Raw genomic sequence first — 144,179 nt, 5'->3', positions numbered from 1 at the left:
TTTAACCTTTCAACATCTGACCCCGTATGTGAAATTTAATTCCTGAATCTTAAATCCTAGTATTTAAACTATCATGTATAAATGATATATTACCACATAATCCAGTAATTATGATGTTTTGACATACAAATAATATATGTAGGTATCATTCTTTAGTTATGGACAGACATTTTATAACTTAAATAGTATGGATCAAGACTTTGAGACACCATTTAGTCCATTTTATTGTGTGACTTGATGAACTTGACCTTAAAACCCCAAAGACTTTGGAGACTTTTAATGCTGATCTTATAATCAAATTATCTGGAAACCGTATCTTATAATCCCTGCCTCCGATAAAAATCTTGAAATTTCATTGGTTGAAACCAATACTATATATATATATATAACAATATTATACTCATGTGTGTGCCTTTTACTAACTTAATATTGCCAATATGCCCCTTCCACGTGGTTTACTGACCACATAATTATGACATCATGTGTACTATGACATCATGAGAATATATATATATACATGCAAACACTGTCACTACATAGTAGCCGGCACCTATTATGATGTCATATGTTAAAACATTCTTTTTAATTAATTTTTTTTTTAACACAAATGAATTTTGTTGAAAAACTTGTTTTAATGACATTGTTCTTGGTTTAAATGTTGCAGCCATTTTCTAATTGTTGTATATTTGATAAAGCATGAAGTACACATAATGTCAATATGCTTTTTCCTAAAATTATTGTATCATATGTAAAATCATGCACAGGATAAATTTGTTATGTAGACCCTTAAGAGGGGTAATATGGAAATAAAATGGGAACCTTGAAAAAAACCCAACATATTGGACTCGGCTTACGCCTCATCCAATATGATTTTTTTCAAGAACTCATATATTTCCATATTACCCCGCCATGTGCCTACATAACTAAGAAATGTGTGGTGGATCTCTGAACTCATGAAACTTTAGAGACTATAAATCTTTATGCCAAGTTTCAATGCTAATTCCTAAATCATTGAATGTGTTAGAAACAAATTCAGATTAATTTTCCCCCGTGACTTTCACATCAACAGGCATGAATACATAAAAATTATCAATAAAATCAGTTAATCCTGAGAAAAGAGAGAAAAATGCATCGAGTTGTTCAAAACGAAAGTGTCTGTACTTTGTAAAAACCCACCATTTTTTAAGTTACTGTCACTGCCGAGATTCAGCGAAAGACTGTTTTGTGGAAGAGCTCTTCCTTTCAGCTTGTCAATCACTTCTGTCACCATGGTTACCTCTTGTTTAAGCACACCCATAGTTCCGCCCAACACCTTATCCATCATCCCTGTAAACAAAATAAAAAAACTACACTCACTATTGTTCACTTCCTGTAATAAAGAATGCATCAACTTACAGCTCTTCATTCTGTGTACTCACTGCAGAAAATATGTTTAACTTCTAAACAATTTAAAAAATTTCAAAGATTTCCCCCCAATGTTAAATGGAATTGTTTAACATTTTCCAATGTTTCAAAAATGGTGATTGTATGATATTTTATAAATATGATCCATTTTTCTTTTCTCATTTTTCAGGGCCTTTGATTTAAGTCTGTTACAGCGAAGATGGTCATTGTCTTTACAGCTAGCATTGAAGTCACCACCAATTAGAACATCACCATATGAAGAATAGTGATTAAACAGAGCTTCAAGTAAATTCAGCTCATTGGCATATGACTGTACGTTACTATCAGATGGGAGATATACACCAAAAATATATAACGAGTGACGATGTTTACACTTTAGTTCTATACCAATGATACGAGTGGAATGAATATCTGGAATTTCTCTTTCAGTAACTGCACTATAGTTTTGTTTGATATAAATCTCAAAATAATTTATTGCACCCACGATAAAACATCCTTAAGGCATATTCAATTGAGCAGAGAAATAATGTCTAGAGAATTATTCAATGATTTTTATAAAATTTTAAAAATTTGAAAGTTTAGCATTGATTTCTTTTTTCTAAAGACAAGGGACAAAAACAAAACAGGTAGCAGATATAGCAGCTTCACGAAGGTTCAGCTCACTAACAGGTAGCAGATATAGCAGCTTCACGAAGATTCATCTCACTAACAGGTAGCAGATATAGCAGCTTCACGAAGGTTCATCTCACTAACAGGTAGCAGATATAGCAGCTTCACGAAGGTTCATCTCACTAACAGGTAGCAGATATAGCAGCTTCACGAAGGTTCATCTAACTAGTAAGGTGAAGTTTATTCTTTAAACAATTAATCATGGAGGAGTCTGGGGTAAAACTAATTCATAATTATCAATAAAAAGTTAAATTACCACGTTTCTCTTTCCCACATCAAAGTACATCAAATGTAGACTAAAAATTTCTGTATTTTTCTGCATTTAGATTCTAACTAAGTTACCCCCTCCCCATCAAAGTACATGAAATGAAAACTGGAAATCTCTGTATTTAGACTTTCACTAAATTAACTCCACCCACCCCCTCCCCCATCAAAGTACATTAAGTGTAGACTAGAAATCTGTATTTTTCAGCATTTAGACTTTCAATAATGTACCCAATCTCCCATCAAAGTACATGAAATGAAAACTGGAAATCTATGTATTTTTCAGCATTTAGACTCTCAAAAAGTTACCCCCTATCCCATCAAAGTACATGAAATGAAAACTGTATAATATGCTTAATAATTACCTTGTGTGCAGTGAAAAAATGCAATTTCACTTAAAAGTCACAGGAGACCTGACCTCATGATCCACAGGATGGGAAGTGATAACACCAGTGTAGCTAGACTGCCTAACAATATCTAACATATATTGCTACCAATTTTGACTTTCTTCTTTTGTATGTTAATTGCTCTTTACTTGTATACCCTCAGGGCCCCTAATTGATTTCAATAAATCTAATCTAATCTAAACATGGGGTTTAGTGCAGTCTTCAGGTCTTGACACAAAATCTTCTTTTTTTTTAGCATTGACCAATCGGACCTCTGTATCAGCACTGCTCACTGGACCAAAGAAAAATTCAATGGTCCAAATCACACACAAAATATTACATCCCCCCCCCCCCCCCAGTTTTGAAAAGAATTTTGAAATAAAAAAAACCCACAAGCCTGATGGTCTTGTATATGTGATACTGAATTAATGATTATATTGAATAGGTGTGCAGAAACTGTACTCGTTTAAGTTTAGATTACCATGACCAATATTTTTGAATTGTTGATTAAAAATGAATTATTAATAATATTAAAATTATTAATTGAAATAAATCGATCTGTAGGAGCTAATTGTAGATTAAATGGTGGGGGTGAGGGTGGGGGAGGGGGTGGAAGAGATGACAAGCTGAGGGGTGGTTACTGTATAACATAATTTGATCAATTCTTTTTGATTTTTTAAATGAAATTCATATATGAGGAAAGAAGGGAGGGTGTGTGTGTGTGTGTGTGTGTGTGTCACCCTTACTTCTCACTCCATACTATTAGGGCCTGATATATATATATATATATATATATACATACATGTAAAGTACAAAATAATGAAATAATATACATGTACAATATATAGACAAGAACATGGATTTGAACATGGTTTACAAGTTAATGAGAGCAGCACAACTTTTGGGCCTGGGGTGGATATTGTGTGTGTTCAGGGTACTGTATTACAGAGGACCAATAAAGCTTTGTTCAGCATGTTTACATGGCTAATTATAAGTGGACCTTTATCTAAATAAGGCACACAAAACACCATATCCTGGATTAAATCATCTTACATAACACCTACCAGCAGAACTAAGGCTTTGATAATCCACATTGATTAGACAAAGCCCTGTGTAGGCTTTAAGATGTGTGTGTATATACATGTATCAGTACAAAACAACAGGTGCCCTTTCTGTTCCTTCAAAGGAAAAAAAATTCCATCAGTATTCACTCAACAAAAAGCAGGTGTCAAGAAGGACACACAGGAATAGCAGTGCTGGGAGTAAACATGTTAAATACATTAATTGTTGCAGCTCAAGGCATGCTCCTTTGTCCAGGTACTGAACAACTACAATGGACTTAATCAACAACTCAGCCCCAGGCTGGGTGACACAATAGGGACCCTGCCCTTTGTTTGTGTGGAGATAATTGCTATTTTTCTGTTAGTCTGGCATTACTCAGAGTCAAAAGAAATCACAATGAGATTATCCCCCTGCCTCTCACAGCTCCCCCTGAATGTGTGTGTACATGCTAGAGAATTACCTCTTACATAATTACAGATATTTTTCATTCTTTGTTATTGATTGCTAAATTCTATTAAACATGTCAAACTGATAATCTCCATACTAAATCATGCTCTTTCTTTCTTTCTTTTTTTTTTTGGCTTATTAAAATGTCACTGTGTATTTCAATGTTTGACATGTTTATGGGTATTCTTAAATGTACAACTTCAGCACAGACATATCTTTGCTGTTCCTCCTATGACCTTGTTAGGCAATAACACAGTGGACAAGCTCCAATTTTGTCAGTTAAAAAGCCAACATTTTTCACATTTATTTGTTAAAAATAAACAAATGTCAATTCTAAATAAGACCTATTCATTGACCTACATCATACACTCTGAAATGTCCACCACTGATGTTCTCACCTTACAGTTCACCTGATACATTACAGTATCCTGACGGCAGGGATTTTTTTTTTAAATTTTACTTTTTTTTTTATAAGTTTTAACAATTTTAAAAAACAACTTACGACAAAGACGCAAGTCTTAATAAATTGCATTACACAGTTATTAGTTTGAATTCATGAATTAAAATGTTTCCGAGACTTCAATTTCAGTATTATGTTTTCACTAGTTTACATTGGAGTGAAGGATTTTACAATAAACGTGAAAATTTCAGTATGCAAATTAAGTTAGTCGTAAGTTCTTTTGTAAAACGCACCCCTGGTCTTTACGATTGGGAAAACTTATCTACATTTTAATGAAATTAGGAAAAGTCAAAATCATTCCAATTGACATTAATTCATACCATCAGTAAAGTGATTTTATTATCATTTACTCAATTAATTTGCTAAGAAAATAACTTACATTTCTAGTTTTGTAACTTTCTTCTTAACACTTTGAAGTTGTCAAATTATTTTCTGTAAATTTTAATGATAGGTCTTTGTTAACTAAGTGAAAAATACACATGAAAGTGTGTTGTACATAGACACTTCATTCTAACAAAAAAAAACCCCAAAAACCCAGCACAAATTGGGGAAAACAGGCAACCTCAATTTGAAAAAAAGGTAGTTTTTAATAGGGGACGGGACCTGTTCACTGGACAGTGTTGCACCCTCTCTTAATACATTATACAATATTAAACACATCCCTAATTTAATACATTATACAATATACAGACAATATTAAACACATCTCTTATTTGATGCATTACACAATTATCTGAGAGAGTATTGCACCCAGCTGATAAAATATGTACTTAAAAGATCTTTAATATTTATACTATCTGGGGACTCATGACTGTTACTGTGTGGGGGTGACTCATACCATGACGGTCTAAATGGTAGTATTATTCTACTTAACACCCCCCTCTTCACTCAACAATATGCAATAAGGGATCATTTACATGCATTATCTGATTCCTGGGGTGTACATTAAGCACAGCATGGAGGTTTTTGATTAATGGATCCATTCCCTTGAACATAAATCACCTGAGGTTAGAACATGTATCAGTCCTGCAAACCTGTGTACTACGTGTCAAAATCAAAACAATGATACACAGAAGAATATCAGACTGTCCATCTGAAAGTCCCCACAGCAATACTTTCAGGTTTTACTACGATGTTTAAGTATGTTGCAACTCGATGATTACATGGGTATAAAAAAGAAGAAAGGACATATATATACTACATTGTCAAAATATCAGACTGTCCCCTAAACTGTCCCCACAGCAATACTATTATGTTGCAGATCATTGATTACATGTGTATAAAAAAGAAGAAAGGACACATACTATATTGTCAAAATGAATGAAAATATAAATATTAGCTATACTAGTATATATTCCTTTATAAATCTGATTGCCCAGTAGATTGATGTGTTGACTGTTGATCTGATGTTCATGTAAATTGTTTCTGTTCATTTCTATCTTGGAGTTTAAAACTATTTTTCAAGATTATTTCTACTAAAACTGCATTTTTGAATAAAGTAAATTTGAAAGTTGTCCATTTCAAAATATGATTGTGTATATATCCCCCACTATCAATCTGTATCAGACATCTCTGGTGTGTTGTTTAGACTTTGTTAAACAATATTCTGTTTCCCCTCAATATTCATGTCTTCAAAAACCTTTTTAATGAAAGCTTCAAAAAATTCAATCTAATATGTTTTATTCTAAAATGGTTTAAAATCTTTAAAGATACTAAGATTCTTAAACATCTACCCCATTCCCATGAAACAGACAATGGATACATTTTGTGCATTTTAAATTTCAATAAAACAAAGATTTTTTTTTCCAAGCCATATTTATAACTATACATATGTGATATAACGTAGAGAAATACTGAGACAATGCTGTAGCAAATTTAAAGTTTATGGAGATTCCGAGAAAGTGCTTCTTGTAATTTCACAAGTTCCATATATCTCTAGTATAGTACTTAGATAAAAGATTTTTTTTCTTTTGTTCATGAAATATGACATTGTTATAGACACTACACAGTAAATTTCCTTACTAGACGGAACACGCTGAGTGAACAGTCTTTGTACCTAGGAGGGGGAGTTCTTTGTTTATTTCCCGTTCATCGACCTTTGTTCGTATGTCGGCGATACACAAAACCACATCTATAGATAATCGGCAGCCACGTCAGGTTTCAAGAATGCGATAACTAATTTCTAACAAAAGTTACAAACGGGAATAAGAGCAACTGGCTCATGACAGATGCATAAAATTAATAAGTAATTTGTACTAGTTCCTTGTACACAAAACCCGGCACCATGTGATTCACCTGTGGCGAGTAGTAAGAAAAAAGCTTGTTTACATTTGAAGTCGCGTCGATCACATTTAGTGCATATGCTGGGAATAATCCGAGGAGATGAGACTTGAATTGCATTACATTTGGGTATTGAAAATATTTTCTGTCATTTATCATCAGCAAAATTTGTGAAATAAAATATATTTACCTGTCCGAAATCCTTTTGTTGTGCACTACCGAAAGCCATTTCTTCTTTCTTTTTTTCCTCAGTCAGCGTCAACAGTAAGCTTGAAATTTGATCCCTCTCATAGGTTCACTAAGCGCTACAAAGATTATGAATGTCTTTGTTGAAGATAGAAAAAAAATTGACCAATCATTTTCAGCGTTGCATTTTCGCGCCGCTTTAAACTGGAGGGGCGGATCTCTTTTCTCGCCAAGCAGTGTCTCAATAGGCCCAGATAACAAACTAGAATAAAATCTATTGCGAGATTATTTAAAAAAAAAAAAAGAAAATGATTTATCGTAATTTTGTCAAAATATTCCATTTTCTAATTTATTTATATATAATTATTTGAACTAAGTTTATTTTTAAAAATATAAATTTTAACATTTAATTATATATATATATATATATATATATTGTTTAACATCTCTCTCGGGAATTTCTCTCTCACATGGAGACGTCACCATTGCCGGTTAAGGGTTTCAAATTTAGGTCTATGCTCGGCACTTACGGTCTTTGAGCAGTGAGGGTTCTATATAACGTACCACACCTACTGTGACATGGCCCGGGACATCTGTTTTTAAGGTCATCTCCGAGGACCCGTGGCATTCACACCTGTTGCCGAGCGTTTAATGGGAATGGAACTGTCACTACCTGTTTTAACGACTTAAGAATGTCTCGTATATTTTTGATAAATTATGAGTGTTATTCAATTCTTTATTGTTCTTGAGTTATACAACTCATCGAAATACATCTAGTACATGTACATGTATATACACAATATATCTAATTGTATAAGATAAACAACAGGTGAGTGGACAGGAGAAGATAGGAGGAGAAGAAATTACAAATAAAAGTAATATATGTAATCGCAATGAGATGAACATGTTATTAGAAAAATACTATAATTACATTATTGATTTACATTGCTAAACTTCGTATTTTCACAACTTGAACTAAGAATTTTCCCAAGTTATTGAGTTCTTTAGTATTGTCTACACTAAGGAGCTTAATTAATTTAAAGACACTTGGTTTTGTGTAATAAAAACTCTTAATATATTTCTTTCTCAAATCTTTGTAAAAATGGACATTTCAGGATAAAATGAAACTCATCTTCTATATCATTATAATCACATAATTTACAAAGCCTCGCAGTCCTTAAAACATTATTGTGCCTGCCTTTTTCAATATTCAAAGAATGTGAAGACGTTCTGAATTTAATGATATTTTTTCCCTTTTAAGTTGATTGGTCTAATATATGTTTATAGTGCGTGTCAACATTTTTTGAGAAGAAAACTTGCTATCCGGGTGCACCCCCAACCCAACCCCTTTCCAATTTGAAAAACGATGCCTCATACATGTCTAGGTCTACGGGGAAGAGCAAATACATGTATGTGACATCTTAGTTCTGAAATGCACCTGTGATTTGATTATCATTAAATACTTGAAGTAAATTTTAAGAAATATATCTAAATAGCATAACCTTGGTAAAGAACGATTGTATGTCACTTCACATGAATAAAATAAAAAATTAAATTAAATAAAAAAAATAAAAAAAATAAGATTACCAGAGGTTAAGTCAGCATTAATCACATGTGTGTGTTAACTTTTCATAGTTAATTAGCAATGAATAGGAATTCCATTTACCTATTATTTTTTGTTGTTTTTACAGCATACACTTTATAGATATATATTTTGAAAGGAAATCGGATCATCAACTTTTCCTCACTTGCCTTTCCTATATATAGTGATTAGGTACAGCTAGTATACGACATCCCGTCTATGTGACATACTTCCTTTCGAAATTTTTACTGCTGTACATAGAAATGTATATTGAATTCAAGCAGATTCTTATGATAGTAATATATTTTACACTATATGTATAATTATATTATTCATATACTTTATGACAATTTATATCAAATATATTCTTATGTGACAACCTCGTAAGCTGTTAGAACCAATTGTACATCATATATGCAATAAAATATTCTCAAACCAAAGTGGATTGATTAGATATTGACTTCAAAATATTTTCGAATCATCCGCGCTGAAAAATTACGATAACGATGATGATTTATATATATAGATAGTGCAGAAGTATACTGTCCAGTAGGGGCCCTGCTACACTTGGTTTGTTGCGGTGAAGCAACGATGGTGGTCGACCCTCGGATCCCCGGGAACTGGGACGGGTCTTCTTGAAGATCCGGGGATGTTTAGGTTCTCCATCCATCTTCTCTTCCTCGAGTCGATCTGAAAAAATGTTCCCATCCGTGCGGCGAAATAGCTTTAGTAATTCAAAGTTTTCAGGGTCTCCGCCCTGCAGTGTGACGTCAAATGTTTGGACTGTAGAGGATGAAAATCACGAATGCTCATTGCTGTATATTTCCCAATTTTGCCCATTAATTAGGTGATGTTCCGGGGTCTAACATTAATTAGTATGATATAATCGGGTGTCCGGGTTGCACAGAGGTAGCGTTCTCAAAGAAGATTTGAATGTCGTATTTACCAACACGAAATTATAAGAAGTAAAAATCTTGTGTCAACGGTGGCATGTAATAATTTTCTTCTTCAATTTTTGTGTCCATGAACCAACCAGACTTCACCATTTCAGACCCCCCCCCCCCCATACACACACCCAATTAATCAGACCGTCTAAAAACTAAAACAAATATCCGAATAGACGCATATTATCCGTTTTTTAATGCGGTCGCTCATGTAATTCAAGCGTACCTGATAAAAATTACACTGCAATTTTTTATCAGGTACACTTGAATGCACACGTGTATTGTAAGCACGTGATCCGACCACCGAAACACAATTTTTAAAAAATCCTTTGAAGCCGATCTTTAATTCTATAGGTGGTTATTCTGGAACCAGGAAGACAGCCGGTATCTCCAAAGCGAAAGTTGGAACTTAGAGAGGTGTTTTGTTCATAAAGGTAAGACGAGAACTGCATTTTGTATAAAATCACATAAAATCTTCCCATATATATACTCGTTATAGGGAGAGTTTCGGCGGTTACTGAGAGATTGTGGGAAGGGGACTTAAAAGGTTTCCCCGGCGACCTAAATATAATCGTTCGGCTGTTTTGCTGACACGACAGATACCTTCTCTCTCTCTCTTTCTCTCTCTCTCTCTCTCTCTGTGTGTGTGTGTGTGTGTCTCTCTCTTTCTGTCTGTCTGTCTCTCTGTTTTTATTTATTTGTACAAGATTGAAATATGTTTCTTCCGACCACCTGTAAACAAAAACATATATAGGGGTGGGGGTGGGGGTGTTGCAAATTGTGATACATAGAGTTTATCAGTACATCGGGGGTTGGGGGGGGTACACCTACTGGGTTTAAATCAGTGCAAATAACACAATAACCCGGAAAATAAAACAGACAGTGAGAGGAGATAAGAAGGTACAAGTATTTTCAGGTCACGGGAACTTAGAGCTACAAAAATGAGTTTTCTTATTAACATTCTATGTGTACATATAATAATAGCAGGCATGCTGCAACGTGTCATAGATTCTACTATCACTTCTACCGGAATTATATATTTATATTTATAGCGTAGAGTAATAGAGTGTCCATTAATAGATATTTAAATTCCATGACGTTGACACACTTTTGCAAGTCGTTCTCAATTCCTGATTTATCATGGACATCATAATTATGGATTTAGTATATATCTCAAATACACAAGAAGATTGACTGTGCAGTTTATAAGTAATCCATTATTGATCGTATCGGTAACTGATATCAATATATATTGTGGAAATAAACAACATTGAAATAATTAATCGAACATGCACTCCCCCCTCCTTAACGCCCTCAAAGAAATCAACCCGGGATTTATATTCCCATTTTAAAATTATGTTTTAACTTTCAAATGAACATAATCTAGAAAATTTACAATCCCATAGGTTTAAATATTCTTATATTTGTAATTATTACAACCAAATTAAACCAAAACTAAAAAGCAACCCAAATAACCATTTTTGTATGAAGTGGAGAGAGAGAGAGAGAGAGAGAGAGAGAGAGAGAGAGAGAGAGCAGTCTTAATTTCCCTATAGTTATATTTCCTGTATTTTCACTATCCGCGATATGCAGTAGACGTATTTCCACGTAGTCCTATTTTCGCGGACTACCTATTTTTGTTTCCACGTGGTCCTATTTTCGCGGACTACATATTTTTGTTTCGTCCGTGTGAAGAAGATTTCACTGCGATGCAAAATAGCTTACATATGCTGATATAAAGTTACACAGATTTTATGTGACCGCGGACTTATTGGAAATCAGTACCGTGTGTAAGAATGTACGTTTACAGTTTACACAATGTATATCTATATATAGCATTTAATACACTGTCACAATATTAACATAACGCAAACGTCAAAAGAACGATATTCAAAGAAAGTGTGAAAATAACATATTCTCTGTTCTTTTTCAGAAAGAAGATAAAGATGTTTTCCACCTTTCAATAATGGAAACGCCACACCCGGTATATATGGATTTCAAATTTTATGAGGATAGATTTAGGTTTACTACAAGAGCTATGAATTGCACAGACCAGCAGTCTGAGTTTGGGGTGGGGTGACGGGTGATTTGTTTTGCTGATGTACTAGATCAAAGGCGAACTTTTCACGTACAAAGAAAGATAATTAGTAGTATTTAGAAAATCGTGCTATTGGTGTATTTTTAATTCTCTACCGATTCCACATAATTATAGACAAAGAAAACTTTAAATTTTGAATTAAATAGAAGCCTCTGTAGAATAACACAGAGGTGGATCCAAAGGCTACGAACCCGGTCCTAATTAACCTGTACTTTTAAGTGTCAACCAATATAGCTAAAAACAAACCTTTCTTTAGACAGACTTCAGTAATCAGGCACGTATTTTCAAACGTGTGTTAGGGAGGGGGGGGGTGATGGGAAATTGACAATTGGCTTCTCAAAAAATTCTTGACAAGCCAGCAAGCAAGCCCCCCCCCCCCCCCACTTCCTTTTCTTGGGGACAGGTGAGGGAATTGGGAAGGCTTTCATAAAAAAAATTTGCGAATCGGTTTTTATATTCATTTCTCCATGAACAAAATAATTTATATACTTAACTCTTATAATTCAATTACAAAATTTAAAAAAAAAACCTGTCAATTTTCCATGAACTCTATTAACAACACTGTCGAAATTATTGCGATCAGCTGCAGATCCGCGGAGTAATTTACACGCATGTTGTCCGCTAGCAGAAATTAACAGCAATTGCAGTTTTCTCTGATTTACTGCAAGATACTCAGTTTAGGACTTGTATATCAAAATAACAGTTTTGAAAAACACAATTGTTGATCAGCCTCGAATTTGGGGCTGAAGAAACGCTTACCACCTGTTGTTTAAACGTAAACAGATTCAGAATGGCATTCTCTACCCAGAGTTCCGTGCGCTCCTCGCACTTCAAGCTTGCGTAACGCGCCCTCTGGTGAGAGCATGTCAAAGTGTGGGTGCCTGACATACTTAATTGTGGCTACGCTCAATTTCCGCCATCACTGGATAGATTGTCATCATCATTTGCTCATCTCGAGTTTTTTAAAATTTATGCACTCCCTTGAATATCACGGACTGATCCCTCGTTCCGATGACCGCTGATTTACATGTACATAATATGGCGCAATTTCACTCAGCGTCGCTCAAAGCTTACCCTGAATTCTTTTCACGCCCTATTTTGTGTATTCCGTTTAGTGGAGCCAGACTGTCGACTGTTACAGATATTTGACTTCTTCTTCTGTAATATTTCAATCACTTTGGGCCCTCTATCATGATATTTTCAGAATTTGCTTCTATCAGTTTTTTCCCATTTCCTCAATCAGTTATTTTTATCATAATGCTTGAAAGACGCGTCACTAGTATCAGAGAGAGGATCTCTTATTTCACTATCGTAAATTTGAACGTCAACTTTTCTTCAATCTTTAATAAGCCTTTTCACGATAAATCTCGCACATGCGCACAAATGCTTCCGGACGGAAACCTTCGATCATGTTTACGTTGGTTACATGAATTATAATGACAAAGCGGGAGAATTTGAACAAACTAAAGGTAAATGATCTGAGAAATCTGGCGGTAGATGTTGGCATTGATGTTAAAAGAAAGAAAAAAGAAGAAATCATTCAGGAATTGCTGTTAAGTCAGACTGAAACTTCGATTTTAACACCGATCGTAGAAAAAGACGCACTTGAATCTCCGCTAGTAGGATCGTTTCAGGACAGCTTACCACCATTCAACGTTGTTGCTTATGAAAGTCCGGGTTACTCGTCCATCCCCACTATAACATTTAGTGATATCTACAGTTATATGATCGAAAGACCAACAACATATGGTGGTACAGCAAGCAATTTCAAGGGCTTGGACAGATCTGTGAAGCACTTTGAAGCCGGTGACGTCCAAGATATTAAAGTGTCAAAGGTAATTTTTTTTAAATAGACCTATTAAATGAGAATCTTTTTTCCACACCATTTACTCTGATTTGTGAAATAGTTTTCAATATTAATTGAACTAGCACATGTATATAAAAAGTGCATGCTCTACATATAGAAAAATTGTTAGGCCTACTGTATACAGCACAACATTGTTTAGGGTTGTTTTTTATTTAATCTGTTCAAAGTTGTACACATTCTTTAATATATACAATGTACTTGATCGCCATGTTGTATTTCTTTTGTCATCATTTTATTTGATATACATATATAACTAAAATTGTGCGGGCCTTCTTTCCCTAGGTTAAAGTTCTGTGTATTTATAGGTATGCATCTCTGTCACCAGCTGTTCAGTGGGGACAACAAAATGAGGCAAAGGCACGCTCAGAGTATGTCAATCTGAAGACTGCCACAAACAACAATTTTAAAGTTGAGGATACAGGTCTCACTTTGTGCACAGATAACTCATTTTTGGGTGCCTCCAGTGACGGGAGAGTTTTTGATGGTGACAGCATAGGTGTACTAGAGATTAACATACTCCATCAAGGGAACTCAAGTAACAACAATGGAAGTGAGTGAGATTGTTGCAATGGGATGTCCAAATTTCTGTTTAGAATATAGTATGGAAGGATCACGTCTCAAAAAGAGCCACAAGTTTTATGCTCAAGTTCAGGGAGAAATGGCAATTATGCGATTACCATGGTGTGACTTTGTAGTATGGACAGACGCTGCTCAGAACAATATTTGTATTTACAGAATATATTTTGATTCTGAGTTTGTGTCCTCTATGATACCTAGACTTATTGAATTTTATATGCATCACATTATCCAGTTACAGAGCTCCAGATAATTTCTATTATTTATCTACTTTTAAGATTTTTAATCTGTTCAAATTCTGTTTTCCTGAGATATAGTCATAAGAGCAATGCCACTTTGAATTTTATTCTCCTAATGGATAGAAGTAATTCTTTTCCCAATTCAGAATTTGATAAACTTCATAATGCATATTTTTGCAAAAAATCCTCATCCTTAAATATCTGAAGCTCTGAAGTTACATTTACAATGTATCATTTGAACTTATTGCTTTATAAAAGACAAGTCTGACAATAAAGTTGAAATTTCATCATACTTGTATATATATATATATTTTATGCACTTCTGACAGGAAAGACAATTGATTTTTTAAAATTTGATTTAGATAACCACACATATCATTGTTTGTTGTACAGTATACAAATGCCAAATCATGCAATGATCAACATGCATAATCAATAATTCATTAATCAATAATTAAGTTTTGAAAGAAATTATTTCATATAATTTATCCCAAATATATAAACTTTTGCCAATCACAAACCAACTGGAATCATACCATAAATATGGCAAGCATGGTTTATAAATATACATGAACAAGAAACGTGTAACATATGTACAAAAGTAGAGTTGTGTACTGATCACTTAAATGAAGCATAAGAATCATTTTCCCTTTAACAAATCTCACATTTAATATCTATTCAAGTTTTATGTCATGTTCCACCATAAATGTTTTGTTCTCCTAATTATCAAATTCCAAAAATAAAAAATATGTTGACATGAGTTCGATCAGAATAATTAGTTTGAAATAATTTTGAATTACAATTTGTCATTTTCATCAGTCTGAAATCAATTAAAGCAGCACTTCCTATAAAAATACACTCACGTACATAAATGGAAATTAATTTGTAATTAATGGCACATCAAGATTTGTTAGCCAACAAATCACCTGGAAAATTTTAGTGACTAATGGTTGCAAAGTTATAGGCATAACACCATCCAAAATATGGAAGTTTTTAACTCGACCTATACTCCTCTCTACATGTATTCTTAATGAGGCTATCTCCTGTGTTTTGAAAACTTCCTCTGTTAAAAATTGCGGACATGCACCTCTAAATGGAGGAATGTTCAAATTACATTTTTTATTTTCCAACAGATCTCTTATCGTAAAACCTTTGTCCGCCATAACACTGTCATTTTCATCTAACAGATCTATAATACCTGAATTAATTGTCAGTTCTCTGTCAGATACCTTACCTGGCCAACCTTCAGGTACAAAAGAAATAACATCTGATGGTGTGATGCAAACAAGATATGGTCATAATATATAAAACATATAATGCAGTTAAATTGTGATGTAACTCAATGTGAATAATTTTATCACAGTAGCTAACTCAACTGTCATTTCACCTCATATCAATTACAATATGAAAAAAAAAGTCAAACAACATGAGCGTTCTTTCATAAATTGTTATTCTTACAATTTGAATAAAATTTTAGGCTGACCAAGGATGTACAGCAACTGGCTATTAGTGAGTCATCATTTCATTTTATGACTATTTATTTGACAAATGTCTTTTTAAAAAAAAAACTTATTGCAACATTATCATGGGTCATAGCAACTTTTGGATAAAAATATATAGGAAAAATAGGATTTTATCATCAGAAAGTAGGACAAAAATAGGATTTTCTAAAAACGAAAATTTGACCTTTATAGGACAAATTTATTAACTATAGTTTTTAAAATTTGACAGACTCCACCTCCCCTCACATCTGTCCACAATTACCTTGATCACTCTTTACTTTAGAATATAAAATATTTGAATTTTCAAAGTTACTAGTGTGGTGTTTAGTTCTACTAATGAAAGGTACTTTTCAAGTCATCAAAATTGTGTGTTACATGTATCATTTTTTGCAATTGGTTGTCATCCATTAACAATTGAACATTTTCAACTTCTTGATAACTACCAGTCCAATTCTTTTTCAAATTTGGTATGAAACATATTTGGGGCAAATGGAACATAAATTACAAATTTCAGGACTCCTGCACCTCTGAGGCCTTAGGGGTGGGAGAAAAACTGCTAAATATTTACCAATTTCAAAAATATTCTTTTCTACAACCACACATGTGCAAGACAAATGATGTAGAGCAGAAAGACTACTACCAAAATTGTAAATTTCATGATTCCCTGGGTAGAGAATCTGAGCCCAGGGTAGGGTCAAACATAGTATATATAGTGTTTAAGCGTAAACACTTAATTATATCATTGATACTAAATTGAAACTAAATGGATATTTTGGAAAGAAAAGATATTCCTTTACCAAAATTGTGAATTTGATGATCCCAGGGATAGGGATTTTGGTATCAGGGTGGGACCAAAATGGCGTTATTAAATGTCAGAACATAAGGCATTAAGTACTGTTTCAATTCTTTTCAAATTTGGTATGAGACATTGTAAATTTGAGACTAATTCTTTATGACATTATAGTAATTTGAAGTTAATTTTTTTTTCTTTGGTGATTTCATAAATCATTTTCAATCATCAAAGCATCAGCAGAAAATTTGAACAGTTTTAAATAATTAAGAGAAGAAGAAAAAAAACTGGACAAAGTGACCTCACAATTAGTTTTCAATGAAATACATAGTGAAAAATGGAATGACTCACTTATGGCCATACACTGAACAGCATATACAGTGCAGCCTCGTTAATCCGGACACTTTGGTTCCCAGCAAAATCGTCCGGATAAATGAAACGTCTGGATAATTGAATCGCATATTTTCTAGCTTTGCATAAGTAACCAATATGTGCCTACTTTATTGATGCATAGTGAATTAAACACATTCTATCATTGGATTTAACCATTTGCATAAGTAAAAATTTATGATAATGTTAACACTTACATGTATTTCAAAGCACTAAAATTTAATGTACATGTTCAGTGTATTTGCCTGTGCTTACATTGTACATACATATGATCCCTACAAATAAATATACAAAACTGTACCGTATGCACTAAAACAAATAATGAAGCACTTTATGTAACTATAAGTAAATAAATCATTAGTAACTAACATAATCATTTACACTTCAAACATTTCATCACACTTTTACTTCTTAAAGAGGCCGGTAATTTCCATCTGTCATGATTCACGGGTTCAGCGGTCTGTTTTGATATAAGAATTTCGCGATTATCATATCAGTTGACAACATTCTTTAACCAAAATTCAATCTGCCAGAGTTTATATTTCTTATTCTATAATTATCCAAGACAATATCGGGAGAACAAAATCATTTAAGCTCGTAATATCAAGACCTACTACTGCTTTGATCTAGTCACGCGCACCTAATATTTTCATGATGCGATAATAACGGAACAAAACTTGGTTGAAACTAACATTACAGGTACATACAGAATTTAATTGTCATTTTCCTTAAAATGGTAATTTTCTCACTTCTACCCAGAGTTTAAAAATTCGAAAGCAATAAAGCTCTACAACATCGTAACAAGAATCAATCGTACACAGGTACATTCTACATGCGTGGCATTCTAAACGTTAAAAACTTATACTACATGTGCATGAACATACATGTATATTTCACGCCAATTAACAGTATAAAATCCAGAATCTAGAAGTATAATCTACACTCTTTAGATTTGAATAAGCCGATATCAATTTACGAATCGGTACAACTGATATGTGTAGCAGTTAAAAAATTATCATTATGGCATGATGTTTGATTTATTAATACTATTAAGGTATTGATCAAGACTATAAATTAATATGCTACAGATTTATTTACAAAATTCAACACTATACGCAATAAAGATCTTATGTGCGAAAATTGGCAATACATTGTCTCGATCGGCACGTGCTATCTAACGGAATTATCATCACACACCACCTAATTGGAGGGAGGTGTTGACAGGGTACAGGTAATCGCTTCAATTAGACAGTTTGGCTTGTTTTCTTTATAATTTACGCCTTGCTAAAATTGTCCGACACAGACCTTCCCTCAACAAAATTACCGTCCGGATTAACGGTACAATTTTCAATGCATTTTAACGTTTTGTAGTAAAAAGTGACTGTTCGGATCCGGAACGCGAATTTCCGGATTAATGATGCAAAATAACGTATAAAAATTCCGTTCCTTAGAAAAATCGTCCGGAAGGTGAAGCGTCCGGATTACCGAGGCTCCACTGTATACATGTATAATATATGAATCTATATATTAATTCACACAGATTACAAAAAAAAAAAAAAAAAAAACAACAACAAAAAAAGCACATTGGTTTTTTTTCATTAAAAAAGAACAACGAAGAGACTTTGGACAGAACTCATTTATCCTAATGAATTCATTCATCTCTACGTCAATACGACAATAGTTAAAGATGTACGTTCTACCTGTGTAAAGTCATCGTAGAGTAAACATTCAAATCACCTGAAGTAAATTCCTTTTACTGTGTCTTTCCTCTCGAGCAGCCTGTGTCTCGGATGGTTCCCTTGTCTTATACGAAAACAAAGTCGGGCGATAGTTGATGTCCGTGGGGTCGTCACTATGCCAAGAATCAACAAAATGCTCAGACCATACCCTACTGTACTCATTTGGGGCCCAATTATTTCTGTTTATTGTCTTGATCCATGCGGCTCGCTTTCTTCTGTCTTTGGGAAATCTGAAAAAACTTACACCTTTCTCTTTTGCTTTACTTCCTTGTCGGTTCGAGCATTTAAATACAACGCACTGAATGACCATGATTTGTTGCCAGTATAAACATACAATGGAACGCGGATGTTGCCGTCCTGAAGCGTTTATGCGCATGTGCGAAGTACAGTCCCGCAGTTATCGTGAAAAGGCTTATTTTACTGTAAAATTCCCAAAACCTTTCGGAAAATCCACGTTTGCATGATCAATGTTTTTCAATTTAGAGTTATCTCTCTTTCCTTATTTGTACACTGAGTAATTAACATGGTTTTGTTTTGATTTTTTTATTTGTACAATTTTGTTTAGCTTGAGTGTGAGTAAATCCCATGAAATCTAATAGTAAGTGTAAGTTTTTTTCTAAAACTTGATTTTAAGTTGTATAAGGAAATACTCGAAAAACAAATATATGTTTTTTTTTTATATTTAACAGTACATATAGGCCTATTGGAAGGTGAGCAATACGCAACTTCCGAGATATCAGCTCTTCTGTGATGGAGGTACGTTCAGTATTCTGTTAAACACTTGGGTGGGTAGAAGATTATGTACATATATTATAGACTAGCTATGTAAATAAGGATAAAAGTTATGAAAGCGTAGACTTTATTTATATCAGCCGTTGGTATACATTAATCTGACCGTATTAAAAAATAATATTTGCTTGAATAAGGCCATTAAATTAAATATGAAATTATTTTTTATTTCCTCTTTTAAAATGGGGCGGTCCTTCGGATGAGACCACAAAAACCGAGGTCCTGTGTCACAGCAGGTGTGGCACGATAAAGAATCCTCCCTGCTCAATGGTCATAAGCGCCGAGCATAGGCCAAAATTTTGCAGCCCTTCACCGGCAGTGATGACGTCTCCATATCAGTGAAATATTCTTGAGAGGGAAGTTAAACAGTATTCAATCAATCCTCTTCTGCACGTGTGATACTTTAAACAAAGAAAGATGGTGATTATCGATTTTTGTTTGAGCTATCATAGTATCAAATACTCATAAACTTATTAAAATTGTGTGCCCCAGCAGTTTGGGGGGGGGTTGTATGATGTCTGATAATCATCCTTTAGGCAATATATGAAGGCAGCGATAAGCATTTGTACCCACCGCGTGTGGACGGAAGTCTCACTGTGCGTAAGAGTTCCACAAAGGGAAAGAACTATTGGGCAACTCGGAAATTGCGTATTGTAAGTGTACACAAGTATCTCTGGGAAAATACTTCGGTAAACGTAATATCAAATTCAAATTCATTGAAAAGATAATTATTGTTGTATATTGCTATTTAACCTATATAGTTCTAGAAAGTGATGTTTATTTCATTGACACCTGTGACCGAGATTGTTCTTGACTTTCTGTGCTATTTTAGTAGATATTTTACGTAATGGCTGCATCATGGTCTTTCAAGATTATACTAGAACATTCATTCCTATACATGTATACTGAAATTCTTAGGATAAAAAAAGCTCTGGTTAGACACTTTCGATTCATTTGGATTTGATTATACTGGGAACTACAATTTTTTGGAAATTGATATTTTGTGTATGTGTAGATTCTGTTTGGGATTTATTGTTCAACAACCGTAAGTTAGTACTTTGCTATTGTTACAATTATTTTTCAATTATTAATTGTATATAAATCTTATTCATTGTTTAATTGCCTTTTGTTAGTAAATTCTGCTGCGCTTTATTAAATGTTTGTTCTGACCCATAACACTATCATATAGGAGAAGATAAATTGATTAATAATTGAATCTTAAGATGATTACTGTAACACCCAAGTTGCATGCATCACCAAAGAAAATAAAAATAACCCACTCAATTTTAATTCCACTGGAAAAAATCATATTATCTACATGCATCATTTGATTGATTACCTGTGTAAATTACAATGAGCTACCCCTATAAGTAAGGACCCCCATTAATGTTCCCCCGCGTCTTATATACCACGGGTGCAAATATCGTCGCAGGTGACGCCTATTGTCTTCGTTTACACGACATCAAATGCTGTGGCTGTATGATTAAAAAAAAAATCCCCAACTTCATGAACCATGTTCATTAGTCAACCAATTGGTGAGCTTCCCATCGTCGCTAGCCAGTTACTGAGTCTGGTAGTATTTATTCTAACATGGAGACAATAGGCGTGGCGTGAGACGATGCGAGCTTCCATGATTTTTTCTGGGGTGGTGGTGAGAAGATCATTCGGAGTATATTGCTTGCTCGTAGCGGAATGATCCGAGGATTGCCGATTTAGAATAAACTGGGCACTTTTAGCTGTTGTAACTATAATGGACGCTTCTTTGTTGACTTTGAACCGGTGTAATAAATTTACCACACACTATGCGTAACCACACCGCTCTCTTTATGTAACTGTCTAGTCAACTTTAGTCTCTAAGATTTCAACACATCCACTTTACCCCGAATTTCCTCATCAAGTTTGAAAATGCGATTAAGTTTATTAACACAGAATTTACAAGCGTAACCACTGCTGTTCATGCGAATTTCATTTAACGAATACTTTATATAAACTTTACATGCTTCTGTAAACAAGGATCTGTAGCCCCTTTTGTCCGTTTTTACTTGTGAACAAACACTGCACGTTTTAATTGCGGGAGCAGCCATTGAAATATCGGAAATATGTTATTCGTGACTGTGATTGGTCAAAAATTCATAAATATTCATGAAAATCTAGAGTTTCGTTGATCATACAGTCACGGTTTGTGGTAGGGTAGATAATACTGGACTCAGTAACCGTGGCTAGCGACAATGGGGTGCAATATCAATTAAAGATCAATAAATTGAATTGATGTGGTACAAGATAAAACTAGAATATAATAAAGACGCAGACATACACGACCGTGATAACATGGGGGAAGGTATCATCTCTGAAACTCTAGCTGGCCGGAGTGATATTTGTACCACTACATGTACATTTGTAGTCACGTGTTATCACCCCGTGGAGATCCGGGTTAGAATAGGTCCTCAGTACCTCTTGATTGTTGTAAGAGGCGACTAAACGAGGCTGTCCCTCGGATGAGACCGCAAAAACCGAGGTCCCATGTTACAGCAGGTGTGGCACGATAAAGATCCCTACCTGCTCAAAGGCCGTAAGCAGCGAGCATTTGCCAAAAATTTGCAGCCCTTCACCAGCGATGGTGACGTTTCCATTTGAGTAAAGCATTCTCGAAAGGGACGTTAAACAATATACAACCAACAATCACATGCTATCTACAGTAAATCAAAGTTACTACAAACATGCTTATATTGAATTCATGCTTACAACGAGGTGATTTTCATTATATGTGGATTTAAAACACATCATGAACTTATTAGATATATAACGAATCACGTTTACAATGAATAAAACATTTTCGTCCCAAGCACTTCGATATATGCATGTTGTACTGTAGATATATTGCGTGCATTTCAATGTAATGCTCAGTTTCATAAAATCTTAAGATCAAAATTTATAGACACAGCAAATTATTACTTGAAAGAGCAAAGAAACTGATAGAGGTGTTCATATTATAAACAATGAAAGCAAGAGATATCTTGTTATCATTATTGATATTAAGGTAATTTTTTATGTGCCTAAAATTCATCTTTATATTACAGGGACAAAATCCAATGTTTTCCAAAATCCACGGCAAAAATATTGTCAAGGTTGAAAATCACCAAAGGGGTATTAATACACTCAAATGGAAATTTTCGGAGTCCCAAGGAATAGCATTTTCGGATTTCCCGCTCAAAGAAAACCGGAAGTATGAGGCTATCTTCAATGGAAGTGGGCATGCTAGCATCGGACTCACGCAAACCGATCCGGAAAATTTGAAAAGTTTTTCCCAAGCAATTGAGAAGAAACAGATAGTTGTTTTGACCGATGTCCGTTTCCACAGACGTACATGTATTGTAGACATTGTTAAGAGAGATGACACTACGGGCTTCGCCTTTGAAACTCATTACCAAAAGGGTACTACCCAGAAGATGACGTTAGTGCACACCGCTGATGTTTGGATCGTAATATGTCTGAAGTTTGGAGATATAAGTGCGGAATTGAAAGGTCAACTGTCTGTCTATACGTCTGTCTGTCTGGCTACGCATTATTTGTTTGTTTGCCTTTTCTTTCACGTTCCGTCCAGACTTGTTCATTCATATGGAGACGTGTTGTAGGTAAAGTACAATAAATTTAGACCTATGCTCGGCGCTCAGGACCATTGCAGAGAGGGTTCTTTATCATGCCACCGTCAGCCGTGACACGAGACTTCTGTTGTTAAGGTCACATCAAAAAGACCCGTGATTCTCAATTTTAAATACCAAGCATTTGCCGAAGAAGCAATCACTTACCTATGTTTACGTCTAATGTTCGACGCGGTCACGGTACGACTAGAGCTCGAACTCACGACCTCCTGGTTACGAGGTGTGGACGCTACGACCGAAACTCGAACTAACGACTCCCTGGTTACGAGGTGAACGCTCTAACACTGACCTACCACGAGTAGTCGCTACTTACTGCTGTAGACCTATAATTATATGATGTAGTAAAGGTCATCAATATTTTCAAAACTCTGTAATTACGGACCCTGTGTTTTCGAACAACATTCATTCATTTTTAGGTTTACAAACCTTTATATAAACGTTTGATTCAAACATAACGCTTTCTTGCAATAAAATCCCGTGGGGATCCGGGTTAGAATAGTTCCACAGTAACCCTTGCTTGTCGAAAGAGGTGATTGAATGGGGAGGTCCTTCGGATGAGACCGCATAAACCGACGTCCCATGTCACATCAGGTGTGGCACGATGAAGATCTCTCCCTGTTCAAATATCATAAGCGCCGAACACAGGCCTAAATTTTGCAGCCCTTCACCGGTTTTGGTGATGTCTCCATATGAGTGAAACAATCTCATGCGGGACGTTAAACAATGAACAACCAACCATACAATAAGGATATGGAGATGCTGAAAATATATCCTATCTGTTTATGATTTGGTGACATTCTTCCTTTCGAAATACATGTATAGTGAAAAACTATGCTAAATTTATATTGTATGTGCACTTATTCTAGTGTATCATGATTTAGCGAGTCTTCTATGTATAAGAATAGATAACAAAGGATTTCATATAGCGCAGCTATACTAGCATAATAGCACTCTTGCCAAAACCACTTACATGCAAGGTGAAGATAACGAACAGTAAAGTTGAATTCCGCTAAAAATAAGTATACATACGGTATTTAGCAGTATTTTATTCTAATTTCAGACAAAGAAAACCAAGCAGCTCTCCGATTTCACAAGAAACATGACAAGAATATTACACTGACCAGAGAACGATATAAAATATCTCTTACTGTGCCCTATCCCTTGGCCTATGCATTCATAGGAGACGCCATAGCGAAGGGACAGAGCATCCACGTCCAAGCTCGCCACGTGGACGACAACGAAAAACCACGACAATATCACTTGCGAGTGGGCGTTTCCAACACTACTGCAATTTCATCCGATGATTTGCAATTTTCCCTGAATGATGTTCACAAGCTTGAACGAGACATTTGTATCGGGGATTTTTATATATGTGTAACTAAGCGAGGACGTTTTCACATATGGAAAAACGACGATTGCCTATTCGTTAGGGATCTGTCCATGTCAAGTGTCAACCCGAGTAAACCGCTGTATGTGTGTTTCGAAATAGTTCGCATCTGCTTAGAAACCATTGGAATTTCAGTTTGTACTCATATATCGGAGGCAACTGAAAATCCCCGGATTTCCGTTAGAGAAAATAATCCGTATGTCTTGTTTCATCATGTTGATCCTCTGCGTCATCTCGACCAAAAGTTGTCAGATGGTCAGTTCACTGATGAAGATGTGCAAACAATGAATAATATAACAGAAGATCTAACAGAGTACGCAAATTCCATGGTCGCTGATGTGGACCACGAGCATGAAGCAACGGAGGATGGTTATTTAATAGCAGTATCAGCCACTCCAGGAACAAACGTCAGACAGGAGAAGAGGTGTCAGGACCCACAGGAATCTGACGACAGATCCAAGTTGACGATAATCTACGAAATGCTGGTGAAAATGTCACAAACAGCTGAGAAACAGCATCTTGAACGACGAGCATCAATGACAGATCTACAGGTGGCTCTTCAAAAGAATATTGAAAGTATTGAAATGATACAGAAACATTTGGAAACTCGATTACCGGAGATACCAAGACCTCCTCGTGCAATGAATTTGTTTTGCAGCCACCTACGAACAATTTGTGCCGATTTCATTCAAAGCGTGTTCGTTTTTCCGCTCTGCGACCATTTGTTTCAACACAAAATACTACATCTTGAACAATACACAACGATTCGTGAGGAACACAAACGTCAACCAATCGAAGCCAACAGGACTCTTTTCCACTTATTATCAAGAGAAAACTACACGCCTGAGCAACTTGAAAACATAAAACAAGCTTTTATTAAAACCAATCAAGAACATTTCCTGCCTCAGTAAGGTCAACATGTTCCAATCTACGCATGTCGTCGTTCTCACTAGCTACGTATAGTGCTCACTTCGTGTCGTATGTTCGGTTTCGTGACAGACCTTGGTCCAATCAGGTGTAGCTCGTCCTTTTCCGTAACGGAAAAGAAGACGTGGACGGAGCGTAAAGATTTATTTGCTGTTACGGATACGATTGATCTCGATCGTTGAAATTCCTACGCCAAGCGTTCTTAAATATATATATATATATATGTATATATATATATATATATATATATATATATATATATATAAGCTCTGGGTTTATTTTAATGCTGTGTCTCTTCATTTTACTGCATTGACCTGATTTCCTGTTGATGTCTCTATAAGGATGGACGTTTCTTGCTGGGACGTTAAACACCAATTGATCGACGAATTGATCCAGTAATAAGACATTGAATTTAATATGTTATCTCTACCACAGAGTTGAACGGAATGTTGCGTGTGTTTGCGTTGGTTTGTTTTAGTGTCTGAAACTATGCGGACACCCTATAAATAGTACCACCCCGGGGTCTTTCATCGCATTCTGACCGACGGGAGAGAAGGAAGCAGGCGAACCTTTGATTGTGTCCTATACCATGTACATATCTCATGCATGTTGTTTTTATTTCCACCTGCAAATGCATGGGGTTGTTAATTTCAATCTGCATATGCATGAAATTGTTGACTTCATGTCCGTGTGTGCACAGCTTTTAATTAATTTTGTATTCCTTATGGGAGTTGTGAGATTGATCAGTTTAAACATATTGATTTTATTTTTATCTACAGAAAATTTCAATAAATATGTAGATAATGTTGAGAATGTGTTTTGGAGAGATGTGTTTAAAGCATTATCAAGATTTATCTCTCTTTGTGTGACAGATTATTGAAATTTAGATAAAGGAAACTCTTTATACGAATCTGTTGACAGAAGCATTAAGACCCTGCATGACTTCGTTTTGCAGAATGGAACATTCAGTTGTTTTAATGATGTAGAATATGTGGTTGATACAAAGAATATTTTGAGCTATTACTGTCTTATTGCAAAAGTATCCTTAAATATTAAAAGAGAAATTGCTACTTCTAAAAACAAAGTAAATCATAAAGCGTTGTGTCCAAATCAATATATTGTACAGAAAATGCAATCTAGATGTAAAACGGTACCAATTTTGATGCACCAGATGCGCATTTCGACAAATAATGTCTCTTCAGTGATGCTCAACTGAAATGTTTGAAATCCGAAATAACAATGAAGGTTTAGAGCTATTAATGGGGAAAACAGTGTGTCAAAAAAGTGGAGTCAAATTCGTCCAAGGATAAGAGCTATTTTCAAATTTTTGTGTTAATAATTTTATCGAAATGGTATTTTGCCATTTTAGAATAACGTTTTAATGCTCAATTGTTTGAAATAAAAAGAATATCAACAAGTCAAATGATCTTATTCATGACGGAGTACATACATTGAATTCATTGATACTGTCGTTCGCTGTCGCATAATGTATTTACGGTCAATTTTCAATTTTAAATGGAGTCTCGCTCCCCCGTTTTTCTATGTCTGCTCGTTGAAGAGCGGACATAGAAAAAAGAGGGAGCGAGATTGGAGTCTGGTTTTACTCAGACTGAAAGGTACACTACACCTACATAAGGTACACTACACCTACATAAGGTACACTACACCTACATAAGGTACACTACACCTACATAAGCGCAACATCAACTGTGATTATTCGTGTCAAGAGGGAAATGGATTTCACCATTACAGTTTTTAGAATATTTTATCACGATTAATCATAGATGTGATACATACAAATTCATACGGCTAAGTAAGTAAGTAATTTTTATTTAAACTCGGAATTATTTACAGTGAACAGGTAACATGAGCTAATACGCTCTTTAACCGACTACATTGTATATTACAACACATAGCAGAAATTGTATATAGACAGGTACAGTCATAGAATAAACACAGTTTAAAATAAAAAAAAAACACATGCGTGTATATTGACATCACATATAATGCACAGATATACAAGGACTATATGAACGAAAACACGTATGCATACAGGAGAAGCAGGGAGAAGAAGGGGTATGATACAGGATATAGGGCTTACGGCGGGTGTGACCGGTCGACAGAGGATGTTTATTCCTCCTCGGCACCTGATCCCACCTCTGGTGTGTTCAGGGGTCCGTGTTTGCCCAACTATCTATTTTGTATTGCTTGTAGGAGTTGTGAGATTGATCACTGTTCGTTATCTTCACCTTGCATACATGTAAAGAGCACTAACACAGTGGGAAAAGTAAAATTAAACAAGTAACAATATACATCAAATACTATATCAGCTGCTTACTATTGATCGTTACATTAAAAAAATGTATTATACACCTATATATTGACAGCTTACTGACAACTATCATATATTTAAAAATTCATATTAAATACCGTGTCGACAATTAACGTCCATTTCATAATAAAACGTTAATATCAAATGCTATATTGACTTGTTTACTAACGATCATAACAAAGAAGAAAAAAATTGACTGCTTACTGAGTCATTACATGCAAAAATATTACTATAGAATTATTACGTAGAATAAATTGAAGATCAACTGCTTACTAACAATCAATACATAGAAAAGACGCATTGTACAAAAGTTTGTAAATACAAGAAATATCTATGCTGGTAATATTTATATATCTATGAAGCTGATACTATTTATTGACAAAAAGAAGATGGGGGTGGGTGGGGGGCTTGATGTTCAACCGCCTAATACTTACATATATTAGATGGGGAAAAATTGAATATCGTATTTACAAACAAACAGTTATAACGTATAAATCTTTTAATTTTGTGTCCACGAACCTACCAGAATTCATCTTTGAAGAAACCCTCTCCACCACAATCAGATCTTTTAAAACTTAAAAAATATCCGACTGGAATCATATCTGTTTCTTAATGCAGACATTCAAGTAAACAATTTAGATCCTACACCTGAATGCACATGTGCATCTTAGCACGTCATCCTATCCCCGAAACAGAAATTTAAAATCTTTAAAACCCAGTTCTTTTTCTATAGGTGGTTATTCTGAGAGCAGGAAGGAAGTTGGTCTCCAATTTGAAGCGAAACAAGAATATTGTAACACCGATGGAACTTAGATAGGCGTTTTATTTATTAAGGTAAGATGAACACTGCATTTTGTATAAAATCACATCAAATCTTCCCATATATATAGATATAGATTACGGGAGGGGTCATAAAATGGTTCCCAGGCGACCCTAAATACCTAGGTATAATAGTTTCGCTGTTTTGCTGACACGAGATATACCTCTCTCTCTCTCTCTCTCTCTCTCTCTCTCTCTCTCTCTCAAGATTTAAAGTATTACTCATCCGACCACCTATGTTTGGACCCCTTGATAGGTAGACAGATATATGTATATGGGAGGTGGGTTGCAAATAGTTATATATAGAGAGTTTATCAGTACACCGGAATATCACGCATACTGTGTTTAAATCAGTGCAAAGAATACAATGACCTGATGAATAAAAAAAAAACCAGACAGTGAGAGATGATAAGGGGGTGCAAGTATTTTTAGGTCACGGAAACAGAGCTATAAAATTGAGCTTTTCTGATTAGAATTGTACATTTTAAGCATAAACATATAGATAGATAGATAGATGAAGATTCAACCAAATTTGGGGAATTCATTTGACTAGTTACTGAGGCCTCAGGGAACAGCAGGCATATAATGAAAATGTAGCACATGATTTTCTTAGAAATAGTGGCCTTTTACTGTTGGACATTGTAGGAAGAAAATCGTGAAAGCTAAGAATAATTTATTTTCAAAATATAAATTAAAAACAATAACACTTTGTTTGATTGACCTTTCCGTTCAGTTGTATGTTACCGTAGTGGCCGTTAATGTGTGTCTATTTTATTGGCTGGGAATTCCGACAGAAATGAAAATAAAATGTATATATAGAAAATGAATTTCATTTCTGAAAATACACCATCAACCAAATTTCATGCATTGATGTATTCTGTCCAAAGGACAGTTTAGTAGAACGGTACGTTACAAATTGTACCAGTGTAAATAATCAAATCATTGAAATCCATATCAATTCTTTTTGAAACCACGTTTTTTTTAATTTTCTTTTTATACTTTCCAATTTAAATTGTAGACTTCTCTAAGAAGGATTGGTGTTTTAAAATAGGGTACTTGAAACACCACAATGGCTTCTGGACCAGATCCTGCTGCTCGTTCCAGATTTGCAAAGCTCGGAATGGCAATAAACGAAGTACTGACACAGACATACAGAGATATTCTAAAGATGGAGGTGTCTCCTAATGATGTTTATAACAGAGTGAGGGCATCACCAATTTATTTAAAACTCCGGACAGACCAGGAACTTCTTTTGAAAGATGCTAACTCTTCGGGATATGACGATTTTGACATTACTCTGATGTACACATTGTTAAGAAACATTTGTTCAAAGATTCCTCACCCAACTAAAGGTTGGGGTGGGAGTTCCCTCCCTGCTGCAGGAGATAACACTGTGGGCGACGACATCGAAAGGATAAGATTAATTCGTAACCATGTTTATGGACATTCCAATTCAGCGTCTATTTCACAAGCGGAATTTGATAAAAACTGGTCAAAGATAGATGACGTATGTCGCAGACTTAGGTCATACAGTGGAAAAAACTATATGGGAAGTCTTAAAAACATCACGTCACAGTGCTTAGAAAAAGAGCACGAGGGAGCTGTCATAGCAAAAATGAAGGATGAGTGGAAGAGGTATCAATCGATTTTAGAGATGATCACATCTATACAAACAAAAGTAGAGCAACTTACAGGAGCATTAGTTCCAGGGGAAAAAAGGAAAGGTACATTTACTGTTACTTTAAAACGTTATTTGCAATTCTTTAAACAATGCTTTCCTCAACCATTCAGAGCAAGTGATCTTTTTATTATACACTAGATAAAGCTCGGGAAGTCACAATTAAATAATTTTGCATAGAGGAAGAATCTTTTTAATGCATGATTGAATTGTTTCGCACATGTGTTGAATGAACAACATCTTTAATTCAAATGAATTTAAGAACAATTCTTGATTGATTAAGTGTATTAGTTATGTTACATTGATTGATATCGTATACAGTAACTAAAACTTGATTATTAGGAAGTCACTTGGAGCTCAAAATTAAATGTTCTTTATGTAAGATAATTATATGATATCTCCGTATTGAAAAAAAAGATGATTTTACGAATGCAATTGTAATACCTAACATACTTGGGTTCGTTAAGGAATGGATTTATTATTTTTTTCGTTGGATAGAGGTATACAACGAAAACAAAACGGAAAACTGCATCATTGCGCGTAGCGCATGATGCAAAAGTTTTCCGTCTTTTTTTGTTCGTGGTATATCTCCATCCAACGAAAAAATAAGAAATTCATTCCTTATTATCTAATATTTTAAAACATTGAGTTTATATGATAAATATTATTTGATTTGAGTTGAGGTAACGAATTATTGTTGGACAACATACTATGTCATTTCATGTTGGACAACATACTATGTCATTTCATGTTGGACAACATACTATGTCATTTCATGTTGGACTACATACTATGTCATTTCATGTTGGACAACATACTATGTCATTTCATGTTGGACAACATACTATGTCATTTCATGTTGGACTACATACTATGTCATTTCATGTTGGACAACATACTATGTCATTTCATGTTGGACTACATACTATGTCACTTCATGTTGGACAACATACTATGTCATTTCATGTTGGACAACATACTATGTCATTTCATGTTGGACTACATACTATGTCATTTCATGTTGGACAACATACTATGTCATTTCATGTTGGACAACATACTATGTCATTTCATGTTGGACAACATACTATGTCATTTCATGTTGGACAACATACTATGTCATTTCATGTTGGACAACATACTATGTCATTTCATGTTGGACAACATACTATGTCATTTCATGTTGGACAACATACTATGTCATTTCGAGATGGGCGTGGTCATTTCTGAATACACAACTTAAAAAAACCTAAATCCGTTAGTCCTAATGGTGACTTCCACGAACGATTGTTTACTGTTGATCAAACGGGTTTGTTGTGGATTGAAGAATGCAAGGTGAAGATAACGAACATGTATCAATCTCATAACTCCTATAAGCAATATGAAATAGATAGTTGGGCAAACACGGACCCCTGGACACACCAGAGGTGGGATCAGGTGCCTAGGAGGAGTAAGCATCCCCTGTTGACCGGTCACACCCGCCGTGAGCCCTATATCCTGATCAGGTAAACGGAGTTATCCGCAGTCAAAATCAGTGTGTCAAGAACGGCTTAACAATCGGTATGAAACATGTCAGACAGCATTTGACCTAATGATAGGTTGTATTGACGAACTAGATCGTTATAACGACCATATAATTTGCGAAATGCTGACTTCAATCGAAACTGTTGAAATCCCTGTACCATCAACTTGGTTGTCAGTAGTTTACATCGATTTAAAAACTGACTATACGCAGAACAAGCTCTTGCATATCGAATCAGTTGAGATATATAAACACCATATGCAGGTGATAATGGAATATTGCTACACAAATATGGAATGCAATTTTAAAAGGATGAGTTAGAGATGTCCTGTTGAGAGAACATAGCAGGAATGTTGTTGCGTAGAACTGGAATTAAGTGCAAAGTTCGATGTCGGTACTAACGGAAAGCGTGGGACACGTGCATAATCATGATGTGGGATGCCAGGTAGGGTTATCCCGAGGGTTGTTAAGGCTTCCAGGTGGACAAGTGAGTGTTATAGAGGGTTTTCCGAGTTTTATCAGTGAATTTCTAAGGCGTCACAACTGTTGTAACGTTGTACGATAGACTCGTTTCGGTGCCCACTCATAAACATACTGTGCCCGAGTTCGAAACCATAGTCGTTAAGGGCTACGATATTGCAGTATTTCTGAGTGAGTGTGCGGTGTATCTGGTATTTGGGTTTGTGACATGAAGGAAGTTGTCGCAAGGTGCTAACTGGACTATTGTCATCCCCGGTTGAATACATTTAAATCTCAGCCCGGAATTGCAGAAACAGACGTATATGTGTGTGGTTTTTTTTTGTGGGGAAAGGGGTCCTTAAATGTCCATGTTAATTTGATTTTGCATAATCAATTATGACTATATTTGATATTTGTTTGTTTTTGTTTAATAAATTTATATAGATCGATAGAACTGTTAAATTTTTCTTTTCAGGATTCCCTAATCTATATATAAATACCAATTATCCAGAGGAATCCCCAACATTCCAAAAAGTAGTTCCGGCCATTTTTTTTTTTTGTTTCGTTGGATACGATATTCCAATAATTTTTCAAGCAATAAAAAAGCGTGTAACATGTAAAATTAAATGATTTCATATTCTTGCATTTTAGCCAAAGCTGGATCTTCATATTCTATGGAAATCGAATTCAATACTGTGATAAGATTGAAATATCTCCAAAAATGTCCCTTTGAGCTGTTGTTTTGTGTTTGCATCGTGAACACTCCCTATAATACATAATCTGTTTTTTCTGTGTATCCCCTGATCTTAGTAACACAGCAATATTGATACTTTATAATTTAGTTTCAGGAAATCGTCTCAAACGCTTGAGAATTCATCAAAAGGCGAAGGAATCGTCAAAGCAAAAAGATGTGGATACATGTACAGAAATGATAAAGGAAACTTTAAACGCGATGGTTGAGGTTATCAATGAAAGATCGACAGAAGAAGATATATATGATGTACAGAATAAATTAGAACAATATATCCAGGGAGTTTCATGTGAGGAAGACAAAGAATCTGCTTTTCACTTACTTGAAAATATGAAGAAGAAAATTTTCTGGTTTGCAAAAATACACCCAGATAAACAAATCACTGTTCTGAAAAGATTTGTTGATTTTTTGTTCGAACTCAGAACAAAGTACGATGTGGATAGCGTTCTGTGTAAGACCGGAAGTGTCCTGTTGGAATTGACTTTTGGAACAGAGAGCGGATACACTAGGTTTCTGGACGATGTAAAGAAGGGAATTTTTGGTCAGAGATTGAACGGTATATTTGTTGATGGAGATCTTCTTTCTATAGTCGGCCTGATGAAGGAAGAAATATACATTTCTATTACAGATATTATGAATGAAGGTAAGCTTTGAAATGAATACTAATACAAGATTTTTTTCTTTTGATTGATAATATTTGAATTGATATTTGAGAAAATTTAAATTATACCTCTTAAGATTTGTTTTTATTCATGGCTATTAGGATTATGTGATATATATATATATATATATATTAAATATCCAAATTATTGTGATTTTAAAAACTCAGTGTCCGTATTTATTCCATTTCTTTCAAACTTTGTGTACTGTTTATTCGATTTCTTTCAATATATATATATATATATATATATATATATATATATATATATATACAAAGCACTAAATTGACCAACGACACGAACATTTTCGGGACGACCCGTCCCTTCTTCAGGACAAACGAAAAGAATTACATAATGTGGCCAATATCAACAAAGCATAATAAAAAAAAAACTACATATAAATACATCTAGATGTATTTATATGTAGTTTTTGATATTATAGGTCTTTTTCTTTTGTGTTTTGATTAGCTGTTTTTGCGTGGTCATCTACGGTTATAGCACAGGCTTGTCCATTGTATTGTACTGACCTAAACAATTTATTGGTTTTGTCTCCTGTTTCCATTCGAATGTCATGTGTGTGTTCGGGTAGTGTATCCTTCCTAGACCGTGACGATTTTACCTGTGCTTCGTCTGGCGGGGCACCCGGCAGGGAAACTTGTTCAACTAAATCGATGGTTGAATCCCTCTCGGATTTATCAGTCTGATTTCGGATTAAGTTTATTTTCTCTTGGATGGTTTTGTTGAGTGTGTTTGATGAGTTTGTTGAATCATGACAAGTAGCATTGAGAGATTCCGTGTTAATTTCCGTTTGATTTTTAGGCATGACAGCACTCGCATACGATTTGACTGGTGTTTTTTGTTTATTTACACTAGCACAGATTTTGGAGATTTTGTTAATGTCATTGTTCATGTTTTCTTGATGATCTTGAAAGTTCTCGATATCTGATACTATTTGTTTGATTCTGTCGGAGTGAAGTTTTTGGAAAGAATCGTATTTCGAAAACTTTGAAGTGGCCTCAGCTTTTAATCCTTCGTACCGAGACTGAAATTGGTCATGTTTCGATTGAAGACTTTCAAATTTTGATTTCATATTGTCAATAGTTTTGTCTTTCGCTGATATAGAAGTTTCTAAATCATTCACTCGTTGTAATAATGATTGTACAACGATTCTTAACTCTATGATATCGACTTTTGACATGTCTGTCGTCTTCATCTTTTGTTTGTCAAACACATGTTCAATACCTGTCTTGTCACCCTGAATAAACATATGTAAAACATAACAATCTCCTGCATATCTCTGAGTACTTGAAGCACTTTTGGTTGATTTCCTATTTAGGAGGTTACCTTTCGGACAATCATTATATGATCTTGCTCGAGAACAAAGAACGTTCCGGTACCAACATATCATGTCCTCATTATATGAGCTTGTATCTAACAGTTTAGCTATATACATGTCCTTCGGAAGATTTTGTAGACACCTGTCTAACCTTTCGATATCTGTTTGTTGAAGAATGACATCATTAGAGCTAGGGAACTCTGAATTAGCTAAACTGTCATTAATGTTACTTTGAGTATTGCACTGATCGTAATTACTACTCATAGATTCTGAAGTGAAAATGCGTGCATTTCCTCATGGAATTCACTAGTAAGCTAGTTGCTGTAGAGGGATCTGAATCAAGATTTGGTAAAAGTACAATAGCTGAAATAAAGATACAAGAATGATGGTAAAAAACCCCCATAAAGATTTAACCACCTATAATACTAATAGTATGCAAGTCTAAAAAGATGTGTTTTTAAATGTTTTTAAGCAGAAACAACAGACATACTGATAGCTCCTGAGAATACAAAAGCGGAAACAACAGACATACCGATAGCGCCTGAGAATACAAAAGCGGAAACAACAGACATACCGATAGCTCCTGAGAATACAGAAACTCCAGTGCTAGTGAGTTCGAATTTCACTTTGAAAACTATCTTGTTATTTCTCAATCACAAACATTTACGGACACTAAAGTATTAGGGTTACAACATAGATTTATTCCCAAATATAACATTCCCCTTCAAAAGAATGGACATCAATAAGATTTTCCCGCATTAACCATTGGGATCTTTTCTAGTATCAAATATCCCCATTCCTATCATGACAAATGCTCTTTTAAAAAAAAAATTGATATCAGTTGCTTCAAGACAGTGTCATCATCATAGTTACACGTCACCGGAAGTTCCTATAATTTCATTACATAATACTATGCAAGAAAAAGTGCAATGAATGATTAGAAGTACACAATAATGATAACTGAATGTGTGTAAATTTTTGTTTCACTGCTTACAAATGTCACATGTGCAGCTATACGAACACGTGGGTTTAAGGAATTTGCTCAGTTCATTATATGTATTATAAAATCCACGATTAACTACATGTAAACAATAGCAGGTAGCCTGTTTTGTGTTTGTGTTGTGTGTGTGTGTGTGTGTGTGTGTGTGTAACCGTGTCATGATAACTTTCATTCATATGTCGATTCGATATATCCCTTTGAGCTCGAAATAAAAGACACCACAGAGTCGTCCACTTTGCTTCATACTTAGCTATTTTATTGAAAGTAGACATTAACGGCAAACTAACAACTCAACTGTATGACAAACGGGATTATTTCAGCTTCTCCATCGTCAACTTCCATATTTATGTAGCAATATTCCATTATCACCTGCATATGGTGTTTATATCTCTCAACTGATTCCATACGCAAGAGCTTGTTCTGCGTATAGTCAGTTTTTAAATCGAGGTAAGCTACTGACAAAGTTGATGATACAGGGGTTTCATCAGTTTCGATTGAAGTCAGCATTTCGCAAATTCTATTGTCGTTATAACGATCTAGTTCGTCAATACAACTTATCATTAGGTCAAATGCTGTCTGACATGTTTCATACCGATTGTTAAGCAGTTCTTGACACATTGATTTTGACTACGGATAACTCCGTTTACCTAATCAGGATATAGGGCTCACGGCGGATGTGACCGGTCGACAGGGGATGCTTACTCCTCCATTGCTTATAGGAGTTATGAGATTGATCACTGTTCGTTATCTTCACCTTCCATTTGAAATAATTGGTGATTGCTTGCTAAATGTCCTCTACAAGATACAGCCATTTATGGTATTTTGGATCACCTTTTACATTCTTCGCATCAAAACTAATAAGGTTATTATTGGTTTTTGGGTATTACTGGGAACAAGATTACCTGAGTGAAAAATCTACGAATCGAATTGTGTTTACCTTCCAAGTTCCATAAAACTAACCTCGTGGGAGATTTATTTGGACAACCAATTTGGGATATTGCGGGTCACTTCGTAAATGTATATCAAACCTAAATAAATGGCGTGTTGATATCGTTTTGTGACCAACATTAATTAAAATTACAATAATATATCTTTCATTTTGTCAGAAATGCATTTTTACTAGACAAATGGCTTACGTTTAAAGTTGATGTACACACGCGATGTAATGTATGTATTGCGGGCGCGTATTTAGCAGATGGAGAAAAAATATCACCTGCAATTTAAAAAAAAAATGACGCCTCTCGCAATTTCACAGAAATAAATTCATTCATTAAAGAAAGTCATTTTATGTATTTATTTGAATCAATGACTAGATATTTTTCAAAATAACATTAAAAGGCAATATGAAATAAATGATAACAAAATACAACAAAATACAACACCTGTGTATTAAAAAAAAAGTGACTAGAATGTAAAAGCCTTTAAAACAAAACTATTGAAAAATAAAGTGAAAAAAAAATGGCACTTTGCCCTATTTGGACTAAGACAAAAATATTCAAAATAAAGTGAAAACAAAATTGATGGCTTTGTCCTATTTGGACTTATATAAAATAAACATGGGATCCCTCTCCCTTTTCTCACCAATGACATCATAAATGTGTTCTATCGCATCAGCTAAAACATGCACCACCCTCCAAAATGAAATGTTTAAAAGATCTAACAGTCTCTCTCTCTCTCTCGCTCTCTCTCTCTCTCTCTCTCTCTCTCTCTCTCTCTCTCTCTCTCTCTCTCTCTCTCATATATATATATATATATATATATATATATATATATATATGTGTGTGTGTGTGTGTGTGTGTGTGTGTGTGTGTGTGTGTGTGTGTGTTGTTTTTAATGAATATGTTCAGCTTCGAAAATAAAACCAGGAACAAAGTATATTATACTTAGTATATGAAAGGTGAAGATAACGAACAGTGATCAATCTCATAACTCCTACAAGCAATACAAAATAGATGGTTGGGCAAGCACGGGCCCCTGGACACACCAGAGGTGGCATCAGGTGCCTAGGAGGGGTAAGCATCCCCTGTCCACCGGTCACACCAGCCGTGAGCCCTATATTCTGATCAGATAAATGGAGTTATCCGAAGTCAAAATCAGAGTGCCAAGAACGGCTTAACCATCGGTATGAAACATGCCAGACAGCATTTGATTGATTGATTGATTGAATATTGTTTTACGTCCCTCTCGAGAATATTTCACTCATATGGAGACGTCACCACTGCCGGTGAAGGGCTGCAAAATTTAGTCCTATGCTCGGCGTTTATGGCCTTTGAGCAGGGAGGGATCTTTATCGTGCCACACCTGTTGTGACACGGGGCCTCGGTTTTTGCGGTCTCATCTGAAGGACCCCCCCATTTAGTCGCTTCCTACGACAAGTAAGGGGGTACTGATGACATATTTTAGCCCGGATCCTTGACCCAATGATAGGTTGTATATGATACTTTAAAAAAAATTGAATGTAACACATGGTCGTATTTTAAACATCTAAAGATAAATTTCTCTTCTAGAAAATTACTTTTTCCATATACATGTCAAACAAGCATACAAACAATCTAGATAAAACATACAGATTGATATGGCCTCAGTTATGATACAGTGTACAAGTTATGATAAAGTGATATTAATAACTGACTTTTCAGGCATATTTTCAATATACTGTTGAATAACAGTCAATGCAGCATGCATGTTTTGGGACATACTTTGTATTTACAGGGTGTAACTACACCTCCCCCTCATTCCACCATAGGTTCACCAGTAACAGTTGCAGTAAGATCTCTTTCATCATTCATCAAATATCATGAAACACTTGACAAACCTCTTGGAACATATCAACAGGTAAGACCTTCTATATCACATAATTTGAGTGTTTGTACCAACTTTTTTCAAGGTGCCGGAAACTCCAACATCAAGTGGTTGCATGAGGTGAGTAGCATTTCTGACCTATCGATATCTTTCAATTCCTAATTCTTTGGCAGCAGAAAAAGTTTCTATACCAACATGGCTTCCAACACTATCTATCAGCAACACTATAAGTCTTTCTTTAACAACATGTGTATGCAAATGTTGAATGAATTTTCTAAAAGTCTCCGCATCCATCCATCCCTTATCTGTGAATTCTGCTCGAGCATTTCTGTGCGAACCTGCTAGCAAATGGTAAGATGTTGGCTTTGGTTTTGTAAAAAAGAAAAAGAAAGAAAGGAGGAAGCATAGTGACCTCTGCATAACAGTACAGAACAGTGGCCCGCTCGTTGCCTTTCCTGCCAGTTACATGTGGGATTGTTTCCTTTTGATGTTTTTGGGAGAGCCTATGACCTGACCAGATTTGGAACCCATTGTCAATCCAGCATTACACACTTTTTCTGGTTTGTCCATCAAGTGGTTGTCTGAAATAAACATTCTGTATTTATGGAACCAATCATCCACTTCGTCTTTTGTCCAATTCGCTCTGGAAATTTCCAGAGATGTTTCTATCCGTTTTTGTATAATGTGCTTGTTGCGTCTCATAAATGCATAATACCAGTACCAACTTGGTCGACCACCTTTGATTTTTTTTATTCTCTTGTCATTTTTTTAAGCTTTTCAGCAAAATCTAATAACTCAGTTGATCGAAGGCCCATCTCACGTTGTGCCATTCCAGACAGCTATCTTGCTATTGTCTCTTCTTCAAATTTATTGAAAATAGTAACTGGATCTCTTTTTTCTCTATGTCTTCCAATCCACTTATTCTTCATTGCAATGACGGGTATGAAATATTACATTATGTTCCTTTGCAGCTTTTCTAATTGACAATTGTTTATTAAATACCTGGTACAACGCTTTTCTAGCTGTCTTGCGTGGAGACTTTTACTTCCTAATTATTTTTCCTGCCACCTTTTGGGCGGGACTATTGAGGTGTCCATAATTTTTTAGGTTCTTAATTCTTCCCATTATTCTACAAATTAATTCATATACAGTATTATTTATTGTTCATAATCTGCCTATTCCTTCAATTCATATAAAATCATTTGTTTACCACCTCATGACGTTATGTCAAACAGCTAAAACTTAATTATAATACATCAAATTTACAGTCGTAAATAATGATAATACATTTTCTAAATATAAGAATGAAAAATTACATTGTAAACACGGACATGTGGCACATCACCGACACGAAGAAGATGTATCTTTCAAAACGCACATGACCCCAAATACAATAAATCAGAGAGGTTCAGAAAGATGCATATAACTCCTAAGATTTTGTGGTAATAAAAAAGTAAAGTTACATTGAAAAGTGTATACAATTACTTTTCTAGCAGTATATAACATGTATCGTTTTGGTAAACGTAACATTTACAACATCGACGAAAATAATATTGTCTCCATTTTTGACTCGCAAAATTCTCCGATCGGGAATAACATGTCAGTTAATCAACTTGTGAATTATGTTGTTTAATTTTAGAATTTCACTTGTTAATTATGTCAATATATGGAACATATTATGCTGGACGTGACTGTAGCAACCTCTTCCTTTTTTTCACGTTTAGCGCGAACTGTTACTGAATAAACCTGATGGCTCCCGAAATCGTGGTGACCCGAAATACCCTAAAAGACTGTACAAGGTTTCCATTCTTTTCGTGAGTGACGTCAACTTGGTAGGGAAGTTAATGTGTACGTCATATATTTTGATGCTTTTGAATTCGGATGCACGTTTGACCTTTGAAAACATTGCATAATACGAAGCAAATAGTGACATGGAATAACAGGGACTATCAAATCTTCAAAAGTACGTCAGAAGAGACCGATGCTATCATGTAAATAATCATACCAAGGGGACTTACATTGTTAAACTACACACTCGGGGGCTATATACACTGTGTAACTACATAATTATGTCTATATATTGCAATCCTCGCGAATGAATAATCAATTTCAACGTATTGGATAGAGCAAATATCAAATCTTCCCATACCATCTGTTTTTTCTATCACTTTGAGATGCTCCCCAATGCAATATATTCTTTAGGATCACGAAGTATTGGAAATGCCGCTTTGTGAGTGAATTTAAATCCTCGACTAGTATCACTCCTCCTTTCCACTCTCAACTGATATCACTCTTCCTGTCAACCCTCCGCTAGTATCACACCTTCTGTCAACCCTCCACTAGTATCACTCCTCCTATCAACCCTCAACTAGTATCACTCCTCCTGTCAACCCTCCACTAATACCACACCTCCTGTTAACCCTCCACTAATACCACACCTCCTGTCAACCCTCCACTAATATCACACCTCCGCGGCTTAGTTAAGGCTTTCCCCATAAATACCAGTGCTGTAAAAATGTGCTTTACCGCACTGGCACATTACATGACGTCACAATGAAAAATACGTCATTGATGAAGGTCATGACGTACATATCTACATTCCTTTTGGGGTTGGAAATGTAAAAATATTTTTTCGTTATTTACCACCGCTGTCAAACGATAAACCGCAATCGTGTAAAAGTTTCTGTCAACTGGGTTATATTAATTCTCTTTGATATGGAAATAGTTTCAATTTCTTCTTTATATAACATACATGCTAAAGTAATATCCATATTATATTGTGATCTTGATATCGCCCCTAATCTGCACGTATAGTTACTTTCACAATGGATTCATTTGCATAAACAGGTTTTCCGTACATACAAAGTTCATCATTGGCACGACACCCCGAGGTTTTTGAGTGACAGACGTTTGATTTATGTGACATGTGAACTTCAGTGCAAAAGGAAAGTTAGTGGAGCAAGTTGTGGCTTAAAAAAAAAACCCAAGTTTTTCAGGCTAGATTCAACTTTGTATATGCCAAAATCGCCGCATCTTGCATATTCAAAGCAAAAATTAGGCATTTTACAAGTCACGATAAGGTTGCTCTCATCACTTTTCAAATTAAGAAATTTATATGTTTGGAAGTTATATTAACTTCAATTTGCATTGATATCTGGATATCGTGCCATATATTTGAAAAGAGAGAAATATCAGAACTGTAAACAATTCTATCAAATTATTAATGTCTTTACATTGTATTTCTAAACGTTGTTTCATTTACACTGGATAACTTGATGGAGGGTTTTTGGAAACAAAACAATTAAAATGGTAATTAACCCAAAAGACTTCTGTAACATTTAAGGTAGAACCAAACTCCTGTGACATAAATCTTCACTTACATCTTCTCAAATTCTCAAATTCATTAATTTGATAAATAAAATATCCATTATACAACTAATATAATTCATGACATGTATTTGGCACATTCTAAAAGAAAAACATGAGAGAGATCCAATATATTGGAGGTCTGGGAGTTTAAATCTTCAATGCATTTATCTCAGCTTTGTGAGATTTTACTTTAAAGTAACGCGTAACTTTTGTAGTTAGTATAGACCTAATATTAGCACACGTGTATAAGTAGTCTTACAGTATAATGAAGGTCAGGGTCATGTTTCAAGGTTAAAGTTCAAATATGATGACTTCATTTGCTGAATGTGTCATTTTTTGTTAATAAAATTTTCAAAAAATTTCAAAATATCAGAAATCCTACGTTGAATTTTCTTTATTTTAAAATATATCAATTTCTTTATCATTTTGTTCATTTTGTAAATTTGTTTCAAAATTTTGATAACACATTTCCTTTTTAAGAGAAGTTTCAGAAAATCAAAGATGAGGAAAAAAATTCTTATCTCTTTGGTACTACCTTAATCTGCATGTATTACCAAAGAAAGACACAAGCATATTTTATATGCCGTTGTAAAAATTTCACATCTATGATATAATCAATGAAATATGCAAATTACATACACATGTATGAGCTTTTCCTACAAGTAAGGACCTCTGTTAATGTTTCGCTCCGTCTTATACACCTCGGGTGCAACATCACTTAAAGATAATTTAATTGAATTAATACAAGATAAAACTAGAATACAACGAAGACGCAAACATACACACCATATCAACCTGGAAGGAAAGTACCACCTCTGGGCCTCTAGCTGGATGAAATGATGTATGTTTACTGTAACTAGATTGGTAGTGTAATCACATGTTATCTACAGTGAAACAAGGTTACAATGAACACCCATATAATGAATCCATGCTTACATCCAGGTGAATTTCATTCCATGTAGATTTAAAACATATCATAACTTATTGGATATAACGAATCACGTTTACAATGACTCAATATTCTTCATCTCCAGCACAATGCAGTGTTCAGTTTCATAAAATCTTATTAAGATTTACAGAAATTACATTTTTATGTTTTACAAATTAATGCTTAAAAGAAGAAAGAAACTGTTAATATCAAAGCTGTTCATATTATGGGTACTTATATTATTATTATCATTATTGGTATGAAGGTGAGCTTTGATGTGTACAACATTCTTCTTTATATTGCAGGGACGAAATCCAACGTTTTCCAAAATGCACGGCAAAAATATTGACAAGGATAAAAATCACCCAAGGGGTATTAATACACTCAAATGGAAATTTTCCGAGTCCCAAGGAATAGCATTTTCGGATTTCCCACTCAAAGAAAACCGGAAGTATGAGGCTATCTTCAATGGAAGTGGGCATGCTAGCATCGGACTCACGCAAACCGATCCGGAAAACTTGAAAACTTTTCCCCAAGCAATTGAGAAAGATCAGATACTTTTTTTGACCGATATTCGTTTCCACAAACGTACATGTATTGTAGACATTGTTAAGAGAGATGACAGTACGGGCTTCGTCTTTGAGACTCATTATCAAAAGGGTACTACCCAGAAGAAGACGCTAGTGCATACCGCTGATGTTTGGATCGTGATATATCTGAAGTTTGGAGATATAAGTGCGGAATTGAAAGGTCAAATGTCTGTCTGTCTGGCTAAGCATTGTTTGTTTGCTTTTTCTCTTACATCCCGTCGAGAATTATTCATTCATATTGAGACGTGTTGTAGGTAGAGTACAACAAATTTAGACCTATGCGTGGAGCTCAGGACCGTTCAGAGAGGATTCTTGATCGTGTCAACGTCTGCCGTGACACGCGACTTCTGTTTTTAAGGTCACATAAAAAAGACCAGTGATTCTCACTTCTAAATGCCAAGCATTTGACGAAGAAGCAGTCACTTAATACCTATGTTTACGTCTAATGTTCGACGCAGCCACGGCACGACCGGAGTTCAAACTCACGAGCCTCTGTTTACGAGGTTAACGCTCTACCACTGATCTACAGTGAGCGGTCGCCACTTACTGCTGTAGACCTTAATTCATATGATGTAGTAAGGGTTTTCAATGATATTTTCAGAACTCTGTAATTAGGGACCATGTGTTTTCGAACAACATTCATTCATTCTTAGGTTTACAAACCCTTATAAAGACGTACGCTTCAAACCTAACGCTTTCTTTACAATAAAGTCCCGTGGGGATCCGGATTAGAATAGGTCATCAGTACCCTTGCTTGTCGTAAGAAGCGACTAAATGGGGGCGGTCCTTCGGATGAGACCGCAAGAACTGAGGTCCCGTGTCACAGCAGGTGTGGTACGATGAAAATAAACCTCGCCCTGCTCAAAGGCTGTAAGCGCCGAGCATAGGGCCAGATTTTACAGCCCTTCACCGGATTTGGTAGTGTATCCATATGAGTGAAACATTCTCGTGCTGGAGGTTAAACAACGAACAGCCAACCATACAATAAACGTTTAAAATGATTTAGAGATACAGAAAATATCTCCTATCTATTTATGTTTTGGTGACATTCTCCCTTTCGAAATACATGTACATCTAAAGTGAAAGATATATATGCTAAGTTTATACTGTATGTGCACTTATTGTAGTGTATTTGGGATTTTGTATATAGTTAGACCCCTATCATGAGTTAGCGCTTTTTCTATGTATAAGAACCTTTCATAATAAAGCATTCCATATAGCGCATCTATATTAACATATTAGCGCTCTTCCCAAAACAACTTAAAGTTGAATTTCGCTAAAAATAAGTATACATAGGGTATTTAGCAGTATTTTATTCTAATTTCAGACAAAGAAAACCAAGCAGCTCTCCGATTCCATAAGAAACATGACAAGAATATTACACTCACCAGAGAACGATATAAAATATCTCTTACTGTGCCCTATCCTTTGGCTTATGCATTCATAGGGGACGCCATAGCGAAGGGACAGAGCATCCACGTCCAAGCTCGCCACGTGGACGACAACAAAAAACCACGACAATATCACTTGCGGATTGGCATTTCTAACACTACTGCAATTTCGTCCGATGATTTGCAATTTTCCCTGAATGTTGTTCACAAACTTGAACGAGACAATTGTATTGGGGATATTTATATATGTGTAACTAAGCGAGGACGTTTTCACATATGGAAAGACGTTTGCCTATTCGTTAGGGATCTGTCCAGGTCAAATGTCAACCCGAGAAAACCACTGTATGTGTGTTTCGAAATAGTTCGCATCTGCTTAGAAACCTTTGGAATTTCAGTTTGTACTCACAAAACGGAGGGAATTGAAAATCCCGGACCTTCCGTTGAAAATAAACCGTATGTCTCGTTTTATCATGTTGATTCTCTGCGTCATCTCGACCAAAAGTTGTCAGATGGTAAGTTCACTGCAGAAGATGTTAGAACAATAAATAATATAACAGAAGATCTAACAGAGTACGCAAATTTCGTGGTCTCGGATGTGGATCACGAGCGTGAAGCAACGGAGGATGATTATTTAATACCAGTATCAGCCACCCTAGGAACGAACGACAGCTGGAGACAGGAGAAGACGGATCAGGACCCTCAGGAATCTGATAACACACCCATGTTGACGATAATCTACGAAATGCTGGTGAAGATGGCACGAACAGCTGAGAAACAACATCTTGAACGACGTACATTAATGACAGATCTACAGGTGGTTCTTCAAAAGAATATAGAAAGTATTGAAATGATACAGAACTATTTCAAATCTCCATCACATGAGAAACCACGACGCTATGCAATGGATTCCTTTTGCAGACACCTACGAACAATTTGTGCCGATTTCATTCAGAGCGTGTTCGTTTTTCCACTTTGCGACCATTTGTTTCAATACGAAATACTACATCTTGAACAATACACAGTGATTCGTGAAGAATACAAACGTCAACCAATCGAAGCCAACAGGACTCTTTTCCGCTTTCTATCAATAGAAAACTACACGCCCGAGCAATTAGAAAACATAAAACAAGCCTTCATTAGAAGCAATCAAGAACATTTTCTGCCTCAGTGAGGTTAACATGTTCGTAATCTACGAATTTCGTCATCCTCACTAGCTACATACAGTGCTCACCTCGTGTCGTATGCTCGGTTTCCTGTCGCGAAAGACCTCGGTCAAGTCAGGTCTCGCCCGTCCTTTTCCGTAACCGAAAAGATGACGGTGAACCGAGCGTAAAGATTTATTTGCTGTTACGGTTGATCTTGATCGTTGAAATTGAAATCCCTGGATTTATTTTAATACTGTGTCTCATTAGGATTTGACACGATAAACAATTCTCACTTCATTGCATTGAACTGATTTCATGTTGGTGTCTTGTATGGACTTTTCTTGCTGGGACGTTAAACACAATTAATCAATAGATCGACGAATTGATCCAGTAATAAGTCATTCAATTTGATATGTTATTTCTACGACAGAATTGAACGGAAAGTTGCGTGTGTTTGCGTTCGTTTGTTTTAGTATCTGAAACTGTGCGGACAACCCATCAATAGTACCACCCCGGGGTCTTTCATCGCATTCTGACCGACGGGAGAGGACGAAACAGGCGGACATTTGATTGTGTCCTATACCATGTACATATCTCATGCATGTTGTTTTTATTTCCACCTGCATATGCATGGGGTTGTTAATTTCAATCTGCATATGCATGAAATTGTTGACTTCATGTTGACGTCAAATGAGGATATACAGAGTCCGTGTGTGTCCAGCTTTTAATTAATTTTGTATTCCTTATGGGAGTTGTGAGATTGATCAGCTTAAACATATTGATTTTATTTTTATTTATCTACAGAAAATTTCAATAAATATGTAGATAATGTTGACAATGTGTTTTGGAGAGATGTGTTTAAAGCATTATCAATATTTATCTCTCTTTGTGTGATAGATTTTTGAAATTTAGATAAAGGAAACTCTTTATACGAATCTGTTGACAGAAGCATTAAGACCTTGTATGACTTAGTTTTTCAAATGTGTTAATGATGTAAAAGATGTGATTGATACAAAGAATATTTTGAGCTATTACTGCCTTATTTCAAAAGTATCCTTAAATATTAAAAGACAAATAGCTGCTTCTACAAAGTAAATCATAAAGCGTTGCATCCAAATCATTGTATTGTACAGAAAATGCAATCTAGATGTAAAACTTATACGGTACCAATTTTGATGCACCAGATGCGCAATTCGACAAATAATGTATATTCAGTGATGCTCAACCGATATGTTTGAAATCCGAAATAAGAATGAACGTTTAAAGATATTATAGGGAAAAACAGGGGGTCAAAAAAGTGGAGTCAAATTCGTCTAAGGATAAGAGCCATTTTCAAATTTTTGTGTTAATAATTTTATCGAAATGGTATTTTGCATTTTAGAATAACGTTTTAATGCTCAATTGTTTGAAATAAAAAGATTACCAACAAGTCAAAATGATCTTATTCAAAGCGTTCATGACGGGGTACATACACTGAATTCATTGATACTGTCGTTCGCTGTCGCATCATGTATTTACGGTCAGTTTATAATTTTAAATGCAGCCTCGCTCCCCAGTTTTTCTATGTGTGCTCGTTGAAGAGCGAACATAGAAAAAAGTGGGAGCTAGATTGGAGTCTGGTTTTAATCAGATTGAAAGATACACTACACCTTCATAAGCGCAACATCACCTGTGATTATTCGTATCAAGAGGGAAATGGGTTTCACCATTACAGTTTTTAGAATATTTTATTACGATTAATCATAAACGTAATGCACACAAGTTCGTACGGTTTTTGATCCTAAATAAGTAATTTTTATTTAAAGTCGGAATTATTTACAGTAAACAAGTAACATGAGCTAACACGCTCTTTAACTGACTATATTACATGTACATTTGTATATATAACATAAAACACATAGGAAAATTGTATATAGACACGCACAGTCATAGAATAAATAACACATTTTAGAATAAAAACAAGAACACACACGTGTATATTGACATCACACACAATGCACAGATATACAAGGACCATATGAATGAAAACACCTATACATACAGGAGAAGCAGGGATAAGAAGGGGGTAAGATACACCGCACTAACACAGTGGGAAAAGTAAAATTAAACAAGTAACAATATATATCAAATACAATATCAGCTGCTTACTATTGATCGTTACATTAAAAAAATATACGCCTATATATTGACACTGAAAATTATCAAATGTCTAAAAATTCATATTAAATACCCATATCGACAATTAACGTCCATTTCATAGTAAAACGTTAATATCAAATGCTATATAGACCTGCTTACTAACAATCATAACAGAGAGAGAAAAAATTGAATGATTACTAAGAATCATTACATGCAAAAATATTACTATTGAATTATTACGTATAATAAATTGAATATCAACTGCTTACTAACAATAAATAAATCAAATAGACGCATTGTACAAAAGTTTGTAAATACACGAATTACATGTATCTACTCCGAGGGTATCTACAGCCCAGTAGCTAAGTACTTTGTTTCTAGCTTGACAATACCGATGTATATTTAATTACTATGATAAAATAGAAATTCATTTCAAAATTAAGGATTATCTCCCTCAAGCATAGCTCTTATCCTTACACGAATTTGACTCCATTTTTTGGCACTCTGTTTCCCCCTAAAATAGCTCCTACAAGTTTATTGCTATTTCGGATTTCAAAATTTCGGTTGAGCATCACTGAGGAGATATTATTTGTCGAAATGCGCTTCTGGTGCATCAAAATTGGTACCATACAAGTTTTACCTCATTTAGAAACTTTCGAAAAATACCCGAATGGACGCATATCCTTTTCTTACTGCAGACATGCATGTAAACAATTAAAATTTTGATCCTACACCTGAATGCACATGTATATATTTTGCAGGTCATCCGATTACCGAAACACAAACTTAAAATCTTCAAACTCAGTTTTTACTTCTATAGGTTTTTTTGTTTTTTTTAGAGCAGGAAGAAATTCGGTTTCCTGAAGCGAAACAAGAATACTATAACACCGATGGAACTTAGAGAGGTGTTTTGTTCATAGAGGTAAGATGAGAACAGCGTTTTGTATCAAATCACAAAATCTTCCCATATATGTACTCGTTATGGGAGGAGGTTCCGTGGTTACTGGGATCGTAGAGCTGGAGGCCTTTAAAGGTTTCCCCGGCGACCTAAATACCCTGTTATAACAGTTCAACTGTTTTGCTGACACGAGAGAGGCATCTCCCCCCTCTCTCTCTGTACAAAATTTGAAATATTCCACTGCCGACCACCTTTGTTTGGACCCCTGGATAGGTAGACTGATACATGTATATTAGGGTGTGTGTGTGTGCAACATTGTTATACACAGAGTTTATCATGTAATTACATGTAGATATGGCGGAACAGAGTGTGTTGTGATTCAAGTCAGGGCGTTCTTTTATTGGATTATGGCCGCTGTAAATCACATCAAATATGATCTGCATGGGAATGAAAAGAAAGTTTAGTCTGCCCAAAGAAAACAGGAAAACAAATGACCCGAAATACCCTAAAAGACTGTACAAGGTTTCCATTCTTTTCGTGAGTGACGTCAACTTGGTAGGGAAGTTAATGTGTACATCATATATTTTGATGCTTTTGAATTCGGATGCACGTTTGACCTTGAAAACATTGCATAATACGAAGCAAATAGTGACATGGAATAGCAGGGACTATCAAATCTTCAAAAGTACGTCAGAGGAGACCGATGCTAGCATGTAAATAATTATACCAAGGGGACTTACATTGTTAAACTACACACTCGGGGGCTATATACACTGTGTAACTACATGATTATGTCTATATATTGCAATCCTCGCGAATGAATAATCAATTTCAACGCATTGGATAGAGCAAATATCAAATCTTCCCATATCATCTGTTTTTTTATCACTTTGAGATGCTCCCCAATGCAATATATTCTTTAGGATAACGAAGTATTAGAAATGCCGCTTTGTGAGTGAATTTAAATCCTCGACTAGTATCACTCCTCCTGTCAACCCTCAACTGATATTACTCCTCCTGTCAACCCTCCGCTAGTATCACACCTTCTGTCAACCCTCCACTAGTATCACACCTCCTGTCAATCCTCCACTAGTATCACACCTCCTGTCAATCATCCACTAGTATCATACCTCCTGTCAATCATCCACTAGTATCATATCCCCTGTCAATCCTCCACTAGTATAACACTTCCTGTCAATCCTCCAGTAGTATCACACCTCCTATCAATCCTCCACTAGTATCACACCTCCTATTAACCCTCCACTAGTATCACACCTTCTACCAACCTTCAACTAGTATCACACCTTCTGTGATTCCTCCACTACTATCACACCTCCTATCAATTCTTCACTAGTATCTTACCTCCTGCCAATCCTCCACTAGTGTCACACTTCCTGTCAATCTTTCAGTACCATCACACCTCCTGTCGACCCTCAACTAATATCACACCTCCTATCAACCCTCAACTAGTATAACTCTTCCTGCCAATCCTCCACTAGTATCACAACTCCTGTCAATCCTCCACTAGATCCACACTTCCTGTCAATCCTACCCTAGTAGCACACCTGCCAATCCTCCACTAATATCATACCTCCTGCCAATCCTCTACTAGTATAATACCTCCTGCCAATCCTTCACTAGTATCACACCCCCTGTCAATCATCCACTAGTATCAAACCTCCTGTCAATCCTCCAATAGCATAAGAATCCCTGTCAATCCTCCACTACTATCGCACCTGTCAATCCTCCACTAGTATCACACCTCCTGTCAATCCTCCACTAGTATCACTCCTCCTTTCAATCCTTCACTAGTATCACTCCTCCTGTCAATCCTCCACTAGTATAACTCTTCCTGTCAATCCTCCACTAGTATCACTCCTCCTTTCAATCCTTCACTAGTTTCCCACCTCCTGTCAATCCTACCCTAGTATCACACCTGTCAATCCTCCACTAATATCATACCTCCTGCCAATCCTCTACTAGTATAATACCTCCTGCCAATCCTCCACTAGTATCACACCTGTCAATCATCCACTAGTATAACACCTCCTGTCAACCCTCAACTAATATCACACCTACTGTCAATCCTCCACTAGTATCACACCTCCTGTCAATCCTCCACTGGTATCACTCCTCCGGTCAATCCTTCACTAGTATCACACCTCCTGTCAATCAATCACTAGTATCACACCTCCTGTCAATCCTACACTAGTATCACACCTCCTGTCAATCCTCCACTAGCATCTCACCTCCTGTCAATCATCCACTAGTATCACACCCCCTGTCAATCCTACACTAGTATCACACCTCATGTCAACCATCCACTAGTATCACACTTCCTGTCACTCTTACACTAGTATCACACCTCCTGTCAATCATCCACTAGTATCTCACCTCCTGTCAATCCTACACTAGTATCACACCTCCTGTCAACCCTCAATTAACATCACACCTCATGTCAACCCTCCACTAATATCGCACTTCCTGTCAATCCTCCACTAGTATAACACCTCCTGTCAATCCTCCACTACTATCTCACCTCCTGTCAATCCTACACTAGTATCACACCTCCTGTCAATCCTACACTAGTATCACACCTCCTGTCAACCCTCAATTAATATCACACCTTCTGCCTCCCTCAACTAATTTCACACCTCCTGTCAACCCTACACTAGTATCAGACCTGTCATCCTCGACTAATATCAGCATTCTGACCTGGGTACATGTAATATTGATGTGTGTATATCATAACACTGTATTGTACTCAGACGTCAATTTGTAAACTTCTCTATATTGTATTCGAATTTTGTATGTAGTTCAAGTTGTTCTTTTCAACATCAATTTCATGTAAATGTGCATGTCTCTATGATATACCTTGACATATTTGAAAAGTTAGAAATACCAGAACTGTAAACAATTCTATCACTAGACATTATCAAATACATTGTATTTCTAAACGTTGTTTCATTTACACTGGATAACTTGATGGGGGTTTTTGGAAACAAAACAATTAAAATGATAATTAACACAAACGACTACTGTAACATATAAGGTAGTACCAAACTCCTGTGAAATAAATTTTCCATGACATCTTCTCAAATTCCTTAATTTAATAAATGAAATATCCATTATACAACTAATATAATTCATGACATGGATTTGGCACATTCTAAAAAAGCATATGAGAGACATCCAATCTTCAATGCATTTATCTCAGCTTTGTGAGATTTTACTCTAAAGTAATGCGTAACATTTGTAGTTAGTACAGACCTAATATTAGCACACATGTATAAGTAGTCTTACAGTATAATGAAGGTCAGGGTCATATTTCAAGGTTAAAGTTCAAATATGATTACTTCATTTGCTGAATGTGTCATTTTTTGTTCATAAAATTTTCTAAAAATTCCAAAGTATCAGAAATCCTACGTTGAATTTTCTGTATTTTAAAATATATCAATTTCTTTTTCATTTTCTTCATTCTGTTAATTTGTTTCAAAATTTTGATAATACATTTCCTTTTTAAGAGAAGTTTCAGAAAATCAAAGACGAGGAAAAAATTTCTTATTTGTTTGGTATTACCTTAATTTGCATCTATCACCAAAGAAAGACACAAGCATATTTTATATGCCGCAGAACAAATTTTACCTCTATAATCTAATCCATCAAAGAAGTAGGTACAGTTTCTAAAGTCATCTGGCCCAAAATATCGATGATTTCACTTGGAGCTCAAACCCTGGCATTCAAATAAGGAATGGATTAGCAAACCCAAAATCCGCTCAGTTTGATCAGCAAAATGATTTATGTCATATGACGAGAACTAGAAGTTGGCATAAAATTGCAAAAATGCCATTTTCAATGAAAATATCCACAAATTCAGGTGGTTTTCTTTTCAGAAAACATACAGCGCATGCATCGAGCAATTTCATATTCAAATATGTTTTTTATCTTAAAATAATACACAATATATATCATTTTTATTTTGCTCGACAAATGCGCACATCTTTTCCTGAGCAATAATCTGTATGACATTTGACAGTTTTCAGGCTTATTTTGAAAAAAAGGCGGGAAATGTCTTATTCATGATGTCATAATGCTATCCAATTAGAAATACCATTCTGAATTTGTTGACATAGTATACCTGGCATATATTTTACTTTCTTAAAACGCTTATTAAGGTTAATTCCAGACACATTTTATAGAGAGAAAATTTTTGGGCCTTTTCATGTATACAATCGTACCTTGTTCTTTGCAAATTACATATACATGTATGAGCTTTTCCTACAAGTAAGGACCACTGTTAATGTTTCGCTCTGTCTTATACACCTCGGGCGCAACATCACTTAAAGATAATTTGATTTTATTAAAACAAGATAAAACTAGAATACAACGAAGACGGACACATACACACCATATCAACTTGGAAGAAAAGTTCCACCTCTGGACCTCTAGCTGGAAGGAGTGATATATGTTTACTGTAACTAGATTGGTAGTGTAATCACATTTTATCTACAGTGAAACATGGTTACAATGAACACCCATATAATAGATTCATGCTTACATCGAGGTGCATTTCATTCCATGTAGATTTAAAACATATCATGAACTTATTGGATATAGAGAATCACGTTTACAATTATTCAAAATTGTTCATCCCCAGCACAATGCAGTGTTCAGTTCCATAAAATCTTAAGATTAGCAGAAATTTTCCTTTTTTACAAATTAGACTTAAAAGAACAAAGAAACTGTTAGTTTCAAAGCTGTTCATATTATGGGTACTTATATTATTATTATCATTATTGGTATGAAGGTGAGCTTTGATGTGTACAACATTCTTTTATAAATTTGCAGGGACGAAATCCAACGTTTTCCAAAATACACGGCAAAAATATTGTCAAGGATGAAAATCACTCAGGTGGTATTAATACACTCAAATGGAAATTTTCTGAGTCCCATGGAATTGCATTTTCGGATTTCCCGCTCAAAGCAAACCGGATGTATGAGGCTATTTTCAACGGAAATGGGTATGCTATCATCGGACTCACGCAAACCGACCCGGGAAACCTGAAACTTATTTCCCAAGCAATTGAGGAGAAGTAAATAGTTTTTCTGACAGATATTCGTTTCCAAAAACCTAAATGTATTGTAGACATTGTTAAGAGAGATGACAGTCCGGGCTTAGTCTTTGAAACTCATTACCAAAACAAACCTGCCCAGAAGAAGACGCTAATGCACACTGCTGATGTTTGGATTGTAATATGTCTGAAGTTTGGAGATAAAAGTGTGGAATTGAAAGGTCAACTGTCTGTCTGTTTATACATCTGTCTGTCTGCCTCACTACTCATTGTTTGTTTGCATTTTGCTTTACGTCCCGTCGAGAATTTTTCATTTATATCGAGACATGACCAATTGTAGGTACTCGTAAATTACAACAAATTTAGACCTGTTTGGCGTTAAGGGCCGTTGCAGAGAGGGCAATTTATCGTGCCAATGCCTGCTGTGATAAGAGACTTCTGTTTTAAGGAGGTACTCTATATTGTCATAATGGCTGACTGTCTTTTAAAACATGGATGACAATATATATATCTGCAATATTTGCCTACTTATTTCACAAATCATCGCCAAACTGAGTATCTCACAAGCAGCGAATTTAATTTTTTTTTTTTACATTGCTTTCTACTAAAACTGCATTTTTTGACCAAATAAAGTAAATTTGAAAGTTTTCAATTTCAAAATATTTTTGAACATATCCTCCACTTTTCATCGATACTACATTTCTCTGGTGTAACATACATCCTTAAGGTCACATCCAAAAGACCTGTGATTCCCACTTTTAAGTGGCAAACATTTGGCGAAGGAGCAATCATTTACCTGTTTTCGTCTAATGTTCGAGGCGGCCACGGTACGACCGGAACTCGAACTCACGACCCCCTGGTTATGAGGTGAACGCTCTACCACTGACATACCGCAAGCAGTCGTTACTTACTGCTGTAGACCTATAATTATATGATGTAGTAAGAATCTTCAATTATATTTTCAGAACTCTGTAATTACTGACTGTGTTCTCGAACAACATTCATTTATTCTCGTGTCTACAAACCCTTATATAAACGTACGCTTCAAACCTAACGCTTTCTTTACAATAAAGTCCAGTGGGGATCCGGGTTAAAATATATATAGGTCCTCAGTACCCTTACTTATCGTAAGAGGCGACTAAATGCCTTAAAGGGACGGTCTTTCAGATGAGACCACAAAAACCAAGACTCCATGTCACAACAGGTGTGACACGATCAAGATCTCTCCCTGCTCCAAGACCGTAAGCGCCGTGCACAGGCCTGAATTTTGAAACCCTTTTGCGGTTATGGTGATGTCTCCATGTGAGTGAAACATTCACGCGCGGGACGTTAAACTCGCGAACAGCCAACCATACAATAAACACTTAAAAGGAAATTATCTCCTATCTATTTATATTTTGTTGACATTCTCCCTTTCGAAATACATGTACAGTGAGAAATATCTATGATAAGTTTATACTGCATGTGCACTTATTCTAGTGTATTTGGGATTTTGTACAGTCGGACCCCTATCATGAGTTAGCGCTTTTTCTATGTATAAGAGCCTTTCATATTAAGGGATTCCATAGTGCGCAACTATATTAACATATATCTTGCCAAAACCACTTAAAGTTGAATTCCGCTAAAAATAAGTATACACACACTATTTAGCAATATTTTATTGTGATTTCAGACAAAGAAAACCAAACAGCTCTCCGATTTCACAAGAAAGATGACAAGAATATTACACTGACCAGAGAACGATATAAAATATCTCTTACTGTGCCCTATCCTTTGGCTTATGCATGCATAGGAGACGCCATAGCGAAGGGACAGAGCATCCACGTCCAAGCTCGCCACGTGGACGACAACAAAAAACCACGACAATATCACTTGCGAGTGGGCGTTTCCAACACTACTGCAATTTCGTCCGATGATTTGCAATTTTCCCTGAATGTTGTTCACAAGCTTGAACGAGACAATTGTATTGGGAATTTTCATATATGTGTAACTAAGCGAGGACAGTTTCACATATGGAAAGACAACATTTGCATATTCTTTAGGAATCTGTCCAGGTCAAGTGTCAACCTGAGAAAACCATTGTATGTGTGTTTCGAAATATTTTGCATCTGCTTAGAAACCATTAGAATTTCAGTTTGTACTCACAGATCGGAAGCACTTGAAAATCCCGCGCTTTCCGTTAAAGAATATAAGCCGCACGTCACTTTTTATGATGTTGATTCTTTGCGTCATCTCGACCAAAAGTTGTCAGATGGTCAGTTCACTGCAGAAGATGTCCGAACAATAATTAATATAACAGAAGATCTAACAGAGTACGCAAATTCCGTGGTTGCGGATGTGTACCACGAGCATGAAGCAACGGAGGATGATTATTTAATACCAGTATCAGCCCCTCTAGGAACGAACGTCAGACAGGAGAAGAGGTGTCAGGACCCACAGGAATCTGACGACAGATCCAAGTTGACGATAATCTACGAAATGCTGGTGAAGATGGCACGAACATCTGAAAAACAGCATATTGAACGACGAGCATCAATGACAGATCTACAGGTGGCTCTACAAAAAAGTATAGAAAGTTTCGAGATGATTCAGAAACATTTCGAATCTCGACCACCGGGTAAACCAAGACGCCCTCCAATGGATTCCTTCAGCAGCCACCTACAAACAATATGTGCCGATTTTATCCAGAACGTGTTCGCATTTCCACTTTGTGACTATTTGCTTCAATACGAAATACTACATTTTGAACAATACACAGCGATTCGTGAAGAACACGAACGTCAACCAACCGAAGCCAACAGGACTCTTTTATTATGCTTTCTATTAAGAGAAAACTACACGCCTGAGCAACTTGAAAACATAAAACAAGCTTTTATTAAAACCAATCAAGAACATTTCCTGCCTCAGTAAGGTCAACATGTTCCCAATCTACGTATTTCGTCTTCCTTACTAGCTACATATTTTGCTCACCTCGTGTCGTATGTTCGGTTTCCTGTCACGACAGACCTCGGTCCAATCAGGTCCGCTCGTCCTTTTCCGTAACAGAAAAGAAAACGTGGACCGAGCGTAAAAATGTATTTGCTGTTACGGAAATAACCGAGTAGTTACGATTGATCTCGATCGTTAAACTTCCTACGCCAAGCATTCCTCAATGAAAGTGAAAGCCCTGTGTTTATTTTAATGCTGTTTCTCTAGGATTTGGCACGATAAACACCTCTCACGTCACTGCATTGACGTGATTTCATGTTGACGTCACTATGAGGATGAACTTTTCTTGCTGGGACGTTAAACACAATCAATCAATAGATCGAACAATAAGTCATTCAATCCAATATGTCATCTTTACCATATAATTGAACGGGATGTTGCGTGTGTTTGTGTTGGTTTGTTCTTGTGTCTTAAACTATGCGGACACCCTATGAATATTACCGTCGTCTTTTATCGCATTCTGACCGACGGGAGAGGACGAAGCAGGCGGACCTTTGATTGTGTCCTATACCATGTACATATATCATGCATGTTGTTTTTACTATTATCTGCATATGAGATTGATCACTGTTCGTTATCTTCACCTTGCATATGCATGAGATTGTTAATTTCAATCTGCATATGCATGAGATTGTTGATTTCATTCTCATTGCTTGCTTATCCTTGAGGTTGCTAATTTCAATATGTTTTTGAATTGTAAGGGTTTCATTGGGCAAAAAAGAAGTACTCTAACTTGAAAATTCTTTAATATCATTCTGAACTACATCAACGTTTTGTTTGTTTATTAATACTACAATAATTGTACAGTCCTGAACGCAAGTTGAAAATTCATTCGACGAATACATGTTTGTTTTCTGCATTTTTTATTTTGATTAAAAATAACATTTCCTTCAACCATGTTGTTAAGTTATTTATTACGCAATATACATACTATTTTTTTTAAGTAATCATGATTTTCATTCAACGCTATGGCATCTTTAAAAATATTTGAAATAATGTCATGTTTGAAAATATAGCAAAGTTTTAAAAAACAAAAATCTACCGTTGTATGTTGGTTCTCAAAAACGATAGCAAAATGGGGAGAGGCAACGTATCACTAATTCATTGATGCAATCTTTCATAACAAAAAATGGTAATTATACGTAAATAATGGTTATAAATAGGGTATTCAGTAGGCAACCCCTATAATATAAAGGATACAAAATTTAAAAGACTGGTAAACACGGACTCCTTGACACTCCAGAGGTGCCTAGGATGAGAAAACAAACCCTGATGGTCTGAAGTAATCCTGTATGTCATAAGACTGAACTATTAGTTTGCCCTTCGCGTTCATGTTCAGTAAAATATTTCATTATGAATCAGATGTGGACGACTCTGTGTTGTCTTTTGTTTCGAATTCACTGGGATATTTTGTATCAAGAAATGAATGAAGGTAAGTATTTTTAAAAGAGAAAACGTCGTCGATGTACTTTATGATACCGGATGTGTCCGCCATTAGCGTTGGTCACGGCGCGTCATTTTCGGACAGACACTGGCGGACACCACGACGTGGGTTTATGATATTACGTAGTTGTGTATAAGGAGAATCTTTATCAAACCTTGCCAATACATACGGTCAAATTTCAGCACCCTTCGTCAATGGCCCCAGAGTCACGAGAAAGATGTAGGGATTTCATTGAAAGTTCCTTATCTCTAGAACCTCATCTGCAACATTAACATGGTGGTATTCTTAACTGTACATACATCGATCAAGGTAGCTCAGTGGTAGAGCGTTCACTTTGTAACCGGAGGTCGTGAGTTCTAGTCCCGCTCGTACCATATGGCCGCGTCAAACCCAAGAAATGATTACTCCTTCCCCAAACACTCGGCATTTAGAAGTGAGAATCACGGGTCTTTCAGGTATGACCTTACGAAACTCCCGTGTCTGGGAGGTGTTGGAACCTTCACTGCAGACAAGGTAGACGACATGACCTAGTTAATGTTGCTAAACTTCAAAAACTGGCTCACGAAACTGGACAATCAGATAAAAGATTGATTGATTTTATCTTGTTAAATGTTCCTTTCGAGAATTGTTCACTCATACTGTCATATGGAGACGTCACCAATACCGGTGAAGGGCTTCACATTTATGCAATTATGCTCGGCTCTCAGGAAACTGGACATCCAGATAAAAGATTGGTGGATTGTATTTTGTTTAACGTCCCTCTCGGGAATTTTCCACTCATATGGAAACGTCACCAATATCGGTGAAAAGCTTCAAATTTAGGCCAATGTTCGGCGCTTACGGCCATTGAGCAGTGAGGGTTCTTTAGCGTGCCACACCTACTGTGCCACGGGGTATCTGTTTTTAAGGTCATCTCAGAGGAACCGTGACATTCACACCTGATGCCGAGCGTTTGGCGATGGAACTATCACTACCTGTTTTAACGACTTATGTCTGTCGCGGCCGGGATTCGAACCCAGACCTTCCGCATGCAGAGCGAACACTCTACCTCTAGACCACTGCAGCAGATAAAAGAAGTCAATAGATTTGCTGAAACAGCTATCAAAATGGGATATTGTAATCATAACAATAATATAAAAATTCTTAAGTGGCCGGAGCACCAATGTCAGATATCCAAAGAGGAATTCTGTGTAATAGATGCAGAAAAGGCAGATGTGGCTCTGGACTGGTGAGACATCCTGTCAATGCATCGAATACCATCTAGCTGCAAAAATAAATAAATAAGATAAAATAACAAAAAATTCAAGACCAGTGATTGTCAATATATATATTTACAAAATGTCCAGAAGGTATGACTTCATTTGATTATCAATTAGAGAATTGGTCCTTTGAAAATTATTAGGTTTGTGGACTAAACAAGGTAAAAGCACAATTATCAAAGCTCATACACTTAATTTCAGCATTGCTTGACTGAACAAACAACTACTGGAAGAGTTGAATAAGACATTCTTTAAAATTTGTGGATACAAGGTAGAAAGGTTGAAAAGAAATACTTGTACAATCGTACGTAATTATGATGAAGAGGGCTGAACATGATACATTTTTGGCACCTTTTATATATTATATCAAGCTAAAGGTGTGCCTGACGTGTCTCATACCAACTGTTAGGCCGTTTTTGGCATACTGATTTTGACTACGGATTACTCAGTTTACTGATCAAGACAGAGGGCTCACGGCGGGTGTGACCGGTCGACAGGGGAGTTTATTTACTCCTCCTAGGCACCTGGGCCCTTATTTACAAAATATCTTACCACTAAGATCAAAATTAACGAACATTGTAATTTTCTTATTTTTCATTTCTTGTAGATTTTCATAATTAATATGTAAAATGCATCCATGGTTTATGAAACTTGAATACATACCTTTGACCTAGTGATCGGTATTTGATTATCAGACAGATTTTTTTCCAGCTTAGTTGTAAGATGTTTTGTGAATAAGAGCTCTGGTCCCACCTCTGGTATATCCAGAGGTCCGTGTTTGTACAACTCTTAATTTTGTATTCCTCACTGGAGTTAATTATAAGAGATTGACTACTTACTATTCGTTATCTTCACCTTGGACGATTTCATTTTTTACTTGTGCACAGGAAAATTCCGTGAAGATGTAAATCATGTTGACAATGCGTATATTGGAACGATGTGTTTAAAGCACCATCAAGAGTTGATAAAACTTTGTACGAATTTTGCTGACAAGTGCATAAAGACTTAGTTTTGCAGAATGGAACATTTAAATGTTTTAATGATGTAAAAGATGTGGTTGGTACAGAGAACTGTATGAGCTATTATTGCCTGTCTTATTTCAAAAGTACCCAGAAAGACTAAAAACAAAGTAAATCATAAAACGGTGCGTCCAACTCGACACATGGTACAAAAAGTGAGGTCTAAATTTGATCTCGAATTTTTGTATCAAGATGAGTTCATAGCCTCACAATTCAAAGAGAGAAGCGGAAAACTTATCTCAGTAAAACTATTTCAGAATTTTTTTGGGAATTTTGTTTTTAAAAAGAGTGCATCGTTATGCACAAAGGGAACAAAAATTAATTTATTTTCAATACCGTATGCTTAAATGCGTATACAAACGTTTTCCTTCACAAATTTAAACTAGCGTCTAGGTAATGACTTGTGCTCATTTTGATAAAAGTGAAAGAGAAGCAGTCACTCATATTTTTACGGATGTGTCTATACAGTGTACATATCTGCCTTTTGGGGGAAAATAATTGTGAAACGGTACGATGCGGTGTTTTTTAATTCAATTTTTTTTAAAATAAAAATCACAAAAAGAATTGTGTTACTAGGTAATATTGATTAGAGTTGTTTGGAAAAATTTTCTGATTTTGTTAGCCAAAAGAGGGTATTTTTATTACCCCAGATCACAAGACTCAAAACGTCGGATATGCAATTTTAAAATTTGTTTACACACTATATAGAAAAATATTGTGAAAATGTATTTTATAGCAAATCCAAATTGCTCGATAGAATAAACGTATGATAATATATACTTGCAATGTTTGAAATAACCGTGCGCCCGAGCGCCCTAGACGCATAAAGTTTGCCATGAACGAATAAATTTCTTGGTGTAGACACCCGACTGGAAGTGTTATAATTGTCATTCATTCATTCTTTCTTTATTTCCTCCCATGGGAGATTGCATGAACAATACAGAAATTACATCATTAGAGTATTACACATATTCATATATACAAAGGAAAAGGATGTGAAATTTGTACATAAGAAGAAAGTTGAGTACAAAATAAGTACAGGCGATACATAGCTAATTAGAATTGAACACCGGAAATGGTGTAAAACCTGCAGTTATGTAAGACGTAACTGTCTGTTGTAACATGCTGCTGCATCCCTCAGGAAGCGGAAGTTCAGAAGATGCAAGCCGGGTTCGTCATAATGGGAAAGATTAACTGTGAACATTCTAGCACCTAATAGAAAAAGATATAGATCTTGATGACAGAGACCGCAAAGTTCAGCACTGAGCTCAATATCAAGGTCAATTACTATATTCCACCAAGCATCTTGGATAGCGACTGTTCCTACGCAAGCGGTCGAAACGTGTTCAAAAACGTTTGTGAAATATTTGCCACAGATGAGACAAGATGTCGGAGGAGAGTGTGGAAAGGACCATAGCTTAGTGATAAATTTGCAAATCTCTATTTCATGAATGTTAGACGGAATTTTCCAGATAGTCTGTGGAGGTCGGCCTGCCGTTATTTTGTTGAATTGTTGATAAGAAGGATCCGAGAGCATCCGTTTGTGCTTGAATCTAGATGGAAATCAATTATTGCTGTTTTGACGCTTGTTTTCCACAAACTCTTTGGAGGAAAGTAACCATCTTGCAGATAGAGTAGAAAATGCCGGTGGAGGTTATACTTATAGAGTAGATTAAAAACATCATGGATAAAACCAAAGTGTTTGAGTTCCGGAGACTGTATGTAAGTAAAAAGTTGTTGAAGAAATATATTCTTGGTAAGGGTTTTAGTGTCTAATTCACATAACCGACCAAGGAATAATAGTTTTCTTCTGTCTATTTCAGAAGAAATCGGAAGAAGTCCAAGTAAGGATTCACAAATGTCAGATCGAGTAACTTTTGGTAAACCCATTGCATGCTTGCAAATGAAGTGCTGTAAGGTATTAAGGGCCTGTAGATCTCGTTGGCGTAAATCGCTCCAGAGTTCACATCCGTATAGGGTGGAAGGGAGAACAATTCTGTTGTACAAACACGATACGGTATCAGGGTTAAGGTGTTCTTGTATTTTGAGTGCACAGTAGGCTTGTCGACCTTTCCTACACGCGTTGGCAATTTTATCAGTATGAACAAGCTTGGATTGAAGAAGAATTCCAAGATGGTTATAAGTTTTGGATAGGTAGACAGGTTCAGTGCCGAGATACCATATGGGGGAAGCATTGTTTTTTGCTGTTGAGGGGGATAATCGAAGAACACTAGATTTGTCGGCATTAAATTGGAATCTCCAGTTTTTGGAGTAGACGAACGCTGTATTGAGAATCTTATGGATGGCAGAAGGCGATAAAGCAATGAAGGAGATGTCATCTGCGAGAGCAGGAGTAGAACTAGCAATGTTGTAAATACCCATGTTCGGACATTGATTTTGAATTTCATGAAGCAGGTCGTTGATGAACACCAGATAGAGGAAAGTAGAAAGTACTCCTCCTTGGCGTACTCCTTGAGAGACAGGAAACCAGCTGGAATTTATGTGATTCACTACAACAGAACAGGAGGTATTTGTATGACAATCATCAATCAGAGTCCACAGACGACCGGAAATTCCCAGACGGCTAAGTTTACACATGAGACTGTGTCTCCACACAGTGTCAAAAGCCTTTTGTGTATCTAGAAAGGCGACATATACGGGACTACCCTGTTCAATATTATGATGTATAGTTTCTTGTAGGTTGAAAGATGCTGTAAGACAACCGAGTTTCTGTTGAAATCCTTGCTGCTGAATATTGGGAAATTCTACAGTTGAAAGAATGTGCGACTTTATTCTGTATAGTAGCAATTTCTCAAAAATCTTCAACATGCAGGGAAGAAGGGCTATTGGTCGATAACTGTTGGGTGATTTCTTTGGTTTATTGTGTCCTTTGTGTATGGGTACGATAATGTCTTTTTTCCAAGAAGTTGGGATTTCGCCAATTTTTATAATTGAATTAAACAGGTGTTGTATGCACAGTTTGAGTCCTGTGCCGCCATAAATGATATGTTCACTCTGTATTCGATCTATACCAGGAGCTTTTCTGCGTTTTAAATCACTAATAATATTAGAAATTTCATCAATAGTGATGTCTCCACCCGGAAGAGATTTTTCGTTCAGAAGTTTGGTCACTGTTTTTAATTCACTATAAGAATTTTCAATAGAACGGAAGAAATCGTCGTTGAAGGTTCCAATGTCTTGTGGATTGTAAATATTTTCGAAGTGTTTCGCGAAACAGTTAGCAATATCTACAGGGTTTGAGTAGGAAACGTTTTCGGTTTCTATTTCTGAATAGATTCGAGAACTACGAGGTCGCTGGCGTTTAATCAGCCTCCAAAAGAGTCGAACATTACACTCTGAAGCTTCGTCGATGTCCTTGAATACTTTAGTCATGAAGTCATCATGTGCTCATTGCAATTCATTACGAAAATTACGTTTTGCGCGCTTATAATTTCTGTAAGATTCATGACACATGCCGCTAGGTCGACCCTCACTTAACCAAATGTTGCGTTTTTGTCGTTCTGTATTATGTAGTTGTTTCACTTTTGGCGTCCATTCCGGTTTTAAATATGGCTTGTACTTCGATACAGGGATGTATTGGGATGCAGCATCATGCAACAGACAGTTAAGATCTGAACAAAAATTATCAGTATCATTTACACACTCAAGATTTCTTTCTAATAATGCAACAGAATCTTTAGAAACAAAACTTTCATACTCTCTGATTTTACAGGAATCAGCCTTATGCCAAGCCGGTAAATATTGAAAATGATTATCTGCAATTCGGTTTTTAACATCGAAGTCTAGAACCATGAAAACAGGAAGGTGATCTGATGTACAACTATGTGAACCTTCCTCAAAAACATGATACAGTTCAACATATTTACAAAGAGAATTGCTACAAAAAATAAAATCAACTGTTGACTTTGTTTGGATAAAAGTATACTGTGAACCAGTTGACTCAAAATCGACTCGGGGACTTCCTATGTAATTACGCATGATAAAGTTTTTAAGCAAACTCGACTTGTACATATTAACTCGACCAGAGTCTATATTGTAACAACTAGCGTTAAAGTCACCTCCTACAATAACATCCCCTATGGAAGAAAAATGTGCTACAAGATCTTCAAGTAAACCCATTTCAGCTGTATATGACTGGATTACATTATCTGCAGGAACGTATGCACCAAAAATGTACAAAGGGCGGTCACTGGACCGTTTGATTTTTAGGCCAATAATACGTGATGAATCAATGTCTGTTAATTCACATATAGACAGTTTGAGTTCCTTTTTATACAGAATGCCAACGCCACCCTTACCTAAGTAGCGCGAGAATTGTGTGCAAAATCTGTTCTTTTCAGAACTACATGTATGTTCTGTGCGTACAAAACTGAGATAGTTAGGGTGGATTGAATCCATAAAGGAAATATTATTTGGTTTGAGTTTGTGCTCGGATACAATTTGCTATATCACACTTAACATGACTAAGCATATCGGAAAGACAAATTGATGATGACATAATGCCTCTGACATTCCATGATAAAATATTAAGATTATTTGGCATTGATATAATTAATGTTAAAAGACATAGATATTGTATATTACAGATACACACAGATATTGCATAACATATCGTTTAGTCATGGTCATGATCTTGAGACTCCCAGTCTTCATCATCATAATTAGCATCCTCAGAGCGAGCAATTTTGTCCTGCCATTGTCTGTTGCTTAGCCAAGGTCTGCACGAAATGCCCTTTGGCCAAAAACCAATCGACTCTATCACATGTGCGTCGCTCAGGGCCACATCAATTTTAGCGTTACGCCGAGAACCTACCCTTTTAGGTTTGAAAAATACACACAAGGAAACAGATATTCCCTTATTTTTGAGAAAGTTTGCCATGCCGAGTTGTGTAGACCGCGGGCCTATTCCGGAAATGTAATAGCGTGCGTTGCGTCGGTAGGTAACACCTTCGAATATACATGTATCATCATCCACGCAAACGTCTACGGAGTCGGTTGCTTTATCAGGGTATGTTGACTCGTCTGGCATAGTAGAGTAAGGTATTTTCGAGATATGAGCGACATTAGAGTGTTTGGATGGCTCTTGTTGCTGCGTATTCGATTGGACATAGATCCGCTCCTTCGAGGTGTTGGTCATTTGAGACGTTTCGAAAACGCTTGGTGTGTTCATGGAGGACACTGCATCCGCATATGCAGTTGAAGCTTTGGAGTAGTGATTATTATGGAATACTTCCACTGACGGATTTGGTACTAGTACTGGTGCACAAATACTCGCTTCGGTTGTTTTCTGGGCTTCACATTCAGACAGGTGCATGTCATTCAGCTGAGACGGACCGTTACAGGTAGACTGTGTTTTTGATATTGCTCGAGAGGCACACGGAGGGTAGTAGGTTTGCTGTTCTTCATATCACTGATCTGTTTCTGAAAACCGCTGCAGAGTTTTGTAACTTTAGATATGTCGTGTTCGAATTGATGACATTTGGCTTCATACTCAATAAAATCAAGACCCTGAACAGCCTTTAGTCGTGTATTTGTGAGTTTGCGATAAGTCTCAAATCCAGTTGCCAGAGACTCTAAATCGCTTTTTAATTTTTCGTTTTGCATTTTTTGTGTTGATTGTTCAGATTTCAGACTGGTAACCAATTTTTGAAGGGTTTCAATTGTTTTGGCCTGAGTAGATTGTATCTTTTCTAGTTCAGTAACTCGTTGTAGAAGAGCTTGAATTGATGACCTCATTTCGATCACAGAACTTTTTGGAAGATCAGTAGTTTTTACTTTGAATTTGTCAAAAACCTCACCAAGATACGTATCATCACCGTTACAAAACATATTCAAAGCAAAACAGTCTTTAGCATATCTAGTTACACTTGGGTTGTTTTTGGTGGTTTTACGCAGTGTCAAATTTCCTGTGGGACACCCCTCAATAGATTTTGCTTTGGAGCACAGATATGTTCTGTAATCAATTACAAAATGTTCATTGGTATTTGTGAGTTCTAAAAGTTTCTCCACATAGAGTTCTTTGGGTAGATTTTGCAAATTTGAGTCCAATGAAGTAAAATCAACATTGGGATCAAAAGTACAGGGGACGTTATAGCCGTCGATATCAGTGAGTTCATCATGATGAACCTGTGAGCCTGGCGTTTGAGATTGGGAAGAGAAGGTTTGATTATATTTTGACCCTGCTTGATAATTTTCTGAGCTGTCAGATGACGACAGAGAAACACTCACCGGGCACAGCTCCGTATACGTCGGAGTATCCTCCTGATTCCCAAATAGTTGCTCCGAGAGAGACACAGAACTGTTCTCCTCCATTACCGGAAGTAATCGTTTTTTCCCCAGACCTTCCGCATGCGGAGCGAACACTCTACCTCTAGACCACTGCAGCAGATAAAAGAAGTCAATAGATTTGCTGAAACAGCTATCAAAATGGGATATTGTAATCATAACAATAATATAAAAATTCTTAAGTGGCCGGAGCACCAATGTCAGATATTCAAAGAGGAATTCTGTGCAATAGATGCAGAAAAGGCAGATGTGGCTCTGGACTGGTGAGACATCCTGTCAATGCATCGAATACCATCTAGCTGCAAAAATAAATAAATAAATAAGATAAAATAAGAAAAAATCCAAGACCAGTGATTGTCAATATATATATTTACAAAATGTCCGGAAGAAATGACTTCATTTGATTATCAATTAGAGAATTGGTCCTTTGAAAATTATTAGGTTTGTGGACTAGACAAGGTAAAAGCACAATTATCAAAGCTCATACACTTAATTTCAGCATTGCTTGACTGAACAAACAACTACTGGAAGAGTTGAATAAGACATTCTTTAAAATTTGTGGATACAAGGTAGAAAGGTTGAAAAGAAACACTTGTACAATCGTACGTAATTATGATGAAGAGGGCTGAACATGATACATTTTTGGCACCTTTTATATATTATATCAAGCTAAAGGTGTGCCTGACGTGTCTCATACCAACTGTTAGGCCGTTTTTGGCATACTGATTTTGACTACGGATTACTCAGTTTACCGATCAAGACAGAGGGCTCACGGTGGGTGTGACTGTTCGACAGGGGAGTTTATTTACTCCTCCTAGGCACCTGGGCCCTTATTTACAAAATATCTTGCGACTAAGATCAACATTGACGAACATTGTAATTTTCTTATTTTTCATTTCTTGTAGATTTTCATAATTAATATGTAAAATGCATCCATGGTTTATGAAACTTGAATACATACCTTTGACCTAGTGATCGGTATTTGATTATCAGACAGATTTTTTTCCAGCTTAGTTGTAAGATGTTTTGTGAATAAGAGCCCTGGTCCCACCTCTGGTATATCCAGAGGTCCGTGTTTGTACAACTCTTAATTTTGTATTCCTTACTGGAGTTAATTATAAGAGATTGACTACTTACTATTCGTTATCTTCACCTTGGACATATCGATTTCATTTTTTACTTATGCACAGGAAAATTCCGTGAAGATGTAAATCATGTTGACAATGTGTATATTGGAACGATGTGTTTAAAGCACTATCAAGAGTTGATAAAACTTTGTACGAATTTTGCTGACAAGTGCATAAAGACTTAGTTTTGCAGAATGGAACATTCAAATGTTTTAATGATGTAAAAGATGTGGTTGGTACAGAGAACTGTATGAGCTATTATTGCCTGTCTTATTTCAAAAGTACCCAGAAAGATTAAAAGACACATTGCTGCTTCTAAACACAAAGTAAATCATAAAGCGGTGCGTCCAAATCGACACATGGTACAAAAAGTGAGGTCTAAATTTGATCTCGAATTTTTGTATCAAGATTTGAAGTAAAAGTTCATAGCCTCACAACTCAAAGAGAGAAGCGGAAAACTTATCTCGGTAAAACTATTTCAGAAATGTTTTGGGAATTTTGTTTTTAAAAAGAGTGCATCGTTATGCACAAAGGGAACAAAAATTAATTTATTTTCAATACCGTATGCTTAAATGCGTATACAATCCCTTTCCTTCACAAATTTAAACTAGCGTCTAGGTAATGACTTGTGCTCATTTTGATAAAAGTGAAAGAGAAACAGTCACTCATATTTTTACGGCTGTGTCTATACAGTGTACATATCTGCCTTTTGGGGGAAAATAATTGTGAAACGGTACGATGCGGTATTTTTTTTTTTTTTTTTAGTTTTTTTTTTTTTTTTTTTTTTAAATCACAAAAAGAATTGTGTTACTAGGTAATACTGATTAGAGTTGTTTGGAAAATTTTCTGATTTTGTTAGCCAAAAGAGGGTATTTTTATTATACCCCCAGATCACAAGACTCAAAACGTCGGATATGCAATTTTAAAATTTGTTTACACACTATATAGAAATATAGAAAAATATTGTGAAAATGTATTTTATAGCAAATCCAAATTGCTCGGTAGAATAAGCGTATGATAATATATACATGCAGTGTTTGAAATAACCGTGCGCCCGAGCGCCCGAGACGCATAAGTTTGCCATGAAGGAATAAATTTCTTGGTGTAGACGCCCGACCGGAAGTGTTAGAATTGTCTCTATTAGTAAAATTTAGATGAATCAAATTCATTATCGTACCGGTAACAAGGTGGATAGACCTCGTCAATTTAGTACGGATTTTGTGCTTCTGCGCATTAAACTGTAAATGTGCCCTGAATCAGACAGTCGCACGTAACATGTACAGAATAAAAGAATACCTACACGTTTTCGTTAAAGTAGTTCGATCCTCATGAAATGTCGTAGGTTTTTGCAAAAATCTTCATAAATTACACTTTGTGCATGATAGAAATATATCTTTGATTGAAAATCATTCACTGGACAACATTAAAACACATTGGTAAACTATCTATAGTGAAAAAGTCTCTGTTTTTCATAGATAGTCAAGTGTCGTCAAGGGCAATAACTCCTATGCTGGTATTTCTCGACTGTATACATGTCTATTATACGATGATTCCCCTTAATTCACAATAAATTTATACACATTTATAAGGTAGCAGTTTTTCGAAACTGTTGATATTAAATATTTCTCATTTAAGCAATTTCTTTTAATCTATTTTTATTATTCTGTTATACACAAATGTGTGATTGTCTGATGTTCACCAGCACTTCTGACATCTTAAAAATAGGTGGCAATTTTTAAAACATGTACATTTTACATGTTTATTAATTAAATTAAACTATATTAAGTAAAAATTGATATAGTGTTTCCATTTTCAACCATTTATATTGATACGTCACGTGATGGTGGAACAACCTTAAATCATAAAAGGTTAAAGATCGTGAAAATGAGAAAAAGAAAATCAAAAGATACATTGTAAGTACACTAACTATACAGATATCACAAATCTGTCATCTCAAGCTCTATATCGGAATCACTATATAATGGAATATCATACGATGATTTAATACTTCTATAGAAATGATACCCCCCCCCCCCCCCCCAATTCCATGCGATTATTTAGAATAATATAAAGGAAAGTATAAAACCACAAGTAAAATAAACTTATCTATTTTTTCTTTGATATCACATTTTGCTTGAGAATTGGTCAAAAGTCGTCCCTTGACGTGTTCCCCCTCCCGAAACATCTAGACTGACGAGCTTTACCCTTTTTCTCATAATTTGTAAGATCAATATCTCCCTATTGTTATACTTCGATTTGGATTAAAAGTCTATTATAGATTTTTTTTATATTATAACTTTTACATTTACAGGGGAATTTTCTCATTTTTGACCTTTGAAATTTCGAATTTTCCAAAGCCTTCTTTTGAAGCACCCCTGCTGAGAATCAAAGCTGATGCCGATATGTTTTCTTCATTGATTAGAAATAAAAGTAATTTTTTTTAAAAGCAGTTATTTTCTCAAGGCTAGTGGGTCTTTGGCAGGGCTAACGACCTGTGCAGGTAGTCAGCCCTGCATGTCTAGCTAATTTTTCAGCGAGTTTCAAACACTTGTGCATGCAATGTGACAAGTATATTTGAAAATCATAGTTCATGCATGTGAAAAAGGAAATGAGGTTTTATTGCCTTTAACTTTGAATGTTAATAATCCATTGTTAAATTGTTGAGGAAAGGTGCACAGAGTAATCACAGGTGTGAATATGGACTATGGTTGTATGCATAAATGTGTACAACATCTAAAAAAAAAAACATAAGAAAATAGATTAGTGAATGCATATAGTCCTTTAGTATATATATAGGCGAGCAAAGTTGAAAACTCGTTGATTTCCCAGAAACGTTCAGGGGCAGTTTCAGGAGTTGCGGTTCGGGGGGGGGGGGGGGGGGGGGGGCTTGAGGCCCCCAGTGAGTCTAGGGCAAAGCCTTGATAGGGGGCCCAGGAGGCGAAGCCCCCGGAAACTCCTGGATTTTACAGATTTTATAGGGCTTGAAATATTTCTCTTACTTAGTCATTTTTACTATTTTCTGTCAATTTTTCATAAGGTGAGATTTAAAAAATGACACACATTTTAAGTGTTTTTGGAAAAAATGTAAGTTCTTCCAATAAAAGTTATTCAATAAATCAAAACTGTTTGTGATTTATTATTCCGAGAGTGGAAGAAAATGTTGTTGATCATCTCTATGTCAAATAATGTTTATACAATAGAAGGTCAACATTTACTGTTTAAGCATCATTTACTGTGCTGTAGCCGGGTCACTTGATTCTTATTGCGTGTCGCCGGGTATATATACCCGGCTTAGTTTGATTCGGTCGAATTTTATCAGAATCAAGTATGCTACGTACACACACATATATAGTACTTAAGCCCTGTCTAATCAGCTGTCTGGTGTCATGAGTAAATCACACCAGATAATCCGGTCCTGTCATCACCTCTGTCAAGCGTGGGGAAAATGTAGTACATCTCGAAATGAAAGCTGTAATACTCGCCAAAAGGCATGAATAAACATGTATATATGATAATAATAATAAGGTCTTTATTCATTCAGGATTACATATATTTAGCGATAACGCTAGTTTTCAATATGGTCCTGCAAATAACATACATATACAAGCAAATGTTAGTACCAAAAAAACCCCACAGATTAATAGAAGTAGAGTACATATTAAGAAATGAACATGCAGAACGAATGACCTGTAATTTCATGTGTGTGGGGTGGTTGTGTTCGTGTGCCCGCACATGTATTGTAATTCAAGAACTTATTGGCCAATAGTACATCCGTAGAGCAGACAAATGTTGCTAAAACGGGGGACTATAGACAGTAAATATATAAATATAAACAATCAGATCGGAAAATCTCTCTCTCTCTCTCTCTCTCTCTCTCTCTCTCTCTCTCTCTCTCTCTCTCTCAATATTGAAATTAGGTGTAATATCCTTCCACCCCCACACCCCAGGAAAGGAACGTCTGAAAGATTAGTATGTACTTGACAATTTTTGAAATAATGAATCCATCTCTTTGAAACATGTACATATATGTGCAAACAGAAGGCATGATACTTGCATATATATGAGTTTAATGATAATGAATTGTTAAAACTGTATATAACTTATCCTCCGAGAACCCTTGATTGATAAATAAACAAATTCTATTTACCCAAGTCGAAGGAAGACAAGCAACAAAGATAACAAAGGTATGAAAAAAGTCGTAAACATAATTTACACTCAAGCTATATCCTTTACAACTTTTTAAAAGTACCCCGTCGTGGACCTCTGTGAAACGGTTAGTAGGTCGTTTGTGACTGCTTTCCGCGTTCCATCATTGCAGCACGTGTACGAGTGCACGGTCGAGGACAAACTACTGGACACAGAGGCATGTGTTTTATGTGTTTTATTTACAGTGGTTTACAGTGGCAACGATTGGGTTTACTAATGAAGAAAAATATAATCGTTAGCGGGCGTAATTTTGAACGGGTCAACTCGATTTGATCCGCCACTAAATATACGGTGTGTAATAAAAACCACGTGCGACAAAAACTGGGATACATAAATATCCAATGAGCTGTAGGAAGTGCCTCAGCCGTGTTAAAGATGATTTATATATATATATAATCGATAGGTATGCTATTGAAAACAACCTTCGATATTTAAATGACTGTAGCTATTTAATTTGAAAAATGATTTGAGTTCATACCAAAAATGAATCAGAATAGACCTATATGAGCGTGACCAAATACTCGCTTTTTTTTAAAAAGATGTCTCTCTCTTTAACTTCTGAAAGAGAACTATGTGACAGGCAAGAGTTGAAGTGATTTATCCTAACAATGCCGTTATGTAGAGAACTTTCTTATGCCCTGTTATTTCCTCAATAATCCGCTCTACATATGGCGGTATATTAGAGCCACACAAATACATTTTTATAACAATTTTCTTTTTACATTTTTGTCATTTATTTTTTAACAAAAGTATTTTAATCTATTTTAATTTTAGAAATAACTTTTTCAGAAATGGGATAAGGAAACAAAAATAAAAGATGATAAACGGAAACAAAAATATTAAAATGAAATTTTTGAACATTTGAAATTTCATGTATCTATGAAATCGGAATTATAATCTAAAACAAAATGTTAGAAATAAAACTGTTTTCAAAAGTGGTATTAATAAAAAAGAAATTAAATATATTAGACACAAAATTGTTAAAACTAAAATATAGAATTGAAATTGAAAACAGAAACAAAAGTGTTAAAATAGACGTGTTAAAAGAAAAATATAGAATTTAGAATTATAAACAGAAACAGTTAAAACCTCTTTATACTTTATATCAAAAGTGGTGTTATTTTTCACCCGGGTTAACCATCATAACGTTATACAATAACCTTTTCTAGTAATAGCTTTTTACATTATTTTAAAAATCGGAATGGGATAAAGTCACAAGAACTAAAATTATAAACAGAAACAAATGCTATAATGAAATTTTTTTTTAAACATCTAAACTTACATGTATCTATGACATCAGAATCATAAACTGAAACAAAATGTTTAAAATAAAATTGTTAAAAAAAAACTGGTATTGATAAAAAAAAAAGTGATTAAGGAAAACAACCCTCATATACATGTATAATTAGAATAAAAAACAGGGAACAAATGTTAAAATAAAATTGTTAAAAGAATAAAATAAAATTGTTAAAAGAAAAAATATAGAATTATGAACAGAAACAACTATATCAAATGAAATTGTGAAAACAAAACTGTTGAGTCATAATTATGGCACTGATAAAAACCCGCATGGCGGCTTATCTGCATGGCTGGAATAAAAGCAAACACCCTTAATGTTTTATACGTGTACCCACAAGAAATCTTAAAATCTAACCCATTCAATATCCCCTAAACTATTTAGGGTAGAGTTTATAGATTTCCATTAAATATCGTAATGATTTGTGACCTTGAATATCTCTGAACAGCATGGTTACGTTGGTCATATTCAATCAAATTGTACAAATTTTATTGACTGTTGAATACTTTTTTTGTTTCTTTAAAGTATACATATTGCAGAATATCATTATTTGTTTAATCAACAACCTACACTTAGATTGTTGTCATACGGTAGTCCTAATCATGGACGAAAAAGAAAATAATATAAAGATTTCCGAAGCAGTACAAGCGTTCATCACTGCAACAAAACGTTTTCTTTAAATATTTTCGTGAAATAATCTACCGTAATTCACTTATGTTCCAAACCGGTATTCATTTTTGTGTGTTTTTTGTTTTGTTCTTGTTTTATTTTTATCATTATTATCATTTTCTACTTAGAACTACATACTATATTTTCTTCTCTTGTATCATCATTATTTTCATCTCTCTCTCTCTCTCTCTCTCTCTCTCTCTCTCTCTCTCTCTCTCTCATAGTCGCATTTAGCGAGTATCTTCCCTTACTTTAGTTGACTGATACAAGCATGTATTACGAAACTCCTTGTGAATTTAATCTTAGCTCCAGCTACAACCCCCCAGGAAAGCTTAAAAAGATTGTTAACGATAACGAGTATTGGAAAAGCTTGATAATAAAATCCATGTCATGGTTTAGTTGTTTTTGTTTTCAGTTGTCGAGCCAGCTTTTAGCAATTATAAAAATGTTGGCTATGCATCGGCAATTTTTAAATTTTCGAAAAAAAATTAGCACTTTCTGTAAAGTAGTTATATTTGAAAACATTGGATAATACAAAAAAAAAAGTTTTCCAATATTAGTTTGCGAATCGCAGATGAATATATTCCGGACTATTGGTGCGAATAATTTAAAGCGTAGTATATTTGTATGGTTTGTTCTTCCAAATATGTACAAGTATGTCCTATTATATTGAATGATACAATGTATATTTTCTATAATGAAATTCGGAAGAATTCTCTGGCGAATATTTCTAGCTCATCTGATCACCTGCTTTTCTGATCGCCTGTTGTCCGTTGTCTGTCCGTCTGTCTGTTAACTTTTTTTTTTTTTTTTTTTTTTTTTTTACATTTCCGACTTCTTCTCCAGAACCACACTTGCCAATTTCAACCAATGGTGACAAAAAGCATCCTTGGGTGAAGGGCTTTCCAATTTGTTCAAATGAAGGGGCATGCCCACTTCAAAGGGTAGATAATCGCAAAAAAAAAAAAAAAAAAATGCAAAAATATGGTAATATTGTTTATAGAAGAGTATGTCTCTCTGATCTCATCATAAATAAACGAAATGTTTTCGATTTATAGTGAATAGAACGTTTCTGATTTATAGTGAACGGAACGTTTCCGGTTTGTAAGCAGTGATCATTTTATAAATATCCAGGAAAATAATCAATACTAATATTAAATCTTTATTATGAATAATTATGACAATATCTTATTCTGAAATAAAATCTGAAAATTATTGTTGCCCGGTATTCTACTCATGTGACCCAACGCAATTTGGGTCAGAAATTAGATCGTTCTGCACGGAGCAAAAAATTCCGAGAAAAAAACCCCCAGTTATCCGATATGATACAATCAGAACCATTCTGATAGTTCATAACAGCTCATGATAGCAATTCTACTGTGTTAATGATACTGACCACATGGACAATGTATTATGCTGGTTATTTCTGGGCAGGATTCAAATCTGAACACGGACAACCAGATTTTAGTACATATTTTAAGGAAGATGTATGCATTGTAAAGCCTGTAACCTCTATACGAAGCATACCAATAACCGGAAATGCAGCTTCCATCACGACGTACATATCACGTTACCAACAGAAAATTGTCGGTCGGTCGGTCTGTAGACCAAGTCATCTTATGAACCCTTTCCTTGACAGACGTCAAAATTGGTACACTGGTACATCTTAGGGAGAAGATGACCTCATCGGTTTTGGGTTCACATGGTCATAGGTCAAGGGTCAATCCACTCTAGACATGGAAAATATTGTTCATACAATATCTTGAGAACCCTTAGCTTTGCTTGCAAACAAACATCAAACTTGATACACTGGTAATCGTAAGGAGTAGATGAACCCTATTAATGTTGGGTATCTGTAACGTGCAAAACGAAATCGAAACGAACTCTACCGAAACGAAACCCACCGAAACGAAACCTACAAGAACGAAACGGAACAGATTTTATAACCGAACACTTTTAATTATAATAATTAAAAATGGTATCTCATGCCCCTGTGAAAGTTACCGGTACCATATATAAATAAAATTCGCCTCCCCTTTGATGTAGACTTTCAGATTGACTAATACAAAGTTTTAAAAGTTTTAAGGGGGTGAGTAAGCACAAAGTACATATCCGAAGTTGATTAAATCATCAATAAAATGTGCAATTAGTTTCGGATCCAGAAATTAAATTTCAAAACGGAGGGTTACACTCTCACAGGTTGGAGGTTTGGGGAAACATATTAAACGAGGGGTGGTGTCGCCGGCGTATATATTTTTCAGTATATTTTGCTCTAAAGACAAAACTATGTATACATGTGGATATTGTGTATTTGTATGTGTATTTGTATGTAGTCTATCAAACGGTGGATTCTGAGTACAGGGGTAGACATTAACTTTTCTTCTTACTTGCCCTTCGGGCAATTGAACTCAAAGTTTTACTTGTCCGAATGAAAAACTTAGTTGTCCGAAATATTTTAGACTCTATTGATAATAAGCCCGTCAACCAGTAACTCTAATTATCTCTCTCTGTCAATGGTGATACAGTACGATCTACTAGAATGGGCCATCGCTATAATCTGACAATTTGGTAAAGAAAACAGCAATATATGGAGTTGGACATTACGTTCTAATATCTGATATTCATCAAGCTTATCACAATTATTAAAATAATCACATTTCCTACTACAATAATCACTTGCCCCATCGGGCAAGTGTGTATTGAGTTTCACTTGTCCGAACTGGGTTTTCACTTGCCTCGGGCAATCGGACAACCATTAATGTCGATCCCTGGAGTATGTCTTTCCGTTCTCTTTGTAATTTCTGCTTCCCTTGTTCATAAGCCTTTTGATTTTACAAAACGCTGACATCCTCCTGATATCATTGCATGAAATATTTTCCGTTTTTCGTTCCGTTTTCAATTCCACGTTTTAGCAACACCCCAAATATATAGAATTATCGTTAGACTTACTGCATATCAATAATAATTCTGAATAATACATGCATATATATATATATCTTGCCGAATTGCATATCTTTTTCCCATTATTGAAAATACTCGCACCACAGCAGTTAGTGAGAAATAAGAGGTTAAACGTCGTCCTGCTTTCAACTTACTCAGACACCACCTTTTTCATACAATGTTTGATGCTAACCGCTGGACCGCATAAAATATATTAGTCAACCCGAAAGATCACATCAACAGGGAAGAGAATTTCATTTATATGTGGTAACTTTCACAGGGACCTGAGATACCATTTTTTTATTATCATGATTACACACTTTGGTTCTACAATCTGTTTCGTTTCGGTAGGTTTCGTTTCGGCAGATTTCGTTTCGTTTCGCATTTGACAGGTACCCTATTAATTCTGGGTTCACATGGTCAAAGGTCAAAGTTCCAACTTGACACCAAACTTGGTACAATGCTGTTAGATACTGTCCACTCAATATCTTTTATAAATTGTTTTGGCACTACTATCAATTAAGTGATTCATGTGTATAACCTTTTTTTGTCAATGTCGCATCACGTGGGGCATACATGTTTCTAACACTTATCTTGTTATTTACCAGTTCGACCATATTTGGCTTTCCTACCTATGTAGCTACCATAACATGAATCGCAAAAATTCTCAGGACCTACAATTAACATGTTTTGATGTTCTTTTTAAAGTTATGTCTTAACAAATTTTAGATTAATAACAACCTGAACACAGCGTCGCTCTCAGTTACTGATAAGAGTTGTTCATAGGCAATTGAAATAGCCTGGAGATCAATTGATATGAAATCTGTACGGACGTGAGCCACTTGTCCAATACAACTAGGCTTTCATTAGTTTGGTCCTCATCCCCGCCACTCTATTTTCACACTTCGCTGTATTAATTATATATAATTAATGGTGGGTGCAGAGACCAGACTAAGCTTTCATAAGTTTGGTCCCCATCCCCGCCACTCTATTTTCACACTTCGATATTTCATGTATAATCAATGGTGGATGCGGAAACTTGACTAGGCTTTCATGACATATCAGAATTACATCTATACTTTTCAGTACTCAAGAGTTTCTTGTATAGCTGAAGTTATCATATTTTCATTTTACATAAATTATTCGTGTCTGTGAATGCATACCACGAATTGGATATTATTAAAAAATTAACGGAGATCGGTTTGACTGGCCACCGAACATGGCTACTTAACAAACATAATCATTTCAAGCTGTGAAATTTTTGGTCGCATAGGGCTTTCATGAATATCTCAATGTATGTTTGGACACAAATATAGTGGGCAAATATGTGAGGAATTTTTCAATATAATTTTTTTTAGACGACGATGCAATGATTCAACGATAAAAGGCCTCAGCCGTGCGCAGCTTTTTCTGCGCCGTAAATCGAAAGTTTTTATAAGACGTGCATGGATCTCTAGCTCTTTGATCTGTCGCAACATTTTTCCTGAGAGCTACAGATCTGTAAATAAATACACGTAAAATTCCGCTATATCGATACTTATAGAAAATGCAAAACTTAAGAGCACTGTCCATTGAAAAGATTCGTGTGAAACTTTGCATACAATCATTGTATATGAATTTCTCTATTTTCTCTTCTAATTTACATTGTGTATGAACTTCTTCGTAATGTCGTCCCAAAATTCCTTTTCTTTTTATATTTCACTTGTAACTGATGTTGAAAATGTTCAAAAATAAAACATCTTAAGATTCTATCATTGATGATGTTATTATTTTAATTTTTCCCCACAAGGGGATTGTTTTAAATGAATTTCATTTTTTCTTTTTAAAATTGGGTAAGTGTGCATCCGCGCACATATGTGCAATGGTGTTGAATTTATCGATTTATTTTAAATTATCATTATATTGAAATGCGATTTATGTTCAAAGGCAGTGCTGTTCACACAGTTTTACAAACTTGAAAGGCTTATAACAAGACTTGGGCATTTTTATCACATGATTAGTAACGTGGAAAGAACAAGTCGTGTGTCAAAGGTTAAGCAAGTCACAGCGAAGGCAGCAGAAATAAAATGTATATAGTATAAAAATATTTCAATCACATTCATGACCTATGTTTTAATAATTTGATATAAACCCTTAGAGAAAACTGAAATGAGCTGTTTCTGCAGTGCTGCTTGATTTCATTCATGTACTGAGTATTTGACAAATATACATTGTTTAAATTGAATCTGATTAAAGCATGAACATTACAAAATATGTTTACATGTACCTGCGCTCGCTCGCTCGCTCAAAAAAAAAAAAAAAAAAAAAAAAAAAAAAGTCAACATAGTATTCCGGATATTTAATTTCCATACAATGTAACATATTGGTTCTTGAAATTGGATTTAAATTAGCACTTCCAGTATAAACATGAATGGATACGAGAAGTTGGACTTGCAGGACTTATTTATCAGGTACGCTCAGTTAACTATTTGAATAGCATACTTCTTTGGGTATATGTTTTTTTCTTCCCCATTCTTTTTTCTCATTTTGTTCGTTGTTTTATTTTTTCTGGTTATTTACTTGGCTCCAAGCATTTTCAACCTTTCGGATGTATAAGTGTATTAGTATCGCACAACTCGCAATGCTGCATTGAATGCATTTTTAGAATGAACTAGGCTTACAGTGTGTTACTTCGAAATTAAAATTCGATGTCTTTTAATATATCTTGTCTAAAGCCCGAATCTCACCGTACAAAAGAAAACCTTGTTTACATCTTTTTAACAGGTTGGGAACACTTCCCCTATTGCGAGATATTCTCGCTAAAACGCGATTATCCCTCTCTAGCGAGAATAAATATATCCTGTACAACCGAGAAAAACACCTGCGGAGTACATCTCTTTGTGATTCACGTGAAAAGAAGAAAAAGTGCTAAAATGTCTGATACTTCTGAAAATATATGAATCAAAACAAAAACACTCACGATGTGTATTAGATTTCAGACTGCTTCCCTCTTACGCAGTGACTTTGATATGCAATTTCATGACTATGTTGTCAATTTCATAGAAACAATTCACATCATGTTGAGTGCGTGTCGCACTTATTCAGCGTTGCACGGGATTTGCCATTATTTTCAATAAAGACGCCAAAACACCTGTTTATGGTAATATTTATTTCTCGCTAAAGAGGGATAATCGCGTTTTAGCGAGAATATCTCGCTATAGGGGAAGTGTTCCCAACCTGTTAAACTGTTTAACATGTTGAGAACACTTCCCCTGTAGCGAGATATTCTTGCTAAAACGCGATTATCCCTTTCTAACGAGAGTAAATATATCCCGGACAACCGAGAAAAACAACCATGGAGTATATCTCTCTGTGTTCACGTGAAAAGAAGAAAAAGTGCTAAAATGTTTAATCAAAACAAAAACACTCACGATGTGTATTGGATTTCAGGCTGCTTCCCTCTTACGCAGCAACTTTGATATGCAATTTCTTTACTATGTTGTCAATTTCATAGAAACAATTCACATCGTGGAGTGTGTGTCGCACATATTCGGCATTACACAGGATTTGCCATTATTTTCAATAAAGACGCTAAAAACACCTGTTTATGGTAATGTTTACTCTCTTGCTAGAGAGGGATAATAGCGTTTTAGCGAGAATATCTCGCTACAGGGGAAGTGTTCCTAACCTGTTAAAAGAAAATTTTCAAGGTGTGATCCCGGGTGATGCAGAGTTAGTAAGTAAATTTAAAGTTGGCACTATATACAATCAACAAGTCAAAACAAGCTCTGTAGAGCTTTTTAACTGACTCACTGTCACATACAGCCAAGACAAAAGACAAATAGCATGCATGTACATATACATGTATATGTATACACAGACCACATTGCAGGTGAACAACTTTTAAGATTCATAGCATGCATGTACACAGATACAGATTAACAAAAGAGTACAAATAAAATAATCATTTCATGCAAGAATATACAGATGTGAAGGCACGAGATTTAGAGGAAGAAATAGAAACACTACAAGCAAGAGAGGATGTATATAAAAATCAGAAGTAAATTTCAAACAAATTTGCAATTTTTGTTGCAAATAATGAATAATGCAAAATCACAAGCCCTTTTAGATAGAAAGCTGAATAAATACTAATAAGATTTTAATGAATATAATTTGAATATGATTAAAATCAATAATGATAGTAATTTAATATAAATATTTAAGAATTCACTGCAGTTTATTTTCACTAATAAAATAAACTAGAATTCAAATAAAGATTTACTACGCCATGCAAATACACCGCTTAAAAGCTGCATAGAGGTGTTAGTAAAGTGCTGAGGTAGGCCTAAGCACTCTCGCTTCTCATCGCTTCGACTCGAGTTCGACCCTTGTGATTGGCAGTTATATATGTTAGTTTGGTTCCCGTCCCTGCCACTCATTTAAAACGAGTGATCAATGAGTGGTGGGGGCGGGGGCCAGACTACAGTTGTTTTATGTTAGAGGGTATGGTAGACGCCCGCTCAGACATGGAAGTGGGTTTTCTCTGGGTACTCTGGTTTCCTCCAACATAAATGAATGACCCTGCTAAACATCGAAGGACCACATTGGAAATAAAACTTTCAAGCTTTCATGGGTTATCCTTTTTATGTACATGTATATCTGTGTGTACATATGTACAGATGTACATGTATATACTGAGTGAATATTTAAATTTTTTTTATTTTATTTAAAAGCCATTTTGTTTATTTACAAGAAACATATTCTACTGCACAAAATGAATCAATATGGATGAAAGAATAGCAATTGTCCGTTATTTGATTTTATATCTTCTCAACAGCTCTCAGTTTTACTCAATGGAGAATCAAAAAGTAAATAGGTACATGTAGCGATTTTATTTCTAAATAGTATAATTAATTATAGAATATGAAGGCATGCATGTGTTAACATTGGTCGATTTTTACAGGTATATTTACAATATTTACAATTAAACAGAACAGAATTTATTGTCAAACTCAGCAACTTAAAAAGACAACCCCATAGAACAAAAGGAATTCTTAAGCAGTTTCTTAAAACATTTGAAAGAAGAAAGTTTTCAGATTTTGATAGTAGATAGTGCCTTCAATGTTAAATTGAATCCAAATTTTGATAAAATTCCTGATTTTTAGCGCACCTGATTTGAAAGCTCAAGTTAACTTTTCTGATCGCCTGTTGTCCATCTGTCTGTAAACTTTTTACATTTTCGACTTATTCGCCAGAACCACTGGGCCAATTTCAACCAAACTTGGCTAAAAGCAGCCTTGGGTGAAGGGCTTTCAAGTTTGTTTAAATGAAGGGCCATGTCCCTTTCAAAGAGGAGATAATCCCAAAAATGCAAAAATAGGGTGGGGTCATTTAAAAATCTTCTTCTCAAGAACCACTGAGCCAGAAAAGCTGAGATTTAAATGGAAGCTTCCTGACATAATTCAGAGTCAGGTTTGTAAAATTCATGGCCCCCGGGGGTTGGATGGGGCCATAATAGGGGATCAAAATATTACAAGCAAATATTTATAGGAAAAATCTTTTAACATCTTATCAAGAACCACTAAGCCAGAAAAGCTGAGATTTACATAAAAGCTTCCTGACATAATGCAGATTCAAGTTTGTTAAAATCATGGCCCCGGGGGTATGATGGGGCAACAATAGAGGATCAAAGTTTTACATACAAGTATATAGGAAAAATCTTTAAAATCTTCTCAACAAGAACCACTGGGCCAGAAAAGCTGCGATTTACATAAAGGCTTCCTGACATAGTGTAGATTCAAGTTTGTTAAAATCATGGGACTCGGGGGTCGGATGGGGCAACAATAGGGGATCAAAGTTTTGCATACAAATATTTAGGGAAAATCTATAAAAATATTCTTCTCAAAAACTACTGGGCCAGAAAAGTGGAAATTTACATGAAATCTTCCTGACATAGTGCAGATTCAAATTTGTAAAAATCATGGCCCCCGGGGGTAGGATGGGGTGACAATAGTGGATCAATTTTTACATACAAATATATAGGAAAAATCATTAAAAATCTTCTGAAAAATCACTGGACCAGAAAAGTTCACATTCACATGAAAGCTTCCTGACCTAGTCCAGATTCAATTTGGAAAAAATCATGGCCCCTGGCAGTAGGTTGGGATCAAAGTTTTACATGCAAATATATAGGAAAAATCTTTAAATATGAGCCAAGGTGACTCAGGTGAGCGATGTGGCCCATGGGCCTCTTGTTTCACACTACTTTGTAAAACAAGTTAAGCATAAAATCATCACTAAAAAGTGTTCATATAGTGTAATTACTCTATATATAAACGATCTTGTAGGGATCAGGTTAGAACAGGTTTTTCGTACCCCCGACTTGTCATAAAAGGTGACTAAATGGAGCGATCCTTCAGATGAGATTGCAAAAACATAGATAACATGTCACAGCACGTGTGACATCATAAAGATCCCTCCCTGCTCATAAACGCCGAGCATAGGCCTAAATTTTGCAGCCCTTCATCTCCAATGGCGACATCCCCATATGAGTGAAATATGAGTGAAATATTCTCAAGAGGGACGTTAAAAAATATACCGTCAATCTATCTAAATATAAAGGCAAAAACTTTTGAAGATAGTAAAGGCTTTTTGAAATTTAAATTTATTATCATCACAAGATGAAGAATTTGTGTTGAATACAAAACAAAACATTTTACAACAGAAAGGGAAATACATGTATTTTGATAATAAACCGCTAAAATCAGAGCTGTGAAGTCTTTTTGAGAATTAGCCTGTCATTTGTACAGACATGTAGTGATGTTTATCAACTCTGTCATTCTGAACAAACATAACCTACATCCGAATATTAACAGTTAAAATTGACAAAATGAAGTAACACACAGTTTGCAAGTTTTAGAATTTTATTGTAACATGTCTTACATTAGGCTTAGTTATCAATCCCAGTCTCTCTCACCATTCTCTCATTTTCATCACCCCTTCTCTCATCTGCTCTTTTATCATCCCCAACTCTCTCATCTAATACTTCTCTCTGACTCCCACTGTCTCTCATTTTCACTTTCACTTTCACTCTGATCTGTATCATATTTAGCATAGAAACGCTCTACTGCCTTACAATGGAATTTTCTCGGAGTATCAGAAATTAATTCAGCCAGTGACAAAATTCCGAGCATTCCTACACTCACCTACCTTAATCTCAGGCTGGATACATGGACTGACACCTCTTCAGAATCTCAGATCAGTGTCGCACACATTGATTCCAGAAAACTTACATGAACTTTGGCTACTTGTTGCGATTAAAATGGGTTAAACTGAATTTCTTGCCTGTTTCAACTTTTCGCCTTAGACATCCTATTAACTCCCATAATGAAACTTGCATTTCTTACCTTTATATAGTGTTAATCCCACAGGAAATCAAGTTGGCTATTTCTGAAGCTGTTGCAAATGGCCGTCATTTGATTTTATATCTTCTCAACACTGAAGAGTTCCAAAAAGTTTGTACTATGTTTGGAGATGAGGAACTTTCTGAATGACAATTACTTTACACAAAGCATTTAAGCATGAAAATCAAAAGCAATAAAAAGAAAACTGTAAATTCTAACCAGTCTATTTGAAGGCGTCTTAAGGTGGCTCACTACACCCTGAAATAGTTGCACAAATCAACACGAATTGATTTAATCATGAAAGATATGATGATATAAAATATGTATGCTTGCCAAAATGGCAGAAAATGTGCAAATTTGGATAAAAAACATGATTTTCAAAAAAATTATTTTAACACATATGAACAAAAGATTGGTGGATTTGAACTTGAGATCTGCAGTTCACCAGCCCAATGCTTTAAAACCACTGAGCTATGATGATAGACTAACAAATCGATCAATACAATTAATTTGACAAAACATTTAAATCACCATCTTGTGACGTAGTGTCATAAATAGTATAAGCTTTAGTGTAGTGAACTACCTTAATATAAAGTACAAGCTATCATGAAGTAGATAATGGAACTCTTCAGGGTTGAGGAGGCATAAAATCAAATAGTGGCCATTTGCAACCTATAATTGGAGAAAACTATATTCAACTAAACAATAATTCTTTCATCAATGGAGATACACAATGACTTGTAAAGATGTTTACAGGATTTTGATAAAAAGCGTAGCAGTATTACCAACATGTTTACCAAAATGGGAGAATATTTGTGGGTCATCATTAACACAGCACGAATTTGAAAGTATTTAATATAAGTTACCCTTTTCAATGTCATTGAAACATCCACAGGCACTTGGAGCATGGATCATGATCACCCCCCCTCCCCCCCCCCAATTATTAATATTAATTTTTTTCAGTCAATGACTGAGAACGTGATTTTGACTAATACATAACAGAGATGAAAAGTAACATTTTTGGGTGATCCTAAATGCATATCTAGAAAACACATGAAGAGAAAAATATATTTTGGTCGAAAAAAAATTAATATTAATAATTGGGGGGAGGGAGGGCGTGATCATGATCCATGCCCCAAGTGCCTGTGGAAACATCGATCATGACATAGTGTTCAATATAACTTAATTCATATTGCTGTATGAAATGAAAATCAAAACATCACCACTTTGTGTACTATGTGGAAATCTATATATAGATTCGATAGAGCACTTAACATTTAAGGTGGCTCACTACACCGAGAAATAGTTTCTCAAATCAGTACGATTTGATTTAATTATAAAAGATATTATGATATACAATAAGTATATATGCCCAAAAAGACAAAAAATATACAAATTTGGATAAAAACATGATTTTCAAAACAAAAAAAATATTTCTATTCACATGTGAACAAAAGATCTCTTGGGGATTTGAACTCGAGATCTGCGGTTCACCATGCAGCCCAATGCTTTAACCACTGAACTATGATGATAGACAAATGAATCGATCAATACAAATGATTTCACAAAACATTTAAATAGCCATCTTGTGAAGTGGTGTCATACAGAGTATAAGCTTTAGTGTAGTAAGCTACCTTGATATGTAAAAGTGTGAATAATTATTGGAATGACTTGCATATATTACTCCTATGAACATTTTTTTTCCTTATCATAACATAGTAATGGGATAAGTGAAAGTTTGAAATTCTAAATATCACTGATTGATAAACAGGCAGTCATTATTTCAGATACAGTGCATAGAGGTCCATCTTTTGTACATGTATGCATGCATTCTTACAATTTTTGAAAAGGAAATTGATCATCAAGAGTTAATTTATTATAACAAAGGAAATTTACATTATTACAATCAAGTATTGAAGTGAATTTAAGATAATTATAATATATAATAAATGCAGTGAATTTGTATTTTGCAAGTAAGGTTGTATCCCCCCCCCCCCCCCCCCCCATTAGTTGCTTTGTATGTCACTTGTGTTAGATGATTTTAGTCTTCATTATTGTAAATGACTATATTAATTTAGCACAGAGTATTTAAATGTTATAGAAAGTTTTTTTTCTAAAATACATGTACACTATTAGGAAAAAGAGGGACAATTTGAAATGTTACCAATGCAACTTATAGTAAAAAATATATTAGCAATTGCCTGTAAAGATTTTCATTCGGAAATATAATTATGCATGTCTAAAAAGAGCCAAAAAAGTCTAATGTAAAGTTTCAGGACTCCTGCAACCCTGGGGGTTTTGGAGTGGGGAGAAAATTGACCATTTTTCAAAAATCTTCTAATCTCTACAACTGCACATGTGTAAGAAACATTAAATACATAGCGATGTAGAGCAGGAAGACCTCTACCAAAATGATATGATCCCGGATCCCCACGGTAGAGGTTCTGACTCCAGGGTGGGACCAAACTCGCTATATATAGTGTATATGTGTAAAACATTGAAATAATATCTTATTTCGTGCTATTGATACTAAATTGAAACCAAGTAGATATTAAGAAGGAGTAAATAATTGTTTACCAAAACTGTTCATTTCATAATCATAGAGGGTAATAAGTTTTGTTCCAGGCTGAAGCCAAAATTATTATAGTGATAATTGTCTATGATTTGAAAGACTTGAAGTTTGCTTATATGGTATAAAACGATATGCACATTTAGGAAAATCTTAAAAGGATGCACCAAATTTGTGAATTTTGCAAGCCCAGGGTGTTTTTTTTAAAACTGTAGGACAGGTCAAAATTAGATTTGTGTATTGTGTAAAGCTTTCATCAGTATAGACACTTTTGAAGGAATTTATAATAAGTTTTAAAGAACACATCATCTTGATTTATATGTGTACGTTTGCTGAATATTAAAATTTAGCTTAGATATTCAGAACAAGGTTTTTTTCCCCAGAGTTTGTAGCCCTTGAGACTAATGATACTTTTAATTAATACTCAGGTGACTGATAAGGCTTATGCTGATAAGGCTTATGTAAGTGTTTCAACTAATACTCAGGTGACTGATACGGTCTGTGTCATAGTGTTTTAACTAATACTAAGGTGACTGATAAGGCTTATGTAAGTGTTTTAACTAATACTCAGGTGACTGATAAGGTCTGTGTCATAGTGTTTTAACTAATACTAAGGTGACTGATAAGGCTTATGTAAGTGTTTTAACTAATACTCAGGTGGCTGATAAGGCCTATGTAATAGTGGTTTAAGGTATTCCATGTATAATGAAAAGATAATGAACAATTTTGAAGGATTTAGATCAACATAAATGTTTATTGTTAAATAATGATGAAAGTGAAGCAGATGAAATTTACATGACTGGTATTCGATTAGAAGCTGACCTTTTTGCACTTAAGACTTTTTGGAAGAGTTGTCTGCCCTTTGTAAAAATAAGAAAAATCTAATTTTCTAAAAATGTGTGTGGTCAATGATTAATTTTATTTCATATTTTCATTATGAGAAAGTGTATGTAACTTTCTATCAAGAGATTTGTATGAAAATATAATTTCTGTTTAAAATATTGTAATAAAACATGCTTTTCCCATATACTTCAATGTTAAATTCTAGGTGAAATAAATCAAACAGTAAACAAAATTTTGAAAATTCCTATGGTGGATTATTTTTATTTGATCAACCCTTCAAAATGATACCATGATTACAAAAATTCTACCATCCATTTATTAGATATGAAATATGGTCATTATACATTGAATACCTTAACTAATACTCAGGTGACTGATAAGACCCCTGGGCCTCTTGTTTTTTCTACGCATGGTATATACATCTATGCTATAAATTAAATCATACATGTAAACACCCTTTTTCTCACACAGAGTTTAATTCATAGATCACAACACAGCTAAAACACGGTAAGTAGTTCATGTATATGAATACTGCACGAATAATATTGAATATCTATCAGCATGCCAGGAATATAATGGCAGGTAAAAGTGCGCTATTTTCTATTCAGAGATCATATCCTTAACAAATGTATATTCTTACTTTATTTTATCTCTCATTCACTTATCTTGTAAAAGACACCAAATACCCCCCCCCCTCATTTTATACCGGAAAACATGTGAATGCCTGTATCACGTTCTCTCTATTGATTTTGCCTGTTAATCTACGATCTTTGCCTTAACTTTGGTCAGGCGCAAAACCTTGTAATGAAATCGACCATGAGTGGCCAATATAAAGAAATATGTAAATGAAATGTGAAGATAACGAACAATGATCAATATCATAACTCCTATAAGGAATACGAGATAGGGAGCAGTGGCGGATTTAATGGAGGGCGCAGCCGGCGCGCGCCCCCACTAAATTTTTCAAGTTTAAGGTAAATAGCGGCATCTTGTTTAGAAAAATGTAAACGATAAAAGAAGCAATAATTTCTTCCACTTTCGGAGAAATAAATAACCAAATCTTTTGATTTATTAAATTACTTTTATTGGGAGAACTGAATCCCCCCCCCAACCCTTAAAATTTGCGTCATTTTAATAATTTCACCCTATCAAAAAATAGTAAAAAGGACTACATATGAGACATATAAACTTTGAAATCCAGGAGCTTCCGGGGGCTCGCCCCCAACGAGGTCATTAGGGGCCTCAAGACGGCCCTACACCCCCTGTCTAAAAAAGTGCGCCCCATCTAATCGCAATTCCTGGATCCGCCCCTGGAGAGTCGGGCAGCATGGATATGTACCAGATGTGAGATCAGGGGCCTAAGAGTAAGCTAGATATAATATAAACTCTCTCATCATTCCATTCTGTTCGTTGTATTTATCTGTTTTCCTCCTGATCAATCTCGCCAGAATTCCTGATAAAAAAACTTATAAAGGTACAAAAAACCCATTCTAATTTTCTCCATACGCATCAGGCAAATAGTGAACTCGATTATGATAAATGACAAAAATCTACTACATATAACAAGTTAACAACTCCCTTTTATCTGCATCTGACCTTCGTGTGATTTACATCTGTGTTATAGCTGTATTGGAAATTGAACAATCTAGGTCATGCTCACATGTGATGTGCTCGACGCTTCAGGAAAACTAAGGGCACGACTGAGCATGCGCAGAGGCTAGACTCTTTCAATATGAATAAAAGGACAAGTGTTCCTCTAGTGTATCGTAAAATGACGTTTAATATGGAAATCATATCAATGACAGTATGGTAGTTTAGTTTTACTTCAATTATTTGATGCTTACATGTATAACATGAATATACATGTACACATGCACATGTAGTACTAAAATAGTGTAAATATAATCAAAATTAACCAAACGTAGACCGTATATACGTTTACATGTATAATTCACCTCAAAAATTTACTTACATCCAGCAATGCTTACAACTTTTTGTATTAATTATCAAAAAAAAAAAAAAAAAAAAAGCACCAATTACTTGCAAAGTGAGGGGTAAACTTTTCCATCACGTGTTCAACCCTAGTAAGTTGTATGATTCGAGTTGTTCAGTCAATTGTGCACTTCGAGTTCTACAAGATCCTAGGAATCCGACTCTCTAGATAGGTATAGGTGATCATCAAAATGTTATAAAACAGTGCGACATTTAACTCCGGACACGACAAAAGTCCGGACGTTTCTCCAACCCTTTTATTAAAAGATGCAAATAAATCCTCCAGGACGGGATTTTATGCTCTCAAATAAACCCTTCAGGACGGGATTTTATGCTCACAAATAAACCCTTCAGGACGGGATTTTATGCTCACAAATAAACCCTTCAGGACGGGATTTTATGCTCACAAATAAACCCTTCAGGATGGGATTTTATGCTCACAATTAGACCCTTCAGGACGGGATTTTATGCTCACAAATAAATCCTTCACAAGACGTGTTTCAAAATTTACACCAGTAGCTACTGCAGGTTTTTAAACCAAAAAATCCCATTGGAATCAGGTGGATTTTTAACCAATCCCACCATAATCCTATGGGTGAAATATAACGATCGAATTTTTCTTCCGCATGGATATTTTCAGATTGGGAGTACTGGGGTATTTATTTTATATATATATATATACTCATCAATGAGAGAAAGACCCCCATTCAAATCTAGTTTGTGGGATTAATCCCATTGGTTAAGCCTTGTTCGTGGGATTAATCCCATTTGCTAAGCCTAGTACTTGGGGTTGATCCCATTTACTAAGCCTAGTTCGTGGGATTGATCCCATTTGCTAAGCCTAGTTCGTGGTATTAATCCCATTTATTACTTCCTAGATGAGATTTGTTTTCCATATTTGATTAAAGTTGAAAAGGGGAAAATATATAGGATAAATCTTTAAAAATCTCCTCAAGAACAGCAGGACCACATGATCGATCATATTAATATGCAAGCATTCCCAGGTAGTGCGTATTGAAGTTTGTTCAAATTGTGGTCCCCAGGATGAGGCCGCATTAGGGAGTCAACGTTTTACATGGGATTATAATGTAGGTAAAATCTTCTTCTCAATAACAACAGGGTTATGCATATTTATATCAATACGCACACATCCCCAGGTAAACCAAATTGAAATATTTTCAAATCACGACCATCGAGATGAGGGGGGGGGGACATAAAGAAAGAGCTTTGAAGGTTTTCTTCTCAAAACCAACGGGGCCATGATTTAGTCATATTGAGGATCTTCTGGTAGTGAACCATTCAGGGCCCCATAGGTAGGGTGGATCCATAGAAAGAAATCAAACTTTGATATGGAAATATACCGGTAATTAATGAAAAAAGCGTCGAACATAGTCCTATATATTTCAGCCCTTCACCGGCAATGGTGACGTCTCCATATTAGTGAAAGATTCTCGAGAGGGACGTTAAACAATATTCAGTCAATCAATCCAGTCTGTCGGAAACTTGAACATTGCTCGTAACTTTTTTTGGTGAATGATATGGTTCTTAAGTTCTATACGCGTATTTCTTGTGGCAAGACCTTTCATATGGCACCAAAGTTTTTGACCATGTGACCTTGACCTATTTAAAGAAATCTAATCTAGGCAATATCTCCCGAGCTGTTTAAGGCAGGACTTTCACATTATTTTGTATTTAGATTTCATGTCAAGAAATATGATTTGTGTCCGTGTGACCTTGGAGGCTGACCTAGATTTTAATAATTTAAAGATTTACCTGCTCCTAACGTTTGAATTGTGAATGATAAATCTTGCATGTTTCATATATGCATTCCTTGTGACAAGACCTTTATTTTTAGGTACCAAAGATTTTGAGATTGTAAGTCTGATCAGAGATATGCCTCTTGCTTGATCTTAGACTTTGACTGACTTTTAAGAAAAGTCTTCTAAGACAATATTCCTGAATTGTTTAAGGTAGAGACATAAATTCTGTATGTAAAGACTGTGTTTCACACCATTATCTATTTTTTTTTTTTCATTGTGACCTTGTATCATGTTTACGTCGTGACCTCATCAGGCAATGCTGGAAACACAATATGGGGTCAATTTTTTTTATAGGGAATAAGTTTGCAAACAATCTTTTCACAATAACTGAAGAACAGCTGTGACAAAGGAATAAATGTCAGTGGGCCTCCTTTTTTTTTTTTTTTTTTTTTTTGCTTGTTTTTTTTTCTATTGTGAAGTCAGCCTCACTACCACACCCCCGGCCGTTTTTGAAAAACGATGCTACGTGGTTGAAACGCCTACGTTTTTCACAATGTTGTGCGAGTTATTTCCCCCTGATTACAGAGGGCGCGCAGCACATTGCGGTCAGTAGTGTTGACGGTGTCATAGTATCACATTATCATTTCTGAAGCTCATTTAGTTTCTGCAATCATTTGAAACTCAACATCTAATGATAACTTATGAATTCTGTACTTGCTACGACATATTATTCACGTGTATTGTTATATGCATGTTGAAATGCATTGATTTTATATCCTCAAAATTGTATCTGTATGTCTACTCACCCTCTACTATCTTATTTGTATATATTTGTAAATATTTTGTATTTATTACCGATGAGCTGTATAGCTTAAGGAAATAAAGAATCTGAATCTGAATAATATTTATGCTTGCTCTAATACTTATAAATACCATTGCCCTTCAACATTGTAAAGGGACATTAGCTGTGAAAGTAATGGAAACCTTTTTTTCTCAAAATCTCTCAATGACATAGAAATATATACATGTATTAATGACTAATAAAAACATTTATTTTGTATAAACACAAGAGAAACTTAATAGAATTACGTTTGATAACCGCTGTTAGTGTAAACGAAATATATAAAGAAGAATTATAATTTTGCAAGACAATAATCATCTATTCACCAAAATTACACAGTCATGTGCCTGCTTTCAGGTTAAAAAGTGTTTGAAATAGTGAAATACTGGTGTTCTTACTGAAATATGTGATATGGAGCAATTTTCAAAATTGAATTCAACGTTTGGTGACGAAATGGCAGCTAACGCCTCTTTAAAAATCTATTCAGCTTCTTCAATGCAAATTGCCGTATTAACACCCAAAGTAGACCCGAAACTTGAATAAAAACTTTATGAAAAAGCACGTTCAAAATATCCCGGTGTTGATTTTTTGTATGTTTAAAATGTCTTACTTTCTTTCGCGTGCATTCAATGGTCAGATATATAATATTTATCACACCTGAATTCAAAAGATATCGCATTTTTATCGTGTGTCATTTTGATTTTTTTCTTCTTCATATAATGTTTACATAATCATAACTGACATGTAAAACTTCCATGTTGCCTGAGTGAATTTACATGGTGGAATGATTCATACATTAAACCATACAGTCAAGCGTTCTATGTACTCTGTAAAATTTGTTTATTGTGTTTCCATTTTAGAAATTTTTGTTTAGAAATAGTATAGATTGCTTAAAATGTTAGCGGCCGAATTGATGCTTATATATATATATATATATATATATATATATATATATATATATATAATATGTATGTTTATTGTTACTCATAACTCTCCATTGGTTTGGTGGTAACAAATAATATCTTGTACCCAAGTAGGAAAAGAAAAACCAAACAAACAATAAAATAATGGAAAATATGGTCAACTTAATTGTACCTCAAATCATTGGTTTATACGTTTTTAGAACAACCCCTCCGTGAGCCTCTCTCCCTGGCAAACGTTTACTAGGTCGTAGGTGATTGCTTTCCATCCCACCAGCACGTGTACAGCTGCACAACCGACGGACAGCTACCGGACACAGAGGCAAGTGTTTAAATGATAATTAGTGGGTATTTTTCAATGCAACGATCAGGTAAATGAAAAAAATCGTGGGGCATGTAGTTGGACGATATATTCATAAAAGGTGAACCGTAATTTGATCCGCCACAGTGTATAATAAAAACCACGTGCGGTTTACCGGGAGACACATAAATACCCATACGATAGCTGTTGGCAGTGTCTTCTACCCTCTCAGTTCAGTAAACGACTCATTGACTGGTTTATATATGGAAATTTAAAATTGCCGTACTTCAATGATCTGACTTTTTAAAATGACAACGGTTACGATATGTACATTTAGATGTGTTCATACTATATGATAATTTATGACACGGCACGACAAAAGTCTCGCGCGGATATTTGAAACGAACTACATGTAGGGCCTACAATATGACGAGTTGACGTAAACTAACAATGTCGGTATGTACAAGTAAAGAAGTTTCTCATGACATGTCAATTTTTACCTGTGTGTAAACACGATTGGTATCTGCTTATCTGCATGACTGACATTAAATGTTAAACTGCCCCAGATAAATTTGCAATGAAAACAGATGTACCCGATATGTTTTAAAACAAATGCCCTAGAGGACAGATTCTCCTCGTGTTACTAGACGCGTTGTATTGGTATATTTTCTCTGCAACAGTTAGTTAACAAAATTTCGCACCTCAACCTGTCCACGAACTTACTCCATCTTACGGTAGGACAATTCGTTTAAAAATCTGTGTCAATCAATTTCCCCCCGTTCATTTAAACAGCTTTTAAAAACAACTCTTGAGTTAACCCGAAGGTTCATATATAACATACCCTACCATGCTTAACATCCAAAAAATGACACCAAATCCGTTATTTTAATTTATGAAGTCATCTGTTAAATCACTCGTTGCATACATGTATGAGTATTTAAACAAAAAAAATTACAAAAGAAAACTTGCATAAATATTCTAATATTTAAGGAGGTACCCTACATCGTCATAATGACTGACTTTATTTAAAAGCATGAATGGAAATATAAATTGCCTATTCATTAAAAAAATATTGCTTAGCTGAGTAGTTCAGAACGTGGAGAACATCGTGTTCAGTTCAGTAGGGGTTTAATTTTTTTTTTAGATTGCTTTCTACTAAAACTGCATTTTTGACTAAATGAAGTAAAATTTGAAAAATTTCTGTTTCAAAATATTGTTGTACATACCCTCCACTTTCATCCACATCAAATTTCTCTGGTGTAGCATCCTTAAGATGCTTGTGGCCTTCAGAATAAATCACGAAATGTCTTCTTTTTTTTTTTAAAGAAAAAAATTAAATCTTAATTGGTTGGGCACCCCTTCCTTTGACATTATTTAGAGTAATACCTTCGGTTTTGTACTATTGCCACAAATCCATTTTTTATTCATTGTTTTTCTGCAAAACCTTTTGTATTTGCAAACATTTATAGCAATATGTAATTGCCAAACCACTTACAACTTTTGTTATTACTCACTTTGTTATTTTTGCTATAATGCACCTTTTCATTAATTATTTTTGCTGTTTTGTATTCAAAATCCATACTTTAATAAGTTTTTTGTATCTTTTGTCAATGACTTTTGAACCGTTGAAACACAATTGTCCCTTATTGTTCTTATGTACACTTTCTGAACACTTAGCACTGCTTGTCTATTACGTACGATCACCTCTCAAATATCCACCCGACTGCGGAAATTATTCACACGTCTATATGACATGTTTCATTTTTGATAATGGGTAACTCAGTAGAACAATACCGAGCCGCAATCGGAAGTTTTTATTTTGCTAGCGGTGGTGTATATAAATGTGTCTTTTTTCATGTTTCTATATTTGAATACTTATATATTTTGTCAATGTCAATATGTAAAGCATTTGTATATTGCTTACTGCTTATCAGCAATCATTCACTTTACTTTAATTTTTATTACCAATTTTTCACTTATATCCTTCTGTTGTGTGGAGATGTTGAGGTCAACCCTGGTCCTGAAGTTACTAATGTCCTTGATATTATTCATTTAAATATAAGAAGCATTAGGAACAAAATAGTCTATTTAAATACTTTTGTGCATGACTTTGATATCCTGTTTGACCGAAACTCATCTAGACAATGCAATCCCTAATGAGGCTTTAATCTTAGATGGTTTTAGTTGTATTTTACGCAAAGATAGAAACTCTTTCGGAGGTGGGGTCATTATTTATCTGTCCAATATGCTACGGGCTAATCGCCGTTACGAATTTGAACCCCCTAACACCGAATGTATCTGGATTGAAATAGATAACCTTGCCTGTAATTACTTTTTGTGTTGTATGTATCGTCCTCCTAATTCTGATGGTAGATTCTGGACCAATTTGGCGTGGTCCATTGAAAAAGTCCAAGAAAAACCCCAGAAAAATCATAATTGTAGGAGATCTCAACGTAGACTTTTTAAATATCCCACATAATCATCCAATCCGAGATACACTGTCCAGCAATAACCTTTTAAACAAAATATGCGAACCCACGAGAGTCTCGAACACCACGCGTACACTCATTGACCCCATTTTAACTTCTTTTGAATTAAACGTCGTGGAATCGGGCACTCTTGGGGTAGAGTCTTCACTCAGTGATCACAAAGCCACATATATCTCAGTCTTGTTAAAATATAATCTAAAACGCGCTTATAAACGCAAAGTTTGGGTATGCAAAAATGTTGATATAGATAAGCTAAATACATTAGTAAAAGAACATGATTGGAAACTAATTATTAATAACTCAATAGAACTTGCGACAAAAACATTTTCTGATCAATTTTTATTCTTTGTGCGAGAATGTATTCCTGAAAAAACAGTCACAATTCGTCCTAACGATAAACTGTTATAAGGGAAACAATTCGGACTAGAAACCGATTACGTCAAAAAGCTTTAAAATCAAAAAAGGAAGAGCATTGGACAGATTATAAGAGAGTTCGAAATATGGTAAACAACATGAAAAAGCACGCTATTCTAAATTACTACAATAACATTTAAACGTATTTAAACGACTAATCAAAAAATAATAACAAATTATATTGGAAACTAGTTAAAGAGGTCATCCAAGTTAAAGCAGATAATGAAATTCCACCCATACGATTTACTTCTGATATGGTAGCATGGTTCCAATATGGTAGCATTTTCGGATAAAGAAAAAGCAGAAGTTTTAAACAAATATTTTTCTTCAATTTCAAATATCGATGACTCAAGCCACAATCTTCCAAATGCGCACTCTTTAAGCAATGCCAGTCTAAATGATATCCTTATTGAAGAGCAAGAAATCATAGATATAATTTCCACCCTCCCTGTAAACAAAGCTATTGGGCCAGACTCTATAAGTCATAGGATGCTAAAATCAACATCACATACCATTTCTAAACCACTCTGTATGCTTTTCAACAAATCTTTGCGTGAAAAATCCTTTCCAAATTACTGGAAGGAGGCACATATTCTTCCTCTTTAAAAAAAAGACGACCCTTCTTTGTCTAGTAATTATAGACCTGTAGCTCTTTTAAGCTGTGTAAGCAAAGTTATGGAAAGAAGAATTTTTAAACATGTATACAATTTTTTTTCACAAGAACAACCTATTTTACAAATATCAAGCAGGGTTTTTACCCGGTCATTCTACAGTTTTCCAATTATTGGAGACTTATCATACTATTGTAAAAAGTATTGATGATGGAAATTTTTGTTGCATGGTCTTCTGTGATCTATCTAAAGCATTTGATAGAGTTTGGCATAAAGGTCTCTTATTTAAACTAGAGACATACGGGATCAGAGGTAATATTTTCCAATGGTTTACTAATTATCTGTCTTGTCGTAGCCAAAAAGTTAAGTACAAAGACCAGTTATCTTCAAGTGCAAGTTTAAATGCAGGGGTACCCCAAGGCTCTGTTCTTGGACCTTTGTTTATTTTTAATCTATGTTAATGATGTTGCGGAAAATATGATGTCTTTCTGCAGATTATTTGCTGATGATAACCAGCGATTTTTTTCTACCCACTGGTACTGGTACCGGTACCCATTCAATTGGGAAAAATAGCGTCAAAATCGAATAAATTGGGAATTTTCTACCAATGTATCGGCAAATGATTTCAACTAAAAGAAAGAAAAAAGAGAACAAAACAAGAAGTGGTCATCCCTTTAAAAACTTTTTTACAGTAATATTTGCTGTTGTGATCCATAAGGAATAGTCGTAGCCTCGTTTTAGAATCGTCGTAGCTCTACAAAACACGCACACTGCCATGATCTGTACTTTCGATTTAATACTGGAAGTGAACATTTTAGTTAACTTGTACAACGTTTCAGACTAAGTAAATTATGATGTCAGCGGTCTATTTTTCAGCAAGTAAATTGGGAATTTTTAGTCTCAAAATTGGGAAAAATCAATGGTTTTTATCATTGGGAATGGTACCGTTTATCGGTACCAGTTATATAAGGAAAAAAATCGCTGATAACTCAATTCAACATTCATCTAAGAATTTAAGAGAAATTGAATTTACGATAAATCATGACCTTCATGTTCTAGATGAATGGTAAAAAAAAAAAAAAAAAAATGGTTGTTACAATTTAATCCCTCTAAAACTAAAGCTGTATTTTTTTCATTGAATAAAAACACTGATCCTCCTAAATTATTCTTTCAACATTGTCAGTTGGAGTATGTGCCAGTGCACAGACATCTTGGATTGTTTGTTTCAAGCGATAAGGGTTGGTCTCATTATATAAATACAATAACAAGTACGGCTTACAAAAAACTAGGATTTCCTAAAAAAAAACTAAAATTTACATTAGGAAGAGACATTCTTTTAAAAATGTATTCTACTTTCATAAGACCAGCTTTAGAATATGCGTCTGTTGTTTGGGATGGATGTACTTCATCCGATAGTGATATGCTAGAAAAAGTCCAATTATGTGCAGCGCGAATTATTACTGGCCTTCCTATACTAGCGTCTAGAGATTCTTTGTATTTAGAAACTGGTTTAGAACCTCTGTCTTTTAGAAGAGCAACCGCTAAACTAATTACTATGTACAAAATTCATAATAATGAGGTTCCGCAGTATCTAAAAGAAACAATACCTAATAAAACAAACAAAGTCCACGTACAATCTCCGTAATGGAGACAACTATACAGTACCAAAATGTAAGACTTGAACTTTATAAAAAATATTTCGTTCCAGTTGCTGTATCAATGTGAAATTCTCTTAGTATTGAATCAAGACAGGCTTCTTCAATTAAACAATTCCGTTAAAGTATTAGCTCTAATAATATCAATAATTCTAAACCACCTATATACTTTTCATATGGTTCTCGTTTCCTGAATATAATTCATACCAAACTAAGACATGCATGTGTTCTGAATTATGATCTGTATAGACGCAATATTGTTGATTCCCCGTTGTGTTCATGTGTCATGCGTGAAGATGCATACCACTTTTTTGGGAGTTGAACTATGTTCAATCTCCCTGGGTCATCACGTACTTTTCTGCGCAGTAATTTGTATTGATTTGTATAGTGGTCGTCAGCGGGGGTTCTGTGTCAGCTGATTTACTCCTAGGTAAATCAACATAAACTTTTATAAACATCCGCCATTAAATAATCCATGTAACTTTTCTGAATTAATCTAATTTTGATAATTGACATGTAAATAAATGCAATGATATTGTATTCAATTCAAAGATTTCGATCAAATTGATACTGATAGACATAGAAAAATAAAAGATAAGTTGAAAATTGTCGTTTGTAACGCAGCGTCACCTATAAACATTGATAGGGAAACGAACGACAACTGCACACAAGCCCTATTGACACCGTTGCGCGAAATATCGAATATGGTGCGAAACCTCAGAAAATTTACAAGAAATAACTCTACAACATTGTGTATGTGTATATATTTGGTTTTTTTTTTAAATGTGATATAAAAAATGCTAGATGTTACATGTAGATTGAATTAAAACACGTCATTCCCAGTCAACAACTTTCGATTGGGATCGGAATACGAAATAAAATTTCTTATATCCGGTGGCAAAGTGAAACTGCTTCATGCTTCAAGTTATTGAATTACGTAGTAATTGCACGTTACACATTAGAGAACTGTTCCTTTTAATAAAGAAAGTCACAAAATAGATACAAAATGAGTGTACCTTATTCATTACTGTTACCGAGCTTTCGTCGACTATAATCTCGAAATGGCGTGTTTCGCTGCGCTTGATGACGGTAAGGTCCACATTTTCTACGTGAGTAGTGTGATATTTGTTTATGAATTTTTTGCGCATACATGATATGTCTCGGCTAGGAATAATGGAAACTTTCTCACCTATGTATGTAAAGACATATTAATCTCTATTTTTAAAAATGTAGAACACTTTTATCAAATGACAATGTTTGAAAACACTTAGAGCCCCGATGTCAGAATTTCCTTTTCCAAGACATCAATATGTCAAATTCATTATCCTTTTTGAATAGTATGTACCATATTTTGTACCAATTATCCATTTTGAATTCCCTATTACAATGGGATTTTGCTGCACTCTGTAATGTTTGAGTGGATGTCATGAGTGTGTGTCAAACAGAAATTTTAAGAGCATGGGATAAGGTGCTGCCATGTATTACTTCACTATCAAAGTTTAACCCAGTTGCCACAATGTTGAATTTATGCTGCAAAAAGGATTGGAAATTGCTCTGGTCAAAACACATTGTTTATTTGTCTACAGATGAAAGAGACATGAGGATTCTCCCTCACAAACTGAAAAAAAAATAGTTATGGATGTTGTACATGTATAGTTTATTAATCACTATAGATTTCCAGCATCACAAGTCTGATTCCACTATATGCTTTCCATACTGTCAGGTTCATTCACCCCCTGTTTGAGCCACAGTATAATTGTGGTAGTTGTACTTAGTTTAGTTTTATATTTTTATATTGCCATTCACATTCATTCACTTCAATATAAATGCGCAGAGTGATATATGTGTACAGAATTTAGTATTTTAGTAAATTATTCAATAGGTCATCATAAGAGTTTTAAGCAGCTCTCCGAGCAAGGTGGTATGCTGTCTTCATTCTGGATCTCAGATCCTCCACATACTTTGTCCTTGTTTTCTCTTCTTTGTCTCCAAGTCCAAAGGCCAAGTCCACAGGAAGCCTGGGCTCTCTTCCAAACATGAGGAAATATGGAGACTGTCCTGTGCTCTCATGTCGGGTACTGTTGAACCACTGAGCCAGAAAAGCTGAGATTTATATGAAAGTTTCTTTATATAATGCAGATTCTAAATTGTTAAAATCATGGCCCCCGGGGGTTGGATGGGGCCACAATAGGGGATCAAAGTTTTACATACAAATGTATAGGGAAAATCTTTAAAACTCTTCTTCTCAAGAACCACTGAGCCAGAAAAGCTGAGATTTATATGAAAGCTTCCTTATATAATGCAGATTCTAAATTGTTAAAATCATGGCCCGCGGGGGTCGGATGGGGCCACAATAGGGGGTCAAAGTTTTACATACAAATATATAGGGAAAATCTTTAAAAATCTTCTTCTCAAGAACCACTGAGCCAGAAAAGCTGAGATTTATATGAAAGCTTCCTTATATAATACAGATTCTGAATTGTTAAAATCATGGCCCCCGGGGATCGGATGGGGCCACAATAGGGGGTCAATAGGTAAAAAAAAATTCTTTTTTTTTCGTTTTGTTGTTGTTGATATAGTGCAGATTCAAGTTTGTTAAAATCATGGACCCCGGGGATTGGATGGGGCCTCAAGGGGGGCATCAAAGTTTTACATACAAATTTATAGGAAAAATCTTTTAAAATCTTGTTCTCAAGAACCACTGAGCCAGAAAAGCTGAGGTTTATATGAAAGCTTCCTGATATAGTGCAGATTCTAAATTGTTAAGATCATGGCCCCCGGGGGTCGGATGGGGCCACAATAGGGGGTCAAAGTTTTACATACAAATATATAGGAAAAATCTTTTAAAATCTTTTTCCCAAGAACCACTAAGCCAGAAAAGCTGAGATTTATATGAAAGCTTCCTGATATAGTACAGATTCTAAATTGTTAAAATCATGGCCCCCGGGGATCGGATGGGGCCACAATAGGGGGTCAAAGTTTTACATACAAATATATAGGAAAAATCTTTAAAAATCTTCTTCCCAGAACCACTAAACCAGAAAAGCTGAGATTTATATGAAAGCTTTCTGATATAGTACAGATTCAGGTTTGTTAAAATCATGCCCCCCCCCCCCCCCGGGGTAGGATGGGGCCACAATAGGGGATCAAAGTTTTACATACAAATATATAGGGACAATCTTTAAAAATCTTCTTCTCAAGAACCATTGGGCCAAAGAAGTTCACATTTACATGAAAGCTTTCTGACATAGTGTAGATTCAAGTTTGCAAAAACCATGGCCTCCAGGGGAAGGTTTGGGGCCATAATAAGGACTACGGTTTTACATGCAAATAGATATGGAAAATCTTCTGATATGGACCAAGGTGACTCAGGTGAGCGATGTGGCCCATGGGCCTCTTGTTTGAATACAACCGGATGCCCTTTGGATTATCAAACAGCCCAGCTACATACCAACGACTGATGGAGGACTGTCTTGGAGAACTTCACCTCAACATCTGTTTTATTTTTTTAGATGATATTATTGTTTTCTCTAGAACTTTCGAGGAACATCTCCAACGACTGCAGCAAGTGTTTGATAGACTGAGGGCAACTGGATTAAAACTTTCGCCAAAGAAATGCACATTTTTCCAGAGACGTGTGAAATATGTAGGACACATTGTATCAGACCAGGGCATCGAGACAGATCCAGACAAGACCAGCAAAGTTCTTACCTGGCCAACCCCTACAACACCTGAAGAGGTCCGGAAATTTTTAGGATTTGCTGGTTATTACCGGAGATTTATCGCCAACTTCAGCAAGATTGCGAGACCCTTATCACAACTCATGCCTATACCTACAGATAGCAAGAAGTCAGCCAAGAAGAAAAATTCTAAGACATGGCAGTGGGGGCAAGAGGAGGAGGAGTCATTCAGAAAGCTGAAGGAAGCATTAGCATCACCTCCGGTACTAGGATATGCCAACTACAATCTTCCCTTCGAGTTACATACAGATGCCAGTCTGAATGGATTAGGCGCTGTATTGTACCAAGAGGAAGATGGACAGAAGAAAGTGATCAGTTATGCCAGCAGAGGATTAAGGATGAGGAGTCATTCTGTACACATATATCACTCTGCGCATTTATATTGAAGTGAATGAATGTGAATGGCAATATAAAAATATAAAACTAAACTAAGTACAACTACCACATAATATCCCAAATACCTTGGCAATAAATAATATTATTTGACTAGTGTTTCATTTTTAGCGGAGTTGCGATGAAGTCGAACTCGGCTTATGATCTGATGAAGTGCCTTTGGGCGGGCAGGCGGGCACGCATCAACATTTCATTTCCGCACCATAGCTCTTGAGCAAATTATAGGATCTCATTCAAACTTAGATGGGTTGTCACCCTCAGTAAGATGAGGAAGCCTATCGATTCTGGAGTCATTAGGTCAAAGGTCAAGGTCACTGGCTATAAATAGACTGAAATATGGAGAAAATTTTGGTTTCCGCACCATAGCTCTTGAACGAATTATAGGATCTCAATCAAACTTAGATCGATTAAGTAAGACAAGAAGCCTATCGATTCCGGGGTCACAAGGTCAAAGTCACAGTGGCTATAAATAGACTGAAATTTGGAGAAAATTTTGTTTTCTGCACTATAATTTTTTAACAAATTATAGGATCTCAATTAAACTTAGATGGATTATCGCCCTTGATGAGACAAAGAAGCCGATTGATTTTAGTCAAGGGTTAAAGGTCAAGGTCACAAAGGATTTAAGTCGGCTGAAATTTATGTTCGCAAAATTTTGCACCCTGCTTGATAATTCTTGAAAACTTTTCTGCCGGTTCCCTCTATGCCCATTCCTTGCGCAACTCGGCTTGTGCATTTCCGATGCCCGACAATTTTTAATTTTTTTGCATTTCATTTATTTTGAGTTATTATACAATTATTTACCATTCCATTGATCCTCTACAGGACTGTAGTATACTCAGGTGACAGTTTAGCATATTGGACTACCTTTTCAAGTAATGAATCCTTAGAATTAGCTATAACTAGGATTAAACTTGAATGTATATATACAGGGGAAAAACTTCTTCATAACTGCAAGGCATTGATAACCATATTGATTTGAATGTTTGGGCCATAATATGTGGTCACATTTTTCATGAGAATATAAAGGGGTGAAATTCTAGAAAACAACAACACGACTTCAGTTACTCGAGGAGCGTTGTGGCCCATGGGCCTTCCATTATCCATGTTTGCTGTTGTAACGCTTTGAAAAACAACAACAGTTGATTTGTATCTAAAATCATGATAATATTCAGTCATTTATCCCCCTACCCTTCCAGTACTATCTTTTCTAACTGAATTTCCACAATGTTCAACTCCCACGAGTACTTTAAGTACTTTGATCTTTACTTGTAATAAGTATTCAAATGCTAGATATAAACTAATGGATAGATTGCTAAGGTTAAATGATTTGGTAATAATTGATACACATGTACTACTTTGGGGTAATAATGTTTTATCTATTAGATTATAAATAAATTTATTTTTTCAAATGTTCAGATGTTCATTCAAGAAACCGAAAGATTCAATTAATGCTATATTGTACTACTACTTATAGAATATACCTACATGTACCATTATTGTATTAACTTTTACTGTATATTAATGACAATTGTGTGCTATTCTATTTTTATAAGGAGAAGAACTCGTAAGTTGCAAGAACTTGTTTCTAATCCCTTTGTATATAGTATATACAATAAAATATGTTCAAAACAAACAAAACCTCAGTTACACCCCCCCCCCCCCGAAAAAATTAATTGTCTTGAGATACATGTAATTTGAATTAAAGACTTTGAGTATGTGTGATATTAAGTTTTGTAAGATATTCCTTGTAAATAAAGCAAAATATATGTTACAATGAAGAATAATTAAATACAAAATAAAATGCACGCGACACTGTAACTCTGGTCCTAATAGATACCGGGGGGGGGGGGGGGGGGGGTCCCCCGGACTTTTCTTCTAAGCCGATTTTGAATGCATATAACCCCCGTTTACCTGATCAAAATATATGGTGGGACCGGTCGACAGGGGGGCGACGTCGGTTCATACCCGAGTTAGTAGGTTAATTATTCCAATGTTCTTTCTTACTCCCTTGTATAACACTCCAACCAATCGCATCCATCGTTTGAAAACTTACACATGCGCAGTATCCTTGCAAGACCGGCATGTTGCTACCACACTAACCCTTATGAAAGGCAAGGTTACTTGGGTAGAGTTCAAAGGTCACAATACGTCATACAAGAGTTGGGAACTCGGGTAACTCGAGTTCGTACTCGGGTATGAACCGATGTCGCCCCCCCCCCCCCCCCCCCCCCCCCCCCCCCCCCCCCCGGGAACGCTTACTCCTAATGCATAGGCACCTGATCCCACCTCTGGTATATCCAAGGGTCTGTGTTTGCCTTACTCTTAATTTTGTACTCTTGGTAGGTGTTCAGGGATTGTTCACAGTTCGTTATCTTCACCCTTTCAATTAGTTGGTTAATTTGGGTTGCTATCATTTACCCGGCCACTCATCCTATAAAAAAAGTAATTCAACTGTATAAAAGTTACAATTTCATACATAGACGCCACAGACCATGGTTTCTTAATAGTTTAAACAAAAAACTCTCCAACATTTTTTTGTCATGAGGAATGCCGAAAGATGAAGTGATTTTTAAACTCTTTAACAAGCAGTTTTCCTTAAGGTAGTCCTTTATGAATATAATGATATACAAAGACACAAAGGACAGCATTCGATTTAAGAATATGAATAGACCTCGTGCTTTCCCCCTTTTACCATGTTTACAAATCACAAGAACATCATTCCGTCATTATAAATTGTGTTAGAATCAAGATTTTTGTTTAACTCTCTCTCTCTCTCTCTCTCTCTCTCTCTCTCTCTCTCTCTCTCTTTATATATATATATATATGTTATCGTCAGTTGTCGAGATACAGAGCTCACAATTCTTTGTTATGTAAACAAAGCTCGTGCCATGTTTTGTTTACTGGTAAAGTTTCGTTTAAAGCATATTTTGTTCAATGTATGTATATCATAAGTGTTTACAAAAAAATACCCCCTCCTTTGGGGTGGGGTGGGGGTGGGGTATGGACTGAACTTCAATTAGGTTTATGTTCTTTAGTGCTTGATCGAATTTGCCTCGAAGCAAAGTACAATTATCTGAGCTCGTATAATTATTTGAGAAGACTTTTTTTTTTTATAAAGTACGTGCGATGCTTTGAAAATACAAGTACAGTATGTGGTTCAATCTTTCTTTTAGGTTACTTGATATTACAGGTAGAATAATGAACACATTTTTTTTTACATATAATGTCTAAAAATTCAATAACGAAAGTAAAACAATACTAGTGCATTCCACTTGGCTTATAATGTAAACAATGAAAATATATAACTGTTTACAAAATTAAATTCTGAAATGTCAACTTATTTGTAATGATGACAGTTACATGTGTATATAACTTAATACAATTTATCACAGTAAATGTAAAACTTTATACGGTACCAATTTTGATGCATCAGATGCGCATTACGACAATTAATGTCTCTTCAGTGATATTCAAGCCGAAATTTTGGAAATTCGAAAGAACAATAAACTTGTAAGATCAGAGTGCCAAAAACTGGAGCCAAATCTAGTGTACTGGTAAATAAACTACATATACATGTATATCGTATATAGTTATGCATGTATACAGTGTATCGAATTCACTCTGTTTAAAAAGTACATGACGTTGAAGGCGTGTTAATGTTCCTAAAACAGCGGACAATGTATCCGAATCACGTGACATCGTCTTTTCAAAAGAACTTTTGTATAGAGCAAGGTACAAGTACATTGTAGGTCATTGAGTTCAAAGAGGAACATTTTTGGTTATATATATATTTTTTTTTATGTAAATATCGTCGATATGGGTACATAATGGGGTAAATTTACCGCCATACAAAATTAAAAAAGTTTTTAATAATATACAAACAAGGCGTAAATTATTTAACCGTACCTACTATCGTCCATATAAAATTATGGGCGGGACAAAATGCCTCTCTCTCTCTCTCTCTCTCTCTCTCTCTCTCTCTCTCTCTATATATATATATATATATAGATAGATAGATAGATATAGATATAGACCAAATGCCTTCAAATGAGGAAGCCCTATATACCGTTTGTATGCGCCATGTGACATATAAATCACAGAAGTACAAATGTTATTGGAAATTGTAACACGAAATAAGAAAAATCAATTTTTATAAACATTGGGGGTCGTCAGCATATAGTTATTTCACTTCATACATCCGTTGGAACACCTTGATTATAGTTTGTTCCAGTTTTATGTGTATAAAAATCTCAGCGTCCTTCCTGCTGAGATGGATGCACAGCTTCCTCGTGACGAAGCTATTATTGTGTAGTAAAAAAAGAAGAAAAAAGAGTTTGTTTTGCTTTTAAATTAATTAATTAATTGAAGACAACATTGATTAATTAGGGCCGCATTGAAGACAACACAATGGATTAGAATTATTTTAATTTCGCGATGTTAGTGATGTAGATTGAAGGTAAAAATAGGATGGTCTTCCTTAATTGTGTAGGTTTCTAGAACGGGCCTTGCTACGCTTGGTTTATTGTGGAAAGATGCCGTTGTCGGTTGACCCTTGAATTTTAAGTAATAATCCCCCTGCGGTATTAACACATCTTCAAACCCATATAGAAATACGATTATTTCAACTTTCTCATGTGGTAACTAAAATGTAAAGTTTGCGACATGCTTAGACACCCCCCCCCCCCCTCCATTCTTTTTTCTTCCTCCTGTATCTTAAGTAGCAAACATCCAAAAGCCACGCCTATGATAGTGAGGTAGAGACACATTTGTGTTTTGCTTATTTTCATTTATTTTGAATTATTAAAAGCTACCAGCTACACGTGTATTAAAGACAAAAATTCTTCAATATGTTTAGTGCAGAACAGTTTATCAGTAATGAATATTTGTGTGTTAAATCGGTCTATCTGTTAAGAAGAACGTGTATCCATAAGAATCAAAATGCATCTGAAATGTAATTCAAAAATATTTATTATAGGATTAAACATTCTTTTTGAAGAATTTATCGATGTGTAAACTCCGGACATTTTACTCACAAACTGAATAAAAGTGCGAAGCACTTTTATGTTAAGTTTGTTAGTAAAATGTCCGGAGTTTACATATCGACAAATTCTTCAAAAAGAATGTTTGATTCTTATAATTCCAATTCATTCACTTTATTAACAATTGCAAAAATTTGAATAGTTTCCCTGCACTATGTTATTTGTTTTCAGGCGTGTATGAATACATCGCGTTTTCGGATTTATTGATGTATAAACTCTTGTTCAGCTTTATTTTTGTCCAATCAAAACAATTGTAATAAATAACATTGGAATTATACCCATTTAATTATCCATACTGAGATATCCCACTGTATGTATATCTATTTCAAATGTATAAAGTGATTTCTGGGTCCTATGGGCTGGATGTAAATTGTATGTACATGTATATATATATAATTCATTTATATGCACGTACGACCTTAATTGTTATGATGCACTGTCACTATTATAAATAATTACTGAACCGACGCGGATATTTCCGGTTGCACGCTCTGACTGAATAACAACGTGTAACGGAGTAAACAAATAAACATTAGCATCAGAGAAAACAAAAACTGACTACATCAAAAGGAAGCACAAAACAGTATTATTACATTCAATGTATGGTAAATATATTACTCCTTTTAAAGAAGGTGTTGCACGTCTCATGTTAGTTTCCCTAAAGGTGTTGCATGAAAGCTCGATAAAATTAAGTTATTCAAATATATGATAAAACTAATTGGAACTTATATGTTGATTCAACCATTTTGAAAATAATTTTAAAAGACGTGTATCGACAAAAATTAGCCACAATAGTTCGAGTTAAAATCAAGCAATAAGCGATTTATATGATTTTTAGCGTTAAAATGGAGGGGGTATCCCCAAATTTCAGAAAAATTGCCTCCGTGAAATAAAATGAATTTAGCATGAATATGTTCTCTGAGTTTTCCCCTATAAAACTGTCACTTTGAAATTTTGCTTCTTGGGGGCATTTTTTTTTTTGGTTTGTAAAATTCAATGAAATGGAAACGACTTCACTGATATTATTTTCAAATTCACCTGTACATTAATTTTCCTTAGAAAGGTATATGGTCTACTGCGTGGTTCAGTGGGTAAGGTCATCGAATTTGATATGTAAAAGATGTGTTCGTTTTTATAACGACCGGGTTCGAATCCCTCACGAATACAATTTTTATGCCCCCCGAGATCAAATATTGGGGGGGGGGATATTGTTTTTGTCCTGTCTGTCATTCTGTCTGAAACTTTAACCTTGCTAATAACTTTTGAACAGTAAGTGATATAGTTTTGATATTTCACATGAGTATTCCTTGTGACAAGATCTTTCCGTTGGTACTAAACCTTTTGACCTTGACATTTGACCTACTTTTAATTTTTTTTTTACATTGGTCATAACTTCTAAATGGTAAATATTAGAGCTTTCATATTGTTCACGCGTATTTCTTGTGACAAGATCTTTCTACTGGTACCAAGACATTTGTCCTTGTAACCTTGGCCATCTTCGGAATTGGCCATTATCGGGGGCATTTGTGTTTCACAAACACATCTTGTTTTTTTCATATTACATTTTTCATTTATATATTTAGCTCACCTGAGCTGAAATCTCAAGTGAGCTTTTCTGATCACCCGTTGTCCGTCGTCTGTCCGTCCGTCTGTAAACCTTGAACCACTGGACCAATTATAACCAAACTTGGCCAAAAGCATCCTTGGGTGAAGGGCTTGCAAGTTTGTTCAAATAAAGGGCTATGTCCCCTTCAAAGGGGAAATATTCTAAAAATGCAAAAATAGGGTGGGGTCATTTAAAAATCTTCTCAAGAACCACTGGGCCAGAAAAGCTGAGATTAACATGAAAGCTTTCTGACATAGTGTAGATTCAACTTTGTCAGACTCATGACCCCTGGGGATAGGATGGGGGCAGAATAGGGGATCAAAGTTTTACATAACTAATAATTTGAAACAGAAAAAAAAAATATTTAAAATTTTTCTCTTTAAGAACCATTGAGCAAAAGAAATTTACAGTTGCACGAAAGCTTCCTGATATAGTGCAGATTCAAGTTTTTAAATATGATGGTCCCCAGGAGTAAGATGGGGTCAAAGTAGGGGGTCAAAATTTTACATACAAATATATTGGGAAAATCATTAAAAATCGTTTTCTGAAAAAATCACTGTGCCAGAAAAGTTCATGTTTACATGAAAACTTCCTGACATTGTACAGATTCAAGTTTGTAAAAATCATGGTGTATTAATACGGCAGAAGCAACGTCGACATGAATTGCGTTACAGCTGCTCAATTAAAGATGCTTAAAAGGCATGGATTGTCGCTGGATAATTAGTGAAATGTTGATTACAAGGAGGCAAATTATCATAAAAATTAAATCTTAAACCATAAAGATTTGCAGGGATACCGCAAAAACATCTACAATCATTTTGATTAAAATGTAAAACTTTTTATTAAACAGGCTACTGAATAATCTTGTATACAGTATGCAACGAAGACACTGGAATTGTTGAATGGTTATTGAAATAGAAAAATGACTAAATGTTAATTAAAATATGATTGAAGAGTTTAGTTCTTATTGTATCCTTGTCTCTGATTGGTCAAATTCCAATTGAGGAACGCAGGTTATTTTTATATAACACCCCCTTGACAACCAGATGCCGGAACTATTTTTTTCTCTTTGTCTCTAAATTAACAGCACTGTTTTCAGCCTTCTATGGAATAGAAAGTCAACGTGTACAATAAGTTTCTTCGGTTTGATACACATATTGTTTTCTCGTTGTCAATATTAGCATCTACATGTACTTGTAGGCAAATCACTGCTGTAAAACATCTTTCTTTGTATGATGGTCGAATGATAGATTAAAACAGAGATATTATATTTGAATTTATGATTTACCAAGTAAGCATTGCCCTGTTCATTTTGAAATATATTTCTCACTGGGGGGAAGGGGGTGTTGTTTCATTGCTTGATCGCCTTTCAACAAAGCAAACAAAAATTTGTACGTCACATTTTATCACATGACGTCAGTCACATTGACATGTGGATCGCAATTTGTTACTTGCTAATACAAATTTTTAGCTCACCTGAGCCGAAGGCTCAAGTGAGCTTTTCTGATCACATTTTGTCCGGCGTCCGTCTGTCTGTAAACTTTTCACATTTTCATCTTCTTCTCATGAACCACCGGGCCAATTTCAACCAAACATAGCCAAAAGCATCCTTGGGTGAAGGGCTTTCAAGTTTGTTCAAATGAAGAGCCATGTCCCTTTCAAAGGGGAGATAATCACAAAAATGCAAAAATAGGGTGGGGTCATTTAAAAATCTTCTTCTCAAGAACCACTGGGCCAGAAAAGCTGAAATTTACCTGAAAGCTTTCTGACATATTACAGATTCAAGTTTGTTCAAACCATGGCCCCCGGTGGTAGGATGGGGCCACAAGGGGGATCAAAGTTTTACATACAAATATATAGGGAACAACTTTAAAAATCTTCTTCTCAGGAACCACTAAGCCAGAAAAACTGAGATTTACATTAAAGGTTCCTGACATAATGCAGATTCAAGTTTGTTCAAATCATGGGCCCCTGGGGTTGGATGGGGCCACAATAGGGGATCAAAGTTTTACATACTTATATATAGGAAAAATCTTTAAAAATCTTCTCAACAACCACTGAGCCAGAAAAGCTGATTTTTACATGAAAACGTTCTGACATAGTGCGGATTCAAGTTTGTTCAAATCATGGCCCCCGGGGATAAGGTGGGGCCCCAAGGGGGGATCAAAGTTACACACAAATATATAGGGAAAAACTTTAAAAATCTTCTTCTCAAGAACCACTAAGCCAGAAAAGCTGAGATTTACATGAAAGCTTCCTGACATAATGCAGATTCAAGTTTGTTCAAATCATGGGCCCCGGGGGTTGGATGGGACCACAATAGGGGATCAAAGTTTTACATACAAATATATAGGAACACTCCTCTTCTCAAGAACCACTGAGCCAGAAAAGCTGATTTTTACATTAAAACTTTCTGACATAGTGCAGATTCAAGTTTGTTCAAATCATGGCTCCGGGGGGTAGGATGGGGCCACAGGTGGGGGGGGGGGTCAAAGTTTTACATACAAATATAGGAAAAAGCTTTAAAAATCTTCTTCTCAAGAACCATTGGGCCAACGAAGTTGACATTTACATGAAAGCTTTCTGACATAGTGTAGATTCAAGTTTGCAAAGGGTAGTTTGGGCCATAATAGGGACTAAGGTTTTACATGCAAATATATATGGAAAGTCTTCAGAAATGGGTCAAGGTGACTCAGGTGAGCGATGTGGCCCATGGGCCTCTTGTTTGTGTTGGATTTACTATTAGCGACAACGTTGCATGCAAGGGTTAGTTTTTATGTAGTAGCCGCAAATTATTGCATTTTCTGATATTTGAAGATTTAATTTGGGTAGGCCTAAACAATGCAATTTCCCGTATTTTCTCAATCTGTAGAAGATGAGCGACTTCAAAATCGATTTCTATCTCTATAGGGCAGCGAAATACGCATTGCATGCATAATCTACACATATTTTCTATCATGACAAACTTCACATTCGATACAATATTTTGTTAAATAGGTTAGGCTTCGTAGAACTAAGATTAAAGATGGCGACCTTCACAGCTAGACGCTTCGTCCTTGTTGCTAAGTGAATCTTTGCGCGGCTCAGTTGACTTGTATTTTTCCGAGTTTATCATGTACATTTAGATAAACGAAGGTTAGTATATTTGTCTCTTGCATTAAATTTTAAGGAATGACTTTAATTCTAGAGCAAATTATACGAGTATAACCTGGTTTGGGTCAGTTTATGCTTTTTTATAATCCGCAAAGACGGATTATAAAGTGTAAAGTGATCCAAACCAGGTTATATTCGTATAACTTGCCCCAGTATTAAAGTCATTCCTTAAATAATCATTAAGCGGTGAATGATCACTAAACTATGACTGAATTGTCACTGAAAGGTCTTTGAATGGTAACTATTAAGAAGATGACTGAATGCTAACTGAGAGGTAACTGAATGGCAGTCTAATTAAAATTAGATCCTATGATCCGCTCCTATGTGTAGCGATAGTCGGTGAACGGATCATACATGTAGGATCTAATTTTAATTAGGTGACTGAATGGTAAATAAAAGGTGACTGAAAGGTCACCAAAACGTGCTTACAGTTCAGTTGACTGAAATATCATTGAAATGGAACATTTCAATTTTAACTGTAAGGTCTCATTTCCTCCTGTGCTCTGGGTTCTCCCTCGGTATAGCCAGGAGCCGGATCTTCTCGAAAACTGTGTGTCCGGTGTAGAGACCTTCACTGGTAATGCTGGTAAACCTGTCTGCTTAATGTGTCTTCACTGGTAATACTGGCAAACCTGTCTGCTTAATTTGTCTTAACTACTCTAAATGGTCGTCTAAGGGGCGAGATCAAAAGTTCAATGTCTGACAAAAAACTAAATTCACATAGTTTTAACCAAGACCCCCCCCCCCCCTTAACTAAATATAATGCATGTTTTAACTAATGGATTAACAAGTAAAACATACCTCTATAAATACATAATTCATGCAACACTTTGTATCCCTTTTCTAATGTTTATTCACAAATCTTAAGTGTACATTAAAACTATTAAATGTTCAATAAAATGTAATATTATTATGTGGTTTTTAACAGTCATTGTCCTTTTCCTTTTTCCACTAAATTGTAATCGATGTCGGATGACAGAAACTTACGGGAGATTTTACCCTCCCCCTAATTATTCAAATTTAGATTTTTATCCGACATCGATCCTAAGGAACCCTATTTAGAAGGATGGTTGTGTGTACAGAACTACAGATGTGATTATGGCTGAAAGTGTTTAACATGGAGAGATGGTCAAACCATGACTTTATGAGAAAGCATATTCTGACATGTTAGTCCATTGTTTATAAGAGACAGCTGGCCTTTAGGACCAATGCGTTAATTGAAACATTTAACTAAGTAGTTACAATAACAGTGCCTATTTCAAGCTATAATAGAGTGATATGTATACCTTATTATATGGATTGATTGTATATATTGTTTAACATCCCTCTTGAGATTTTTTTTCACTCATATGAGGACCTCACCACTGTCGGCCTTTGAACAGGGAGGGGTCTTTATCGTTCCGCATCTGTTGTGACACGGGTCTTCGGTTTTTGTGGTCTCATCCAAAGGACCGCCTCATTTAGTCGTTTCTTACATGCAAGGGGTACTGAGGACCTATTCTAATCCGGATGCCCACGGGACCGTTATTATGGATCATGCACCTACTTATAATAGGATTTTAAAAAAAAAGGATAGAAACCCTGATTTGTGTCCTTTAAAATAGGGACTTCTTAATGTAGTGTTGGTTTGTGTTTAATTATGCTGCTGTAAAAGACATGTATGATACAATTGTGATTGATTGATTGTATATTGTTTAATATCCCTCTTGAGAATATTTCACTCATATGGAGACGTCACCACTGCCGGTGAAGGGCTGCATAATTTAGGCCTATGCTTGGCGCTTATGGCCTTTGAGCAGGGAGGGATCTTTATCGTGCTACATGTGCTGTGACACGGACCCTTGATTTTTGCGGTCTCATCCGAAGGACCGCCCCATTTAGTCGCCTGTTACGACAAACAAGGGCTACTGATGACCTATTCTAACCCGTATCCCTACGGGAATATGCATGATATAAGATCTAACAAAGTATAACACATTATCAACTGAAAACGAATTAGTGTGAGGGGGTATAGTTTGATAAAGGTATAACGCTAGAACTACTATGGGTAAATGTTATGATTATTGTACATGTGTATGTTTTGATTTGTAAATTTTATGGCGATGGGCACATGTGCTGTAGTCTACAGTATACCTGTAGTAGTCCTTAAAGAGTTACCAGCCAGCCACTCCTGTCACCAAAGGATTTGGTTCAAGAGTGTTTGGCGGTTGAGGGTGTCAGTGGGCGATATTGTGTCTGACAGTTGAGGGTGTCAGTGGGCGATATTGTGTCTGACAGTTGAGGGTGTCAGTGGGCGATATTGTGTCTGACAGTTGAGGGTGTCAGTGGGCGATATTGTGTTTTTACAGTTGAGAGTGACAGTAGGTAGTATTGTGTCTGACAGTTGAGGGTGTCAGATGTTGATGATGTAGAGAGTCTCTAACAGTTGAGGATGTCAGTAGGTAATGATATAGAGTGTCTGACAGTTGAAAGTGTCAGTAAGTGTTGGACAAGATTATCCTTGGGATGATAAGTTTATTAGCTTTAGATGTGAAGTAGTGCATTTTGAGGCATTTGACACCGGCCCAGGCATTTTTAAAGTGTAAGGGAGAGAGTTAACGAAGACACTGACCCACCCGCCATTGTTAAGATACTACTACCTTGAAATAACGTCAGAAGCCACAGAAAAAGTCCTTCATGTTAGTTTCAACTACAACAATATCATTACACGCTTTGGGGTGGGAGAACCTATTTAATGGGTGATCTACATGTAGGTAAGTACACCCGGCACACAATCAACATCTGCACATATTGCCAGGTCCCAGGAACTATCTACATGTACCTAGTACACTGTGCACTACACAACCATCACAGAACAAACCTCATACAAACACTTCATGCAGCAGTAATCACCCCCTTTAACCTTCTAACTCTGCTAACAATATTAACTCTTATCATACGAGGTAATTGTATGTTGGACTCCATTCAACTTGATATATTCTGGGACCTGGCAATGTGTACAGTTGTTGCTTGTGTGCCTGGTGTACTGAATTAGATCGCCCAATGATTTGGTTTTCCCCACCCCCAAGCGTGTAATGATGTTGTCGTAGTGACTATTAGATATTTGAGAGGTTTAGTGCGTGGGTTAAGTTTAGTGTTGGAAATTGGGCGCTGCTAGTAGATGTTGATTAGTATTGCAATGAATGGCGATTGGATGTGTCAGATATGATATTTAATGTCGACGTGTGAAAGTATGCATTCGGAATAGATAGATGTGTTGATTGGATTGTATGAATTTCTGTAAGCGGTGAGTATAATGTTCAGCAAATTTATCCTAAGATATCTAAGTCTATCCTAGTTTGGACACTCTAAAGAGAGCTTCTATGTCCATCTTAAGATATGTCTTAGGACCACCATAAAAAATTGTCCACAAAGCATCATTGGATGAAGGGGATTCACGTTTATTCAAATCGAGGGCCACTCCTCTTTCGAAAGGGGGGGGGGGGGGGGGTAATAGCGAAATAGTGAAAATACATTGACAACTTTTACAAATTTCAACCAAACTTGACACAAAGCATCCTTGGGTGAAGATGATTCAAGTTTGTTCTAGAAATCTTCTTGAGCTGAAATTTACTTGAAAGCTTCCTGACATGGAGCAGATACAATTTTGTTAAAACCATGAACCCCTGGGATGGGTTGGGGCCACAATAGGGGATCACAGTTTTACATGCGAATATATAGGAAAAATCTTTATCTCAAGAACCACTGGGTCAGGAAAGTACAAATTTACATGAATGCTTCCTTGCATAGTACAAATTCAAGTTTGTGAAAATCATGGCCCCTGGAAGTAGGTTGGGGCCACAATGGAGGACAAAGTTTTACATGCGAATATATAATAAAGAAAATCTTTAATTATTGGCCAAGCTAACTTAGATGCCCTTGGGCCTCTTGTTTCTGTTGTGAAGGGGGGGGGGGTTGTTAGAGGGAAGAAACAAAATGCATATAGATTGATCAGTTTTGTACTGGTCACGGAAAATGTTACACACCAGTGATTTCACAAACGTTCACACACAGAGTGCAGGTTGTATACTGCGGATTCTGGTTTACGTGGGAGTCGGGTGCTCACGTGCTAGAAGGCAGGGAGGGTTCTTTATCGTGCCTTACTTGTAGTAACACGGTGCCTCGGATTTTGCGGTCTCATCCGAAGGACCCCCCCCCCCCCCATTTAGTCGCCTCTTACGACAATCAAGGGCTACTGAAGACATATTCTAACCCGGATCCTCACGGGAAAATGTACTTGAGATAAAGTGTAAATAAATTCGATCTCAACATTGAATGCTATTCCTAAAACAATTATATGCTTATTAATTTCTTTTTCAGACGAAAATGTTTCAAAAAACACAGACGCTGAGTTTGTTATTCGTCTGGTTCCCGGTGACGTGTTGCCGAATGATAGAGGACCTCTCATCAGATTGCCAATGTAGCGCGGGTCATTCTGGTACCACCATAGCCTGTAACTATGGAAACAGGACTGACGTACCGAAGTTACTACTAGCTAGTCGTTCATACCTGGGCCAGGAGTCCTGGAAGTCGCTCGTTGTATTCGGTAACTCTAATGTCATCACATTTCCCCTTGATTATTTCACAGGAATTAAGAACATAGATACCCTTAGTTTTCACGATATCAAACTTCAATCGATACCCAACATATTTGAGAACCTCCAACACGTGTATACGATGGACCTGTCCGGTAATAGAATAGAAATCATCAGCACGAATAATTTACAAAAGCTCGGAGTCCGTCTTCTGAATCTTTCTAAAAATTCCATCAGCTATTTGGAGCCAAATGACTTGTCCTGGATTCCTTCCATCGAAATTCTAGACCTTTCAGATAACAAGATAACGGAGATTCCAAAGGGTTTCTTCAGAACCACGAGACTCATTCGAAAAGTTGTCTTATCCTTCAATTCATTGACGGTCATCTCAAAACATGTATTTTCTGGATTAGAGGCCACGTTACAAGATCTTTATCTCGGAGAGAATCTTATTTCTGATATTCATCCGCTGGCATTTAGTAACTTAATTGAATTAAAGCTACTAGATCTCTCTGGTAACCCATTGAATCCGAAAATCGATATACTGAGTTCTTTGAAACTACCTCTGCACATAGCGCATCTAGACCTTCAGAGAACAGCCCTGAAGACGTTTCCGTTTTGCTTCGTCCATGATCTGCACGACTTAGAGTACATCAATCTCCAAGAAAATTACTTAGAATGTTCTTGCGACCTTGTGTGGGTCGCGCAACATTTGAAACACCATTATTATCCTTCCCGGGACTCGCAACCAGAGCAGCTTGCAATTCAGTGTCTGAGTACGGATGACAGAGCGGAAACAATGTCAACTTTAAAACAAGACTGTATAAATAAACCTAGACAGCCGTGTTCTAGAACCGACCCTTTATCCCAGCTTCAACAAAGACTGCATGATCTTCATTACGTGGTAGAAATAAGAAAAGGAAAGATCTGGATGCATTGGGGGCGTGTGAATTCCTCCATGGTTTATGCTTACCGTATAACCGTGAAAGAAGAAGGAAAGGATAACGAATATTTCTATGGTCCAGTTACAATCCACCCCAGTTCGGACCATTTCACAATTGAGAGTTTTGACCTTAAAAATACTAAACTCATAGTATGTTTGCACGTGATGGCAAATGCCACTGGTCGTTTATATAAGAAGTGTGTCTCCGTGGAGGACGAATCTCTCAGTAGCATTGTGGGTATTTTGGCAGGCATAATTTTCCTTGTTCCGTGTTTACTTGCTTTAGGTCTGGTGATTTATTATGATAGAAATCACAAACGGAGGGACGACTCAAACAGGACATTTCTAAAAACATCTGTATCCTATTCCGAAAGCAGCAGAGAAACAAAAACACTCGGTTCATCCGAAAGTAGCAAATCCATCGTCGATGTAGAGGGCGTTGCTGGAAATAGAAAATCCATTGCAGATGGCGATGGAATCAATGAAAGTGACAAAGGACCGTTCAGTGATGTGCGTTCTGCAGAGTCAGAAGATGTAACGGAGTCAATTTCACTACTTATCACAGAAGAATATGTTTCTACCGTGTAAATTTTATTTCAGTAACGCGAGAGTTGAATGAGTAACGCGAGAATTTAGTGGGCAAATTCAGACTTAAGAGTATGTTTTTTTTTTAAACTAAATACCATATGTTCAGTATGAAACAATTGTATGTCAACATTAGATGAATAACTAAAACATCCATACAGTTTTTCAAGCTATTTCAGTTGATCAAAGGGGTTTTGTTATGTTTATATAAAATATTCTGTATTTTAAGGATTATAAGATGTACAGCTTGTTGATATGTGGCGATTTTACCAATTTAGCTGTCTCAGGGACAATGTTGACATTTTAGTCTTAACTTTCAACTGTCTAAATGTCCTTACTATTATCAACAATACGTGGATATCCGTATCCATTCATGTATGTTATATATTCAAGGGTGTTAAAAATGTTTGAAATAGTTACGTGAATTACATGTATCGTATAAAATTATATTTTAAGATAGGGCGATGTATGCTGAAGATTATGCTTAAAGATTGTGTTTTAGAATAGGGCGATATGAGCTAATAGTTGAATCAATGTTGAAAATAAGGCTACGTGAGTTATTATTGAAAGTTATGTTGTAAGATAGGGCAAGGAGGATTATATAAGAAAATTGTTTTATATAATATAGCGATACGGGTTATGAAGAATCGGGAGAATGATATTATGTTAAATCTTTATAGGGAAAATAAAGCATTAATTTTTTTCCTTTAAACGACTCCTTATTTTTGTGTTTGATTGTTTTGCTGTTGTCCGTCACACTCAACAATTTTTATACGCCCGTCGAAGACGGGACGTATTATGGTGTGGCGTCGTCCGTCTGTCTGTCCGTCTGTCCGGACCTTGTGGGCAGGATACAGACTGAACCATAAGCCCTAGGACTTTACAACTTGGTACATTTGATCACCATGATGAGAGGAAGATGCCTATTGTTTTTCAAGGTCAAAGGTCAAGGTCGTAGTATCACTTATTAGGAAAACCTTGTGGGCAGGATACAAACCGAACCGTAAGCTCCAGGATATTATAACTTGGTATATTTGATCACCATGATGAGAGGAAAATGCCTATTGTTTTTCAAGGTCAAGGTCGTAGTATCACTTTTTAGGAAAACCTTGAGGGCAGGATACAAACCGAACCGTAAGCTCCAGGATATCATAACTTGGTATATTTGATCATCATGATGAAAGGAAGATGCCTATTGTTTTTCAAGGTCAAAGGTCGTAGGTATCACTTATTAGGAAAACCTTGTGGACAGGATACAAACCGAACCGTAAGCTCCAGGATATTATAACTTGGTATATTTGATCACCATGATGAGAGGAAGATGCCTATTGTTTTTCAAGGTCAAAAGTCAAGCTCGTATAACTTTTTAGGAAAACCTTGAGGGCAGGATACAAACCGAACCTTAACCTCCAAGATATTATAACTTGGTATATTTGATCATCATGATGAGAGAAAGATGCCTATTGTTTTTCAAGGTCAAAGGTCAAGGTCGTAGGTATCACTTATTAGGAAAACCTTGTGGACAGGATACAAACCGAACCGTAAGCTCCAGGATATTATAACTTGGTATATTTGATCACCATGATGAGAGGAAGATGCCTATTGTTTTTCAAGGTCAAAAGTCAAAGTCGTAGTATCACTTTTTAGGAAAACCTTGTGGGCAGGATACAAACCGAACCGTTAGCATATTTATGAAGTAGCGCATTCTAAGGCTATCCCTCTTTATATCATGATATCCATTTCTACAAGCATAATAATGAAATAGCTCACAGAGGACAGTGCTAACTTCACTAAAATATGAATCCCACTGAAATATGTTTTCCTTGAGCAAAATCTACGGGCGTATTATGCCACGTTGGCGTTGCTCTTGTTCTGTTATCTGGTGGCGCCCAGTTTTTGTTGGTGGAAGAGAGAACCCAGGTACATGTACAATGTACCTGGGAAGAGACCACCGACCTTCCGAAAGTAAACTGGGAAACTTTCTCACCGGCTCGAGTAATTTCTAATGTAATAAATGAAAAGGTGAAGATAACGAACAGCAATCGATCTCGTAACTCCTTTAAGGAACACAAAATTGAGAGTTGGACAAACACGGATCATTGGACATACCAGAGGTGGGATCAGGTGCCTAGGAGGAATAAGCATCCCCTGTCGACTGGTCGCACCCATCGCAAACTCTATCTCCATTTGCAGTAATCCGTAATCAAAAATCGTATATAAACAGTCTAACAATTGGTGTGAATCATGGCAGACAACAATCGACCCAATGACAGATTTTATTGGTAAAGGAAATCGTTGTAACAACCCAAAATTTGCGAAATGCAGACTTTAAAAGCGACTGTTGAAACCCTTGCACCATCAACTTGTTTGTCATTAGGCTGCCTCAATTAAAACAAAAACTGACCATCCGCAGAACAAGCACTTTGCATATCAAATCAGTTGAGATTGATTGGTTGTACATTGTCTAACGTTTCACTCGAGAATTTTTCACTCATATGAAGACGTCACCATTGCAGGGGAAGAACTGCAAAATTTAGGTATATCCTCGGCACTTACGGCATTTGAGCGGGGATGAATCTTTATCGTGCCACACCTGCTGCGACACGGGGCCTCGGTTTTTGCGGTCTCATCCGAATGACCGCCCCTTTTAGTCGCCTCTTACATGTAAGTGGATACTGAAGATCTAATCTAGCCCGGATCCCCACGGACTTGAATCAGTTGAGAGACATAAACCTCATATTCAGGTGGTAATGGGATATTGCTACATAAATATGGGAAGTTAACGATGGAGAAAAATAAAGGGACTGGTTCACGATTTTTTTTTCATATTTGATGTCGAAACATTAAAAAGATGACATTCAATGTTGACAGCCAAACTTTGACCCGAATGCAAGAATAATAGCAATATTTCAGCCTTAACTTGTGTTATGTAAACAAAGACTGGAGTCTTTTTATCTTCACTCACCGGCGAAATGTTAATTTTGTAGTATAAAGCATCTTTATTTTGCACAGTCATAAATTCAATTTTTAGCTCACCTGAACCGAAGGTTCAAGTGAGCTATTCTGATCACATTTTGTCCGGCGTCCGTCTGTCTGTCTGTCCGTCTGTCTGTCCGTCTGTCCGTAAACTTTTCACATTTTCGACTTCTTCTCCAGAACCAATGGGCCAATTTCAACCTAACTTGGCCAAAAGCATCTTTGGGTGAAGGGCTTTCAAGTTTGTTCAAATGAAAGGCCATGTCCCTTTCAAAGGGGAGATAATCACAAAAATGCAAAAATAGGGTGGGGTCATTTAAAAATCTTCTTCTCAAGAACCACTGGGCCAGAAGAGCTGAAATTTACCTGAAAGCTTCCTGACATATTGCAGATTCAAGTTTGTTCAAATCATGGCCCCCGGTGGTAGGATGGGGCCACAAGGGGGATCAAAGTTTTACATACAAATATATAGGGGAAAATTTAAAAATCTTCTTCTCAAGAACCACTAAGCCAGAAAAGCTGAGATTTACATGAAAGCTTCCTGACATAATGCAGATTCAAGTTTGTTCAAATCATGGGCTCCTGGGGTTGGATGGGGCCACAATAGGGGATCAAAATTTTACATACAAATATATAGGGAAAATCTTTAAAAATCTTCTTCTCAAGAACCATTGGGCCAAAGAAGTTCACATTTACATGAAAGCTTTCTGACATAGTGTAGATTCAAGTTTGCAAAAACCATGGCCTCCAGGGGTAGGTTGGGCCATAATAGGGACTACGGTTTTACATGCAAATATATATGGAAAGTCTTCTGATATGGACCAAGGTGAGCGATGTGGCCCATGGGCCTCTTGTTAGATGACACATTTCTCCTAAAGAATATATGAAATGTGATATATGTAAATAAAATTATCAAGATCGATAGCCATTTCTTTTGAAAACTTCTTAACAATAACATACCACAATCTTTGTTTACAAAACAAATATTGATTGAATATTGTTTAACGTCCCTCTCGAGAATAGTTCACTCATATGGAGACGTCACCACTGCCGGTGAAGGACTGCAAAATATAGGCCTATGCTCGGCGCTTATGACCTTTGAGTAGGGAGGGATCTATATCGTGACACGGGACCTCGGTTTTTGTGGTATCATCCGAAAGATCGCCCCATTTGCCTTCTACGACAAGCAAAGGGGTACTGAGGATCTATTCTAACCCGGATCCCCACGGGACTACAAAACGAACGATAAAGTTCTCTTAATGCAAAACAAATAATAAAGTTCTCTTAACGATCTTCTGTAATAATATATAACCTTATTTATTGTGAGACATTTTCAAACACATGAGACAGTAGATTTTGGCATTAAGAGTTAAAAGCTGTAGTGGTTTTAGGGATTTCTGGTCGGGCTCGGAGTCCTCTGAGCCTGCACGTGCAATTCTCTCCTTCTTACCCACCAACTCAAGGCAGGCGGACGTGTCTAAAAGTACACAGCACTGTAGTCGTTGTATTTATAGAGTCTTGTAAGTTGTACTGGTTATATTTTAATATATAAGTTTCTAAGTGTTTTCCGGTGTTTTAGGTTATAGGAAATCACTTTATTGGCATCGGTGGTAAAATATGTTGCCCACCTGCGCCGCGGATCATAGCAGGGGGCGCGTGGTCGCAGGTGGGAGCCATTTTGAAATTTTCTAGGTTAATTTTATTAGTTTACATGGTAAAATGTAATTATTAATTGTCTTGTGTTATTCTGGTTTGTGGTTAGGCAGTAATTCTGATGGTCTGTTATTCTGATCAAGGTAGTCTGAGATGGGTAGATGACGGTGCCATCCCGGGGGTAAGGCAGTCGGGCAGGAAAGCTTGGCAGGTACCCAAGTAGGGGTGTGGGGTCGCTGGGTGGCAGGGGTATCCTGAGGGTGACGTTACGCGGGGGGTGACGGGCACCCAAGGTTGGAGTGCGGGGCCACATGGGGGACTTGAATCGGACACAAATTACCAGCTAGACGGAATTGGTTCTATTGTGGCTTCATGCCAGGGACATGGGACTGTGTCAACTAACGTGCCACAAGTGTGGGAGGACCGGCTCCTCATGGTACAAACGCAACTAGAGGCCCGATTAAAGAATTATATCGCACAGGTGGCCAACATGTTCAGTCAGCTAATGTCTAGGGAAACCAGTATGGGTGGTGGAAGTTCCATAATAGTGGCTCAGCAGTTAGCGGGATATCCTGGGAATGTAGACAACTCTTTCCCAGGGCCTCTGCCCAGGGGTGATTTGGGTGTTTTATCTTTAAATCCAGGTTGGGATAGCTTGTCCGTGTTCAAGTAGGGGGTTACCCTGAACCATCTCTGCCAGTTATATTGGACGAACAGGTTGGTTGCCCCTGCGCGGTTGGTAGGCCATGTCATAGAGTCCTCAGCAGTAATGGGTTGGTATCTTTGGGGAACACCTATTACAATACAGTGAAACTTCTCTAAACCGGCCGGCTCTCGGACTGGGAAAAAACGGCCGGTTTAGAGGGATGGCCGGTATACCGAGAATTTAGCAATTATAGACGTTTTATCTCAATATTCACAAAGTAAGTACTGTTCACTTTGATCTGGTGATCTATGATCAGTTATCGGTGGATATTAAATTAGTCCGATTGTACCTAAAGGTAATTATGAATTACAAGAAATATTCTCGCTGAAATCATCGAATTTTAAACTGAAAATCTATAACAGGATACATAAAGAAAACACAGAGGCCTATTAGTGGGATTCTTCTTACCTATAAAAACTGTTTACATTCATCGCTTATGTCATTAACAATTTTGTTTTGACGTTTTTAAAAAGTACAGTAGTAAATATGAAATTGTAATTTGAATATTTCTTTGGAATTTTAAGTCTATGGAAACCAAGAAAATTAATCTATCTTTTAATAATTATCATTAACAGTCATGGGTTTGTTCTTCATTAACTACGTATATCCATACGATAGTATGGTGAAACAATATGGCGTTTGATATTGTATTCATTCAATATGTTCCTAACTGTTTTTAGCTCACCTGAGCTAAAAGCTCATGTGAGCTTTTCTGATCACCCGTATTCCGGCGTCCGTCCGTCTGTAAACCTTTCACATTTTTAACTTCTTCTCAAAAACCACTGGGCCAATTTCAACCAAAGTTGGCACAAAGCAGCCTTAGGTAAAGAGAATTCTAAATTGTTAAAATAAAGGACCAGGCCACCTTCCAAGGGGAGATAATCAAGAAAAGGTAAAAATAGGGTAGGGTCATTAAAAAATCTTCTCAAGAACCACTGGGCTAGAAAAGATGAAATTTATAGATAAGCTTTATTAGGTAGTGCAGATTCTAAATTGTTAAAGTCATGGCCCCCGGGGGTCGGATGGGGCCACAATAGGGGATCAAAGTTTTACATACAAATATATAGGAAAAATCTTTTAAAATCTTCTTCTCAAGAACCACTGAGCCAGAAAAGCTGAGATTTATATGAAAGCTTCCTGATATAGTGCAGATTCTAAATTGTTAAAATCCTGGCCCCTGGGGGTCAGATGGGGCCACAATAGGGGATCAAAGTTTTACATACAAATATATAGGAAAAATCTTTAAAAATCTTCTTCTCAAGAACCACTGAGCCAAAAAAGCTGAGATTTATATGAAAGCTTCCTGATATAGTACAGATTCTAAATTGTTAAAATCCTGGCCCCCGGGGGTCAGATGGGGCCACAATAGGGGATCAAAGTTTTACATACAAATATATAGGAAAAATCTTTAAAAATCTTCTTCTCAAGAACCACTAAGCCAGAAAAGCTGACATTTACATGAAAGCTTTCTGATATAGTGCAGATTCAAGTTTGTTCAAATCATGGCTCCTGGGGGTTGGATGGGCTACAAAGGGGGATCAAAGTTTTACATACAAATATATAGGGACATTCTTTAAGAATCTTCTTCTCAAGAACCACTGAGCCAGAAAAGCTGAGATTTATATGAGAGCTTCTTGATATAGTGCAGATTCTAAATTGTTAAAATCCTGGCCCCCGGGGGTCAGATGGGGCCACAATAGGGGATCAAAGTTTTACATACAAATATATAGGAAAAATCTTTAAAAATCTTCTTCTCAAGAACGACTAAGCCAGAAAAGCAGACATTTACATGAAAGCTTTCTGATATAGTGCTGATTCAAGTTTGTTCAAATCATGGCTCCTGGGGGTTGGATGGGCTACAAGGGGGGATCAAAGTTTTACATACAAATATATAGGGACATTCTTTAAGAATCTTCTTCTCAAGAACCACTGAGCCAGAAAAGCTGATATTCACATGAACAGCTTCCTAACATAGCGCATAGTTAAGTTTGTTCAAATAATGGCACCCTGTTGTAGGATGGGGCCACAATAGGGGATCAAAGTTTTACATACAAATATATAGGAATTTTTTTTTAAAAATCTTCTTCTCAAGAACCACTGATATAGTGCAGATTCAAGTTTGTTCAAATCATGGTCCCTGGGGGTAGGATGGGGCCACAAGGGGGATCAAAGTTTTACATACAAATATATAGGAAAAATCTTTAAAAATCTTCTTCTCGTGAACCATTGGGCCAAAGAAGTTCACATTTACATGAAAGCTTTCTGACAAAGTGTAGATTCAAGTTTACAAAAACTATGGCCTCCAGGGGTAGGTTGGGACCATAATAAGGACTACGGTTTTACATGCAAATATATATAGAAAGTCTTCTGATATGGACCAAGGTGAATCAGGTGAGCGATGTGGCCCATGGACCTCTTGTTTACATTTTGTATAGAATTTGGAAGGGTCTCTTGGATTAGCTAAGTGTCAATTAACACCCTTGACAGCACAGGTAAACAATATAAATTAAAGAGGCCGCTAGTGTTTTCACACCTTCGGTCGATAATTTCCCACCTGGCCGGTCGGTCAGTCAATTTGCACACCTGGACGATCTTGATCAACCTCTGGCTAAAATTTTCTTGTCTTCAAAAAGTGGCCGGTATGTTAAGGGAAGATTACACGTGTTTGTTAACAAATGTACTTTAAAAAGTGGCCGATGTCCGGTTTTCAGGGGTGGCCGGTTTTGTAAGACTTTCTTTGTAAGGAAATGTTAAGATTCCTGCCGGGACTTTGAAAATCGGCCGATATTTAGGGAGGACCGGTTTTCTGAGGGGCCAGTTTTGATCCCATTTGCGTATCTGCACAAACGAGAGTTCCTCAGGGCCCCCATGTCACCAGTGCATCTCGCAGGGTCAGTCAGGTGTTGGTGCATCACAGTTGAAGTTGCAGACGAGTGAGATGCCGGTGAGGCCTATGGGCAATGCGGATAGGGGGATGAGTTTCGGTCTCTCGCCAGTCAGACGTGGGATTAGACATAGCAGGTCAAGGTCGAGATCTCCACTCGTTAGGCATGTCAGTACAGAAGACTGTAAGGCTGCTAGTAGGGATGGTCCCAAGTTGTCTGGTCAGGATGTGTTAGTTGGTTGGTCTCCAGGTACCGGGGCTCAAAATAGGTCGGGGCAAGTGCTCCGTAAACCCTTATTAGGTAGTTCCAGTACAGCAGGGTCAGCAGTCGACAGTGCATGCCATGAGGTCGAGATGCCTGTGAAACCGAGTAGTGGTGGGCAGTAGTGTTTTGTCGACGGGTGTGGTTGTTTAGAGGGTCCGGAGTGAAGTAGGGGTCAGGGAAACAGGGTCGGCGCAGACAGGGGTGCTACCAGGCGCAGATTAGAAGTTATGTGGTTGGCCGGAGGACACTGAGGCAGGTGTTAGTCACCAGGGTGGTGGGCTGGAGAACACCGGGGATATTGTTGGTTGCTATAGTGATATGACTTCTCGGGGTAGCTTTGGGTGTTTTCTGGTTTTTGATGTTGACATGGCTGTTGATGTGTTCTGCGATGTGGATGATGATCCTTCCAGTATCCGAGGGTTTGGATGGTGACAATGGTTTTGTCACTGATGTTGAGTCTGGGTATCTGGTTGAGGCACGGTCTGGAGCTCCGTCTGGTGTGATCAGTATCTCGTGCCTCAGCTCATGATCAGTTGGGTTTCAGTAGTTGGACCAGTAGTTCTGGACGACGGGATATTGAGGCGGCACGGGCTCTGGTCTGGCATTCAGTTGAGGGCCAGTTCTTGGATGCAGAGGGCGAGGATGCAGTTTAGTGTCATGTTAGTGAGTCTGGATTCTTCTAGGTTGGAATCGATGCATGCGCGTAGGTTTGTGATGAGGGTTGTGTTGGTCTTCCATGCAATAGTGAAAGTATGCAGGCCTCAGTTGTAGTGCTAGAGACTGTTGTTGAGCGACAGTCTAATCATTACAAATCCCCCAGTCATGATTGAAGCAGTGGCCTATCAGTTCCCAGGGGAGTGTGTCCCCAAGGCACCTGGCAAATGTACCATTGTGTGTTGGTCTGATGGAGGTTGTGTTGTGTCTGCGTCTCGTGGAGATAACCCTGGGGATGCGGGGTTTGTGGCTCTGCATCCGGTTCGACATAGTGGGATAGTAGTGTTCCTTCTCTGACTGAGAGGTTTCCTCCTGATAAACTTCTAAGCAATGAACGGTATGGGTTTGTTGCTTGTGGTTTCGCGAGTTTCCATTGGTCGTGGGGTGATGGCTATGCATCCCAGGTTCAACTGACAGTGAACCAGGGACAACCCAGGTTTGGTCATCGCAAGGGGGTACGAAAGAAAGTTAATAAGTTATGTGAGGGTAGTGAACTCTTCCATGCACACAGTACCCCGAAAATGCGGAGAAGGGTAGATTAGTCTGCAGTAACCAAGCCGTTCTCGGACAGGGACATTTGCTTGTGGTGTGTTCGGATCTGATGACCTGGAAGGTGTGATGTCCTCTGGTGTGATGTGCCGTGTCCGATATCCAAGATGATACCTGTCCTGTGTCGTTTTCATGTAGAAAGTTTATGACCGTATGTGACTCTGTGATGTAACTTTCCTGTTACTGGATTTTCGGTGATGCGATGTGTGACCGTGACTGTCTGTGTTGTGAACTTTTTGGACTGCTATAGTGCTATGATTTTATAGAGTAAAGTTTGTCATACTGTAAATCATAAGTGTAATTCATTCATTTATTTGTGATCACATATCTCACAGAATCGAATTTAACAGTCATATATTTTAGAATATGCGGAAGTACAGTCATAGATTTTATGGAATGTTGAAGTTCAGTCACGGATTGTATGGAATGCGAAAGTACAGTCACGGATTTTATCGAATGCGGAAGATCAATCACGGATTTTATGGAATGCGGAAGTAGTCTTGGATTTTATGGAATGCGGAAGTAGTCTTGGATTTTATGGAATGCAGAAGTAGTCTTGGATTTTATGGAATGCAGAAGTATAGTCACTGGTTGCAGAGGTTCCTGCAACACTGTCCTGAATTTAATGGAGTCCTGGAGTAAAATCAAACTCCTTGGGAACAGTTACGGATCACAGTAGTACAGAATCCAGGAATGCGGTCCAGTGGCGGATCTCGCCTTTACCATTTAGAACAGACTGTGTTGACAATGCCATTATATACATGTATGTAGAGAACAAAGTTAGTATCACAACCAAAACTAATTTGAAAATGACCAATTTTATTAACAGTTTCGGGGTATGAAAATACACATGTCAGTATAAAGTACTCTAGGGAAGCTATTTTGCGTTGGATGTCGTCATCAATAATTATAAGTCGACGAGGACTACTAGCAATGACTGGATAATGGAAAGTGATGATCTTTGTGTATGTCATTAATGTTGTCGACGGAGGGATGCGAAAACAATGCGCTAATGAGCAATTAGGAGAGAAGTATGTTCCTTTTGATCTTCGAAAATGTGATTTAAAGAGGTACCCTACATCGTTATAATCGCTGACTTCCTTTTATGAATGAAAATATACATGTAAATATCAACAACATTTATATATTTATTGCTTTTTTATTTAATTACTTAGCGGAGTAGCACGTTGACTGCTGAATTATAAATCTAGGGTTCGAGTCCAGCAGGGGTTTTAATTTTCGACGAAAATTGCATCATTTGACTAAATAACTGAATTTGAAAGTTTTCAATCTAAAAACATCGTTATAAATATTCTCCGATTTTCATCCATATTTTTTTTTTGTGTTGTAGTAGGCCCTATTCCTCTTTAAAGTGACGTGGACACGATTTGAGCTGAAAATTTTCAAATTTTGGTTTTAGATTCTTTATGTTTAGAATGTTTAACTAAGGTATCACTAATGATCAGCAACATTTTGAATGTCAGTAGTCAAGGTACATGGGATAAGTCCCTGTAATATAAACAATACTCGTGACATGGTTTTTGTTTACATAGGTTAAATGAATTAGTAAACGTTTCGTTTAAAGCATTTTTTTTGGTCAATTTACAAGTGAATTCTTAACACATTTAAATAGTTTCTAGTGTTTGGCATATCTCATTATGTTTTAAATAAGTTATTTTCTATTAAACAGTCTAATGTAAACAAGAATATGACACGGGTCGTCTTTCCATAACAAAGAATTGCGAGTGCTGTATTTCACTTGTAACTCAACAACTGATATATTCAAATTTTGGTTGACCATTCGAAATACTTTACTTAAGCATTGTAAACAATAAAAATGGAAAAATAAAATTTGAAAAATTTCAGCTTAAATCGTGTCCATCCCACCTTAAAATCAGTATATTGTACGTATCACTACGGAAGTAAAATACAGGACACGTTCTATTTTATATCTGTCGGTAATCACAATGATAACGACACGGGTGATAACTTTAATGCCACACTGTATAATAACAACATGGGTGATAACTTTAATGCCACACTGAATAATTACAACACGGGTGATAACTTTAATGCCACACTGTATAATAACGACACGGGTGATAACTTTAATGCCACACTGTGTAATAACGACACGGGTGATAACTTTAATGCCACACTTTATAATAACGACACGGGTGATAACTTTAATGCCACACTGTATAATAATGACACGGGTGATAACTTTAGTACCACACTATATAGACAGTGCAATTTAACGAATCGCACAGTATTACAATCTCACATGCAATGTCTTCCGTAAGATTACTAGACCTTTTATCAGAGACGGACAGGAAGAATAGTAACGTGATAATCAATCTGTGAGTGGTACATACCGGACTCCACTAACCTGGCTTCCAAGGTGTTGTCAGTGCATAGTCTACAATTATCAGGTAAGGGAGGGGGTATTCTGCAGATAACATGGTAAGGTGACCTATTTCGGGTAGTTTTAACTGAAACATACGGTGACATAATTCGGTCTCCTAAAAACAAATATTTCTTTTATAGGTTATGTCGACGTGCAAGATAACCATGTTGAAATACAAGAGACACGTGACCTGATATGAATTGGATGATTTTTTTATATGTCGAATATCGCTAACATACGAAATCCAACATACATGTATTTGTTTGAAATGCAGGTTAATTATGTCGACATACGTCATATTTGTGGCGAGATGGAACGTAAGCGAATATGTATGCTAACATAATTAATTTGCATGTTGACATGGTTAATTTGCATGTTGACATGGTCAATTTGCATGTTTTGAAATTTAAGTTGGATCTGACATGTTGGGGATATTTGACATTTTTTATATTAAATTTTGTTCTGTCGATAAAAACCGCGTCGACATTTGAAGTAACCAAAATTTACTCTTATCGTGGTATCGTGACAAAAACGCTATTGCCGTTATGAATTACTCTGCATACTACAGCATCCTCTTTTAATCAAACTCAGCATTTAAGAACCAAATCGATATCTAACTGATATTGCATTCCTACAAACACTTGTACTTTTCAGTTGTAAACTGTGAGTAGAGTGTTTAGTCGATGACTTTGTTTTGTTGTAGGATGAGAAGGGCTGGTAGTTCATCATACAAACTATCTTGTTTAAACTTCAAAGTGCTTTCGAAATTGATGCCGATTTTTTGTATCCTATAAATGTACGACAATATGGCTCTCTACACTTTTTCCGCGTCACGTGTTCGTTTTTGTGTATATATACATGTATATATGCAATAATCGGCGTCATACATGCGTTTTATGTAGGTGTTGAGTAAAATATGCAAATGTATTCTTGGCATCTATGTTAACTATAAAAATGAGAATGATTTTATAGTTTCAGCATGAAGGCGATTAACGTTTGTTTCCTTCCTACCCTTTTATTGTTACTGGCCCATTCAAATGCTGAGGAGTGCGCATGTGCGACTGGAAACGTTCACATCAGATCTGGTGCTGGTGTAGGTCACGGAATTCTGGGAGTTTTAAGCACAGATTCTTGTCTCACCTTCAAGGGACACCTGGCCTCTGTTAGTGGAACTCACTGGGCCAACGTAGACTACGACGGTCAAGTACGCATACCACTGGCTACTAGTGATTGTATAAGGCAATATATCTATCGTGGACAACAATTAACTGTGAAGGTCAGGTCGGTATGATGCGGCCGCCACGTTATTTATATGACGGCTGCATACATCTAGATAATGAATGGCGATCGTCAGTTAAATCAAAATTAATTCTATACCCTGGCACCTATTGGCTTTCGTATAATCCCTGTAAAGAATATAGAATTAAGAGTAAGGTGAACACGGGCTAATGATGGATTATAAACAATAGATATGTATATCGTTAATTAATTTTGATTGTAAAGAACGGATAAGTAGATTGTAAACTAATATTGACTGTAAAGAGTCTGTAGGTAGATTATAAACTATCATTGACTGTAAAGAATCTGTATGTAAATTGTAAACTAATATTGACTGTAAAGAATCTGTAGGTAAATTGTAAACTAATATTGACTGTATCGAGTCTGTAGGTAGATTGTAAACTAATATTGACTGTAAAGAATATGTAGGTAAATTGTAAACTAATATTGACTGTAAAGAATCTGTAGGTAGATTGTAAACTATTATTGACTGTATAGAGTCTGTAGGTAGATTGTAAACTAATATTGACTGTAAAGAATATGTAGGTAAATTGTAAACTAATATTGACTGTAAATAGTCTGTAGGTAGATTGTAAACTAATATTGACTGTAAAGAATATGTAGGTAAATTGTAAACTAATATTGACTGTATAGAGTCTGTAGGTAGATTGTAAACTAATATTGACTGTATAGAATCTGTAGGTAAATTGTAAACTAATATTGACTGTATCGAGTCTGTAGGTAGATTGTAAACTAATATTGACTGTAAACAATCTGTAGTAAATTGTAAACTAATATTGACTGTATATAGTCTGTAGGTAGATTGTAAACTAATATTGACAGTATAGAAGCTGTAGGTAGATTGTAAACTAATAATGACTGTATAGGGTCTGTAGGTAGATTGTAAACTAATATTGACTGTATAGAGTCTGTAGGTAGATTGTAAACTAATATTGACTGTATAGAATCAGTAGGTAAATAGTAACTAATATTGACTGCATAGAATCTGTAGGTAAATTGTAAACTAATATTGACTGTATCGAGTCTGTAGGTAGATTGTAAACTAACATTGACTGTAAAGAATATGTGGGTAAATTTTAAACTAATATAGACTGTATAGAATATGTAGATAAATTGTAAACTAATATTAACTGTATCGAGTCTGTAGGTAGATTGTAAACTAATATTGACTGTAAAGAATATGTAGGTAGATTGTAAACTAATATTGACTGTATAGAGTCTGTAGGTCAATTGTAAACTAATATTGACTGTATAGAATCTGTAGGTAAATTGTAAACTAATATTGACTGTAAAGATTCTGTATGTAAATTGTAAACTAATATTGACTGTAAAGAATCTGTAGGTAGATTTTAAACTAATATTGACTGTAAAGATTCTGTAGGTAGATTGTAAACTAATATTGACTGTAAAGAATCTGTAGGTAGATTGTAAACTAATATTGACTGTATAGAATATGTAGGTAAATTGTAATCTAATATTGACTGTATCAAGTCTGTAGGTAGATTGTAACTAATATTGACTGTAAAGAGTCTGTATGTAAATTGTAAATTAATGCTGACTGTAGAGAACGGGTAGGTAGATTGTATACTGGTATTGTGTAGCGTACACACAGCTATAATTCCCTAGAGTAAATATACACACAGGTAATTTAAAATGTTGAGCATTTCTGTGGTAAGAATATCCTTTATATTATCATTTTGATAAATCAGAAAGGAAAGTGTGGAAACTCAATTTGACTACATGTATGTTAATAATTTATGTGAAAGCAATATTTGAGAAAGAATTTATTTCCGTATGTTGATAATTTATGTGAAGGCAATATTTGAGAAAGAATTTATTTCCGTATGTTGATAATTTATGTGAAGGCATTACTTTGAAAAAAGGAAGAATTGCTTTACCTTTCCCGGAAGCTAACGGGTGATAAATATTAAACTTCCTATTTTGCAATAATCAAACATTATTATTACTCTTTTGTATTCGAAATCAAAACACCTGAAGCTTTTCTTGCATAAATTGTTCAGACTAAAACTTCATGTTGTTTATATCATTCAGGATGGCTGGATATCGTCCACGTACCTCGCATTCAAAACATGCCCGTGTAAGTCAAATATAAAATACATTGACAGTATATAAAGGAGTGATTACTGAGATGTTTATTTCTGCTGATCCGGTACCCGCGTCATTTTATTTCTACTGATCCGGTACCCGCGTCATTTTATTTCTACTGATCCGGTAGCAGTTTCATTTTATTTCTGCTGATCTGGTAGCCATGTCAATTGCATAATATTTTATTTCTGCTGATCCGGTAGCCGTGTCATTTTATTTCTGCTGATCAGATAGTAATGTCAATTACTTGGATGTTTTATTTCTGATGATCAGATAGTAATGTCAATTACTTGGATGTTTTATTTCTGATGATCCAGGAACCGCGTCGATTACATGCGTATCTTATTTCTGCTGACCCGGTAACCGCGGCTTTTCATTTCTGCCAATCCGATAGCCGTGTCATTTAATTAGCTATTTCATTTCTCCTGATCCAGTAGCCGCGCCATTTTATTTCTACTGATCAGATAGTCGTGTCAATTACTTGAATATTTTTATTTCTGCTAATCCAATAGCTGCGTCATTTTATTTCTGCTGATCCGGTAACCGTGTCATTTTATTTCTGCTGATCCGGTAACCGTGTCATTTTATTTCTGCTGATCCGGTAGCCGTGTCATTTACTTGGATATTTCATTTCTGCTGATCCAATAGTCCTGCCAATTACTTAAATATTCTATTTGAGCTGATCCGGTAGCCACGTCATTTTATTTCTGCTGATCCGGAAGCTGTGCCAACTACTTCGATATTTAATGTATGCTGATCCGATAGCCATGTTATTTACTTTGATCCGGTAGCCGCGTCAATATTTTGCAGATCCAGTAGCCGAGTCCATTGAACGTTTGTTTTTGCTGATCCAGTAGCCACCTCCATTAGATAGTTATCTCTGCTGATCCGGTAGCCGTGTCATTTGTATAAATATTTTATTTCTGCTGGCCCAACAGCCGCGTCAATCCTAATACGTTTAACATAGGCAGTGACTGATCCTTCGTCAAAGTATTGGACGCGACTGTCATGGGTCATTGGAAGTGTCGTAGTCGTTGGCGCAATACAGCACCTTTACTGCTTCCGCCTTTGGCGTCGCACGTGTAGCACGTCACCTTCTGATTACAGCTGGTGACGTACCGACATGAATGACAATTCTGGAATGGGACCGTCATGTACAACATCACACAAATAAACAAGCAAAATAGATATTGTTGACTCTATTTGTAGTGGTGTTGAACGAATTTAAGTAACATCTGAGTACATTTTATGATTGCATCATGATTTTGGTCGTGTCACGTGGTCTGCGAACGTTTTCTGCTTTTCCTTGCAATGTCTTTCATCCTTTTTTTTTGAAAAGTTATTTTTTTTTTTTTAATGTTTTAAGTCCCATTTGATCATATTTTTTCTGTGTAACAATATTGAAATGATATGTCATAATATTTGACTTGCGTATGGCATTCAATATCGTAACAGTAAGGGTTCTTTATCCTGTCAGCGCCTACTGTGATACGGGTCCTCTGATTTAAAGATATCATCCAAAACATCCGTGACTTTGAGTTTTAAGGTGGTTCATTACATAAACCATTTATTCAATGGCTTGTTAATACACCTCAAATGAAATAGAATCAAGAAATTTATTTTACATGTATATATAAACAAAACACCCTTTCTCATCATTCCGGAAAAATCACAATAAAATGATATAAAATAATTGAGAGCTTGTATTCCTCTTTCGATGGGACATTCGTGTTTCATAAGAACTATTAAATAATTTTTTTTATGTAAAGAGCCACCTTAATGTCAAGCGTAATGTCATGCATATCGAAAAAACAGTCACTACTTATCATTTTATAAACGTTGGATGCGGTAAATTTAATACTGCATGTACAAGGGTTTTGAGATTGAAATTTTCATTTATTTCAGTATCGACATCTCATAACAGCGGTACAGGCACACATTCTACTTCCGGCTGTCCTCCGATCGTAAGTCGAAGTGAATGGCATGCGCGTGCGCCTAAGCATCACATTGGTCCACTTCCGGCAGTGCCTGGAAACGTGTATATTCATCATGGCGCCACACACGGTTGTTTCACAAAGGCAGACTGCATTAAGCTAGTGCAGTCCTATCAGAATTATCACATGGACACACACGGTAAATTTTACAGAGCGACGCTGAAAAGATTTTCATTTGCATTGAATGTTTGTTATGAGTATATTCAATTAATATGATAAGTAAATATATGTATATTGAAATGTAAAGATAAAAAATGGTGATCAGTCTCACAACTCCTATATGAAGTACAAACACGGACTCCTGGATATACTTCACAAAATATCTTACGACTAAGATAAAAATTTACGAACACTGTAATTTTTTTTTTCTTTTATTTCTTGTAGATTTTCTTGATTAATATGTAAAGTACACCCATGGTTTATAAAACTTGAATACATACTTATGATCTTATGGTCGGTATTTGATTATCAGACAGAATTATTTTTGTAGAATAGTCGTAAGATATTTTGTGATAACTGCCTAGGAGGAGTAAGCATTCCCCTTCGTCCGATCACTCCCGCCGTGACTCTACATTCTGATCGGGCAAACTGAACAATGCGTAGTCAATGTGCAAAGAATGGCCTCAACTGGTATGAAACATGTCGGACAGCATTTTAGCCAATGGCAGGTTGTATTAGTTTAGATCGTTATAACAGTCATGAAATTTTAAAAATGCTGACTTTAAACAAGACTATTGAAATCCCTGTAACATTAACATATTTGTCAGTGTCCTACTTTGATTTAAAAACTTACCATACGCAGAACAATCTATATTGTATCGATTCAGTTGAGAGACATAAACACCATATGCAGGTGATCATGGAATATTGCTACATAAAAATGGGAAGTTGACGATGGAGAAGCTGACGTCATCCCGTTTGTCATAAAATATGAGTTGTTAATTTGCCGTTGACATCTATGTTCAATAAAATATCTAAGTACGCAGTAGATACGAAAAAATTGCAACCTTGTTAAAGATCACCTGTGTTTCCCTAATTGAAAGAAACTATAATGAAAATATTTTATTTTCCAGTTATCATTACAGTTTTGATTCAATAAACACCCATTTACCGTCATGCAGGGAGAAAAATACCTGATATCTTCTCCAATAATGATCGAAGAAAATAATCTAAGTAATAATTGTGTCGTAAAGCGTTAAAACTGTATGACCCGATGTTCATGTATTATATTTGTACATAATTACTTTAAAGCAGATTAATTACTTTATAAAGTTATTAACTTTCCCTTAATTACATATGCATGCTTGAAAACATCAGCATGTAAAAGAAAACAGTGAGAATATTATTTAGAAAGTAAATATAGTGTGGTACATATATAAATCATCCGGAAAACCTCGGGCCTTTCACGCAAAGCACGGTGTATTCGGTGAAAGACCCAAGGTGTTCCCGATAACGCATAAATTATACAGTGTTAGACGTCTATAAATAGCCCCACGCGCGTCAGGGGAATCCCAACATGATGTATTAACTCAGACGCAACTGTCTAGTTTTAAGGCTGAAAGAGCGTTAAACAACGAATTACTAAGAGGTATTTGATATTTTTATTTCTATTAAACTTATGGCACGGTACTGTTGTAACAAAATACACAGCTTTACACAGATAAGACCACCGATGATCTGAAAGTTTGAAATGGTCACGTGGCTGTCACTTGAAATGGCAGAGTGACACGGTTGTTTGAAAACACTGATTTAGAATTAAATAATTTTGGTTAAAACAGGTGAAATAATGTATGATATGTCATACAGCCTGATGACTACATACGTGCGATAATTTAAAAGCATTTTTACGAGATGGAAAAAAAATGTAATTCGGACTATACAGCTTTAACAAAAATCGCTGTATTTCCTGGACATTTGTTTTCATGCAATCTTATGAATGATAAGATACAGAATTATACGTGTAGGCGGGTTGATTGACAAATGTCTTTTCTAGTCTCGAAATGAAGACACCCCCCCCCCCACATAGAACTTTCCTTGCTCCTTGTAACTATGAATAATTAATGCAAATTAGGTGACCTATGACGTCGCAACATTGAAGCGGGCCGTATATTGATACGACCCTATCAGGTATGCGCATTTCTATTTTCAGACGGGATTTTCCCTTTGCACATGCGCACTGATCTGAAATTGAGAGAATATAAATAAGCGCTTCGTTGGGGGAAAAAATTATAGAAATTGATCAAGAAATGAATTTTTAATGAATTTTTTAATATTTTCGACTGGTTGTGATTAAAGAGATTGATATACTCCCAACTCGGTGATTAAACTAATTGTTATGAGGATATTTTGATTTGAATCTTCGATTTTTGTAAGTAGCTTGAATTTCCTCTGACGATTAAGTTGCAGTAAGTCCGATTCAGAGTTTTTTCCTCATTTTCTGGGTAAATCATATTTCCTTACAGCAAATTTTGAGAAAAATACTACTTCCGGTTGATTGTTTTCATTATTAAACGTAATTTTTCGTTAGATTTTTAAATTTTTCTCGGCTTTTGAAATGATATTTCAAAGAGAATTTGATTCAAATATGCATTCTTATCTCTAAAGTTTTCAAATTTAGGGAATACACTTGATTTTAGTTCCCATTTCTATACAAACCTCCATACAATAAAAGAAAAGCATCAGTTATCTTCGTCAAGATTCAATAATGACTTGTTCTGGCAGATGGGGCAGTGCCTGTCTGAACTGTTTTACTTATTGCCCCTACACCACAGTCAACAATGTTTATTGTCCACTTGCTTTCATTTATATCAAAATTCAAAAATCATTTGATGTGCTAAGCTAAATGTGTTTTTATCCAGCCCTCTGCATATAATATTTTGTACGAAGACTACAAGCTCTTGACTGAAGAGGGGGGAATGCTAATCCTGAAGAGATTATTTTGCCAATGGCATGGCCTATATTGAGACATCAGATTCCGTAACAAGGAAATCAAAATTTGTTGTAAGTCAAGATGATTCTTTCATTCGTTGGGCACCTAGCGCCCCCACTGAGCATGTAACTAGATTACTTCACCGTCTGATAATTCTTCTATTTTTAATTTCATATATGAATTTTCTTCTTGAGGTGGATAAGTAAAATTTTTAATTTCCAACTCTACTTTTCACCATGTACATAGCCTTACTAGACTCAGCTCTGGGAAGGTAGAAATCGCCAAGACATCGTTTACTGAAAAATTTACATACACGTGCTTCCGCTTCTAAAAATACACCGGATGTTGATATTTTCTTACCTATTTACGTATGGCGCATGCCCTAAAACACGCATATTAAGTACATCCGGTAGGAGCATGATTAGTTCAAGGAAAGTTCTATGTGCCCCCAACCCCCGAAACATTTCAATGCATACTCGCACGAAACGGAAGTACTAGGCGTCTGGATGTGGGATACTTTACGTACAGTGGGTTACGTCTCAACATGAGTGAAAATTTCGTGACGTAAAAGAAACAACCACTCAACCACCACCTGTACCGGATATCGCCAATTGTTTAATTGGTTGAGACGAACGATAATTATTTTTCTCTCTCCGTGTTTTCACAGGTTGGCCAGACATCGGGTACAGCTTCATCATTGGAGAAGACGGGAATATTTATGAGGGGCGGGGCTGGAACACTATAGGGGCACATACATATAACCATAATTATGATGGTCTAGGTATTCATTCTGACATTTATATATGTATACTGTAAATTGTATCGGTGGCGGATTGAAAGGGGTGGCGGTCTTTTCGACGCATGTCTGACCTGCTTTAAGTACATATTTATGATATAAACATTTACTGTTATGGGAATTTGCATGACTTCAATCTTTACAATATCTAAGATTTCTAATAAAATTTATATAAATGATATCTAAATTAATAATTTCATAAAATAAACACATTATATGAATAGAAAATTCATGAAATAAACACATTTCTTCTTGTTTCCTTACTAAATCAGGATTCTGTGTCATGGGAGATTTCACCTCGCACACACCAAATGCCCAAGCTATAAACGCAGTTAAGAGCCTGATCAACTGTGGAGTGAATAGCGGAAGGATAACTCATAACTACGTGTTGAAAGGCCACCGTGATGTCGGGCAAACCAGTTGTCCCGGAGACAAGTTTTATGCCCTCATCAAGACATGGCCGCATTATCACCACTGAGTGGTTTCCGTGATTGTAGCGTGCTTTAAAATGTTTTTCAGCAAATATGATAAACTATTACATCATCTTCGTTGGTTTTTTTTTGTTTTTTTTTTCTAAAACAGTGGCAGATTTGTATATCCCCCTTTTGGAGCAGAAAATATTGACATCTTAACTGGTAATGCCCCCAACTTTTTGAAAATTTTCTTGGTCCGCCCTGTAGAAAACATGCAGCTGTGGATAAAGCCAGACTTGTTGTTATTTACAAAATACATTTCATTTTTAAAAATATATGAAATTCATTTTTTTAATATTCATATTGATTATACATGTACTTTCCTTTTTGGCGGAATTTCCAGTAACTGTTGTTAAAACAGACGTACTATATTTATCAAGATTCATACGCACATTTTTCACAACTACATCGATTGTATATCGCAATGATGAAGAAATGGCTATCATTATAATGGACGAAAATATCGAAGACTAAAATGTTGGAAATGTAAATATTTCTAAATGCAGTATATCTACATTTCCAATGATTTTGTCTTTGATATCTTTTGCGAATTGTAATGATAGTAATTTTTTCATGAGTGCACTGAAGTTGTGAACCATGCATTAGTATGTGTATGGATCTTGATTAAACATAGTACGTCTGTTTTAACGGCTGGGGATTCTGAGAGAAATGTAGGTAGAATGTAAATATCAGAAAATAATTTTCATTTTTGAAAATACATGAAGGTGTGAACTGTATGCCAGCATGCTTTTCCGGAAGTGCTAACGCTAACGTGATTCATGAATTACTAGTATGCCAGCGTGCACCGTCGCTATTCACACCCTGATGTATTTTCAAAAATGACATTTTTTTCTTCTTTTAAAAGTAAAATACAAGTAAAAGTCTCCTATTAGAAACGCGAACACAAAACTGTTTCTCTATAAGTTGCTGAAACAAACAAGAGCACAGGACTGAATCAATAGTTTGATCCTCCTATAAGAAACGCCCATGTGTACTCCACTTGCTGTCCTCCGTAGGTCATCGTGAACTGATTTATATTTGACCCGTAAGAACTCGTTACAATTGTACAGGTACTGTGATAACGATAACTTACCTGTCTATCGCTGTCCAGAAATAGGTACAACAGACATGTTTGTCTCGTGGTTTATTGGTGAATGATTCTAATATCAAAGATTTAATATCATGATATCAATTAAAAATAATTATTGTAATCAATGAGAGGCTCTAGCACGAAAATGAATTTAAATGTCATTAAGACGGGACTTGATAATGAAGAAAAGTTCAAGGTCATACGTCACAGCTCCTGACCTTGATGATAACGCCAAGTGATGATTCCGTTATCAAACCCACGACAGGAACTATTCGGCGAAGGTTATCCGTATCACAGTTTGTGGATAGGTGTTTGATTATACCGATATAAACTAATAATCTTCTTACCAACAACTTTCTTGTAGGAAATCACTTTTGGATTTAAAAGGGCATTAGCTGTAAAAATGATGGCAACCATTTTCTCTCTCAAAATCTCTCAACGGCGTATGAATATAAATCAATGATTAATAAAATCATTTATTTTGAACAAAAACCAAGATAAACCTGATGAAACGACGTTAGATAACCGCTTTAAGTGTATAATCACCATAAATACATATTCATGTGCCTGTTTTGAGGTTAAAAAGTGTTTCAAATTGATATTACTGAAGGGAAGAATGGGGCCTTTCAATATATAATAGACTCGTACTGAGTACATGGAATGACAGACGACTGTGTTATGGAAGTCTTCAGTGTTAGAAAAATCACCAACCAATCTAATTACGATTGGATTGATGGTGTATTGTTTAACGTTCTTCGAGAGAATTTTTCACTGATATCGAGACGTCACCATTGCCAGTGAAGGGCGGCAAAACTTTGGCCTATGTTCGGCGCCTTATGGCTATTGAGCAGGGAGGGATCTTTATCGTGCCACACCTGCTGTGACACGAGACCTCGGGTTTTGCGGTCTCATCCGAAGGACCGTCTCATTTAGTCGCCTCTTACGACAAGGAAGTGGTACTGAGGACATATTTGAACATAGATTCCCATGGGATTGAAATTACGAAAATGTTTTGTGGGATGTATTGTACAATTCAAAATATACCTTTACCCCTGAATATAGCTTTGCTATATTTAGACGTGACCAACTGTAGATGAAGTATTGCCAATTTAATAATAATAATAATGATTGGTTTTATATAGCGCTTTTTCCAGCGTATGCTGCTCAAAGCACTTTACAATGTATTATTACCCCGACAGACCTTATATCAATCTAGAACTTTCCCAGCCTCCTAGGAAGCATACAGTGCAAGCTGCCATTACAAACGCTAGAGCACTATCATTCTAACAATATCTTTTACTGTCTATAGCCAGGTACCCCTTTTACACTGGGGTGGAGTGAGGAAATTCGTGTGAAGTGTCTTTCCCAAGGACACAACGTCGGCCCTGCCGCGGCCAGGACTCGAACCTACGAACTTTCGGTCGAGAGTCTGACGGCACAGACGCCACCTAAATGCTTAGCGCCGGGCCGTAGTAGTGAGGGTTTTGTAACAGCTCTGCGGAAAGAAAAACAAAACAGGATACAAGAGTTAGAATTATTAATGTAGCTAAGTTAGCAACCCCCCCCCCATCCTCCAAAAAAAAAATCAATGGAGAAAATATGCTTTATTTTCATTTAGATGTTAGGAATTTATTGCAGGGGATAAAACAATTTTATCTTAAATTTCTGAACCATTAGTTGATCATGTGTAAGAGTTTACAAAGAGTTTTATAAGAATCCTGAAATTTCGGTAT

The 144,179-nt window shown here is 35.9% G+C and overlaps 5 protein-coding genes and 1 pseudogene across 13 annotated transcripts in view; 5 read left to right on the top strand and 1 right to left on the bottom strand.

Annotated features, from left to right (window-relative positions):
• The window catches only part of LOC125662316 (uncharacterized), a 21,840-nt gene extending 8,882 nt beyond the window's left edge, over window positions 1-12,958 (bottom strand). The window contains exons 1-3 of the mRNA XM_048894476.2: window positions 12,542-12,958; window positions 7,163-7,277; window positions 1,177-1,326 (exon numbers count right to left, since the gene is read on the bottom strand). Coding sequence (XP_048750433.2) covers window positions 1,177-1,324 — 148 coding nt within the window. The 5' untranslated portion in view covers window positions 1,325-1,326; window positions 7,163-7,277; window positions 12,542-12,958. The remainder of the gene's footprint in view (window positions 1-1,176; window positions 1,327-7,162; window positions 7,278-12,541) is intronic.
• Window positions 9,965-27,070, top strand: LOC125662474 (uncharacterized). 3 transcript variants are annotated; one of them, XM_048894704.2, is made up of 5 exons: window positions 9,965-10,118; window positions 11,618-11,668; window positions 19,575-19,641; window positions 22,752-23,196; window positions 24,394-27,070. In XM_048894704.2, exons 3-5 carry the CDS (start codon window positions 19,636-19,638, stop codon window positions 25,629-25,631), a joined length of 1,689 nt encoding a protein of 562 aa, XP_048750661.2. In that variant the 5' UTR covers window positions 9,965-10,118; window positions 11,618-11,668; window positions 19,575-19,635; the 3' UTR covers window positions 25,632-27,070. The 3 variants fall into 3 exon arrangements, with proteins under 3 accessions (XP_048750661.2, XP_048750658.2, XP_048750662.2); XM_048894701.2 differs by lacking the exons at window positions 9,965-10,118; window positions 11,618-11,668; window positions 19,575-19,641 and adding exons at window positions 19,667-20,094; window positions 20,211-20,327; XM_048894705.2 differs by lacking the exons at window positions 9,965-10,118; window positions 11,618-11,668; window positions 19,575-19,641 and adding an exon at window positions 19,668-20,094.
• LOC125663063 (uncharacterized) lies at window positions 13,219-15,312 on the top strand (annotated as a pseudogene).
• A 1,626-nt stretch (window positions 27,071-28,696) lies between the features above and the next one.
• Window positions 28,697-47,864, top strand: LOC125662470 (uncharacterized). 2 transcript variants are annotated; one of them, XM_056147340.1, is made up of 7 exons: window positions 28,697-28,813; window positions 29,817-30,522; window positions 33,300-33,851; window positions 35,676-35,812; window positions 38,916-39,038; window positions 43,608-44,052; window positions 45,220-47,864. In XM_056147340.1, exons 2-7 carry the CDS (start codon window positions 29,868-29,870, stop codon window positions 46,452-46,454), a joined length of 3,147 nt encoding a protein of 1,048 aa, XP_056003315.1. In that variant the 5' UTR covers window positions 28,697-28,813; window positions 29,817-29,867; the 3' UTR covers window positions 46,455-47,864. The 2 variants fall into 2 exon arrangements, with proteins under 2 accessions (XP_056003315.1, XP_056003316.1); XM_056147341.1 differs by lacking the exon at window positions 28,697-28,813 and having other exon boundaries at window positions 29,816-30,522; window positions 35,679-35,812.
• A 32,308-nt stretch (window positions 47,865-80,172) lies between these two features.
• On the top strand, window positions 80,173-120,317 carry LOC125662475 (uncharacterized). 6 transcript variants are annotated; one of them, XM_048894707.2, is made up of 4 exons: window positions 80,173-80,242; window positions 89,058-89,093; window positions 94,303-94,421; window positions 117,863-120,317. In XM_048894707.2, exon 4 carries the CDS (start codon window positions 117,869-117,871, stop codon window positions 119,606-119,608), a length of 1,740 nt encoding a protein of 579 aa, XP_048750664.2. In that variant the 5' UTR covers window positions 80,173-80,242; window positions 89,058-89,093; window positions 94,303-94,421; window positions 117,863-117,868; the 3' UTR covers window positions 119,609-120,317. The 6 variants fall into 6 exon arrangements, with proteins under 6 accessions (XP_048750664.2, XP_048750666.2, XP_048750665.2 ...); XM_056147343.1 differs by having other exon boundaries at window positions 80,189-80,242; window positions 89,072-89,093; XM_048894709.2 differs by lacking the exon at window positions 94,303-94,421 and having other exon boundaries at window positions 80,175-80,242.
• Window positions 120,318-131,584: 11,267 nt separating this feature from the next.
• On the top strand, window positions 131,585-141,428 carry LOC125662482 (peptidoglycan-recognition protein SC2-like). The gene is made up of 6 exons (XM_048894718.2): window positions 131,585-131,784; window positions 132,732-132,963; window positions 135,111-135,156; window positions 137,070-137,297; window positions 140,755-140,868; window positions 141,156-141,428. Exons 2-6 carry the CDS (start codon window positions 132,739-132,741, stop codon window positions 141,359-141,361), a joined length of 819 nt encoding a protein of 272 aa, XP_048750675.2. The 5' UTR covers window positions 131,585-131,784; window positions 132,732-132,738; the 3' UTR covers window positions 141,362-141,428.
• The last annotated feature ends 2,751 nt before the right edge of the window (window positions 141,429-144,179 follow it).

Source organism: Ostrea edulis, chromosome 8, assembly GCF_947568905.1.
Source record: "Ostrea edulis chromosome 8, xbOstEdul1.1, whole genome shotgun sequence".
Classification (NCBI taxonomy): Eukaryota; Metazoa; Mollusca; class Bivalvia; order Ostreida; family Ostreidae; genus Ostrea; species Ostrea edulis.
The sequence above is the reverse complement of the archived record's forward strand: the minus strand, read 5'-3'. Positions and strand labels throughout refer to the sequence as shown.

Excerpts from the sequence above, each read along its gene's own strand:
- LOC125662474 (XM_048894701.2), top strand. Across the intron at positions 20,328-22,751 it reads CAACTCGGAAATTGCGTATT|GGACAAAATCCAATGTTTTC; the intron begins GTAAGTGTACAC and ends TTTATATTACAG. Across the intron at positions 23,197-24,393 it reads TATAAGTGCGGAATTGAAAG|ACAAAGAAAACCAAGCAGCT; the intron begins GTCAACTGTCTG and ends TTCTAATTTCAG.
- LOC125662470 (XM_056147340.1), top strand. The coding sequence starts at position 29,868 with ATGGCTTCTGGACCAGATCCTGCTGCTCGTTCCAGATTTGCAAAGCTC. Across the intron at positions 30,523-33,299 it reads TCCAGGGGAAAAAAGGAAAG|TTTCAGGAAATCGTCTCAAA; the intron begins GTACATTTACTG and ends TTTATAATTTAG. Across the intron at positions 44,053-45,219 it reads TATAAGTGCGGAATTGAAAG|ACAAAGAAAACCAAGCAGCT; the intron begins GTCAAATGTCTG and ends TTCTAATTTCAG.
- LOC125662475 (XM_048894707.2), top strand. The coding sequence starts at position 117,869 with ATGTTTCAAAAAACACAGACGCTGAGTTTGTTATTCGTCTGGTTCCCG.
- LOC125662482 (XM_048894718.2), top strand. The coding sequence starts at position 132,739 with ATGAAGGCGATTAACGTTTGTTTCCTTCCTACCCTTTTATTGTTACTG. Across the intron at positions 135,157-137,069 it reads CGCATTCAAAACATGCCCGT|TATCGACATCTCATAACAGC; the intron begins GTAAGTCAAATA and ends CATTTATTTCAG. Across the intron at positions 140,869-141,155 it reads CCATAATTATGATGGTCTAG|GATTCTGTGTCATGGGAGAT; the intron begins GTATTCATTCTG and ends TTACTAAATCAG.